This window comes from Neolamprologus brichardi, chromosome 3, assembly GCF_056152115.1.
Source record: "Neolamprologus brichardi isolate AB-2024 chromosome 3, ASM5615211v1, whole genome shotgun sequence".
Lineage (NCBI taxonomy): Eukaryota > Metazoa > Chordata > Actinopteri > Cichliformes > Cichlidae > Neolamprologus > Neolamprologus brichardi.
In genome coordinates, this window is record NC_142106.1 from 13,107,541 (window position 1) to 13,228,091 (window position 120,551).

At 40.0% G+C, this 120,551-nt stretch overlaps 5 protein-coding genes and 1 non-coding gene across 8 annotated transcripts; 3 read left to right on the plus strand and 3 right to left on the minus strand.

Moving 5' to 3' along the window:
* Nucleotides 1-37,213: 37,213 nt before the first annotated feature.
* On the minus strand, nucleotides 37,214-39,675 carry LOC148103549 (programmed cell death 1 ligand 1-like). Its single transcript, XM_087838867.1, has 3 exons — nucleotides 39,603-39,675; nucleotides 37,489-37,848; nucleotides 37,214-37,338 (listed from the first exon to the last, which is right to left on the minus strand). Exons 1-3 carry the CDS (start codon nucleotides 39,673-39,675, stop codon nucleotides 37,214-37,216), a joined length of 558 nt encoding a protein of 185 aa, XP_087694993.1.
* A 2,374-nt stretch (nucleotides 39,676-42,049) lies between these two features.
* trnar-acg (transfer RNA arginine (anticodon ACG)) lies at nucleotides 42,050-42,122 on the plus strand. Its single transcript has one exon. It is a non-coding gene; the product is annotated as a tRNA-Arg (tRNA).
* An 8,865-nt stretch (nucleotides 42,123-50,987) lies between these two features.
* On the minus strand, nucleotides 50,988-54,754 carry LOC148103550 (coxsackievirus and adenovirus receptor-like). The gene is made up of 4 exons (XM_087838777.1): nucleotides 54,676-54,754; nucleotides 52,299-52,652; nucleotides 51,876-52,215; nucleotides 50,988-51,120 (listed from the first exon to the last, which is right to left on the minus strand). The coding sequence occupies exons 1-4, from the start codon at nucleotides 54,752-54,754 to the stop codon at nucleotides 50,988-50,990; spliced, it is 906 nt and encodes a 301-aa protein (XP_087694903.1).
* A 21,847-nt stretch (nucleotides 54,755-76,601) lies between these two features.
* Nucleotides 76,602-81,885, plus strand: LOC102787330 (chymotrypsinogen B-like). Its single transcript, XM_087838892.1, has 6 exons — nucleotides 76,602-76,673; nucleotides 77,422-77,442; nucleotides 77,762-77,915; nucleotides 79,044-79,300; nucleotides 79,385-79,506; nucleotides 79,970-81,885. Exons 1-6 carry the CDS (start codon nucleotides 76,616-76,618, stop codon nucleotides 80,333-80,335), a joined length of 978 nt encoding a protein of 325 aa, XP_087695018.1. The 5' UTR covers nucleotides 76,602-76,615; the 3' UTR covers nucleotides 80,336-81,885.
* Nucleotides 81,886-101,740: 19,855 nt separating this feature from the next.
* LOC118454893 (coxsackievirus and adenovirus receptor homolog) lies at nucleotides 101,741-103,709 on the plus strand. Its single transcript, XM_087838132.1, has 3 exons — nucleotides 101,741-101,892; nucleotides 102,750-103,088; nucleotides 103,492-103,709. The coding sequence occupies exons 1-3, from the start codon at nucleotides 101,820-101,822 to the stop codon at nucleotides 103,707-103,709; spliced, it is 630 nt and encodes a 209-aa protein (XP_087694258.1). The 5' UTR covers nucleotides 101,741-101,819.
* A 1,803-nt stretch (nucleotides 103,710-105,512) lies between these two features.
* On the minus strand, nucleotides 105,513-107,502 carry LOC102799056 (Fc receptor-like protein 5). Of its 3 annotated transcripts, XM_087838784.1 has the most exons (6): nucleotides 107,472-107,502; nucleotides 107,106-107,141; nucleotides 106,573-106,833; nucleotides 106,248-106,493; nucleotides 106,009-106,173; nucleotides 105,513-105,622 (listed from the first exon to the last, which is right to left on the minus strand). In XM_087838784.1, the coding sequence occupies exons 1-6, from the start codon at nucleotides 107,500-107,502 to the stop codon at nucleotides 105,513-105,515; spliced, it is 849 nt and encodes a 282-aa protein (XP_087694910.1). The 3 variants fall into 3 exon arrangements, with proteins under 3 accessions (XP_087694910.1, XP_087694911.1, XP_006800608.3); XM_087838785.1 differs by lacking the exon at nucleotides 107,472-107,502 and having other exon boundaries at nucleotides 105,513-105,592; nucleotides 107,106-107,181; XM_006800545.3 differs by lacking the exon at nucleotides 107,472-107,502 and having other exon boundaries at nucleotides 107,106-107,181.
* Nucleotides 107,503-120,551: the final 13,049 nt, after the last annotated feature.

Here is a 120,551-nt window from a genome sequence, read left to right on the forward strand (position 1 = left end):
AGAATTAGCTAAATTTGTATTTACATTTGGGCTGAGATCAGACGTCTTTGTCAGCTGGAGCCTTTCTGAGTTTGTGTTCTACGGTTGTAAAAGACAAGCTCCGTTGCGGTTTATTTCACACCTCAAACATTTAGTAAATAATTAAGCAAATACAAGTAACCTGCAATAAATTGCAGGTAGTAATAAAATAAACTACTAAGTCTTTTACGCTACGTCCGCACCTACACGGGTATTTTTGAAAACGCAGCTGTTTTGTCCACATGGTTTTTTAAAACCCTTTTTTGCATTTATGTGTGGATGAGGAATACAGAGTTCGTCACGCAACGTCAAAGGTACGTGCCTTTTTTTCACATCATGCACGTTATTGTTTACATGAGATGAATTGCAGAATGGCAGATAGAGACAAAATACTGTTACTGTTTATCTGACTATCCTCACGTTTTACACGCTTACATATACACACACGCAGTTACTGTCCCTCCATTTACAAAGGCAGAGACGTCACGGTGTAATTATTTTTCCGTGGTTGTTTTTTTCCTGTGTAATAATATTCAACATTGCTATTAATACATTTTTCAAAAAATGCCTCTCTGTGCAAAATGGGTTCAAAAACATAAACAACTGTGGGATACTGTTAGTCTGTGAATTGAACCGAGGGAACAAATCGTGGCAGGATCAGCCTGATGTTATTTGTATCCCGCTGTAACTTTACTGTATAAAGAGCTAACATCTCCAAAATGTCAGGAGTAGTTAGTCATTACAAGAAGTGTTTGTGAACTAAAAATCAAGAATGTGGGATCCTGTTTGTTCATGATTTGAACAGCGCAGCGCTGCTCCTGATGAAGGGAAAACCAATTCTGCAGGGGAGACCTACCTCGGCACTTGTGCAGGTGAAGCCAAAGGGAAGATTCACCATATTTCTAGTCTTTGGCTTAGAATGAAGTTGGTTTGGAAACATATTCAGCAATGCTTCATCTCCATCTTTGCGTTTCTGTGGGCGCCCCATGATAGCAATGTCCATGTGTTTTGTCCACCCCCCTCCCTTTTTCATACCGCGCCCCCCCTGCAATGGCTCTGCACCTCCCCCTAGGGGGCGGGCCCCACACTTTGGGAAGGTCTGGTCTAATTGATCCGTGTTTCACTCGTGTTTCCTATTCCCTCATTACCAGGCACGTGCAGAGGGGGGGCTAGAGGGGCTTGAGCACCCGCCCCTTTCCTGATGGGTGCCCAAAGTGCCCTTTTGTTGAGGCAACTTTAAAAAAAAAATTATTATTATTTTTTTTATGTGTGTGTGCGTGCGGAGTCCTGTCTGTGCCCCTCAACAATAATATTTAACTATTAATCACAGTTTTGCTAAATAAAAGGATCTGGCTTGCATCAGTCACATGATCACATTTAACCAATCATCGCCCTTGACAGCAGAACGCGCTGGTTACAAGCCAGGAACGAGCTCACAAAGAGCACGCGCATTTTTAGCGGTCCGGAGCTGTAGGAGAAACACAAGTTAACTCAGAGACACAGACCGATGCGACAAAACCAGTAAGTAGGTGTACAGTGTACACTGTAGTGTGTAGCACACAGGAGTATTAGCTTATTATGTACACGTTGGTAAGCTGACAAACATCACCTGTCCTTTTATTAACTGTACAAGTAGTGCTGGTCATAGCTGCTGGCTACCTGGCAGTCATGGGTCTGTAGCTCTGTCAGCGTTTTAGGGAACATATTTAGTTTTAAAGTAAGTTTCCGGGCTTTTCCTGCCTTTCTGGGGAGATTATATTTCACTAAAAAACGATCTAATATGCATGTCCACATAATTATGCATTATTATAATTATAATATATTAAAAAACACGCTGTATTTTAAAGAACATACATTAAGAAGCAGATTATATTAGATTTATATTTTAAATAAGACAAAATTTGGATTTTACAGCAGTAAAATTATTGTATCTCTACAGTTTAAAAATGTAATAAGCTTTGCCCCTGCACAGAGTGGATAGTGAAACAAATGGAATCATCATAATGACATTGTTTCATATTTATTACTTCTCCCTCCTCATTGCTTTATTATTGTAGCTCTAGTAATAAATAATAATGTAAGGATTCTGGATCAGCACCGTGATGCCCATAGTATATACAGTATTCTGAAGAAGGTCTAAAACGTCACTGTGCGTGCATGTGTTTGTTTTATTTAGATGGATTTAAAAAAAAATATTACTCATGATATAACATTGTGCAGACATGGCTGGTAAGGACATGAGGAGGAAACAGTAGAGCTGTGTGAGGCTACTAAAGGCAGGGCTATAACATTTTTCTGTCATCATTTTATTATAGATTAAGTGCAAGAGTTGTTAGGTGTGGATAATTAGATTATAGTTTATTGCAATAGCAAGTTGTGCCTTGTTCTCACATAGACAGCAAGTGGAGAGTGATATATGAGATGATGGGATGGAAGGAAGAAGAGAAGCAAAGAGTGATTCACAGACAGAGCCTAAATTATTTCTCACAGTTTTTTTGTTGCCTCATGGTTTCAAGCGCTGTCACCAATCTTTGCATTTTGTTATTATCTCATGACACTTGTTTAATCAGCTACCATCTCTCCTATGGACTTTTTAATGTCTACAGTCTCAGATCAACACAGCCCTGCCCTTCCCATATTAGATTCTTGATGAATGTGTGTTGTTGTTATTCAGCCTGGTTCAATGTGCCCCTGTTTAACTTTGAGCACCCGCCCCTTTAAACCTCTCTGCACGGCCCTGCTCATTACTCCTTGTATATTTAAGCCCAGTGTTTTCCTCATCGTACCTTCTCATGTGTATAAGTCTCGCTGCCTTTTTAGTTTCAAGTGTTAGCACCTCATTTCTAGTTTCCTGGTGTTTGAGTTTTCATTTCTCAGTGTTTTTGTTTCTAGTTTCCATTTTTCTAGGTTTGGTTTGATTTTTGTGAGCTTATGTTTTGTAAAAATTTTCACAGCAATAAAGCTGTTGCCTTAAGTTCCTCTTTTGTGTTTGAGTTCTGCATTTGGGTCCACCCACCACACAGCTGCGTATGCCATTATAAGCCTACTGCTGTTCTGAATTAGGCATAAAATCATCTATTTCCCCTCAAAAAATAAAATAAAATGAACTTAGAAATAAATAAAATAAATAAGGATCAGACATAAAAATAACTTTTGCTGTCTGTCCATGTTTAGAAATATTAATAATTTATCACAGCTGGTTGAATAAAGCTATTCATCGTCATTGTCAGCTAATATAATGTGTTCATTGTCTATTTTTAATAGATAGGATGCAGTCAACAAATTTTCAAAATAGTGAAATCTAAAAAAAAGGAAAAGACTGAGAAGTTTTAATTTTTAAAACTAGCATCTGAAAACACAACATTTCTGATTAGTGGATTAGTGAATGAACTGCTATATTTCCTGAGCTACAGTGACCTCATTAGAGTAATCTTTAGCATCCACTACTCTCAGTCCTTTATGCTTACGCTGACCTTTTCTACTCAAAAAGGCACATTTCAATTTTGTAAAGTAAATTTTGGAAATTGTTTTGAACAGAAAATGCAGACCTGAATGAGGTTTGGACAGGTGAAGATCCTGACGCTGGGTTCAGAGAGAGGAGCTGTCAGATTGGATCGTTGTTTTCTGGATGTGATGATGGAGTCCGAGGCGGCAGTCTGGATGCTCGTGTGCGTCAGAGAGAAGCAGACATTTTTATAAGACCCTGGAAAGCCACACCTCTGCTGCGATATTCATCCATATTTACTTTGCAGGAACATCAGAGAGTTTCACCTTTGGAGTCCAGGTGAGGGAGGGCTGATACCTTAGCATGTTGTCTTTGTGTGGATTCTCTTGTCCCCCTCCAACTCTGAAGATGTGCAGGTGCATTGGTGACTCTGAACTGGTTTTAGTGTGGAGTAAAAAAGGTTCCTAAAGCTCTGAATGCACAAACCATCAGCCCTGCTGTGTTCTGTCAGCTGAGGGAATAATCTCTGTGTGTTTGTGTGTGTGTGTGTGTGTGCGTGTGTGTGTGTGTGTGTTTAAGTAGGTAAATGTGACAGAGTCTCCTACACTAACAGCTGCTGTGGCTCTGATGAAGCTTCTGGGGGTGTCACTTTCAGAAATTTGAATCCTGGGAGAAATTGGACTAAAGTTCAGCAGAATGACTACAAATAATAATTCTGGCCTGTAATGTAATACTACTGCAACTTGTACCACTACAGAGTAGAGTATTTATACAGGGAGAATAATCAGATTACAATAAAGACGGGAATGTAAAAAGAATATGAATACACACTGCGATATGCACAGAGCTCTGGGCTCACAGCACTCACCCTCTTTTTTATGTTGTATTTTAAAGTTTTATAATTATGACAATCATCCACATATAAAACAAAAATAAAAAACAACAACAACACAAAAAACAAACAAACAAAAAAACAAACATAATACACACTGGCAATAACATGTTGGCACAGTGAAACCCTCAGATCTGCCCGGTCTGGGGGGGCTCCCCTCCACCTCTTTTCAGGTCCCATGTCGTCAGGTTTTTGCTACTGTCCATGCAGCTCCTACAGTCCACCCCTGGTGGTATTCGGAAGGGTATTTCCAGTCTATTTTATGAACTGTCTTCTGAAAACAGTGGTCACGGCCTTAGCAAGCTTTCCTTCTACCAGTGGTTGCGTGAAAATACTTAGCTAAGCTCTGGTTATATAACCCACCATCCCTCATCCCACATTACCACCTTCAACAAATCTCGCCCACTTCTTCCAGTTTTTATGAAATTGGTCCATTTTGAGGTTCAAAAAAGATGTACGTTTTTCCATTCTATAAATTTCCTCCATTATTCCTATCCAATCTTTCTTTGTTGGGGGCTCTTTCTCCAGCCACCTCCTGGTAAGCACTTTTTCGCCCGCTCCCAACAGGATGTTTATCAGATATTTGTCCCTTAAGGAGACTGTTGATGGTATATCGCCCAGATACACAATACAGAAATCCAAATTTAATTTGAGACCAGTCACCAAGTAAATTGATTCGATCATTTCACTCCAATATGGTTGGATTATTGGGCATTTCCAAAATATATGAAAATGATCTGCCATGTTTTCCCCACAGTTTCTCCAGCAGTATCAATCTTGAATGAATAGCCTTTATTGTCATTGTACAAGGTACAACGGAGTGCCACTCCGTTGGTGCAAAATGCAATAATAAATATAAATATAAAATATAAAAAGTACAATAAAACAACCAAAGTACTCAAACAACAATAAGTACGATATATACAGAATAGCAACATTCATATAATGATAGTATGAATAGCAGCATAATATAGTGACGGTGGCAAGTATGGTATAGTTAAGACACAATAACCCGAACTAGTGGTTTCCATCTGTTTTCCACATGTATTTAACCAACTGTCCTCTGATATGTTGATTTTAGCCTCGATAAAAAAGTAATCTAACCTGGAGTGTACTTTATGGGGGTATGAGAAAAACGTATAGCCCCTTTCCTTGGGATGTAACTCCCTCCAAACATCTATTATATTTCCTTCTACAAGAAGCTTTTTAACTGTTTTTGTCTCTCGAGTCGTCCTTTTAGTTTTGTTGTTGGAATCTAAGTGGGGCTGTAGTTGTATATTCCAATCCCCACAGATAAGGGTTCCCTTGGTGTGTTCCGCGATCAAATTAAATAATTTCTTAATAAATTCCTGATCATTGCCTGGCAGCCTGTAAATATTTAACAGAGTCACTGGTTTATGATCAATTTGACCCACTACCATAACGTACGTCCTTTCCTATCCCCTATAGATAAAATTTAAATAAATTTATTTTATTGGCAATCAGTATTGTAACCCCCCTTGCACACTTCTGTCTATATGATGAATAGTATACATGTTTGAACCCCAAGCGTTTTAACTGCTCATGTTCTGTATTGTTTAAATGGGTCTCCTGTCAAAATACTATATCATGCCTTTCCCTTCTCATTTTAGTTGCTATCTTTTTCCTCTTAATGGGGTTTTGAAGACCGTTAACATTCAATGATATTATCCTATATCATTGAATGTTATGTGGCTGTAGCTCAGGTGGCAGAGCAGGTCAGCCACTAATCAGAAGGTCGGTGGTTCGATCCCAGGCTGCCTCCTGGCTGCATGCCAAATATCCTTGGGCAAGATACTAACCCCATGTTTGCCTACTGGTGGTGGTCAGAGGGCCCGGTGGCGTCTGTCAGTGTGCCCCAGGGCAGCTGTGGCTACAATGTAGCTTGCCATCGCCAGTGTATGAATGTGTGTGTGAATGACTGAATGTAGTGTAAAGCGCTTTGGGGTCCTTAAGGACTAGAAAAGCGCTATACAAATGCAGGCCATTTACCATTTATACTCCTGGAATGACATGGTTTCTTCCTAAAATGCCATCTATGAGATAAACCCTCCCCGCCCTGAGCGATCAGTCCTGAAAAAAACCAACCTGTGCTTAACTTCTACATCAGAGTCTTTTTCACCCCCAGTTTGTGACTGGCTGAATTAAACATGGAGGTCAAACTGAGTAAAGAGCAAAAGGACACGTCTGCTGAGTGAAAATGGAACAAAGGCGAGTTGTGATAACAGATAATCCTGCTGGTGTATTTTAATAACATTTACACTCGACAGCTGCAGCTTTGTCTTCATGTTTGAGCAGACAATCATATCTGATCTACAATAACTGCTGTGTGCCTGTGAATATGACATAAGCGTGTCAGCGAGAGTTTTACTGTTTTACATAAGGATAAGCTTTTTTTGTCCATTGCAGTTGCCTGCACCCGAGATGACAGACCTAGATGACCATACATACAATATGCAAACTTACACTGGGGAGACAAGTCAGGTGTGAGTCATCATGAGGAGAAAGGACAAAAAACTCCATAGCACATAAGGAGCACAGATATCATCACACTATACGCGATGGAGGTATGTGGTATGTTCTGCGATGGAGCTGCAGGTTTGGTGGTGGTGATGTGTACTGCTGCCAGCGGGAGAGCTGCAGCTGTTGAATGTACTGTTACAGCAACCGTGTGATTATTGTAAGAATAAATGATGCTGCAAAGCACGAAAATGCCATCGGGTCTGCCGTGGTGGCGATCTTTTTTTTTTTTTTGAAAAAAGTCACAGGAGGACACAGGAGGACACAGTAGCGGCGAGGATACAGGAGCGGCGAGGACACAGGAGCGGCAAGGACACAGGAGCAGCGAGGACACAGGAGCGGCGAGGACACAGGAGCGGCGAGGACACAGGAGCGGTGAGTCCAGCGACCTGGCTGTTTCGTCTTTGCCGAAAGCACAGCGTTGTAAACAAGCAAAACTCAAAGTAAAGAATCTATCTCACCAGGCTAGTATTGATCTGATACTGATGTTGACTTGGTATCGATGCTATTGATACTTGGATCGATCCGCCCACCACTAGCTGACGTCACTGCTGTCTAAAAGAATGAAAGACCAAGGTTAATATTACTTTAATTATCCATAAAATCATCACATTCTCTGTAAGATTAAGGTCGACTATTGAACGGCGTATATTTTACATTAAAGGCTTTAAAACCAAGTTAATGATAAAAGTACAAACATCACTAATGTCACATAACTTTGCCGATATGTGGCCAACAGTAATGTTTTAATGTTCTTTGTTATGTCACTTATTTATTGCACATAAATAAGTGACATGATATTCAGTACTTACTTTTGAAAGTTTACTCTTCGGCTGCCCCTCTTCAGCCGTCTGCCGTTTTTTGGCAAAATTATCCACACCCACCACGAAAAGGGGACTGGAAAGTTCCAAGTCTAAGATAGCGCCTGAGAATGCTAACGAGGAGAGTGCTACGCCCAGCAACGTGCTAATGGATAGCTTCCATAACTACTCACATTAGCCGAAGAAGAAATGGATGAGTTCCCACCTCTTCCTGTTACACCTCTTAAATCACCAGCTCCGAAGAAGATGATGTACGAATGCAGCAGCTCTGACCCAGTTGATGTAATTTCCAGTTTATCGGCACTAATAAACACCAGGTCTGATAACACTGAGAGCATGGTGAGAGAGAACTCGAACATGGTGAGAGAGAATACGCTCAAGATTGAGGGTCTCAAAAAAGACGATTGATTTTGTGTGCGCGGAAATGAAAGACATGAAGGGGGAAGTTTGCGAACTGGAAAAAAAAGTAACTAAAGAGGAAGGCCGGGTGGACAACTGCCAACAGAGAATATCTGAGTTGGAAAGATATTCCAGGAGGTGGAATCTCAGACTACATGGAGTCAAGGAGACTGAAAAAGAAGACATAAGGGGAAAGGTGATAGAGATGTGCCAGTTTTTTTGTTCTTCATTATTAAACATCAGAATCAATCAGAATCAGAATACTTTATTAATCCCAAAGGAAATTAATTAAAGGAACATGTCATGGTCCTGGGTCGGTGACCCAGTGTTTTGAGTTTTGTATCATTATTGAATTTTGATTTTGTCATAGTTTATCTTTTCTAGTCTTTTGGTTTCAGTCACTGTGTTCTCTGGTCTTCTGTATTCCCTAGTCCAGCGTCTTGAAGCTTCATTTGCTCTAGTAGGACACCTACTGGACGTAAAAATATTAGTTGGCATGAATTTGAAGTTTGTGGCCTTTTGCACACAGCCTGTAAATGTCAACAACAAAAGGAGTGTGTAAAACATGTATATTGTAGTGATGCAGTATACTTTGTATATTTATACTGGCAGTATGGAAAATGATTATTTGGAAATGCTTAAAATGGAAATGATCATTTACTGTGAGGTGAGGTGTGGTTGGGGTGTGGACAGTGGTTGTGCTTTTGTAACGTTGAGGTATGGACAGCTACACACTGAGGCGTCAGTCCTGCCCATATTTTATTCAGTAAAAACTAAATTTTCACTGCTTTTATGACCTTTTAGTGGGGAGAACATAGCTAGGATTTAATGATTTAACAAATCTTTTAAATCCTTTGTCCTCCACAATGCTAAATGGCTGGGAGTCCTCAATCACCATGCCTTCATCTATTTGAGATTGTTCTCCTGAGGAAAGACAACAAAGACAAAGCACAAATATAAATATCACACACGTACAATATAACAATATATTATATTGTTATATCATTTAGTAACATTACTGCATGCTATATTATCATGGCATTTGATGGCTCACCTGGTCTTGCTCCACAATCGGTGTTCCCCTTATTCTCATGCAAAGCTCTGTAGTGCCTAAGCATGGATGAGGTGTTGTTGTTATATCCCAGCTCCCTGGCACATAGCAAACACTTCACCTTGTACAAAAGTAAAAACAGCTTAACATAAGTTTTATGGCACCATCAGTATTATGAAAATACATCCTCTGTAGAAATTTACATACCTTGTTGGGAGGAATAAAATCAATATATATATATATATATATATATATATATATATATATATATATATATATATATATATATATATATATATATATATATATATACATATATATATATATATATATATATATATATATATATATATACATATATATATATATATATATATATATACATATATATATATATATATATATATATATATATACATACATGTGTATATATATATATACATACATGTGTATATATATATATACATACATGTGTATATATATATATACATACATGTGTATATATATATATATATATATATATATATATATATATATACACATATATATATACATATATATATATATATATATACATATATATATATATATATATATATATATACATATATATACATATATATGTGTATATATATATATATGTATATATATACACATATATATATATATACACATATATATGTATATATATATGTATATATATATATATATATATATACATGTATATATATATATATATATATATATATATATATATATATATATATATATATATATATATATATATATATATATGTATATATATATATATATATATATACATGTATATATATATACATGTATATATATATACATGTATATATATATACATGTATATATATATATATATGTATATATATATATATGTATATATATATATATGTATATATATATATATATGTGTGTGTATATATATATATATATATGTGTGTGTATATATATATATATATATGTGTGTGTATATATATATATATATATGTGTGTGTATATATATATATATATATATGTGTGTGTATATATATATATATATATATGTGTGTGTATATACATATATATATGTTTATATATATGTGTATATATATGTTTATATATATGTGTATATATATGTATATATATATATATATATGTGTATATATATGTGACACTGTAGCGACACAGAGCCCTTATCCTCATAGTGCAGCAGTGGATTCAGCCTGTTTAAGGTAACTAACAATGCTAATGCTGTCAGACACTGAGGCCTGTTGCATTCACACACAGTGTTAGAGCAATGGCTGCAGCCCACAGCCTTTAAAATAGTGATTAAAATCCTGTCTGTAAGCAAAGTGTCATCAGACACTAAACTTTCAAACACTTGAGATTAAAATGAGCTGACAGCGAATCGTTCCTTGTATTACTGCACAAGGGAAAGACTGGAGATGACAATAATGATTTAATGGATTTTGTTTTCATTACACGTGTGCAGACTTTCATTACGAATGTAAAGTAAATGACCTGTGTAGTAGTTGTAACAGACAAGCACACAACAAACACGACAACAAATGAGAAGGATTTCGAAGCTCACAAGTGTTTCTTTCTTAAAGAACAGGCTCTGCTAATACTAGTGTGTCTGTGTGTATATTTTGTGGGTTGTCTGTTCACATGTCTTAACTAGATTATTTCCCATTTAAAGAAACAAACAAAATAACAACATGCATTAAATTATTTCATTGCAAGAATCTGACCCATAGTTCTCACTTTGCGAAGGCAGTCTGATTAAAGTGCTTGTTTACATGTGAACAACATTGAAATACGTCTGTTAACAGTTATGTTTTTACAATCTCAACCTGATCACCATCCTGCAGGAGGAGCAGTGAGTCCTGAGCAGAGATGGGTAATGCGTTACTGTAATCTGATTACTTTTTTCAAGTAACGAGTAAAGTAAGGGATTACTATTGCAAAAACGGTAATTAGATTACCGTTACTTTCCTGTAGGAACGCTGCGTTACTGCGTTACTAAAACCGTGATTTTTTTGCGAGAATGTCTCATGACAGTGACGTAAGTGAGTGTGATGTTCGTGACAACAGCTGTGTGCAGATTCGAGTGCGGGAGAGAGTATGAGCGTGCAGCGTTTAAAGCGTGGAAGTACTGACCTTACTTTGAGTTTGATTCCATAAAAAGTGACAAAAACATTAGTGTCCGTTGTGCGTGGGAAGAAAACTTCTTTTTGCAGTGAAAATAAACCCCTAAACTTCCAAGCAAGCGCAGAGTGCGCTACGATGTAATGAGAAACTCACAGAGAAACTGCCGTATCCTTCCACTGACCGCTGCGGCACACCTGCACCAGGGTAAACCTCCGCCTACCCCACTCCTGCTTTACAGGTGAAAATAGAGCAAAAGGACCGCTAGTCTTTGACTTTATTTATTTTCTGCTGTGTTTTACTTGCATCTGAAAGAGTGAGTGTAAACACACACACACACACACACACACACACACACACACATATATATATATATATATATATATATATATATATATATATATATATATATATATATATATATATATATATATATTATGTGCTGGAATGTGCAGAAAATAGGTTTAAATGTTAAACTAATTTCTTCGAGTCAGAGAATGGTGCATATAATTAAAATTTTGCTTCATGCATAAATTTAAAAGATTAAAACTGATAAAACAAGTTTAAAAAAAAGAGACTTTTCCATTTGATTACATTTTGTATGATGGATTATGCAGAAAAAGTAGAATTGGGCTGAAAGATCTATCTCTTTATCACCTATTCAGGTTGTAAATCGTGTTTTTAAAAAGTAACAAAGTAACTAAGTAATTAAATACTTTTGAAAATAAGTAATCAGTAAAGTAACGGGATTACTTTTTCTTCCACATCGATTAAGAAATCGATGCAAACAGATTCATAAACCGAAAGAATATTATTTTACAGGATTAATTATCATATCAGCCGCTGGCTGATCACAAACCCTGAGGGTGTATACAAGAAGCAGAGGGAATATCCCGTTTAAGTTTAGATAGTATTTGTAAAGATATTGACCATATCCTTTTCTGAAAGTGTGGATATAATGGATGGGGTAAGGTACTGACATGCCACAACTTTATCGTTGTTAAATTCTGGGTACAAGTATACATACCCATCTTGTACATGTTTTTTATTATTATTATTATTATTATTATTATTATTATTATTATTATTATTATTATTATTATTATTATTATTGTTGTTGTTATTATTATCATTATTATCATCCTACCCAATTATGTTTCTTTTAATCAGAGTATGCTGTTTTAATGACTTTACAATATAATTTACATTGTGTTCCTTACATTTATCCATAATTGTATGTCATATTAATCCTATATTTCCGTTTTAATATTTCTAATGTTTGCCTTGTTTTCTTCACTGTCTGGTCTGCCTCTGTCTCACCTGTATGGATGCATTTACACCCAACAAAGGATGTTTTAATTCACCACTATTCCAGTGAAACACGAGTCTCCCATCTTCCTGCTACCGGTCTCGAGTTTTTGTTCACCAAAGCACACACCAACTTCATACTGACGGACAGATCACTGCCCTTTTGTCGCCTTGTCTGACCGTGTTTTGTGGCTTTGGTTCACTTCACCTCACTCTTCCCCTTTCTTGTCATTAAATCAGGCCGTTCTGCAACCATGGCAGCCATTCACTCTATGGCTTTATTCATGGTGTATTTTACCCCTTCACCAAAGGCCGTTCTCGTTTCCAACATTATATTTGCAGTGTTCGTCTTTCTATCATTATCTGCGGAGTATTTTTTTAAACGAGTATCCTATTTTCTAAAGCACAGCATGTAAAGGGTAGCTCGGATAGCAAGATGCTAGCATGTAACGCTTAGTGAGACACGCCTCAGACGAGTTGAGCAAAGACCCCGTCTGTGTACTTTATACGTGAGCAACGGATTTAAATAAAATTAACGTTTCAAAAGACAAACTTGAAGATAAAAAACAATATACTTACCGGAGGACCGCCAGGGTTTGCCACTGCCATCTTGCTGCTCCTAAATTCAAAACTGCCTCTGCAGACAGGCAGGGGAGGTGTGGAAATTGTCTTTGAGTTAGTCAAACGTTTTCCTTAGTTCGAGTAGATGATAAAATAAAATAAAAATGAATGGGATTTTAAGTAGGACTAGGCGTTCTGTAATGATCTCTATTTAGGAGAAAAACTTGATCACTCACCTTTAAACAGCTCTCTTTTAGGAGACACACTGCTGGCTAACAGGTGAATTTTTTGCAGGTGAATTTTTGCATGTGAATTTTTGCAGGTGAATTTTTTGCAGTTGAATTTTTGCATGTGAATTTTTTGCAGTTGAATTTTTGCAGTTGAATTTTTGCAGGTGAATTTTTTGCAGGTGAATTTTTTGCAGGTGAATTTTTTGCAGGTGAATTTTTGCAGGTGAATTTTTGCAGGTGAATATTTGATGGTGAATTTTTTGCAGGTGAATTTTTGCAGGTGAAATTTTTTGCAGGGAAATTTGGAGGATAAAAATTCAGTGTTATAAATTCAATGTCTAAAAATATTTCAATTCTGATGATACTATATTTCTTCCATAGTGGCCTGTCTGCGAGGCAAGCAACAACATGTCACAAAAACTCGGTAACATGCTTGTCATTGGACAAGAGTACTGTCAATTATTCACTTTTCACTGACACTTGCTTTGCTCCTCACTGTCCTGATGAGCTGCATGAACACCAGCTGGAAGTCAGTTTGTTAATGAGGAGTTTGGACTCTTTTTCTTTTATAAAACATATCAAATATTGAAATTACAGATGTATCCTGTTTCTACTGTGAGTGTAGCTAATAACATATTGCAATACGGACAGACACTAGTCCAGAGCTTCCCAAAGTGTGGGGCCTGCCACCTAAGGGGGGCAGAGCCACTGCAGGGGTGGGGTATGAAAAGGGAAAAAAAAGAACACTAGGACACTGCTAGCATAATGCCAAGGTAGGTTTCCCCTGCAGAATTGGTTTTCCCTTCGTCAGGAGTAGGGGTGGGTTTTGATAATCAATTTATCGATTAAAATCGATTCTGGCTTGGATAACGTGATAATCCTGAATCGATGTTTTTATATAAATTTATTTTGTCCAAAACGCCAGAATCTCAGGTTAAACCTCACAACATTTCAACAACCACCAAACAGCTAAAACAGTAAATGAGAGCAGGAACACGGATTCTGCACAAAGACGTAAACACAAAGCGGATCAGAAGCAGTGAGATGTCGCCTTTCTCACCCAACGGCACGGACACGGTCGGGGCTGGAAGCCGACAGCTCGCTGAATCTGATGTTTCGGCGGGGGGTCGCGCTTTGTGTTTACGCCCTTTTTGCGCTGATTCTGAAGCTGTTAGCTTTATCTCTCTCCAAACAATATTGACCGAACCAGCAGCAAAAGAAGATCCAAACTACGCTTCACATAAACATCGTCATGGACTCCCTCTTACTTTTGCTGTTTTGCTTCCACCACAATAAAATCACACTTCATGCACAGCTCTCTCTCTCTCTCTCTACTTCAAGAACAGTTTCCCGTCTAAAAATCTGTTTTCTGCATTATTCGCTTGCTTGTTACGCACAAGTTTACCGTTGTTTACAGCGCTGTCGGACGTTGTTTTTTCCCCTTTTACTTACTTCCGAAAAGAAAACCTAATTTCTGCCGTTCAATACTGAACAAATTTAAACTTTTTAAAAGTATACAAAATGCAAAATGCTTAGTTGTGTCTCTAATAAAGCCTCTGTAACTTCAGAGGTATTGTTCATATGTTGATTAATGGTTTTCTTTCGTTTTTGATGTACTGCAGAATATTTTTATAAAATCCCAGGCCAGGAAAATCACCTTCATGTTTTTCTGTGTTTTATCATCAGCTACTTTGACACAAAGGCATCTGCTGTGATGCTCACACCTTTGATAAAGTCTTGCGAGTGTCAGCTTTCTTTTTATAGATACAAAAATATGTAAATGTGCTGATCTGAATTATAATATTTCTGACTGTCTGAGGCAAAATTTCCCAGATTCAAATCAAATTGAATTGAATCGAATCGTGAATCAAATCGATTCAAGCAATCAGTGACGATACCCAGCCCTAGTCAGTGTGGTGGATTTTTGTGTGATATGTATAACTATGTAACTATATACACTATAAATCTATGTGCACTGAACATATATATTTTAACTTTCATGTAGAGTCTTAAGCACAAGACATTTTGCTTCACCGAGGTTTATTAAGGTTTTACATTAACAGGGCAGTTAATACTGTTGGGAGTTCACCTGAATAACTCACTCTCCAGCTCCGGTAACTAATCTTCCCTAATACACACATCTTTCATGCAGCACAACCAAAACAGTAACATTGTAACAGAGATCCTGAACACATCACAATAGAATATCATACGATATAATCACACACACACACACACACACACACACACACACACACACACACACACACACACACACACACACACACACACATCTTGAACCCACACTGAAGTGTTTTTATATATGAGAAAGCATGTAACCTATGTATTATATGTTATAAGATTGTGCCACTTGCTGTGTAAGATTTAATAATTAGGATTAATGTGTGACCTTTGACCGTGTCATGACCTATTGTGATAAGCCAGAGCAAGGGGTAGTCAGAGTCCTGACTGGCCTTTGGCCAGGACCTTGGCCGCTACCTGACCCCTGCAGCTGTGTTTGGGCGCGTGGGAAAGTTACCCAGCAGCAAGGGGCGGGGATACTGATCCCTATATATTAGGGGACCAGAGGACACCCCCAGCTCTTTTCCTCCTGCTGCTGCTTCCTGTCCGTCTCTGTGTTGCTCTGCTGTCTGTGCTTAAGGCTTTACACCCCGGGGTTTTGCTTTGCTCTCTTTCTGCTATGAAATTCTCTTGCTAAATGTCTGTATGTATTTTTCCTGCTGTTCATGTGATTCAGTGTATTAAACTCTATTCCAAGAATTCTACTCTTTTACAGAGCATCTTTTAATTGTTTTAAAAGGGTTGGATCTCCACATCGTTGGTGGGAGAAACACATAGAAACAGCTGCGTTTTCAAAAATACCCGTGTAGGTGTGGAAAGCGTTAGTAGTGTATTTTATTACTACCTGTAATTTATTGCTGTTCACTTGTATCTGCTTAATTGTTTACTAAATGTTTGGGAAATAAACCGCAATGGAGTTTGAAAACAAAATATGGGTGTGTGTGGTTGGAGGGCGTGTTTTTTTTGTTTTGTTTTTCTTTTTTTTTTTAAGGGGGGGGGGGTAAGGTGGTGGGGGGCGCGGACATTTTCCTTGTAAAACAAAGGGGGGCCTAGCGAAAAAAGTTTGGGAACCACTGCACTAGTCAAACACCCCAATTTCTGACGATGGGTGCTGTGACCACTTCTCACAGACAAAGAACATTCCACAGCAGATCATGTATCCCTATACCTCCAGTCTGGCCCATATCGGGGGTGGGGGGTGGGGGCTATACCCCCAGCCCAGCTCATCCTTGAAACCTTCTCCCACTCTAAAGAAGGTTACGACCGCTGGTCACCTCCCTGGGAGCAGGGTGTCTGGACATCAACAACTCTACAATAGGCCCTCCGTGAAGCAATAAACATGAGGCCCAAATATGCATACAACTGGTACCAGCAGAAACCCTGTTACTCTAATGTGAGAAGGAGATACTACTAATACTAAAGCCATATGATTAAATATGTGAGTAATACAACAGAGAAGATATTTCGAGTACAGGAGTCATTTACTGCATATCTGGCAGCTGAAATCAAAAGAAACATTTAACACTGAAATTTAGAACAAGAGGAAATATTCTTGTTCTAAACAAAACAGCATGAGTGACACATTCATAACTTTTTTTAAACTCACTTATTGCTCACTTATCATTGATCATGATACGTCCTGACTTTAAACATTCACATACAGATCTCCTCTCTTATCTTATATCCTCCAGAGATGAGCTCCAACTAAGCAGTTTGCCTTTACTAGAATGCAGTTCAGTCACTTTTGGTTTATTCTGGTCTTCAGATTCAGTGCTTCCTAAAATAACCCTGCAGGAGGAAGTCAACACATCCATGCCTGATTTCTAGATGTCAGATTTACAGGGAGTGATGAGCCCAGTGTTGGCACCAAACCAAATGAATTCATTTGTCTGGTGTAATAAATGCTTTCAAACTTGAGTTGTATGACTCAGCTTATATTTGTATTTATCCCTTTGAAGAGTGAAGAGTGTTAGAGGACATACATGACAGTAATACAGTTAAAAGCTGTTTCTCAGTCTGGTAGTTTGGGCTCTGACGCTCCTGTGGTGTGTTTGTTCTTTAACAATCGGTCAGCATAAAAATGTAGAGCACCGTTTACTGTGAGAAGTTTGATTTATTTTACATTGAGGGAAGTTCATCTGGCTCCTGATAATTAACAACAACAACAAAAAAACGTCACACACAGCAGATTCCAGAAGAGTGCATGATGGAGCAGGTTCAGCATAGCCATGCTCTCTCTGCATTAATGGGCTCAACAAAACATAAAATCTCAGTCGAAGATGTCTGAGGCCACCATGATGTTCTCTGATTAACTCTCTGCTTGTTAAACTACTAAACCTCACAATAGCAATGCATAACATCTGCATGCCTCATCAACTGAAGTCCCACTGAACGTTGGTATGAACACTAAGAAAGAGTGCTATTTATAGTTCATGACTTATTGTTTTGGAGGAAATGGTTTCTACCACCATATTCAGAACTCGGTCCTATTTATGGTCCCAAATAATTGTATTAAAACAATTTCACCCCGAATTAGATATTTTGGTTTTGTGCAGCCTCCCCCTCTTTGACTGAGGTTAAGTGAGGGACAGAGTTTTTCTTTTTTAGAGGTACTTTTACAACAGGGAAGCTGCTTTTCTCATTAGCAGAAACACTCGAGAGACAGAAAAACAAATGCAGCCCTAAAAGAAAATTACCGTGAAGTGAGGGAAACATTTCTGCTCCGATTGTTGACACACCGTGTGTACGGACCGACAGGAAAAACAAAAAACAGATGTCCGACAATTCAGACATCAAGTTGGTAAACAAATGTCTGCACATTTGCAGTCAGTTTGACATCTGTGCTCTAAAGGTTCATCATGAGACATTGTTTGCTATCTGCAGGTGCATGCTTACATGAACAAGGGACACTTTTGCCACCACCTACCAAACAAACTGGGAAAAACAGAGCAGGCCCTAACAAAGACAGCTGACTCATTGTTCATGTTTTTCTCCATTTGTCATGTTTAATGTAAATGTGGATCATTTTTCCTTCACCCTCATTTTGTACACGGCAGAGTCATTTTGAACATAATAGGAGGAACATGTCTCCAAAAATTGTCACATGGCCATGTTTACTAGTGCGGTTCCTTTTAACAACAGTCTGTAAACATCTGGCAGCTGAGGAGTCAATTCCTGCTCTATAAAAAAAACAAAAACAAGTTACTTCCTGTAATAAATGATTTTTTTTTATCAGAACAGCAGATGATACTCATGAAGTAATCTGAGAAGAAAATTAATCGTCAATTTTGTATCTCTTAAATAATCTTTTATGACATTTTTATAATATACTGTACAAAGTGCGATGTAAGGAGGCTAATGTATTATAATTGCTAAAATGTCAGGTTATTGGGAAGAAAACTGCAACAAAATATCTGTGTGTAGCTGGGTTGACTTTGCACTTGTGATTTTGAACATGAGGGATCACTTGGCTGTGGTTATGAAGGAGGGGATGTTGCACCCTCAGTATTTACTTTTTGCTCTCAGCCTCTCAGCCTTAAACAAGACTCAGGCAGACTCAGGCAGACCCAGGAGTCCCTGGAGAGATTACATCTCCCAGCTGTCATGGGAATGCCTTTGTGCTGAATTAGCTGAAGGAGGTGACAGTGGAGAAGGAAGGCAATCGTTCCTGGACTGGGAAGATTGGGAGAATGTAATTGTTGTCTAAACAACTGAAACAGTAACAGTATCATGAGTTTTCTTGCTCTGTAGCTTCTGGTTTGTCACTTGTTCTGGTTGCTCTTTCTCTTATGAGTTCCTTCTGATGAACCAACTGTTCTGAAAACTAACAGCTCTAATAACATATCTCAGCTGTACTGTGTACCCCCAAAATTTTGAGGAAACTGGATAAGTAAAGGGCAAAAGAAGTGTCAGGTATAAAAAAAAAAACAAACAAAAAAAACTACTCAAGTAATAAGGAAATAAAATAAATTCAGCAAAAGCTTGACACAGACCTAGGGGATTCATCGGTCCCATTTACTGGGTGTCAAGAATGGGAAGGGAAACAGGGAGAACAAAATAGTTTTGCCAAATTACACACAAACTAAAGTGAACATCAGTGGCAACAGGTCTGATGGAGTCATTTGAATCCTGAACTTAATTTAAAGCAAGAACAGGAAGTTCAGTTTCCAGTCATGTCTCTGAGAGTGCAATTGACATTTTCAGAGATGAGTCACATGTTTCTATTTTACTTATAAAAGTCTCAGTCTATACACCGTGTTGAACTGTCTGTAACAACAAAAACTTAAGTGGATTGTTGCTATTGTGAAGTGATAAAACAGTCAAATATTCTACTTTTGTTTGTAGTGTGCAGAGACAACCCTTTTGTTCTTATTCAAACAGTAAATGCAACCCAACAAGATAACCAAGTGGTTGTACGTTTCTTCTCCCTGTTTCTTTTTTTTTCCTTTGATTTTCTTTTGACAAGCCACTATAATTGAGCATGGTTGCACATTAGTTTCTGTCCCTCGACATCTGCCTCTAAATCTGAAACTGTTATTGTCCAAGCAGGGCCTCCTGTGAGCTCTTTTTGCCTCCCTGTCTCCTTTTTTTCAATGCAGACTAAATATTTCTCTGGGGTTCTTAAACTAATGTTAACAAAGTTCATTTTTATATATATTTTAACCTCCTTTATATAACTAATTAAAGCCCATGATGCAGAAAATCAGCCGTATCTGCATTAACTTTTGCTTATGACTGACTCACAGCAACAGTCGGGGGTTCTACCCTTCCCTTAACCAAACCACAGCTGGATTTTCATGATCTCAGATATGACAGTGTTTATAATGTTTTTTGTTTGCTTTTGTTTTGGTTTTAATTTTTATTTTTAAATAAATTGAAAGCAGTGATGATGGAGCTCATTTTCACTTTTAACCCCATATCTAAATTTTTTCTCCTTAGGCATTTAAGGTCAAAGGTCAGATGAAAAAATGATGTGTATTAGTCAAATATGAATTAGGAATGTCAGAGGTGTCCACAGTAGAAATCATTAGAAACTGACATCTTTGATGTGTTTCTAATGTTTGCTGCCACCTGATTATCAGTTTTTAGTGCAAACTACAAACAGTGCAGAAAGTATGTAGCTGCAGACTAACAAAAAGAACATTAACCAAGTTACTTGTGACTTTTTGCAGTCATGCAATTGTTTATTTAAAGCTTACAGTGCAGCCGGGATGCACTCATTACACACACAAGTGCAGCGGGCCGTGAGAAAATCACTGATAAATGACCTTTTTTCAGTTTTAGGAAGACATAGGAGGTACTTCCCAAAACAATGCAGGGTCAACAAGAGAGGGAATGTGAGGAATTAGAGATATGTTTTGCTATTATTGTTAATCATCATCATTACCATTGCATTAATAATACAATCTGCAGTATTGATATTGTATTCAGATGTTTAAACATATTGGTACCCAATTAGCCTTTATTACAGGTGCAATTATAACCACGTTAAACTGTTGAGTTAAATCTATAATCTTAAATGCTTTTGAATGCTTGTTATAATCTGAAATGTGTACGTGCTGGCCTTCTGTCTGGTGGAAAAGGTTACAAGGTTCAGCTGGTGAGGTCGAGCCACATACACACACACAGTAGACTTTATCTCATTTATAGGTGAGAGGTTAATCATGTTTGCTTGTAACTCTAAAATTGTCTCTGTAAAAGAGGAATAGTTTATTGCTGTCTCTGCAAAAAGAGAAACAGTTTGGTTTTCCAGACGAGAAGTGAAAGTCAGAATGTTGACAGGAAGCATCTGCTGTGGAGATGGAGACAATGTTATTTTTAAACTGTGTTAAGTCATTGTGGTTTTGAAACCTATGTATGACCTGTATCTGAGTGACGTTTTAGGGGCGTCATTAAATTCAAGCCCTGAAAGGTATAAAACACCTGCTTATGCTCTGTAAGTTGGGGATCGGCGCTGTCTGCGTACAGCGGCGGTCTTCCCACGCGTGTCATTAAAATCATCGTTTGACTCCACCCGGCCAGATCAGTGTTGTTATTATGAAAGTTGATTTCCTCCTCTATCCCTCCTCAATATTGAACCTTAACAATCCGCACCTGCACAGTTACCAGCTGTCAGCTACATAAAAAAAGAATCCTGGTGTTATTTGTCTCTCAGAAACAGTTCATAACTTTCCTTCAACTCATTCATGTCACCTAGAAGGTAAACCTGTATCTCCATCACGTGTTCAGCTCTGATGATTCAGTAAGGACATCTCCTGGTTTCATCTTCATGTTTCCCTTTCACCAGATAACCAAACCGACATCATGACCAGCAGCTTTTTTGCAGCTGTGGCTCCAGCAAACATCAGCTGATACTAGAAATTAATATTAAATAAATTCTAACAACAACTGATCAAGCTTAAACGTGCTGCTGTTGTTTAACGCGACATCGACTGGTTTCCTCTTTCTGGCGCAAAGTGGGCGATAAACAAACAAGAGAGCCGATCAGCTGATCATTGATCAGTTTTCATGATTGAAGTAGAAACAGGAGAAGGAGGGGGGAGAATGAAAGAAGAAGAGGCAGCTGTGCAGCAAAGACACAGAATAACTCCAGCTTTGTGCCTTTTTCATTGTAGCTGAATTACGGTACAAACTGTTCCTTTTCGCCTCAATAAGAAACACGCAATATTTTCTCTGAATACCAGACGGGACGGTTGGCAACTCTAATAACTTATGAACAAAATAAAGTTCAACATCATCATTATAGCACCCACCCAGCTGCATAGAAACTCTGTCATGCTAGCTAGTGCACAGTACGAAAAAGTCAGAATAACGAAAATAAACTCCACCTAAACTTGGTTTATATCTGACCCAGATAGACTGCAGGTCATAACTTCTTACCTGAAGTTCAGTTCACACTTGGACCGGCGGCCGCCTCGGGTCTCTTTTCCTTCTCCTCCACCTGCTGGCCTCCACCACTTGCTAATGTTACTGAATCTGTGGAAGCTCCGCGATAGCCACCACACGAAGTAACGAGTAACGACCCTATCTAAATCCCAGTAACGACTAACGCGTTCCTGATTTTGGCATAATAACTAGTTACCGTGCTCGTTACCACAATAATAACGTAGTTACTGTAACGCGTTACTTAATAACGCGTTAGTCCCAACACTGTTTATAACATACTTTACATCCAACAATGTTGGCCAAAGTGCTACAAATATAAAACAAAGAGAAAACAGTTTAAATTACATATAAAATATCTTAAAAATTAAAAATAATATAATTAATGAGAAACATATTAAGAGACATCAACAAGTCCTGCTGTGCTGAAAGCCAAGGTAAAGAAATATGTTTTAAGACGTGATTTAAAAACAGATAAGGAAGGTGCCTGTCTAACATGTAAAGGCACCTAATACCACAATTTTGGTGCTGCCACAGCAAATGCCCGATCCCCTCTGAGCTTACGATTTGTTCTGGGCACACTCAGGAGGAGCTGGTCTGCCGACCTGAGGGACCGGGAAGGTATGTATGGATGAAGACGCTTAGAGAGGTACAGAGGGGCAGCATTGGACAAACATTTAAAAACAAATAAAAGCAGCTTAAAATGGATCCTAAAATACACGGGCAGCCAATGAAGTGAATATAAATCTGGGGTGACATGCTCGTATCTACAAGTTCCAGTTAAAAGGCGTGCAGCAGCATTCTAGGCTAGCTGCAGTCGAAAAACAGAAGATCGACTCACCCCAAAATGAAGAGAATTACAGTAATCCAGCTGAACGGCTACAAAGGCATGGATTACTGTTTCAAATTGCTGTCACACAAGAAAGTGCTTAATTTTGGCCAGCTGCCTCAGATGAAAGAAAGTAGACTTTACAACTGACCCGATTCGGCTTTCAAGCTTAAGTTCAGGATCCATTTTAAAACCCAGATTTACAATCTCTGGTTTACAAAATGATTTCAGGGATAGCAAATCAACACAGTGAAAAGAGTGTTTCCTAAAAATTGAGCCCAAGGGAAGTAAATAAAGCAAAAACAGGATAGTGTGTTGTGTTGTCTTGTGTAGTTGTTCTGTTGTATAGTCGTTTTGTTTTGTGTGTCAGTGAGGGCACTAATGAATGTCACTAGGGTACATTGCAATGTAAAAACTGTCACTAAGTAGAAAACCAGCAGAGTGATACACCACCTGTTGTTAGGCCTGCAGGTTTATCCCTGTGCTGTTCTCCTCTGTGTTTTGGTGGACAAACTTTTTTTTCTACTGGCACTCATAGCTGGACTGGCCATCGGGCATACCGGGCATTTGCCCGTTGGGCCGATGGTAATTTTTAGTTTTAAATGGGCCAATGTTTTGTTGTCTTTTTTTGTAACCGTGTAAACAGTGAACGGTGGCGGATTGGACAGATGCTGGCAGACGTGTAAAAATAACTCAATTGTTTGGTAGTGGCTACGGTGGAGCTTTCACAGATTCAGTAAAATTAGTAAGTGGTGGAGGCCAGCAAGTGGATGGGGGAAAGGGGAGGCAGAGGTGGAGAGACCCAAGGTGGCCACCGGTCCAACTGTCAGGTGAAATGAGCTTCAGCTAAGAAGTTATGACCTGCAGTCTATCTGGGTCAGATATAAACCAAGTTTAGGTGTAGTTTATTTTCGTTGTGCTAACTTTTTACAGTCAGTTACAACAACCCGTACTGTGTACTAGCTAGCATGACAGAGTTTCTATACAGTTGGGTGGGTGCTATGATGTTAATGGTGAACTTTATTTTATTCATATGGTTAGTTAGTAGAGTTGCCTACCGTCCAGTAAAAAACGGAATCCCCTGGTATTCAGAGTTAATATTATGCGTTTTGTATTGAGCTGAAAATAAACGCGTTTTGTCCCGTACTTCAGCTACAATTAAAAAAAAGACAAAAAGCTGGAGTTATTCTGTGTCTTTACGCTGTCAGCTGCCTCTTCTTCTCTCATTCTCCCCCTCCCTCTCCTGCTGCTACTTCAATCATGAAACTGATCAATGATCAGCTGATCAGCGTATCTGCCGCATGTCCCGTCTCTCTTGCTTGTTTATCTCCCGCTTTGCGCCAGAAAGAGGAAACTAGCGGAGGTCACGTTAAACAGCAGAAGCGCCTTTAAACTTGATCAGCTGTTGTTAGAATTTATATAATATTACTTTCTAGTATCAGCTGTTGTTTGTTGGAGCTACGGCCGTAAAAGCTGCTGGTCATGATATCGGTTTGTATATCAGGTGAGAGGCAAACATGAAGATGAAACCAGGAGATGTCATTACTGAATCACAGGTGATGGAGAAACAGGTTTACCTTTTAGGTGACATGAAAGAGTTGAAGGGAAGTTATGAAGTGTTTCTGAGAGACAAATAACACCAGCATCCTTTTAATAATAATAATGGATGAATAATTGGATTTATATAGCGCTTTTCAAGGCACCCAAAGCGCTTTACAATTCCACTATTCATTCACTCTCACATTCCCACACTGGTGGAGGCAGCTACAGTTGTAGCTACAGCTGCCCTGGGGCAGACTGACAGAAGCGAGGCTGCCATATCGTGCCATCGGTGAAGTAAAGTGTCTTGCCCAAAGACACAACGACCAGGACAGAGAGCCCAGGGATCGAACCGGCGACCTTCCGGTTACAGATACGCTTCCCAACCCCCTGAGCCACAGTCGTGCCCTTTTCTAAGTAGCTGACAGCTGGTAACTGTGCGAACGAATCTTACAACCAAAGTTTTCATCTGATGTCAAATTTAAAGAAATCCATTATTGTACATAGTAAGTTTTTTTCAGGGTCCCAACATAATTTCTTCAGAAGAAAGTACTGTACATGATGCCAATATTTTCCCACATTTTCTAGATACTGTACTAGTACTTTGTGTAAAATGCCATCAAAAAGTCAGTTAAGTTTTATCCTTTCTCACCTGTCTTTCTGTCTCCTTTCCCTTTTAAAAGGTTGCCATGTTAGAAAAAATATTTTGCCCTGCCATGCTGTTTATTGATGTGGTAAATAAATAGTTTATGAAAATATCACTAAATCTGTCATTTATTATTTTTAATATTCAGTAATGGTCATGTCTCACCTCTAGTCTTCTCTGTCTTAATTTCAGGTTTCCACCATCTAACTTCCTGTAGATAGTTCAGGAAGTTAACTCAACCAAGCAGTCTTTGGGTTTCGGCTAAGTACTGGTTAGAATACCAGAATAGGGAGGATGGTGTAGGTTTAAGTTTATTAGATTGATACATATATACAGTGGGGCAAAAAAGTATTTAGTCAGCCACCGATTGTGCAAGTTCCCCCACTTAAAATGATGACAGAGGTCAGTAATTTGCACCAGAGGTACACTTCAACTGTGAGAGACAGAATGTGAAAAAAAATCCATGAATTCACATGGTAGGATTTGTAAAGAATTTATTCGTAAATCAGGGTGGAAAATAAGTATTTGGTCACCTCAAACAAGGAAAATCCCTGGCTCTCACAGACCTGTAACGTCTTCTGTAAGAAGCTTTTCTGTCCCCCACTCGTTACCTGTATGAATGGCACCTGTTTGACCTCATCATCTGTATAAAAGACACCTGTCCACAGCCTCAACCAGTCAGACTCCAAACTCCGCCATGGCCAAGACCAAAGAGCTTTCGAAGGACACCAGGAAAAGAATTGTAGACCTGCACCAGACTGGGAAGAGTGAATCTACAATAGGCAAGCAGCTTGGTGTGAAAAAATCAACTGTGGGAGCAATCATCAGAAAATGGAAGACATACAAGACCACTGATAATCTCCCTCGATCTGGGGCTCCACGCAAGATCTCATCCCGTGGGGTCAAAATGATCATGAGAACGGTGAGCAAAGATCCCAGAACCACACGGGGGGACCTGGTGAATGACCTGCAGAGAGCTGGGACCAAAGTAACAAAGGTCACCATCAGTAACACACTACAACGGCAGGGAATCAAATCCCGCAGTGCCAGACGTGTTCCGCTGCTGAAGCCAGTGCATGTCCAGGCCCGTCTGAAGTTTGCCAGAGAGCACATGGATGATACAGCAGAGGATTGGGAGAATGTCATGTGGTCAGATGAAACCAAAGTAGAACTTTTTGGTATAAACTCAACTCGTCGTGTTTGGAGGAAGAAGAATACTGAGTTGCATCCCAAGAACACCATACCTACTGTGAAGCATGGGGGTGGAAACATCATGCTATGGCCAAGGGGACAGGACGACTGATCCGTGTTAAGGACAGAATGAATGGGGCCAAGTATCGTGAGATTTTGAGCCAAAACCTCCTTCCATCAGTGAGAACTTTGAAGATGAAACGAGGCTGGGTCTTCCAACATGACAATGATCCAAAACACACCGCCCGGGCAACAAAGGAGTGGCTCCGTAAGAAGCATTTGAAAGTCCTGGAGTGGCCTAGCCAGTCTCCAGACCTCAACCCCATAGAAAATCTGTGGCGGGAGTTGAAAGTCCGTGTTGCTCGGCGACAGCCCCAAAACATCACTGCTCTTGAGAAGATCTGCATGGAGGAATGGGCCAAAATACCAGCTACTGTGTGTGCAAACCTGGTAAAGACCTATAGTAAACGTTTGACCTCTGTTATTGCCAACAAAGGTTATGTTACAAAGTATTGAGTTGTATTTTTGTTATTGACCAAATACTTATTTTCCACCCTGATTTACGAATAAATTCTTTACAAATCCTACCATGTGAATTCATGGATTTTTTTTTCACATTCTGTCTCTCACAGTTGAAGTGTACCTCTGGTGCAAATTACTGACCTCTGTCATCATTTTAAGTGGGGGAACTTGCACAATCGGTGGCTGACTAAATACTTTTTTGCCCCACTGTATGTATGTATGTATGTATGTATATATATATATGTATATATAATTATATTAAGGGTGCAACAATACTCGTATTGATATTGAACCGTTCGATACAGTGCTTTCGGTTCGGTACGCATATGTATTGAACAATACAAAATTTTAAATTTATTTTATCAACTTTCCTTCTGACGATGCTGTCTGTGTTGAGCGCTCAGTGGATCTGCGCTCGACAGTGCAGCCTAGGCAGAGTAGTCGAACTCAGATTCACTGAGCGCAGGGCAAGCTAGCGAGACATTAGTTAAGCTCTCATTGCAACATAGCAAATTGAACCTCACCCACTCTAATTCAGATCTGGCGTTTGGAACTATTTTGGTTTTCATGTGTGATCCTGAAGGTAAGCGCGTCATGGACAAAAGTAAAACAGTATGTCAGATGTGCCACGCAATGCTCATTTACATTGGTGGGAACTAGTGCGTTAGCGCAGTTTGCTTGTTAACGTGTTGGCCGTCCAGCTCCACGCACGGGGCGATCCGCGGTAGCTCGTTAACGGAGATTTGCCGTGTTGTGGCGTTAACGTCATTTCAACGGGATTAACGCTGACAGCACTAGTGGGAACACAACGAATATGACTGCACATTTACTCCGACATCATCCTAGTGCAAAGACAAGTGGAAGCAGACAAAAACAACAAGCACGCATGCTACAAACTTTACCCGTGTCATTTAGACAGCGTTAGCACCTGATTCTCCTTATGGGGACCTGATATGTTTAATATGCTGCTGAGAATATAGCCCAGAAGAAGTGTATAGTATAGCTTTTATTTTGGAAAGAGACATTTCTCTGTAATTCAATTCAATTCAATTCAATTCAATTTTATTTATATAGCGCCAAATCACAACAAATTTCGCCTCAAGGCGCTTCATAGATACAGAGAAAAGCCCAACAATCATATGACCCCCTATGAGCAAGCACTTTGGCGACAGTGGGAAGGAAAAACTCCCTTTTAACAGGAAGAAACCTCCGGCAGAACCAGGCTCAGGGAGGGGCGGCCATCTGCTGCGACCAGTTGGGGTGAGAGAAGGAAGACAGGATAAAAGACATGCTGTGGAAGAGAGACAGAGGTTAATAACAGATATGATTCAATACAGAGAGGTCTGTTAATACATAGTGAGCGAGAAGGGTGACTGGAAAGGAAAAACTCAATGCATCATGGGAATCCCCCGGCAGCCTACATCTATCGCAGCATAACTAAGGGAGGATTCAGGGTCACCTGGTCCAGCCCTAACTATATGCTTTAGCAAAAAGGAAAGTTTTAAGCCTAATCTTAAAAGTAGAGATAGTGTCTGTCTCCCGAATCCAAACTGGAAGCTGGTTCCACAGAAGAGGGGCCTGAAAACTGAAGGCTCTGCCTCCCATTCTACTTTTAAATACTCTAGGAACAACAAGTAGGCCTGCTTGTAGAGTAATAAACTCTTTTTTCCAAAAATGAGTGATTTCTCGATCAGGTAGATTTATTTTTTATTACTTTGTTGTTTCAGCAACATTAAATTTAAAAACTGTACTTTTGAGTTAAAATATATGTTTATAATTTTAATAAATGACAAATTAAAAAGGCATGAAAACAGGCATTGTTTTGTATCGAAAAAATATCGAACCATGACACCAAAGTATCGAACCGAACCGTGAATTTTGTGTATCGTTGCACCCCTAATATATATATGTACGTATATATATATATTAGGGGTGTAACGATACTCGTATCGATATTGAACCGTTTGATACAGTGCTTTCGGTTCGGTACGCATATGTATCAAACAATACAAAATTTTTAATTTATTTGATCAACTTTTCTTCTGAGGATGCTGTCTTTGTTGAGAGCTCAGTGGATCTGCGTTCGACTACTCCGCCTAGGCTGCACTGTTGAGCACAGATCCACTGAGCGCAGCACAAGCTAGCAAGACAGAAGCTAAGCTCGTTGCAACATGTCAAATTGAACCTACCCCACTGTCAAGAGATGTATTCTAAAACACTTCTTCAGCTGAGAATCATAGAGGAGAAACACACAGCTTTACTTGTTGCTAGCAAGGGCAGCCACCAGAGCGCTCGCACGAGAGTGAGGGCTCAGGGACTCACAGCTCTGAGACTGCCCTGGTCTTTATTTTATACATCAGTGGGTGTTTGTTCCTTACATTGGAATGTGGATGTGTATACATTGGAATGTGGATGTTTATATATGTGTGTGTGTGTGTGTGTGTTTGGGTGTAGGTGTAGGTGTGGAGTCAGAGTGTGACCCCATAACCAATTGCCCTAAACCTGCTGGTCTGGAAGTCCAACAGTTTATCTAAGCACTTAGACTAAAACTTGACATACCTACGTTTATTCTACCATAAAACAATAAGACAAGGTACGACCTCTCCCATGCTCCCAGGATGTGGGTGTGAATGCCAGAGCACTCTGGAATGCACACAAAGCCTTTGCAGACTATTAAGGATCGCACATCCTATCACTACCACATGCAAACGTATATTATTAAAAGATTATACTGACTACTAAATACAATTTTCTATTGACATTCCCTCCTGTTGTCACGTATAACTTTTAGTGAGATATCAGTATGTAACATCTTGTTGTACATTTTCTGTCACATCATCATTAATCACACAGTCTTCATGTTCCAACAGGTCGGAGTCATCATCATCATCATTTGTCACGGCTATATATGCAGCAACAGTGCAAAAATATTATGCGGTTAATCATGAGTTTTAGACATGGCAGGATACATGTTACAAAGACACAAAATTAAAGTAAAAATATCCCAACTCCAGTGAGTAGTCTTTTTGCACCTGTAGCCAGGAGCCAGTGTAAAGCCAAGAAAACCAGTCACTTGTATCACTTACATAGTCCTGATTCTGGGCCTGCTGAATCTCTCTCAAAGCATTCAGGGTGTCAGTCATGTTTGATGAGTGTACATTGTCTAGTATGTAAATACAGCAGGTGTTGTTGAAGAGGTCACAAAGTCCCCCTTTCTCTGCTAGTATCATGTCCAGAGCTACTTGATGTTGCATCACTGCAATCCGTAATGCATTGATTTCCTGTTTCTGCTGTTTGTTGATCATACACGAAGCATTCAAGAAGAGTCCAAAACGGCAGTTCAGAGTTTCAATCCTCAGCATGTTTCTTCCAGTTCCCACCCAGGGGAACAATGAATGGAGTACTTTTTGTCCGGTAGTCCATAATTTGAATTCCTTGGGTACGTTGCTTCCCCATATCGGGTCATGTGGTTGAAGTTTAGGGAACGTTGATCTTCTTTTCCAGCGTGCTGTAGAAGTAGTGTTTACTGTGGTCATGTCTCTTAGGTGGGAGTTGTCGTGTGTCCATCTTTTCTGTCTGCCTCATGGTTCAACGGTTTCCGGCATCAGCTGGGGTCCTGTAAGGGTGAACGTCGTAGTCAAGGTAACCAGGAGGGTCCACCTTCCCATGGCTACGTACAGGTCTGTCACACCCTACTACTTGGTTACTCTAGAGTTGCCCAATGGCTGGAGGTTGAAGTGCAAGCAATGCTCAATCAGCACTTCCCCCTCACCACTGAAGCAACCAAGTCAGGGTGAAACTTTCCCTTACTAGTTGACTTCTGTGGAGGAAGTGGAATCCTCTGGGACCCTAACCTTTTTGCAGTGGCTCTGATGTATCCAGGAGGGTCTCTCCGCTATTTTGCCGGCAGTTAGAGTGGTCAGAAGCACTTGGTATGGACCCTCCCACCGTGGCGAGCTCCAATTTTTCCTTTGGATTACTCGGACAAGGATCTAATCACCTGGCTTCAACCTGCAAGAAATAGGTGAAAAAGAGTCTTGCGGCAGTTTATTGTTCAAAACAACTTCTCTGTTTATCAACAATCGAGTCATCCAATCCACCAGAGTGGTTTCACGGATTGATTTATTTAGTGGCTCACTAGTAACTGGTAGTGGAAAAGGTCGCCCATGTATAATTTCAAATGGGGACAGTTTGTTACTTCCTTGTGTTATTCTCATCCACATTTTGACTAGGCCTACACATTCTGGCCATGGTCTGCCAGTTTCTTCCATCGTTTTCCTGAGCCTTTGCTTTATAGTGCCATTTGTTCTCTCCACTAATCCTGCACTCTGTGGATGGTAGGCACAATGGTGTTTCAAACTGAAACCTAGTGCTTCAGATACTTTGCTGATCACATCATTTACAAAATGGCTTCCATTATCTGATCTTATCACAGTAGGAATACCATATGTTGGAATGAAATGGTTGCATAGACACTTTGCAACTGAGATTGCATCTGCTTTTTTCACTGGGTAGATTTCTGACCATTTTGAGAAAACATCTATAATTACTAGAGCGTATTTTGAGCCCTGACACTCATTCAATTCAATGAAGTCCATATGAATTGTATGAAATGGGTGAGGTGGTGTAGAAAAATGTCCTCTTTTTGGTCTTAAGTTACCTTGGGTATTATGTTTTTGGCAGATCATACATGTTCTCACATATTCTTTTGCTGAAGTTTCAAAATTTATAGTGTAGAATTGTTGTTTTATTATAAACAGATCACGCCATTTCTGTCTGAGCTGAAGACCTGGGAGGTACCTCTGAATGAACTGGCTCCAGAAGTGGTCAGCAATTACCTGGCTTTGTTTCCATTTTTGACTGGTAATAAAATGACCTGGTCTGTTAACCACCTGCGACGGTGAAGCGTCCCGCTGCCCCATGAGCAGGAGATTTGGGGTAATGGGGTCAGAATCAGCAATATCCAAGGATGCGTAACCAAGAGGTTTCGAATTAAGGATCCCTTCTACTTCAAGAAGAGCCGTGCGGAGGACTTCTTCCGTCACAATCTAATCCTTCAGGATGACCTGGAGTGCCCCCTTAACTAACCTTGTCTCCCTTTCCCAGGTCCCCCCAAAATGGGGGGCATGCGGTGGATTAAATGAAAGGTTATCCTCTGCTTTGCCAGCTGTGCCTGAAGAATGGGTGTCATCATAGGGAAAGCTTCCTGTAACTCTCGAGCACCCCCTCGGAAATTAGTGCCCTGATCTGACCATATCTCGAATGGGGTACCCCAACGAGAGACGAATCTTCGCACGGCCATGAGGAAAGCATCTGAGTCCAGGCTTGGCAGCAAATCCAGGTGTACACATCGGGTGGTTAGGCACTTAAAGATTATGCCCCAACGCTTCTCATGCCTCCGGCCTATCTTGATGGTGTAGGGACCAAAGCAATCAACTCCCGTTGACCAGAAAGCAGGTTTGTGAATCCGGAGTCTCGCTGCCGGCAAATCAGCCATTTTGGTGGGAGCAGGCCCCCGCCATTTCTGGCACTGTGCACATTGTCTTTGATATCTCTGTATTACTTGTCGCCCTCTAATGATCCAATAAGTGCGCCGTATCTCTGCAAAGACGCGCTCTGGACCAGGGTGCAACAGAATCGTGTCGAAGTGTTAGACAAGGAGCTTAATTACCGGGTGTTTGGGAGGTAGCACAATAGGGTGTATGGTGTCTGAGCCCAGACCTTCGGCATGTCTCAGGCGTCCCCCAACCCTGATCAGGCCAGTAACTGTATTGTACTCAGTGCAGAGCGAATAAAGTTGACTTTTTAGGGCCAGAGGCCGTCCCTTCATCAGAGCCATCACCTCCTCCGGAAAACTGTCATACTGAGCTGACTTCAAAATGGCTATCTCTGCTTCCACACGATCAGAGGCGGTCATTGGAGGAGAATCCGCACCGTGGCGCACATGGTAAGTAGCTTTCACAAGCTCCTCCCAAGATGTGAAGTTGCCAGGGTCTGGAGTAGGAGTCTGTGCCACTGTGACAAGCCCACATAGCATCCCCTTGCGCAGCTCATCTGTAGTCTCAGCCATACCAGTAGGTTGGGAGGGCCAGTATGCCGAACTTTATTGCAAGAACTTGGGGCCCTGAGCCCAACGGCTGGCTGGCGAAAGACTACAGAGTTCCTTCCCCCTGGTGATGTCATCAGCCGGGTTTTATGCTGACGTGACATACCTCCACTGATGAGAACTTGTGAGCTCCTGGATTTCAGCAATTTGAGTCCCGACAAAGACCTTGTACCGGCAGGAATCTGACTGCAACCAACTCAGCACAGTAGTAGAGTCAGTCCACAAGATGGTATTCTGCAGTGGTAGGGTAAGCTCAGTTTGGAGAGTCTTGGCAAGCTGCGCTCCAGTGGGAGCAGCACTGAGCTCGAGACGAGGCATGGACAATCTCTTCCAAGGAGCGACTTGGGATCTGGCCAACAGGAATGAAGTGCTGACATGTCCGTGGCAATCTGTGGTCCTCAGATAAGCTACAGATCCATATGCTTTCTCAGAGGCATCATAGAACACGTGCAGCTCAAAAGTGCAACTCGGAGAGTCTGTAGCAGGTGGCACATAACACCTCGGTAAGGTAATTTTCTGCAGGTACGGTAGCTCCTTTTCCGATTCTGCCCAGGTGCCACGAAGGACACCGGTGATAGGTTCATCCCAGCCCATCTCCTTTTGCCACATCGATTGTACAAGAATCTTCCCTCTAGTGGTATAGGGAATGATAAACCCTAGAGGGTCATACTGGCTGGCAAGCACCTTGTACATATTGCGAAGAGTTGGTGTTGCTTAGGAGACTGGGCGATGCTTGTACCCCAAGGTATCAGTGGGGCAATGCCAACATAACCCAAGCATCGACTCTTGTGGATCAGCTTAGTTAAAGGTCAGCCAGAGCTCACAGCTGTCAGAACGGGCAGCAGTAGGCAGGTGGGACACCACCTCTGGTACATTACTAGCCCACTGCCGTATCTCAAATCCTCCCCTGGCCAGTAGCTGTCTCATTTTGTCCAGTAGCTGTTTAGCGTGGCAGGGAGTCGTAAGAGACTGGAGACAATTGTCCACATAAAAGGCTGTGTGGACAGACTCATACACATCTTCATTCCCTTCACGGTGGTCTCACACGTGATCCTGCTGTCCATCCCTCCAAAGAAAGCGAAGCAGAGGCTGATCTTCCGGAAGCAGGCGTACCTGATGAAACATGACGTTTATGTCACTGCTTATAGCCACAGCATGCTGACGGAATCGGATTAACACTCCCTCTACCTGTACTCGGACTGTCCTTGATTCAAGGATGTCGATTGCCTGCTGGTCCTCCTTTGACCTGGTGACCTCCTTTTCATTCCTAAACGGGAGGACGTCCAGCTGCCATAGCCTCTCTATATATTATATATATTATACAAAGCATAATATATAAAATAACATTTACCTGAGTTTTTTCTTTGAAAGAACCCTATAATGTCCATTCTTATATTTCAGTACATAACTGAAGCCGATTTAGTCGGGGAGGGTAAGAACTGAAAATATGAAATAGACACACGTAAGCTAAGACTCTCTAAAAAAATAGCATTTGTTTGGCTTTTCATTTCGCCATTTGTTGATTCACTTGAAAAACAAGTAACGTAATATGGGTCAGCTCCCCCCACCCCCTCGCTCAGTCGCTTAGTGCCTGAGCTCGGATCATACCAATATTAGGGGGGATTTACGCACAGTCGTAAATTCCCACAGTGTGCTCTATGTGCTTCGAATATTGTGTGTAGATTTTGTTTTATACAGTTGTCAGCCAGGCATCTAAATATGACAAACAAAACAAAACAACCCGGGCTTAAGCCCAGTAAGCCACCATCATCTTGACTACATGTTATTTAAATACATTTACTAATATAAGCAAAGCTATTAGACACATAAAAAACCTCCATCAGGTAAAGTGTTGTTCCTCCAGGTGAGTGAGTAGAGTTGAGTGTGTGTGTGATCAGAGGTGAAGCTGCTTCCTGGTTGTTGATCTTTGTTTCTAAAGATGTTGTTGATGAGACTCTGTAGAAAGCAGCTGGTCTGAGTGATGTGATCAGAGTGCAGTAGATAATGTCTGACAGCAGTTTGAAGAGGAAATGGATTCTGTTCTGTTCTTCACTCATCACCTACCTGACAGCTGACACCTCACACCTGTTTCTCACCTGCAGGTCAGACAGGAGGAGACACAGAGGATGGAGGGAAGGAGGATGGAGTCAGTAGAGGACGTTATGGGCTGATAGCTCCTGGTTTGTTACTTCTTGTGTTCGTCTTTTTTCTTGTGATTGCTACAAAACTCCCAAAGAAGAATTTATCTTCTATCTTCTGAGGCATCTTTGCTGAATAATTGAATAATTCAGTTTAAAATCCATCTTTATCCTGGCTCTTGGTCCATCCCCTCAGCTGACCGTCATAATTAAACCGCTGTTAATTAAACAGTAATGAATATTTATTTTGATGTTGAGAGTTAAATTATTATTCCAGATGTTTTGATGTCACATTTAAGATGTTTTGTCATTAAAGTCTTTCGAAACGAAAAAAAAAAAAAGTTTTGTCCCATTTAGCATCTGCATAACATTCTGGCTTCACTGCATTTTAATGTATTTGTCTGCTGACTTGTTCTTTTAAATGTCAGGACAAATTTCTACTCAGATCATCAAATATTCACACAGTACAGGAAGAACTTAACATTTTTCACACTCCTTCTGACCCCTATTGTGTGGATGATTCCCTTTCTGTTACGTCTCCTCCAGCACAGTCTGAGTCACGAAGCGTCTTTTTGCACAGAACGAATCAGAGGTCACACAGCTCCGAAAGTCAAATGATGTTTTTAAAATAGTTCATTTTTGTTCCTGAAATTAAAAGCATTTCTTTGACTCATAACTTAAAACATAAAGGGTTAAGATAACACAAATTTATCGTGTTACAGGGTTAGTGTTGGTCTCACGTCTCTTAGCCTCAAACCATCCAGACAATTGAGTTACTTTGTATCAAAGCCAATATGATGCTAAACAAAAGAAACATTTGTACCATGTTAGATGAGGGCACTTTGCTTATTTCTTGCAGGAAATTTCCTCTGTACCCTCTGGTAGTAACTGAAGACCTGACACATGTGAGAGTGACTCATTGTCTGTTAGCTGACAACGAATAGCTGGCAGCTAAAATCAAAAGAAACACTTTAACCCTGAAAAGACTTTCCTTTTTGGCCTAAAAACAAAATGACGTAACAAACAGCCTGTGTGGATAAACCCACACTGAAAGTTTTCACAGACATTTTTTATTATTATCAGTAAAAACTGACTGACAGCCACATGGGCTCAGCAGTACTTCAGACATTCAATTCAACGTTTCAAAGAAGAAAAAGCTCCACGCTGTTATCAGAGAAAGGTGCAAAGACCAGCCTCTGTGATGGTGTGGAGTATTTGCACATATGCGAAGACACCATCAGTTGAGGCTTCCATCGCGCTCGTGAAAAGAATCAGGAAGAATTTCCACTTGTACAATTGTAAAAATGAGTTTCTTCATTTTCAGAAAGATTAAGACGTGAAATTAAAAGAAAAGGTGAAACTTACTTCTGTCCCAACATTTTTGGAGAGGGTTGCAGGCATCAATTTCTAAATGTGTTTATCAAATAGAAATGAGTTTGTTGCTAAAAACACTGAAAATCTTTTCTCTGTTAATTTGCCTGTTAAATTAAAGTTAAAGTGAATGACCAAATTTTAGTTTTTATTGCAGTTTTAGAAAGTTTCCAAATGTTTTTGAAAATGGGGTTTGTAAAACATAGAGCATTATTAATATCTACATATATTTCTATCTATTCGTGTTATACAAAAAGGACTTGTATAGAACAGATACACAAACAAAAGGTTCTTGTATGAATGTGTGTGAATGAGGAAGTTTATATAAAACATTTTAAATGCTCAGGTCAATTACAAAAGCAACATATAAGAATCAGTTCATTTACACAGTTCATATCAACATGTAACTTGTTATACTTGAAGGAGACGTCAAAAGCAGGAAGTATCTTGGTTTAGTGACTCTGGATGTTTACAGCTGTACAGAAGTTTAGCACTTTTTTCTAAACACAGTCCAAAGTAAAGCGCACATCAGCAGAGCTACTAATGCTGCTGCTGCTGTCAGGACAATTATAATAATCTTCCAGTCTCTCTCTTCTTGTGATGGTGAAGCAGCTGCTGTGACAGACAAATAAAATGAGAACCATATTTGACATGAACAACACTTCATGTTTTTCAGTTGTTAATCACAATCATTGCACATAAAAGTTGAACAGACCAGTAAATATAAAAGTGATCATTCAGTTTTGACTTGTTAAAACTTACCAGTGACGTTGAGTCTACAGCTCGCAGAGCTGAGACCATAATCTGTGTTTACTTTACACTTGTATTGACCCGAGTCCTCAGTCCTGAGTCTGCACAGCTGGAGTCTGATTCGTCCTTCTCTGAGGGCGTCTTTGTCACCCTGAACTCGTCCTGAAAACTTTTCATCCTGAGACTCTAAGACTTCAGCACCATTGTGGACATGATACAGGAGTGAGGATTTATTACCAGTTATCAGGTCACAGTAAATTATTAGATATGTGGGGGATCTGCCTGTTTCTACTGTGAACGTCCACTCCAGTGTGATGTTGTGGTTCTCCTCTGCCTGATAGGAGGTCTGAGTCACATTCACTACAAATGATCCTGTTGAGGAGACAGAGAGACAGCAGACACTCTGAGAACTGGAACAAACCTGTTGTTGTGGTTTTAGTTTGAATTTTACTTTAAATTTTATGCAATCCATGAACTTCAAAAACAGAATGTTAGTGTGCTCTCTAAATCTTAATGATGCAGATGTTTTCTGAAGTTTACATAAAGGTTGATGTGAAGTTTTAGATGTGTTGCCTCAGATTTCACCACTCTCCTCTAAGTATTGTAATCTAAGTGGCCAGTAAAGTATACAGCTTCTGCATGCTACATTGTTTGTAGCAAGATGACCACAAGGGGGCAGTATAGATCGTGTGCATTATGCTTTAAACAAAGCCACTTTAACAGAATCTGAAAAAAGCTGAATTTGTGTGCAAATATATTTGTCTGCACATAGAAATTACAGTATTGTCTGTATATGTCATCATCCTTCATTTGATCAGTATTAAAGTGACTGAGGTATTTCACCTTTTTATGAACCTCAAGAGTATGTCAGTTCAAATTTAGCTGATTATCCTGCTGTTTATCTGAAGCTCCTGTAAGTCAGCACTAGTTGGACTACAAACAACCAGGTCATCTGCATAAATAAGATGATTTATCAACGTTTTATATACCCCCATTGTTACAGGCTGCCAGCTGTATGGAAAAGTCATCAGCACATAAATTAAATAAAATTCAAGACAAAATCCCACCCTGTCTGACACCACTGCTAACACCAAAGGAAGCAGAAATACTGCTTCCCCATTTAACCTGCATCTTGCGATGAGCATACCAGTAAGAGAGAATCCTCACAGTGTATCCAGGTCATGGTCGGGTTTATATTAGACTATTTTCCATAGTTACAGACAGACTTTAACATTGTTTATCAACAATTTTACTACAGAATCTTTTCTACAGTTTCCAGATAACATAATTGTAGTTTTGTTCACATTGAGTGAGAACTCATTTCTATCTGTTTAGTACTTTTACAATTATGACCGAAGGGTTTTGTTTTTAAATGAGCTCCTGTGAGTTTCCCTCTGTGGATAAATAAAGTGTTTATCTAAATACCTGCCTGTGTATGTGCAGTATTGTCCTCTTCTCTGTCATCTTCATCAACTGAATGTATTTACATGGGAATCACATGCACAGCCAACATCAGTAACATGTACTGTACTCATTAATATGACACTGCAGTCTTGGCAATAACACAGAAAACAGCTACATTGACATGAACGTCTTACATCTTAATTCTGCTGCGAACACAAAAGATTATTCTGAAGTAATCACTTCTTTGTAGTCATTTCTACAAAGAATAAGGAACCTTTGCTTTCGGTGGTTCACCCAGGTTCCTGCTTTTTTGGGAAAAGGGGATCCAGCTACTACACAGAGGGTCACCAGTGATTCATGTTAAGCATACAGAGCTGAGGGGATTTAAGGAGTGATGGTTGAAGTAAATGTAGATTTTCTATTATCAGAAGTGTCTGAAGAATAAATCAATAATAATAAACCTTTACAGCAGTTTGTCCATGTTTATCTGACACCGCTTTAAAGTCTTTTACAGCAGACTCTTCTCTTCACAGCTTCATTATACAAACTGTTATGTAAATGTGTGTGAGTACATTTACAAACTAACATCCACTTCCTCACATGACAGAAGAGTTTTGTTGACAGGAGACCTGCGTCCTCTCTGTGAGTGGCCCAACCTAAAGCAGCTCGAACATCTAACAGCGTGTAAGAAATAAATCGATAGGATTTAAAATCAAACTCACCTGCACAGGTAAAGCCCACGAGGGAGACAGACAGTAAAGTCCAGCAGAGCCACGGAGATGTTACAGTAAACATGTTTCATGAAGCACACTCAAAGTGCACGATTCCCGTTATGTGGATTGTTCGTGAGGTTACTAACCTCAGGTTAGTCTATCTTCTAAAACCTTTACCACGCCCATTCTTGTTTTTGGATAAAGATGCTGTCAATCATTTGTGCCGCTGACACTGGTTGTGCCAACCAGGGGGAGGAGTTCTGTTGCTTCACCCTCAGTACCTCGCCTGTAATTGGAGAAGGGAACTTTTGCACTATCCCGGTTGGCACAGCCAGTGTCAATGCTTGGCAGCAGGGGCGGATCTAGAGAACTTTTCTTAGGGTGGCAAGGAAGCCAAATGGGGTGGCAAAATCAAAGCCAAACGGTATGCAATATATTCAGTTTTAGAATTCATATTCAGTGTTAACTGTAACTATGCTCAAAGTGCTAATGCTATCTTATTGTATTAAACAACTCTGTCATATGCAAAACCAGAGTGGCACTTGGGGTGGCAAGAGATCATTTTAGGGTGGCACTGGCCACTCCATCCCACCCTTCTAGATCTGCCCCTGCTTGACAGCAAACTTATCCAATAATAACCATGTTACCTTTCAGTGACATTTTGCTGTTTGCATGGCCGAGAGAGCTCAGACATATACAGTAAAAAAAAAAAAAAAAAAAGCAAAAGCATAGCTGTGGTTACAAAAACTCCCAGCAGTTTAATTTTTTCTATCATTGGTGGCACCACATCTAAAACACTGGAACAAAACCACAAAGTAATTAATGCACAAGCATAAATAATGGCGATGACTTCATAAAGTAGGTCCACAGCAGGAGGATAGTGATCCAGGGAGCCACTGGTGTTTAGATATTTTTGTCAGGAAATCAAAGGAGTTTCTCAAAATGTGTGCACAGTTCTTTGTAATTTGATGCAGACCTATCAATAATCTGATTGGTTGACTTTGCTGTTAAATGTCTCCATAGATTTCTCCTCACAGATTGATAGTAATCGATCTCAATATTCACGTAGAGGAGCTTTTATAAATGCAGGATCACAAAAATAAATATATATAAGGGAAATTAGAGAAAACGCTTTTTTAAAAGGAGAGCAGAGATCTCATTTCCTTCTGCCTTTGACCACAGGATTCATTCTTCCCCAGTCCCTTCTCATGAAAGAGACGGACTGACAATGTTTTTCTTCCTACTTCCTCTCCAGGTCAGCTGAACTGTCTCAGCAGATGGCAGCACAGGCCATGATTGAACCTGCAGTCAGATTAACCTGGTGCTACTTACCAACACTCACTTTCCTAAATCAGCTAAACTAACTTCTGCTTTCAGGTTACATCACACCTGTCACCGTCATCATACTATTATATTATCGGTAGCATTGTTCACTTTTGGTATTTCAACAAAAACAAACAAAAGATTTCCTTCATAGATTTATTGACTGTTAAAGAAAACCTCCTGATATAAACATTAGAGTTTGAATGATGTGTTTTGAAGTTTTGGATGATTTTATTTGTAAAACTTTCTGAGAGCTCCAGAAACTGATTAATATATGAGGGACTTCCCGATTTAAAGTTTGTAGGTTTGTAGCGCCCTCTGAGTTCCACCAGAGGGCGCTTTAATGCAAACAGTCTGAAACGTTTGAATTCAGGTTTCTTGGGAAAGAGTTTATGCATATACACCGATTAGGCATAAGATTACAGTCAAATGACTAATATTGTGTTGGTTTCTGTTCTGCTCAATTTATTTAGAAGCTGCTTTTCTGTTTTCTCAGGTGTCCTGCTGGATCAGTGCCAAACAGCAAACATCCCTCCTGTTCATGAAACACAGTGAAACACCAGATTATTATCTGCACAATCATTTAAAGCACTTGTTGAAAATGTCTGACAGACCAGAACTAATTATCAGTTCAGATAGGCCGTTTTCTTCAGCTTAGTGCGGTACTGTGGTGAAGTTTACAGTGATGTTTTTAACAGTTAAAAAAAAGTGTAGCAGCTGTAAATTTATATTAACCGTGTGATGGTGTTTAGCTTCACTATCAGAGGCTAATTTTAACCTGACTATGGTGGAAAATCAGTGATTACAGCTGTAAACATCTGTTTGTATCATGTTGAATTCAGTCGTGTGTGTCGCACAGTGTTTCATACATCTTGTGACAAACAGTGTCACTAAATCATCCGTGGTCTGTGCGGATCATTCCCTGTCAGACAGCAGAGGAAACAAAATCAACCTGAATCAAGAAGCTGCTTTCAGCACAGAACAAAGATGAAGTCACACAGCTCCAAAAAGTCAAATTATAGTTTTAAAATAGCCAATTTTTCCTGAATTAAGAGAGTTTCTTTAACGGGTTATAAGAAATTCAAGGTTTCATTTTATTGCACTCATATTATGTACCTATATCTACCGGCGACGGGCCAGTGGCGCAATGGATAACGCGTCTGACTACGGATCAGAAGATTCTAGGTTCGACTCCTGGCTGGCTCGAAAACATTTTAGGGCACGGAGTGGTAGAGTGGTCACCCCGTGATCGGAAGGTCGGGGGTCTGAATCCACTGAACTGCTATCCTGAGGTACCTCAGAGCACAGTACCATCTCTACACACTGCTCCCTGGTGCTCCTGCTTAGTGGCGGCCCACTGAGTGAATGGTAGAGAGGGTAATTTCCCCACCGGGACTGATAGTATACGTTACTATATTTAATAAAGGCTTGTGTGGTCACACCCACACTGAAAGTATTTGCTGTCTTTCGATTTTTTGATTTTTATTTTTTAAAGAAAATCTTACATCAAAAGTCCTGCAATAGCATATCAACCACGTGTCACGGGAGGTTGCTAAAGCTCCATGTTTGATTTGGCAGTTTTAAACTAAATACCCATCCTGACAATCCCAGAGAGGTTTAGTGTCTATAGCTGGAATCAAACCAGCAACCTTTCATTTGCTAAGCATGAAGCCACATTTATATTAAGTTATTATAAGCAAAACAAAATAATTTTATGAAATGCCATTTAATTATTTAAAAAAAAATAAATAAAAACAGCATCTGTCTACAAAGAAAGGTGCTCTGATGCTTCCAGTCAGCAGAATGGACCAATCACGTTTCTGTAACCAACCAGAGGAAATCTGCTGCTGGTGTTGAATAAAGTTCCTCATATGTTACTGTTACTACATCTACACCGAAACAACAAGCTGAGAGCAGAGGGTGGAGGAGCAGACAGTTAAAGGTGACACAGACGTCTGAATAAAAGAGGCTCCGTACCTCTGACTGACTGGAATCGTGACAAATGTTTGTGTGGGTGTGTGCAGTCTATTCTGTGCGTTTACTCTGTTGTATTTCCTCATCGCTTCAGCTCATCATCATCACCACACAGTCATTGTCAGTCTCCTTCATGATGAAGAGGATTCTCATGGGCCTGTTGTGGATGTTTGCTTCTTGGTGTGATCAGCCATCGTTAGAGATCAACAAACATCAACATCATCCTGCACTAACAGTAGTAAAGGCTGCAGCCATTGACAAAGCTCTGTCCTTTGAGTCACACTTTGATGCTACAGTGAAAAAGGTCCAACAGTGACTGTACTTTTTAAAAGAGGTTTTAATGTTTCATGTGAAATTATCCCCTTTAATAAAATTTCTATTGAATCTGTTTTAATGTTTTGCGTACAGTAATTTGTCTTTGACCAATAAGACCAGACTTAGTAAACTGGTTAAAGTGGCTGGTCAGATTTCAGGGAGGACTCAGGTTCAGTTTGTGGACTTTTATAACAGGCAGGTGCTGAGGAAGGTGACCTGTGTGATTATATGTTCAGACCATCCTCTCTTTAATGATTTTCAGCTGCTTCCCTCAGGTCGTCGGTATAAAGCGTCCGCAGTGAAGACCAAGAGACATCAAGTGTCTTTTATAGCTGCTGCTGTTTCCATGATCAATAACTCTGAACTGTAAGTGTTGTTGCTACTGGTGAAATTTGGACTGTTCTCTTTTGTTTCTTTGTTTTCTTGTGTTGTATGATGTGTGGACACTGCAAACCAGTTTCCCATTGGGGACAATAAATATTTCTTTGACCATCAGGCTGTTTAGGATTAAGGTGATTCTTTCACATTTCACTGGTTATTTTAAGGGATTAGTTAATCAGTAACCTGTCACTTGTGAGGCAAATGTATTAATCACTACACAGCTGTTTTAGATATGAATGTGAAAATGACACAATGACACAAAGATCATTGTGCATGACCCAGAAAGATTATCAGAAGCTTTACTGCAGTGAGTTAGTAGCAATAAATGAACTCAATACACATGAAACAGCTGGACCTTTAGGCCTTCTGGAGGTCAGAGGTCACATTCAAATACTGTGAGGCTTTTTTTCTTTTACAGTGTAAAACCACAGCATAACAGCTCAGAGTAATCAGAGGATCACACAGTCTAAAAGATGCAAAATTGTGAATTCACCGTCAAGATTAAAACATTCTGTGTTTGTTTGAAGACCCTTTCAGCTTGTCCGTGGCCAAAAGTTTCCAACAACAGATTAGGTCTGTTTTTATTATTTACTTTATTTTTTTTTGCAAATGTTTCTGCATAAAGTTTTTAACTAACATCAGTTCTTTTCATAAACACAAAATAGTCATAACGTTTTACATTTTTAACCCTTTAAACACCAGTTTGTTTGTACAATGCAGTTGTTCGAAGACCACTTAAAACTCACATTTTGAAATATTTGCAGTGCTACTGGAATTTCTTGTATTAATAATAGTAGAGTCTGGTACGTGTAATTGATTCACATCAACACTGATTATTATGCAAAGTTATTTTGGTGCAGGGAGAGAAAAAACATAAAAAACTTCCTCTCAGCTTGTTCGTGGCCAAAAATGGCCTCCCCACAGTTACGTTTGCAAAATGCAAAATGTATATATATTAAAACTAAATTCCACTTTCATTGACTTGATTGTTTAAATTAGCATCAGTGCTGGTCATGAAAATCAAAATTCCATTCAAATTCGGAATTTTAACCCTTTCAATAGCAGTTAGATCGCATAATTGTTGTAATTTACAAAGAGATAAAATCCTTGTTTTTCCCCAAAATAATACATGCTGTTAAACGTATAGCAATAATTAACAGTATCAATGATTTTTTTTCCTCTAGACACGGCGGTGTAACTACCTCACACCGCCGTGTCTGGGGCCCGAAAAGGTTCAAAGGAGATACCCCGCGGCCTTCTGCTTTGCAACAGCCCCGCATCCCCCACCCGCTGAGGAAGCCTTCGGTTGAAACAATCGCTGATTTCTAAATGGGCAGAACAATGAAGAGTTTTTTTTTTTTCTAAACGCTGAATGTTATTTGCGGTACTCTGTTTAAAAACTGACGTGCTCCGTCTACCTATTGATCACGATTCCGAAATTTAAACTCTCATGAGAAGCCGTGAAACACGAGTTTTCCCATGCAGAAGAAAGTCCTATTAGAACCATTTATTTATTTATTTAAAATAAATAAATAAATAAAATGAACGCATCACCTAAAGATAGGAAACCCACATAGATCTGTAGAATGAGGCGTGGTTAAATTCGCGGATGCCGTGATCGTGAGGGCAGTTGTGAAGTGCTGAGGAAAATACCGTGTGTCTGATGAGGTGTTTTATATGTAGGTGGACTTGGTTTCAGTTGGCCTCTGACATGCAGAGATAAAGAGCAGGCTGTAAAGAAAAAAAAAGGTGGAAACTATGGAGGTGCATTTGGGGAGTGCACCTTTCTATGTGAACATTGTGTTTTGGGATGCTCGTGATATGGAAACAGCATGTATTGTTTTTTATGACTTGTTTTGCTGACTGTTGCGGCCCCACCTGTAACCCCGCGTATAGTCATTGAGTCTTACTGTTGCAGGAATTAAGATAAAATAACCTTTATTAGTCCCACGTGTTCGCTTATAGAAATTATAGGGTTAGTTGCATTAAAGGAACATTGACGAGTGACTAGGTGTGAATATGTGTTTTTTTAGAAGTATCACAAGAAAAGTTTATTTCTAAAGGGATAAATGTTATTCTGTTTAAAAACTACTAGGCTCTGTCTCTTTCGGAGCGCAAAAGAAAGTGAAATGCTCCTAAACTAGTTACACTAAATAATCTATGTACGCTGAGACATATGCGATTCTTAAAATCAGTTTAATTAAAACACATAATGGTTTCATTAAATTAAACGCAAATGAAACACTTATGAACACTTACGGTGATGCGATCATTTTATTTAAAAATCGGGATTTCGGAATGTTGATCCAATAGGGAGACAGAGCCTGTTGTGTTTTTTTTTAACGCAATAAGTGATCACAAATAACATTCAACCCCTTTAGAAAATAATGCTGCGGCCAGTATCGCTCTTTCAAACCAATTATGTTTTAATCACACTAATTTTGTGATGTCTCAGCATGATGCACATATTTTTATTTATTTAAAAAACGGCTCAAACTGGAATTCTTCTGTACGGTTTCTGACCCTGCTATTTTTTTTTTTTAACACAATGGGTGATCACAAATAACATTCATCCCATTAAGAAATAAATGCTGCAGTGGTACTTCTAAAAACCAGTCGCACAAGCCCCATCCATCTTTCGACAGCTGGCTAATTGTTTGAATTTGTTCAGGAACGCAAAAGCCCACCGCGTAATTGTTGTAATTTCTTAGGAAAAGGTAAAAGCCGACCGGTGTAGCTACCTGTCGAGCGGGGACCCCGCCTATTGTCTGAAGTGGCCTGTATCGGCTCTTTTGTAATTCCTCGAGAAGGCAAAAGCTGCACAGATGGGGGGTTGCTATTGTCTGTAGCCAGATGGGGGGGTTGCTATTGTCTGTAGCCAGATGGGGGGTTGCTATTGTCTATAGCCAGTATCAGTGGCTCCTTATCTTGGCCAGTTGCGAGCCCCACCCTCATTGTTTTAAACTTGCACAACAAGCTGATGCTTGTAGGTGTATCGATCCCAGACTTATCGACACCATCTATTGTTTTTGGAAACACCCATCCTATATAAAGCTCCCTCAGAGCCCGAAACTCGTTTTCGCGTCAGGATCCTGCAGCGGAGCAGACCATTTTCTTTACGATCATCAACACGAACATAGTTCTTTATAACGCGGACATGTATGTAATAACAACGTTTTTTTTCTCTGATTTGTTCCAGGATTAACAAACTGAGCAGAAAAACATTCAGACACCGTGACCACAGAGTCAAACCTTACAACAGGTGTGTATAAACTGTCTGTATAGACGTGTATTTAAAAAAAAAAAGGGGGGGGGGGGTGAAATGATTACAAATGTTCTAAGACTGACCGTTTTACACCTGCAGAGCTACGCCAAAGCACCGTGTGAGTGCAGAAGCAGGGCCGCCAGGAATAACGCACAATACAAGGTAAGCATGGTCATATATAAATAAAATAAATTTTAAAAAAGAGACACGCTTATTCTGTTTGAAACGGCTAGAGGCATACATAAAATGTTTTAACACGTGTCTATCTTCACAGACTGCAGTTCTTCAACAAACCAGCAACACCCGCGAGTGAGTGGCTGCCTCCTGATTTCAGTCATGACTTCGAGTGCATCAGATTTCGATCTAGGTCACATACCCACCACACCAGAATGTATCCGAAGTAGCGACGATTCACACATAGATTTTGAAGAAGGTGGCAGAACAGACTCTCAAATATCAGCGGCGTGTGGCGCTTGCATGAACGTTGCAGACGCACAGCCTGCTGAACAGAGTCATACAGATCAAATACTTGATAAATTACGGTCGATTGAAGCTAAACTCGACCAACACCACCAAGCCTGTACGGCACACATGCAAGAAATAACCGATGCTCTAACTGGGATTACAAGCAAAATGTGTACTGTATTAGACATGTTCACCAGACGTCTAATGCATGATCTGACTTTTAAAACCCAGACCATGGACCCTCCTAATAAATTATTTAAACGTAATGACGGTACCTCCACTCCTGCTAGACGGGATGACTTTGAGGCTTTTAAACGGTGGTGTGAAGAAACAAACAAGAAATTTGACAATATTCTTGCAAGACTTAATAGTGTGCCTGCATCAACATCTGCAACATCTACAAAACCTTGTCCAGCTCATTCTGAGCCTGTTGTTACTGATGCTAACTGTGCAGACGCTGCTGCTGCTGCTGATTTCTGATGCACAACCTAGCGGGGTTACCTCTGCTGCTGCTGTTGCTATTGAGACTGCTACTGCTTCTACTGATGCTTTTGCCTCACCAGCTCGCAGCTGTGCACCCGTCACACTTAGAAGTCAAAGTACACATTAGCCATACTTAGAAAAAACATGTTTTATTTCATTTAGAAGTGAGATTCTAAGTTGTAAGAAGAAATCTTATGCTCAGCCAGGAGCTCACTTTCACAATGCTGAGGTATCAAATCCATGATCCAACGGATGGTTTGTCACAGGAGGGCGAGAAGGGCAAGCCACCCCTTACTTACACAACCTCACACACTCTAGATTTTTAAAGTTTTTGTGTACAAAAGTTTAGCTACAGATATAACTTCTACTTTTGATAAAGATCACTCCCTCTGCATATTTCTTAAGAAATGAAGCGTCTTTACTGGGATATTTATTGTCAAACTATGCGATTTTCCAGATGTGTGTGGAGTAAAATGTTGTGAAGCATTCAGGATTAACAACACAAACTGTTTTGATAGCAGAAACAGTCTGCCTTATAGTTCCCACACTTTACCGCTAGTTTTACAAACACATTCTTCTTCATGTCTGTTTAATTGTATTTTTTATTTTTTTTTTATTGAATTGATTTTCAATAGTACAACCAACGTCTAACTTTTCTTTGCTCCCCTGTGTAAATGCAAGAATTTTGCAGGCTTTATTGAAACTGTCACAATTTAACACTCAATGCCATAAACAGAGTTGATCCATGTTTCTATGGAAAGTGTTTCATGCATCAGCAGCTTAGAAAATCACTTTTAAAGTAATGTAGAACATGATCTCTCTCACTCTCAGCGTCTGTAACAATCCAGCAAACTGACGATCACCTCTAAACAAGGGGGGTTAGTTTAGTTTAGTGGTTTTGTTGTTGTTGTTGTTTTGACACACTGTAAATAAGTTCAATATAGGACAATGTGGCTAACAGCCTTGGAAATGCTTTACATGAAATAAAACTTTTTAGAAGACAAGAACAAATGTAACGATCTGTTTTACCTGAATCAAATGTATTAGTTTACTTGAAATAAAACTTATTTGGAAACCCTGTACATGAAGCAAATGTGTTGTAATACTTTTTTTTTCATGTAATACATGAGAAAATAAATCCCTGTGTAGTTTAAAAAAACTTTAATTTAATCAAACTGAAATGTTGCTGAACTCTGATGGACGCGTCTTTTACTTTGTCTCATGATTTTCAAAGGAGATCTTCAGCAAGTTGATTTTGTTACCACAGTCTTGTTGACAAAGTAAAACAACACATCCATCAGAGTTCAGCAACATTTCAGTCAAAATTTCATTCAAATTCAGAATTTTAACCCTTTAAATAGCAGTTAGATCACATAATTATAATGATTTACAAAGATATAAAATCCTCAATTTTTTCCCAAAATAATACATGCCACCTGATTTATTTTCTTACCATCATTACTGTTAAATGTATAACAATAATTAACAGTGATTTTTATGCATTATTATTGTTTTGTGCAGTGACGGAAAAACAGTAAAACTCCATCTCAGCTTGTTTTTGGGAAAAAAGCATGTTTATGCTCACAAAATGCTATAAAATTAATACATATTCAAATATTTTTCTACTTTGAACAACTTGATTTTTTAAATTAGCACCGGCCCTGTGTCTGTTCCCGCTGAGGACTCTGCAGTGTGTTGTGGAAGTTTTCCACTTAAATAAAGCCTGCAGACGAGCGGTGAGCGGTAGCTAACATTCTTTAATCCAAGCACACAAAGACAACATACAACCAGGCTTGATGAAGTCCCCCATGACCGCGGGACAGACGGTCAGCAGAGTTCTCACTGAGCCTAGCATAGCTCTCAGTTAAATACCTTCTCCAGGAACAAAGGCAGTACACAGCTGTTTCACACCTTAAGGTTCACACTCCCTTACTACTTCCCAGAGTCCTCCAAGAGATGAAAGACTGGTCCTCTGGAGTTCCTGTTTCCCCCCAACATCCTTACTACACCCCCTACCATTTGTCTTACAGTATGAGTGTCAGACATGTTAATACAATAACATAATGTAATTAATACCTAGGTAAAAGAAATTCCCATACCAGCACCTCTTTGTCTTCGCTGGTGACTCCGAGTGGGCCGTCCAGTCGTCTGTCTCCACTGGAGTTTCCAGGAGTCACTCCAGACACTTTTTCCTGCTGTCAGTGTATTAAACTCTGGTCCGAGAATTCCACTCTTTTCCAGAGGATCCTTTTGAATGCATTGATTTTAATTGGACTGAAAAAAGTTGGATCTCCACATCGTTGGTGGGAAAACTCGTTCAGCACAATTACAAATGAAGAAAAATGTTCAAGTATAGAGTAAATATATTTTAATGTGTACAGTGCTAAAGCTTTCATTCAAAATCTGATAAAACATTCAACACTTCTCACTTACCCGTTTATAGAATAAAATGAAATTTCACAAACAAATTTTTTGTAGAAATTCTGAAGATTACAAAAGCATACATCCATGATTTTATACAAGAAGTCATTTTAGTGTCAATGCTGCATGAATCTGTCAGCTCGAGTTACAGGATACCTTCAGATACTTACAAAACACTTCATCTCATTATAAAACACAAGCATCGCTTAATTAACTTTTTCTTTTACAGTGTAAAAACCACAGCATGGGTCAGATCAGGGCACTTCAGAGTAAAGTACAGTACAAAGTAAAGTAAGACTAAATACTGGAAAAGTATTTTTGAAAAGTACAGAAGAGAAAAAAAGTGTGTTTTTCTGATTAAATAAATACTATACCAATATAAATAATTACATTTATACATTATATATAACAAGCATAGTTTTATTTTGTCAAAGTGTCAGATTTGACTTTTTTCAAGACTGAAACAGGAAACTGATTTAGATTTTTTCTGCCTCGTCACCTAAAAACGAAACAGATGACAAAGCTCTGAGTTTAGCATCAATTCACATGACACATGTCACATGACTGAGGCTGATGACATGTATGAGAGCCACTTCAGTAGTAACAATAATGTATTATTATTATTATTATTATTATTATTATTATTATTATTATTATTATTATTATTATTATTATAAGTACAAGTCTTTACCTCGAATGTCACCACTAAGATAGAAACTCTCACAGATCAGCTCAAAAAAGCTTAAACATTCCAGAGAGGCTGCTTTTCAGCTGGACGTTGATTGTGACTCCTGATTGTGCTTCTTATGTCTTCTGTAGATCAAAAAAGCCAGCAGGGACAATAAAAAAATTAGACCAGCTAAGAGTCCATGATGCCTTCTAATGACTCCTCCAGGCCGCCTGGTGTCCGTTTTTTCTCACCTGTTTATAGGTGAGAAAAAAAATGAAAAAAATGAAAGAAATGGGAAAGGCAGCTGCTGTGTTTGTGTGTGCAGAGTTTCTACCAGAGCCAAATGTCATCGACTCCTCACTGAAGTCGTCCACCAGTCCAACCACTGGGATCCAGCTGCTGCTCTCTAACTGGTCCACACAGCAGCTCAGACCTGACACATTCACTGCAAACACACTGGTTTATATTCTGTTTGTTCTCCTCATGAAGGAAACCTCGTCTATCTATCTTTTTTATATTGTTTTTAATGTGCTCTCTCTCTCTCCTGTCATGGCGCTTTCAGATCATCTCCTTCTTTGCTTTGCTTCTTCATCATGAAGAGGAAGAGCCTTCTTCTACTGTTTAAAGATCACAACAGCAACCACAACAATGATCACAGCAAGTAGCAAACCAAAAACTACCGGTCCACCATGATGATTCCTACCAACTCCAGCCTCGTTCCCTCCATCCTCTGTGTGTCCTCCTGTCTGACCTGCAGGTGAGAAACAGGTGTGAGGTGTCAGCTGTCAGGTAGGTGATGAGTGAAGAACAGAACAGAATCCATTTCCTCTTCAAACTGCTGTCAGACATTATCTACTGCACTCTGATCACATCACTCAGACCAGCTGCTTTCTACAAAGTCTCATCAACAACATCTTTAGAAACAAACATCAACAACCAGGAAGCAGCTTCACCTCTGATCACACACACATTCAACTCTACTCACTCACCTGGAGGAACAACATGAAGGTAGATGATGCTGATGGGTTTCCATGAGCGTATTTCTCTCATGAAGACACGACACTCGTATGTTCCAGTGTCATTAACCGTCACATTCTTCAGAATCAAAGACACGTCTCCATCCTTCATCTGTCTGTCCTGCAGATCCACCCGGTTCTTAAAAGATAGATGCTGGTTATCTGGAACAAACAGATCATCCCGGTACAAAAGGACATATTCTGGTTCCAGGTCAGCTCTGCTCCACTTCACAACTACGATGTTGTTGTTTGGAGCTCGACATGTCAGAGTGACTTTCTGTCCAGACTCAGCTGTGATGATTTTCTTGTCTGAAATAGGAAATAACACAGAGCAGAGAGGTTACAAAGGACAAAGTATAACTGTTCACTTTTACTCAACTCTACTCACTCACCTGGAGGATCAACAACACTCAGGTGGATGATGCTGATGGGGTCAGTCTTCAGATGAGCTCCCTTCCTGCAGTTCGCTCCTCTCGTGAAGATGCGACACTCGTATGTTCCAGTGTCATTAATCGTCACATTCTCCAGAATTAAAGACATGTCTCCATCCTTCATCTGTCTGTCCTGCAGATCCACCCGGTTCTTAAAAGATGGATGCTGGTTATCTAGAACAAAGTGACCGTCCCGGTACAAAAGGACATATTCTGACTCCAGATCAGCTCTGCTCCACTCTACAACAACAATGATGTTGTTGTTTGGAGCTCGACATGTCAGAGTGACGTCCTGTCCAGCTGTGGTGTTTATCCCTGAAACAGAGGAAACTATGGATCATGGAGAGGTCAAAGATCCAAAGTGCAATTGTTTATTTGGAGTGGTTCTTATATAGTGCTTTTCTACTCTTCTGTGCAGCACTGATCATCATGATGAGCTAAAAACAGAGACCACTGGATGCAGAAATGAATCAATAAATCTCTGGTGTTTGTTATCATAGAGAGTTACGGCTCACGGGACAGGTTTAAGGCCTGGATTGTCCTTACATCTTTTATTTACAGGGTTATTTCTCAGTCACATTCAGATCCATCTTTCATGGGAAAAATCCATCAACACTAGAATTGCCAGCAGAGGTCAAGTAGAACACACGATACAACAGCACAGTCATGGCAAATAAGTCATTTCTTAATAAAATGAAGTTAATTTTCGTCTATTTTTTCTTATTTTAAGTAAGATTTTATTTATTTCATCTATTTTATTTGGGTAGTTATTACAGACATGACCAGGGGATAGGAAAAGGACAAATAAAGAAAGGGAAGGGGAGAAAACTGATTAATAATTAGCTGCAAAAATGATTAATATTAACAAAGTAGATAGCAAATAACAACGGCTAACACATCTAAAAGTGAAAAAAAAAGAATATATTTCTGAATAAAGTGCAGGATTAATGGCACTAAAATGAAGATTATAAAAACAGAGTGTTCACTGTGAAACAAACAGCTTTATAGTTGTTGGAGCCAAGTCCAGGCCAATATTTTACTCAGTTACATCATGGCATATTTAAGTATTTGTCAAGATCTTTAAGTTTCTATTATAATCTTGATCATTTTATGTTGTAATGTAATAGGCTGTGCTCCATAAATTAATCCTGCTTTGTTAGTCTGTTGTTGTTGTAAAGTGTTGATAGGTGTCGTTAAGGGTGTGTGTATTTGGCCCGCATGCGGAGGGGTGTGGGTAAAAAGGTTAGGTAAGCAAGCAGGACGTGGAGCAACAGTTTTCTGACCGTCGTCGTTTTAATGTTATTTTTTGTTGTAACATAAAGGGAATGTAAACGGAGCTCCCACCAGAGGCATTTGTTTTGTACCTTTCGATTTGTATGGAAAATAAATGTTTTGCCCCTTTTTTCCTTCGCCTCGTTTTTGCTACCAGAAGGCATCCAAGCTACTAAACAAGAGCACGAGTCAGAAACTTTACGTCCTGCAGAAACGGCAAAGAAGGACCGAAGGTTGCCGCTACAATAGTTAAAGTCACATCTGCCTCTGATCACCAAACCTGCATCCTCACATTCAGTCCAAGAAAAATCACCAGTTCATGCAAATGTTAATGTCATCTGCAGACAACACTGCTGTCACTGATTTAGAATAAATACACTATAAACACATGTGTGTGTTACTGTGACATCATAAACAGACTCTTTGTCTGTGATGCCGTGGATCAGATCAGCACACACTCTCCTTCACCCGCACACATGTTCAGTCTTTTTTACATGGAACTGAATTAACACACTGTTTAAACTGGTGATCATCTGACACAAGCAGGTGTTTGTTCAATAAAATACATTGTTTTGTATTGTTGTGGAAGTTTTCCACTTAAATAAAGCCTGCAGACGAGCGGTGAGCGGTAGCTAACATTCTTTAATCCAAGCACACAAAGACAACAGACAACCAAGCTTGATGAAGTCCCCCATGACCGCGGGACAGACGGTCAGCAGAGTCTCACTGAGCCTAGCATGGCTCTCAGTTAAATACCTTCTCCAGGAACAAAGGCAGTACACAGCTGTTTCACACCTTAAGGTTCACACTCCCTTGCTACTTCCCAGAAGAGACAAAAGACTGGTCCTCTGGAGTTCCTGTTTCCCCCAAACATCCTTGCTACACCCCCTACCATTTGTCTTACAGTATGAGTGTCAGACATGTTAATACAATAACATAATGTCATTAATATCTAGGTGAAAGAAATTCCTATACAGTATGAAGCAAATAAACGTGGGTCTGTTTTATCAGGTCAGACAAAACTATGGTTAAGCTCACCTGTATTATAACAGTAACACCTGCTTACCTTCAGAGGCAGAAACTAGAAAAAAGAGACACATCAGAGTCCAGAGGAGTGCATGATGGAGCAGGTTCAGCCTGGCCATGATCTCTCTGCACTAACACGCTCAACAAAACCTAAAATCTCAGTCGGAGACACCTGAAACCACAATGAGTGATGACTGAGCTCTAAACTTTCTCCTTTAAACTTGTATTGTGTCATTTAATTAGCACCGCCCCCAGCAACGCCTACTGGGCGCCCCCGAGGTTTCCCCGACAGGTTTGCCCTGCGTCATGAGCGCGCACTGGGCTTTCCAAATTACAGACAAACAGTGTCCCTCATTTTTCTGTTTTAGTTCACAAACACTTCTTATAATGACTTATTACTCAAGAAATTGTTGAGGTTTTAGCTCTTTATACAGTAAAGTTACAGAAGGATACAAATTTATTGTCAGGCCAAATGTCCTCAGTTTGTTGAAATAATTTGTTCGGTAACACGTGAGAATAAGCACAATTAAAAGTATTCTGTGTATTCCAAATATTACCGAGAACTTTAATCTCTGAATCTGACTTTGTGGTGTTTTTACTAAAGATATATAAAGGAAGCACTGACGCTGCTGGGAGCTGTGACACCGCCGGAGAAACTCCAGCAGTTTCAGTAATGACTGGGTGTTTTCTGAGTATGAGAGAAGTTTAGGGGCAGCTTGTCACATAGTGTCGGTATATTACGTAATGGGGTGAGAACATGTTGCAACATGAGGGCAGAGGCTGAACAGCTTTCTGTCTGAAGGTTTGGGTGAGGCGGAAATAATACACTGTATCACACAGCAGGGCAAAGAAAATGATGAAGAACCTACAGAAGTATAAAAGTAGAGGTTAATATCAATCTCTTATTGAAATAAACACAAGTCCAATTTAGTGAGGAAGTTGGGTTTTTATGTGCCAAAAGCAGAATATTATCATGTTTTATAAAAGCAAAGATGATATTTTTGTAGTCCATGTTGACCACCTTGTAGTTTCAAGCACAATAAATCCACATCAGCTGTTTGAATGAGCGGTACCATGGAAACATGTAGACTGCAGAACGTTATTATTAAGCAGCTCCAGCAGCACAGATGATTCAGTCCTCTAAAGGTCCCAGACGATGCTGTGTTTATAGTCTGCAGGAGCTTCGCAGGCTCTCGTGTACACATCCACATTTAATTTAAAATCTGTCTCTTGGCCTTCTGTGACATAAATGTTGTGTTTTTGAAGTCGATTTAGGAGAACGTACTCAATTTATCCAGTTTTTACTTTAACAAACATCAAGAAAACGTCCCTATAAGCATTTAATCCAACAACCTAATATCTCTGTGCATCTGTGTCGTTGTGTGTCTGTGCTCACACACACATGGGTTAGTCTGTGTGTGTTTCTGTGTGGGACACTCGTTCAGTGGTGAATGTAACATTTCTGTCATTTGACGTTTGGAGCGTCATCTCCCGGCATAGAGCCCTCTCCAACCACACACTCACTATTGCTTACCCACACACATCTTACACCTGCCTTACATCTAGGTGACCTCTGACCTCCTCGCTGCCCCTCAGGTCTGATTCTGGCTTGTGATTTATGATTTAAATTTGTTATTTCATTAATTTAAATAAGTAATGAATTCAGTGTAATGATTAAAAATGTGGCTTGTTGCCTGAGTCAAACCTGATTCCATATAATGGAAGCAGGTTACATTTCTTCCTTCAGACACACTCTGAGTCAAATCCTGCCCTCAGGTCTGTGTGGCCATAGCTCACATTAAAGAGTTTTTATATACGGTTATGGAAAAGTATTTAGGTTTGTTCAGAGTCACAGGGCGGGGTTTGATTGGCTGAAGGAGGCCTAGGAAACTATCTGACCAGACTGATGACAACAGAAATGAGTTTTAGAGCGTGGGAAGGCAGAAGCGATGTAAACAATAGACTGGAAGCCCTGTGGCCCAGACATGAATGCAGCCCTGCCTTATGAACCTTTTCCAACGTTCATGACTCACTAAAGTGGGAGCAGAAATGTTCAAACCTGAAATTTCAGCATAATTTTCTTTGTTTCATTTGAACTGCTTTTATTCCACTAATATCAAACTAACTGAAAAATCTCCACCCAGTAGACAGAGCTGCTGTACGAACAGCTCACAGTAGCTAGGTAAGGTAAGTTACTATGGTAACACATGACAGCAGTGGTAATCTGAGCAGGAATCTTAGATTTGTTGGCATCAAATGAAAATAAGATCAGCTTTATGTTCATGAACAATACAAATATTCTTCTACATGACCTGCTTGCAGGTTGTTTCTTTTTATTGTGAAACAGTGTTTAGTGTCGGGGAGGTGTGAACATTTTCCCTCCTCAGTGTGAGAGTCACATATTTGTCTGTAATTAAGTTCTGCTAATGACATTCCTTCACAACGGTTATCTGAATCATCTCCACGCTTTGACAGAAGAATTTGCACAACTATATTCCCCCATTCATTCAGTTATTTAGTAGAGATGGACCGATCCGATATTACGTATCGGTATCGGTCCGATACTGACCCAAATTCCTGGATCGGATATCGGCGAGAAATAAAAAATGTAATCCGATCCATTAAATATCAAAAAAGCACCTCACAAAACTTGCTACACGGCGTAACTCGGCTCATAACCGTAGCACTTTGCAGCAGTGTGCATCACGTGATAGAGCCGCTGTGTGCTACCAAACCAGCATTTCATCTCCGGGGAAGTTTTCCCAGAGAGAAGTAAAGCAAGTGTGTAAGTTCATCTCTGAATGTTTGCAAAGCATTCCCATGGGGCGATCGTGGCTCAAGAGTTGGGAGTTCGCCTTGTAATTGGAAGGTTGCCGGTTCGAGCCCCGGCTTGGACAGTCTCGGTTGTTGTGTCCTTGGTCAAGACACTTCACCCGTTGCCTACTGGTGGTGGTCAGAGGGCCCGGTGGCGCCAGTGTCCGGCAGCCTCGCCTCTGTCAGTGCGCCCCAGGGTGGCTGTGGCCACCAGTGTGTGAATGTGTGCGTGAATGGGTGGATGACTGGATATGTAAAGCGCTTTGGGGTCCTTAGGGACTAGTAAAGCGCTATATAAAATACAGGCCATGTTAAGCTTAACAACCGATATATGGAGCGACTGCCTCTCTCTCTCTCTCTCTCCTGCTGCTACTTCAATCATGAAACTGATCAGCTGATCAGCTTTTCTGTCGAGAGTCCGTCTCTCTTGTTTGTTTTTGGCCCACTTCTCACCAGAAAGAGGAAACCAGCAGCTGAACAACAGCAGCACTATTAAGCTTGATAAGCTGTTGTTAGAATTTATTTAATATTACTTTCTACACCAGGATCTTTTTCTACGTAGCTGACGGCTGGTAACTGTGCAGGGGCGGATCTAGCAAAGATTAGCCAGGGGGGCTGATAGGGCATGAACAGGGAAAAGGGGGCACAAAGACATACTTTTCTTTCTTATTCTCATTTAAAATGTCGAGCTTTTAATAAATAATTATCTGAATCTTACACCCAAAGTTTTAATCTGATGTAAAATATATATATATATATAAGTCCATTACTGTATATAGTAACTGTTAAGTCTAATATACCCTAGTAAGCTATAGTACTTTTTCCTTTGGGAAGATACCATCTGTGCAGTCTGCAATTCTGTTGAAGAAAGATGTTGAATCTATTAAATTATTCTTGAAAAATAATTTATTTCTGTGCATTCTCCTCCCTGCATCAAATTAAATTTGATTACATCGATTAAGCATCATGAGGTGGAGGGTGGTTTGTTTGTTTTTTGCTGGGAGTTTTAGAGCCCTATTAGTTAGGTTGCTTAATATTTCTGCTAAGTACTCTGCTTAGCAGAAATATTAAGTATAAATACTGTATAAATACGGCTAAGTTTATTAGATTAGTATTGCTGAACTATGAAATATTTTGGGTGCAGTGTATTTTTTACATACAGGTATAACAGAATAGCTTTAGTGTTGTTATTTATTTAAACTTGAGTATGAACTTATACAAAATGCAGCAAGATATTAAAAAAACGTTTTATTGATTAAAAAACATTATATCGGATTCATATCGGTATCGGCAGATATCCAAATTTATGATATCGGTATCGTATCGGACATAAAAAAGTGGTATCGTGCCATCTCTATTATTTAGCAAACGTGTGTATAAGGTGTCAGCTGTTCAGCGCTGGCTGCTGTTCTTTCAGTTTACTGTGCAAACGACTCTCAACAGCTGCTCCACAGAGACTCACCGTCAGACCAAACAGTCAGCATGACTGATATCATGTAAATAACTGCTGTGTTTGTCTTATAGTAGAAAATATTCACTGATATGTTTTAAACTTTTAACATCTAACAGATGAACTCTGACCATTACTCTGCTTTATTCAAATCTGCTTCTCATGAGCTTGTATCCTCAGTGAAGCACAGTGATGTGTTTAGAAAGGATTAAAGGGTTTATATGATGATGGAAGTGGAGAGAGCAGAGAACAGGATCAAGAATTTGCTCCTGTTTTTAAAGGAATTTAAATCATACAAACACCATGTCTACAACTGCTCAGAGACTAAAAACTGAGAGACCTGTGTGGAGAATAATTTTGTCAAAGTTTACAGATAAGGAGTGAAAGCTGAATTAAATTTAACAGGTTAAAGAAGAACAAATGTGAATGTACAGCTGCCTCCCTATTTGTGTAATCGCTGCATTAGTGCAGGCAGAGCTCAGTTTGCCTCTTAGCTTCAAACACAGTTTGCAGTCTGATGATGGTGTGTCATTTTCACACTGCAGAGTTTAGTGTGAGGAAAATGTCCAAAATAAATATCATCTGAACAGAAAGACGCACTTTTCTATATTACATGGACCACATGGACCACTACTTATGTTGCCCTTTTTTATTTGAGCCTTTAAAGAGCTTTGTTACAATAGCTTTATTCACACATTTCATGTTGTTGAACATCTGGAAAAACAAACTGAGTTATAATGTTTATGTGTTATTACAGGGTAAAACTACTCATCAGCTTTCTACAGTTTAATGCAGAGCTGTGGTGAAGTTCCCAGTGATGTATAACTTTAGGTTAAAATTATTTTTTGGCTTCTTATGTGAGACATAAAGGTTTGAAACCACTGTGTTTGATTCAAATGTAGCTGCTGTCCATTTATATTAACTGTATGATGCTGTTTAGTTTCACTTCTCAGAGGCTACTTTACACTTCAGCAATGACAGCATCTGTAAACATCTGTGTGTATGATGTTGAATTCAGTTGTGTAAAATCCAGAAAAGAGTAAGTAGGAAACCTCAGAGAGCAGAGTGTTTTATCTCAGTGCCCTGATCACCTGTGGTGGCTGACATAAGCTCCAGCTGTGCCAAAGGTAAGATACACTCTGTGCAATGTGAAAAATATCATGTGAACAACAGTGTGACTAAAATCTAAAGTGAAAGCTGTTTGGCTCTGCTTGGAATGTGTGGATACATCTCTATCAGCCAGCAGCGCAAACAAAAAGGACGATTTCTTAAAGAAGTTTATGATCTGAAGCTGTCCTGTAGTCTTTTACATCTCCACCACAATCTGAATCAGGAAGCTCACAGAGGTCACACAGCTCCAACAGTCACATTATAATTTTTATTACAATTTTAGTGAAGCAACCCTGTGTCAAAGCCACTATCACACTTACAAACAACATTTGTTTGTTGTTAGATGCTGCCAGCTCTCACTCAGTTCCCTATTTGGGCCTCTAGAGGTCACCTTTGATTTTTTTTGTATGTTATTTTGAGGTGGAGTTACTTAAAAGAAACCCCGGCTATCAAGACACGTTTGCGCTAAAATATGTAATATGCTTTGAATAATATACAGTGGGGCAAAAAAGTATTTAGTCAGCCACCGATTGTGCAAGTTCCCCCACTTAAAATGATGACAGAGGTCAGTAATTTGCACCAGAGGTACACTTCAACTGTGAGAGACAGAATGTGAAAAAAAAATCCATGAATTCACATGGTAGGATTTGTAAAGAATTTATTCGTAAATCAGGGTGGAAAATAAGTATTTAAGTATTTAAGCATAGGCTTAGACTCTACATACTTGTGGTTGTAACTGAAGAACTGACACGTGACTTACTCTCTGCGGAGTGTTATGGAAATTTTATAAATATGCTGCAAGCATCTCAGTGAGCATGATTTGAAGTGAGTTTAATAACATATTGCAATATGGAGAGACACTAGTCAAACACCCTAAGCAGACAAAAAACATTCCACAGCAGATCATGGCTATACCCTCAGCTCATCCTTGAAACCTTCTCCCACTCTAAGGAAAGTTACGACCACTGGTCACCTCCCTGAGAGCAGGGTGTCTGGACATCCACAACTTTACATTAGGCCTTCTGTGTATCAAATCCACTTTTTTTTCTGCTTTTTTTCTGTCTGAGAGGGAAGAGACCGCACAAGCCATTCACTGCCAAACATTTTCAGATTCTTCGTCAGGTCTTTTTTTAAATGTCTGTACGGTAAGTCTGCAGATCTAAATCAACTCACTGTTAATACTGTTGGGTATTAAAAAGGAAACCCTTCAGCAAAGCTGCTGTTTTTGAATCACACATCTGGCTTTAAATGAATCAGAGCCTTCACTCAAAGCCAGATGTGGGACACAATGAATTGGGAAAACTTTTAGTTAAATCTTAAAGAAAATTGTGAACCACAATTAAAACAGACTCTGGTAATGAGCTGGTTCAGGTCTGCTCTAGGTTTAGGAGTGCTGGGAGCTTGCACAAAGCTGGAGGGATTTTTTCAGGAGAACGCTGTTAACTTGCCTAAGGGCAGTGTTGGAAAGGTTACTTTTAAAATGTATTCCACTACAGAATACAGAATACATGCCCCAAAATGTATTCTGTAACGTATTCCGTTACGTTACTCAATGAGAGTAACGTATTCTGAATACTTTGGATTACTTAATATATTATCATGCTGTTTACAACTACATGAATGTACTATTGCTGTGATTTATTACTGTTACTGAAGGTCCGCGGCTCTGAACCGTACACAGCAAATCCAGCATGTCCAAATTAACACTGTCAGATTTGATTTCAACACTATACCAGATGTTGGCAATGTCATCTTCAGACCTCAATGGAAAATATTTCACTCATCCATTTTCTTCCAGTTATCTGGAATCAATTTGCAGGGGCAGCAGCTTGAGCAAGGAAGCCCAGACTTCCCTCACCTTGGCAACCTCATCAGGGAAGGTGGGAGTAGACACGGGGTGTTCTCAGGCCAGCTGAGAGATAACATCTCTCCAGCATGTTCTGGGTCTTCCTGGGGCCATGCCCAAAACACCTCACGCAGGAGGTAATTATTATTAAAGTATTATTATTAAAAGTAGTAAGTAATTAAAAGTAAAATTTAATTTAAAAGTAAAGTAGTAAGTATTTAAAAGCTCTATGAGTGCTTAGCAGAGGTGGCAAAGATACAGATATTTTGTACTTAGAAGTGCAACTGCTAGTGTTAAAAATACTTCTAATACAATAATAAAACTATATTATCTGTTGTCTACGTTGCAGAGGGTGACTTTGCCTTTAAACAGTGAAATGTTTACAGTCAAGAGTTACAGTGGATTCAGCAGCTGGGGAAACCTTAAAAATCTGTCTTAATTTGGGGAAAAGAAGCATAACTCAGTAATTTCTATTGAGAGCTCCAGTAGGTTTTCTTAGTGTACACACAGGCTGTGATCAGCTGACCTGCTGCTCTTTGTAGGTGTACACAGCTGAATTCAACCAGATGTCAGCAGATGTTTCATGAGTTGTCATGGTTGATTTCCATCCCCTATACTGACAGTGCTTATCCTGTCTTTTTTCGAGACGGTATAAAGTTATGAAGGTGGAATTCAGTCAATGAATCTTAGCGTCATCAGCTAAAAGTCGCATGAATCTCTGCTAACTCTGTAACCTAACTCTGACCATGAAACCACAGCCACTGTGCACCAGCCAGATACTTTTCTTTACTTTAAATCCATCACAGTACAGCAAACTAACCTTTCTATCCTCCACTAACCTGCGGAGGATTTTCATGCAGCCTCTAAATAACACAGTTAGTCTGCCTCAGTTTGTTTAGCAGCATGTTTAACAATATGAAAAACACAATGTCACATTTACAGACCCAATATCTGATTTAAACACATGAGGACTTACATGTAGGGTAGAAAATTTTTTTTCACACGATTGAAGTTAGCTCTTTTTTCATTTCTCTCACTGTTAAATCCAATCATTAGACCCTCTCAAATGACTGAGCTGCTCACCTGATCTCTTAAAAAAATGAGCCCAACCACCTTTCGAAAGAAACTAATTTCCCGCTGCTTGTTTGTCATCCTCATCTCAGTCTTTCTGTAAATACCCAGAGCTTGTGACTATGTGAGAGTACACCGAGCACTCAGTCAGTTCACTCATTTACCCACTGACACACACATCGATATCTAGCTTGACATTCACGCACTCACACTGCAGTGAAAGGGAATGAGGGGGCCCTCCGTGCAGTTTGCTGCCCGAAAATACTTTGACAAGCATAACTGCAGGAATTGAACCACCAACTGTTTTTATTATTATTTTAATGTCTGATAATCTGTTGAAAAAGAACAACAAATCATCCTTTAGATGTCCCTATGGGTGAGTGATTGCAGATCACCACATGATAAACTGCTTATTATTTTGACAACCAGCTCAGTCCCGTTTCAGGTAATTTAAATTTTCTCTTTACTGTCCTGTTATTCCTGCAGAGGGTTTGTGCTGCCTTTATATATTCTATAAAAGGAAAGGTAATGATGCTCACAACTAAAAATTGTATTTTGGCATTATCAGTTTTGGCTGCGAAACATGTTATAGAAAAGATAAATCTCCTATAGAAAACCTAGAAATTGTTCCTAAGATGTAAACATTTTCTTCACTTAAAGAGGAAAGTATTCCACAGCTTATGTTCAGAAGCAAAAACGCAGCCAAACAGGAGCACAGTCCACATACACCAGTTCAAAAGAGCCATGCTTCCTAATCATTAGCTTTCTCAATAACATGTAAAACCTCAGTTCTCTCTGACAACTCTTTGTTCCTCTCTTCAAGTGCCGCGTGGGGAGGTTTCACTGACATAATGAGCACCGCCTATTTCTGCAGATGGAAATAAACTTCGTAATAGCAGCTGTGCATTAATCAGTCCATCCAATGTGTAATTGCTACTTCAACCCACTTCACTGTTTTCATGTTTGCTGAGGAGTGTAAGGAAGAGGACTCCCTTACTACATTTATTTATATTATATTATCTGTATAGCACTTTAGAGCACACTTTTCACTTTATTAAAAGCACCTTATCAAACACTTTATTTAGCATTGCACTTTAAGCATGGATTTGCACACAAGAAGTTAATATTTATTGACTATTTATTGGGAATTTTAAAATCAGTTGGTAGCCTTGTTTCAGATCCTGCACAGCTGCTCCTCGTCAAGGAATGTGGTGGTTGTCTGTCAGGAGAAAAGAATGATGATTGAAATTGTGATTGTGATTAAGGTTTACCAGTAAGGAAAACTAATGCAAATGAGTATGTGAAATCTAGGGATAAAGGTGGTGCAAATAAGTGTAAGACAATGATTACTCACCTTTCTGGCCTGTGTCCTCTTCAAGGTGTTTGGGCAAATGTTTCCCCAGGGGTCCAGACACCATTTAAAGGTTCCAGGAGAGACCATTGGTAAAGAGAGTGTGGTGAATCTTTTTGTGCTTGGGTTTCTGGGTTTTTATAATATGGGGTTTGGTGTAACATTAAAGTGTGAACTATTTATTAATATGAAAATGTGAAAGTATTTATTTATTCTAATTGATATATTGTATACTGTGGTGGAAGGTTGGGATTTAAGAATTTACCTGAGAGTGGAATAATGGTTAAGTCTGTGACAGCTGAACATATTTAAGGCTGCCAGTTTTTGTGCTGTGAAGAAGTTTGATGAGTTAATTGTTGTAAGGAGGGCTGTATAGCAAATAAATACTTTTGTTCCACTACACTTGCCTTGGTCCATCTCACTGTGTTTCCAGCCGCTAAGAGCTGTCTTTTACAAGGAGGTAGCAACGTGATCTAACCACGTAAGGTCAAAAGTGACGCTAAAAATAGTTTAAGCACAACTTACCTCACCAATGATCTCTTTCCATCGTGTGTAAAGTCTCGCAGTTCCATCAGAGGCTTTTAGTTTATCCCAAATATCTCTCAATCTAACTTTGTAGCATTTCTACTAAAAGATATCAAACAGGCTCTGAAGCTGCATGTAACTCCCAAATGTGAAAGCAGCCTGATGGTTTTAGTGCTGTGAACAGGAAGGAATTCAGAGTAAACTGTTGGACAGCAGCTTCTTGTTACCAAAGGCTGCAATAATGTGGAAATATCCGCTCACAGCAGCCATAATGTAACACAGCAGATGAAAGAAACTAAAAAGAGCAACCACAGGTATAAACAGTGAGATTAATATTACAAAATTATTCAAATAACCAAGAGTTTTAAAAAAATTCCAAGTGGATTAGACGCGGTGTGTTGCATACCACATCCAGAACTGAATTTATAGCAAAAACAGGAAGTTCAGTTTCAAGTCATTTCTCAAAGAGTGGAATTAACATTTTCACAATAGCCAAATGTTTCTATTTTACTTATAAAAGTCTCAGTCTATATACAGTGTTGAACTGCAAAAACAACAACAACAACGTGAGTGGATTGTTCTAATGGTGATGTGATAAAACAGTCACATAATAGCACTGTACACTGGTTAGATTAGCTAGTGAGCTCTTGTGCTCTTATGATGTGCTATTCTATCATAGTGTGCTGTGTTTGAGCCAACCTGAGCCAGCCTGCTGGACCACTACACATTTTCTTCTTATCCAGACAATAAAAGGCAGCACTAAAAGATAATCGAGGCTTTGTCCACCATTTACTACACAACGCAGAATCAAAGGTTTGTCTCTCTTTATTTTTTAACAAGCCAGTTACAGCAAAGTATAATTGAGCCTTGTTGCACATGTTTGAATTACTTCCTGCCCCTTGACATCTGCCTCTAACTCTGAAACTGTTATGGTATATATATGTTATGGTATGGTATAGCAGGACGTCCTGTGAGCTGTAGAGCCAGAGAGCCGTGTTGGGTTTTTTAGATGCCTTTCGACCATCTTCTTGGTCCTTCAAATGACCTGCAGTGTGACAGATTGTGTATTCAACAATGATTCAAACCTGCACCTCTGGCTAACCAGCATGCTAGTTTCCATGACCTGGTGAAGAAGCATCTGAAAAGTATTTCAGTAAAGCCTCCTAGTGGCCCACTGGCTTCTCCATATGTGATAGCTCAAAAAACGTCTGGCAGTGACTTGGGACACTATTTTGAGGGAAGTGGGCCAAACTCATTCAGTGTTTTAGACCCATTGAGAACATGATCATGTTGAGAATCCCACAGGTTAAACCTAATCATTACTGTGTCTGTGAGGGTAATGCCAGAGTCTTGTTTTTTCAGCTAGTGAGCTCTGTGTGTGGGTGCGGTGGCTGGTTGTGCCTGCTCAGTGGACAGGAGTGTTTTTGGTGGTCTATTCTGTTTTAATTCTTTTTTGGGTTATTGACCAACTCCTGGATTTTGATTTCTATAAAAGGAGAAAGTGACTTGCCCATCTCTTTTAGTTTAACCTCTTAAGCCCCAAGCCTACCTGATCTCCTGCTTTTTGCCCCCGTATCAGGGGGCGTTGGGGCTTAAGAGGTTAATTAGTAATAGAAGCACTAATAAACACTAATAAAACCATTTTGGCTCCCTTTCTCCAGCAGAGACTAAATATGTCTCTGGGGACCTTAAACTGATGTTAACAAAGTTAATTTTTATTTCTTTTAACCTCCTTTATTCTGGATTATCGCTGGATTTTCATGATCTCAGATATAACAGTATTCACAATGTGTTTTTATTTTAAAATTTTCATTTAATTAAATTCACAGCAGTGATGATGGAGCTCGTTCTCACTTTTAACCTCATACCTACAGTTTTTTCCCTTTGACATTTAAGCTCAAAGATCAGACTAAAACCATAGGGCAAACTGATGCTCCACTGCTGCCACCTACTGGCTCTTATCATTCTGTGAGTGATGACTTTATATACAGTGCATACAGTGCAGTGGCTATTACGTACACCTTGCTACTACTGGGTTTGACCCCCTTTTCCCTTCAGAACAGGCTTAACATACAGCATTAAATTCACGCTTTAAAGGACACTGAAGGTTAAACCCTGAAAAGAACATCAGGTGTGCACCGAGGACAGCGTGAGTCGTGACTGACAGGTGACTACACCATGAAACCTGCAAAGAAAACAAGAATCATACAAACGACAAAAAGAAACTCTAAAAATCACTCAAAGACAAGCTGCGGCTGTTCAAAAGCAATCTGACAGAAGTAATCTGCAAGATAGAGTTTAATTTTTGCACCACTATCTAACTTTGCATATATATTTAATACAATGCCTCATAAAAATACTTCTGAAATAAGTGTATGAAAATATGATACACTTATTTCAAAAGTGTATTTATGAGGCATTGTTTCATATACATCCGTACATGACTTGTATTGTTTTCATTAAAATCAAAAACAGTGAAACATACAATAATATGTGATCAGTCTGGAAAGACATTAATAAAAAAGGTTATGTATTAGGATTGTCAGTGGTGTCCACAGTGTTATGGCCCTGGGTATCAGAGCGAGTGAGGCCGCCTTTCTCTTCAAGCAAATCCAAGAGTGCCAGGACCCACTGACAGTCGGCTAGCTGGAGACTTGTGCCTCCTGTATGCAGATTGCAGTATGTAGCTGCCGCAAGCGTGAACTGCTGCAAATTGTAGACCACCTTAAAGTGCAGATCCCCAGAAAGGCTCCATAAGAGTGGCCTGAAGGCACTGGTCATAGACAAGTTGGTGGAGGCTGGTCCAATGCAAGTCCCTCATCTGCCTGAAATGCCTGTGGTCTCTGGTGAGATAAGTCGAACTTCCTTGTGTGAGGGGGACCATAAAAATGGTTCCAGTATGGATGGTGTGGGAGATGACCGGGGAAAGATGACTCTCGCTATGATCCCCTCTTCTCTGGAAGTTCAGAAGCACAGGACGGGGCCTGGCTAAAGGTGCCACTGGCACGGCTCCATTTGGAGGCTGTGGAGAAGACCCAGGTCAGGCGAACTCAGCAAGAGCTCGAGATCTGTAGGTTGGAGATGGAAGCGGATAAAGCGGTGAGGCTGTGTAAGCTGGAGTTTCAGACACTAGCCTCATCTGTCTCTGCTAATCTTCCAGCTTCCGCCCCCTTGTCTGCTACCACATGCGATATTAGTAAGTGCATTTCTCTGGTGCCCACATTTAAGGCTGTGATGGATTCTTATTTTGCAACATTTGAGGAGATGGCTGGTGATTTTCAGTGGCCTAGATCTGGCCCCTTTTATTGCAGTGTAAATGGCAAAGCCCAGGGGGTGGTGGTCATGCTTCCTTTAAAGGAGAGTTTGGACTGTTCCAGTGTAAAATCGGCTGTGTTGCGGGCATATGAATCGGTCCCAGGCAGAAGTTTTGGCAACAGAGGAAACTTCCCTTCCAAACTTATGTGGAGTTTGCCAGGGAAAGGGATCCTTTTTGACAAGTGGTGCTCTGCGTCAAAAGCCAATGATTATGATTCACTGCTTGAATTTATGTTGCTTGAAGACTGTAAAAAGTGCCTTCCAGAGAGTCTAAAGAGCATGGAAAGAAAGCATCTGGACTTCTTTAGGTTGCTTGAAGACGTTTCACCTCTCATCCGAGAAGCTTCTTCAGTTCTGGGACTCTCCTTAGATTTAAGCTCTGTGGGAGGTTCCCCCCAAAGAGGGACAAAAGGACCCCCTGAGGATCTTCTACCTAATCACATGAGCCAAGGTGTGAAAAGGGTGTAGGTCACAATCAGCCAGGGTTTCTGGTGAGCTCATTGTGAAACCTGGCCCCACCCTATCATGTGATTTCCTGAGGTCAGATGGCCCAGGATGTGAGTGGGTGTTAGGGCGTCTGGGAAGGGATCTCAAACCTGAATTACAGATGGCAGAGAGTTCGTAAACCACCGCCTCTGTTCAAAGATGGTCGCTCACAGTGGACATAAATGGCTTCTTTTCAAACCATCTGTCCTCTCTGTCCAAAATGTGAACATTGGCATCCTCAAAAGAGTGACCTTTGTCCTTTGGATGCATTGACATTGACATTGGCATTAACATGTGTGTTGTCCCATGTCAGTGCAGACTGTTTGACCCTGAAATGCAAAACATTGAATTCTCAGCAACCTAAAGGTGTTGCCTTTGTGAAAGCAGGGTTCCATCCTGAGGTGCTTGATTGGTGGCGCTAAGGTGCCGGACCCTTGTTTTGGCCAAAATGCAAAACGCTATGTGTGGCAGAAAACTAACACTGCACATCACTCTGAACACACCATCCCCACTGTCAAATATGGTGGTGGCAGCATCATGCTCTGGGGGTTCTTCTCTTCAGCAGGGACAGGGAAGCTGGTCAGAGTTGATGGGAAGATGGATGGAGCCAAACACAGGGCAATCTTGGAAGAAAACCTCTTGGAGTCTGCAAAAGACTTGAGACTGGGGCGGAGGTTCCCCTTCCAGCAGGACAACGACCCTGAACATAAAGCCAGGGCAACAATGGAAAGGTTTAAAACAAAACATATCCATGTGTTAGAATGGCCCAGTCAAAGTTCAGATCGAAATCCAATCAAGAATCTGTGGCAAGATCTGAAAACCGCTGTTCACAAACGTTGTCCATCTAATCTGACTGAGCTGGAGCTGTTTTGCAAAGAAGAATGGGCAAAGATTTCAGTCTGTAGATGTGCAAAGCTGGAATTCCAATAACATTGATTCATGTTTGTGGCTGTAATAACTATGATATTATGCCACAATATTTAAAAAAAAAATGCTTGGAGCTTCTATTACGGTGTAGCTGATATTAGGTTTAAACTGTGACAGGAGAAGGTGACTGACCTTGGGTTTTTGTGCTGCTGAGGAGTGAAGTTGAAACTAAAGAGGAATAACAGGTTAGTTTAAAGCTTCACATTCAGGAAAAAAGCAGCAACGCCATCAGTCTGGTCGATCTACAGACTGAAAAAGCAGAAAACAGGAAATGGTTTTCTCTCTTTTTATCTTCTTCACAAACTGGATGTTTGTGAAGCAACACAGTGAGAGTATCTTTAATCCTTTTAAGAAACCAAAAAACATCACAGCATACTTACAAAGCAGCCATAGTGAAGAAGCTTTCTCCATCTGCAGGTGCTACTGAACTTTGATCGGACCACACTAGCATCAAGCGAGACCTTCCTCCTCCTTCCTCTCTTACAGGGTGGTAGTTCTGTAGTTTCCCCCTCTCATCATTATGAGAAAAAAAGTTTATTTGGCTGAAACATGTCAATAAACACAAAAAACAACAAAGAAAGGCGTAAAAAACAAAATCTAGGAACCAACAGACACTGAAAATCTTGTTCCACTGCTTTACTAAACTCCTCCCAAACCTCAGTTTTTCCTTCAGCTACAGCCAGATCTATACTTCTCTGTGCCTCTGCAGCTCCACAGACTAACCAAGCCTGCCAGCATACGAAATGGAACTGGAAAAAATGTCTAACAACCAATGGGGAGAGAAGTTCAGCTTAACATCCATCAGTCACATTACAATGCTCTTGAGAAGTCACATCATCCTTTTACAATTACCAGAGTCACCACCAGATGGCGCTCAAACATGACGAATTATCACTGCTGTTCAGGATGTCGGTCTGCAGTCTGACCTTCAAATTAACCTGTGTACTCCATCACACAACACACACTAGTGGGCAAAACCATGTTAAACACAGGAGAAACAGCTAAACTCTGAACAAAGAACAGGAGCACACAATACAGTTAAAAATTACTCTCATGTGACCAGAGATGGGCACTTGTAACGCGTTACTGTAATCTGATTACTTTTTTTAGGTAACGAGTAAAGTAAGGGATTACTATCGCAAAAACGTAATTAGATTACCATTACTTTCCCGTAGGAACGCTGCGTTACTGCGTTACTAAAACTGTGATTTTTTGCGAGAATGTCTCATGACAGTGACGTAAGCGAGTGCGACGTTGGTGACAACAGCTGTGTGCAAATCAACAATGGATAATATATCGAGTGCAGAGAGAGTATGAGCGTGCAGCGTTTAAAGCGTGGAAGTACTGACCTTACTTTGAGTTTGATTCCATAAAAAGTGACAAAAACATTAGTGTCCGTTGTGCGTGGGAAGAAAACTTCTTTTTACAGCGAAAAAAACCCCTAAACTTCCGAGCAAGCACCGAGTAGCTACGACGTAATGGGAAACTCACAGAGAAACTCGCGGATTCTTCCACTGACCGCTGCGGCACACCTGCACCAGGGAAAACCTCCGCCTACCCCACTCCTGCTTTACAGGTGAAAATAGAGCAACAGGACCACTAGTCTTTGACTTTATTTATTTTCTGCTGTGTTTTACTTGCATCTATTTGAAAGACTGAGTGTAAACACACATGTTATGTCCTGGAATGTGCAGAAAATAGGTTTAAATATTAAACTAATTTCTTCAAGTCAGAGAATGTTGCATATAATTTAATTTTTACTTGATGTTAAAAGAGTTAAGTTAAAAGATTAAAACTGATAAAACAAGTTTTAAAAAAGATACTTTTCCATTTGATTACATTTTGTATGATGGATTATGCAGAAAAAGTAGAATTGGGCTGAAAGATCTATCGCTTTATCACCTATTCAGGTTGCAAATCGTGTTTTTAAAAAGTAACTAAGTAACTAAGTAATTAATTACTTTTGAAAATAAGTAATCAGTAAAGTAACGGGATTACGTTTTTGGGGAAGTAATCAGTAATTAGTTACTGATTGCGTTTTTCAAGTAACTTGACCAACACTGCATGTGACACATACAAGTTTAACAGCTCTGCTTCTGAGTCAGCCCAGGATATTAATCTTGTCAGTCAGCTAGGACGCAGTGATTGAATGAAGGCTGTTGAGTAACAGAGTTCCCACAGTATGACAGGGACTTTCTTTCAGGGACCTGCACTGGTTGAGTCATTAAACGATGTTCATGTGATGTCTGTAAATCATGTTTTCTTTTATTCCAAATGCTTCAAATGTGAACATGACTTTAAATGTAACAACTCAGTTTCTATGGATTTGACTGTGGATCTGACAGAGACAAAGTTTCGCCCTGATTTTGAATCGAGTTGGAATAAAGTTGAACAAGAGAGAGAACTGCAGACACCCCCGTGCACACCGCCCTGCCCACAGCCTCCTCTGAGCACAGCCCTCACATATTTAGCCTCCAAGGACACCAGGTTGTATTGAGAGCAGTAAATCAGAGGAAAGCTGCTGGCCCTGATGGAATACCTGGTAGAGTGCTCAGAGTGCCGACCAGCTGGCTGTGTTCACTGGACTATTCAACCTCTCCCTGACACATGCCACTGTCCCCAAATGCCTGAAATAAGCAACAATAGTCCCATTCTCCAAGTCCACCACCATCAGTAGCCTCAGCAACTACAGACCCATCGCACTGACTCCAGTGGTTGCAAAGTGCTTCGAGAAGCTGGTCTCAAAACACATAAAGGCCTGCCTCCCACCCAGCTTCGACCTCCACCAGTTTGCCTACAAAGCAAACAGGTCCACCAAGGATGAAATTTCCACTGCCCCCCACTCTGCTCTGCATCACCTGGAGAATCCTGGAACATCAGTAAGGATGCTCTTCATTGATTTCAGCTCAGCTTTCATCAACCCAGACATTCTTATAGCCAAGCTGCTAAACTTGGACCTCTCCCTGCCACATGTCACAGTCAGCCAAGGTTGGCAAGCAGGATCATCCACCCTTTCACTCAGCACTGGCTGTGTGTTGGGTCCACTCCTATACACCATCTACACCAGTGACTGCACCCCTACGCAAAAAACTGCACAATGACAATAAAAAGTTCTAAGTCTAACAAATTGGTTCCCACTCGTGAAAATTCCTATTGTTCTTATTCTGTCCGTGATTTACCGTCATGGTGAACTTGACCCTCACACCTTCTTCCAATTCAACAAAAGTGGTGTCAAACATTTGTGCTGCAATATTTGTGTTTGTGCTGCTTCTGTGTTAAAGTTATTTATGAAAATGTAAAAGGTCACACATACACACGTTTATCCAAACCAAACAAATTTGATGTCAATCAATTCTACTACTTTTGTGCTGGTATTATTTTAAAAATATGAGAAGAAAGAAGAAGAATCTTTTTACAGTAAGAAGGGGGCTAGTTGACCTCAGATGACCTCTAGAAGCTTTGATTTATATCTCTGAAAGGATAGCAGCATAAACAACTATTTTTTGCAGCACAAATGTCACAAAAACATTTGACACCACCTCTGTTGGAAAAGATGGGGAGCCAACTTCACATTCATTAAAATCATCTATTGAGCATTTTTCTGGGTAACAGTATAGAGTTTAAATTGTCATCTCCCTCTTTCCTTTTAAACCCACAGGCCATTTTAATACCACAGAGGCATGACACCGAATGAGTCATAACTCATGCAAACATCAAAAACCACCCAGAGAAAACTCCATCAGTTACAAACGTTTCTGCACTGTCTTCCTCGTCTGTAAAGAGACCCCAGGGGGGATTATAAAACATGATCATCCAAAATGTTCCTGAGCAGTTTCTATTTTTCATATTTTGTGCCAATTTATAAATACAGCCAGTCCAGCACTAGAAATAAGTCCTGAGCCATCAACACAGCGACCATGAATAAATCAGGAAGATGACACTCGAAGATGAGCTGATAAACAGACTCTACTGTAATAACAACGTTCCACATCTGTGCTTTATGAGCTGCCTGCATCATCTTATAGATTTAAATAGAATAGCCCTTTATTGTCATGTAAAACTAAATTAAAGGTTTAGCATGCCAACTGTACAGGAGTAAAAACAAATAAACACATCAGGAATAAGCACCAATCAGAAGAGATGTATACAGTCAAGAGGAATACATATAAAAACAATAGAGAGGCACACACTGTTCTCATCAGTTAACAGAACCAGTTTAAGTCAAGATTTTTCTGGAGTTCAGATTCTGACAGCCATGTACTTTTTTCCCCTTTAACAGGAAGTAAATACACTTGAAAATATATTAACTTCTTATAAAATGGTGTTGTAAACTATTTAGTGACAAACAGCACATAGTGTTTGTACAATTATTAACAAAGAGGAAAAAACACATGAGCCACATTAGCTGTTTTTGCAGCAGCTCAAATGTGTCTACAAAACATCAGTTTTTAAAAGAAATATTTATTTATTTTAATTAAAAAAATGCATTTTAGCTGTGTTGTAGTTATGTTTTTCACTGTATTCATTTACTCTTTGGGGACTGTACCATCAACTCAAACTGTAACAGTAACAGCAGACTCAAGAATCAGGTGACATTTCAGCGCAGCTCGTTTGCAGCTTCATCGCTCTGCAGGAGATCCTCATGAGTTTGTTTGTCTCTGATCTTTGTGTCAGAAGCAACAGAGACGACACTAATCAGTAAACAGTAAACTGGTTCTTATATAATGCTTTCCTACTCTATCTGAGCATTCAAAGCCCTTTACACGCCCGCCTTATTCACTCATTCACACCAGCACTTTTTCTATGTAAGCCTTCTATCTACCATTCACATGCATTTAGATTCCAATGACTGACCATGACAGCAACTTGGGAATCTTCCCCGAGGATATTTAGGATGCAGACTGGAGCTGACGGGGATCAAACCACCAACCTTCACATTAGTAGGGAACCTGCTGTACTACCGCAGCAATGCTAGAAATCTCAACTGGTTGTCTCAAAGGGGTGCGTCATAAATTGGTAAACATTAAAATAAGGTCCTGTGCCGATGTGACCCATCAGTCTTTGAGACAACCAGTTGAAATTTCTAGCATTGCTCCAGTGCAGAACTGCCCATTCCAGTATTGTTAGAGGCGTATTTGGCAGCAGATGATGGGAGTTGACAGTTTCTGTTGGCTTGCAGAATGATCTTTTTCTAGCAATCTCATCTGTGTGAACATAGTAAACAACAAGTAATGCTGTTAGACCTGTTTTATTGGCCTGAGAGTGTCTGCGTGTTTCAGCGAAGCTGAACACAACATGGAGATTATTGTTTTACTTTACAGAATAAATGTTTTAAAACACAAACTCTTGGACACAGTTCACACGGCTCTTAAACTGCAAGTCAAACCTTCTTTGGAGTATTGGAGGAGAAAGTGAGTAACTCTGCAGGGACCTGGTGGACAAAGGTGATAATGACACATTAACCCTTTAAGACCTACCATAGAACCAAGTCCGCCAGAGCTTATATCATATTTTTACATGTTGTAGTGCCATTTTTGGGAGCATTTCAAGTTGCTATACATCAATACAACCATTATAGCCCACATTTTAATAATATGTCTGCATTAAGTGCAAAGAAATTACATAAATTGCAAGAAAATGCAATAAACTATGAAAAATTGAAAATCGTTTTTGTTTTTTTTACATATATTTCTAGTTAGAGAAATTTAAGAGGCTTATCCCTCAAAACTGTAAATACAAAAAAGTTGCACAAAATAGTTTCCTACCACAGGAAATATATTTTGAGTGTCTTCATAGTTTTATTTTTGAAATACACCAATTTTTATACACTGCAGGAAAAACGAAAATAAATATTATGATGCAAATTTGCAAAAAAGCAGCATATGCATCAAAATAAACTATTTCCATCAGTGCAATATGAGTCCTAAGCATCCCAGAAACGACACAGAAAGTCATAAAGTCAAGCATAACTTTTAAAAACACCAGTATAGGCTCATGAGGCCCTAATGGTAAAAAACTACATTTCCGCGAAAATGACGTCACTTCCGGTTTCGGGCAGGTCATGGCGGACATGCGATAGTTCACGCTGACGTCTATTCTAACGTAGGAAGTGTTATGAACAGCTGATCGGATCGGCAAAGCGTGTTTCTGGAATATTATGTTACCCACCACCTGCTTTTCCCTGTGTGGATAAGTAATGTCTGTGTGGCACTGAATCTAAATCAGTCACACAGTCATTTATGAGGCAACATAATGAAGCTCTGTTAGCACCATTTTACTATCTCGCTCTCATTTTCTCACCTTTGCAGCTTGTTGTCTTTGTAACAGCTGTTCTCTTACTCATCTGCCTCCCTCCTGCTTCTTGGTGCGTGTGTGTGTCTGCCTACCTCCCTCTAGAAGTGGCTGTTCTTGAGTAGTATGTAACCTGCACCTCTCCAAGCAAATAAAATGTATCGCCAACTGCTGCACCTGTAACAGACCGAAAACCAAAACAAAGATACGACATGTGGGACGCAAAAATGAGAAATACATAAATCACCAATCTTCTTATTGTGTGTGTGAGTGAGAGAGTGTCACAAATATATGTGATAATGAGGGTGTTGAAGCTGCAGCAACATCCCCCAGAAGCCTGAAGGTAGACAGAGGTGAAACCGGGACAACCGGGCCCCAAGAGTACCAAAGGCCCGACAAATAACCGGATTATTTGTAACCTAAAAAGTGTCATCTTTGCCTTAAAATGTGCGTGACATATCCCAAAAATATGACACCGACAGTGACAGTAACAAACTGATCAGGTCTGATTGCAGAATGCTGTGTGGGGACTTTCACCTGCTACTGTAGGGTCTACCTTACAGTAGCAGGTGACTGTTGTTGTGATTTGGGGCTGTATAAATAAAACGGAACTGAAAACTGAACCTGCCCCAAATTTCATTGCATCATGCTTAACTGCAGTCAAAAAGCACAAAGACCAACTAGTCTGACTGGTTTCTTTGGCGGGGCCCTGATGACTGCTAGGAACAGAGGGGGCTGGACATAAATTTGACATACTTAAAGTCTAAGATTACATGAAAGAGGTGCAGTTAACCATGGCTCTCCAACAGTTTGTGTGCTGCTTCACTGTGGTGATCATTTTCTTCTGCGAAGGTGAGAAAATGATTTGATTGGTTGTTCTCTTTCTTTAAAGCAAAGACATGTCACTTAAAGATGAACTGGTAGGTTAATGTTTAAAGGTTTTATGTCAAAATTATCAACATCATCAATGAAAATTGAAAGTTTGTCTCAGAAAAGATGCAGATTTTCTTAAAAGCTGTTTTAAATATAGAAACTAGACCTAAAGATCTACAATCCCCTCCCCCTAAAAAGTGTTGTGTTTAGTGTCTGTGAAGGTTCTCAGTCATCCAGGTCATCGTAGTCAAAGGAGCTTGCAAAGAAAAGCGTCTGGACTTCTTTAAGTTACTTGAAGACGTCTCACCTCTCATCCGAGAAGCTTCTTCAGTTCTAAGGTCAAATGGTGGAGAGTCCCAGATTTAAACCTAGTGGGAGTTTCCCCCCACAGAGGGACAAAAGGACCCCCTGATGATCCTCTAATCGCCTGAGCCAAGGTGTGAAACTGGGTGTGGGTCCCAATCAGCCTGAGTTTTGGGTGAGTTCATTGTGAAACCTGGCCCCACCTTATCATGCGAATTCCTGAGGTCAGATGGCCCAGAACAGAGGCGGTGGTTTACGATACCAACTAAAACATCTTCAAGTAACTTAAAGAAGTCCAGACACTTTTCTTTGCAAGCTCCTTTGACTGTTGTGTTTAGTGCGATCAGTTCTTCAAGTTCGAAGAAAGCAATCAGTGCTTACTTTCACAGATTTAACAGGTGTGTCTGTGTTTTCTCATTTTCAGGTTGTCACTCACAGCAGCCCAGTAAGCATCCAAAGACATTTGAACCTTGTCTTCCTTCTGTCAGCTGTACAGTAATGAGCACATTTAAAAATGTGATGTCCACATTTGAGTGTGCTGACTTTGGTTTTTCTATAAACTGTGAAATGATTTTGTTCAGTAAAATCTTCCAGTTGTCTGACACATTTGTGGGTCACATGTAAACCAGTCTAATGTTAAAACAACATCCACATGAATGTCACTGCTCAGGATCTCCCAGCAGAGCATTGATCAGTGTTATCTCTCTGAGTGGTTTTAATGTGGTGGCTGATCTGTTTAGCTGTGCTCTCTCTTCTCTTGTCAGCATGTGGCAGAAGTGCTGTGAACAGCAGCAACATCACAGGAGTTCGTGACGCTGCACCAGGAAATTGGCCCTGGTTCGCTTTTGTAAACAATATTGCTGCAGGGTCTCTGATCACCAACCAGTGGGTGCTGACAGCTGGAACCTCCACACCAACGTGAGTCACTGCTGCCAGTTTACACTTTGTTGAGGAGTAATATGATGATGAAGGTGAAGTTCAATATTTATGTGCACTAGAGATTTTTTTTTTTTAAATATTTCCTCACTTCTTTTAACATTTAAAAACAACAGCTGTTACAAAAATTGCTGAACGGCAAAGTACAGAGTTGTCTGCACAACAATCAAACCAGATGTCACATTAATTTAATTTCATCCAAGTCATTGTTTTTTCGGAGCATTGATTTGTCAAAGATATGCTGTCACATGAAAATATTGACCTCATTCTGTCCATTCATGTCAGAAGATGGTTAGCTTAGCGTAAAGTTTTTAAACGGGGAACCTGCAGCTAATAAATACAACTACGCACCTCTGTAAGGCTCATTAATGAACACATGCTGGGAAAGACTCAGTCACACGGTCATTTGTTTTGTGAGTTTTCTTTGTCAGCTGACCTCACGTCACAGTCGCTGCTCACTTCAAAAACATATAAACAGATTTACATGAGTTACATGAGCTCTGTGGCTGATATCCAAACCCTGCACTCTGTAATGTCAGCATTCAAAAGAGAACTTAAGGACTGGCATAAATTGACTTTGGTGTCTGCACTCTAACACTGACCACGCTCTGCACCAGTCCAACACAGAGCAGCTCTGTAACCTTCACCACAGTCCTGCAAACTAACCAGTTTAACCTGAACTAATCTGATGCTTTCATGCAACTTTTGGAAAACACTGAATTATCAGCAGCACAATCACTGATCCAAGATCTGATTTTAGAAACTCTAAAATGAATCATAAAGATGTAAGTTACATATCCGGACATGTTGGAAAAAGTTCCTGCTTTAAGATCACACACAGTTTGTGTGTTTGCTGATGTTTGTTGAGCTTGCTCCTCTACAAACACTAGATCTCCATGCAGCACCTGAAACATAAACTTACTCAGTGTTATGGATGAATACACACACACACACACACACACACACACACACACACACACACACACACACACACACACACACACACATGACAAAGGGCTGAAAGGAAAAAGGAAACTCGTGACATTGACTGCTTTGCTCTGTGACAATGATCAACATGGGGCACAATAAAAATATCTGTTGTGTGTGAAGGGATTACAGGAGCATGGTGGTCTTGCTGGGCAGCAACGGCCTGTTAGATCCAAGCCCAAATACAGTGAGGCTGAACGTGATAAACGCCACCTGCCATCCTGGATTCGACTTCTTGACTCGTGAGAAGAACATTTGTCTTCTGAAGCTGTCGGCTCCTGTGAATTTCACAGACTACATTCAGCCGATCTGCTTGGCCTCAGAAAACAGCACTTTCAACAATGAGACCAGCAGCTGGGCCATCGGCTTTGGTCACATTGGTAAATCATAAAATATTTATTTGATTTTACAGCATTGTGTTGGAGTCTTTAGAAAAGCCTGATGTTTAAATTCTCTCCAAACAGAGATATTGATCGATAACCTGCAGGAGGCAAAAGTATCAATAGTGGGAAACGATGTGTGCAAAGCCAGATATCCATGGATCCCAGACAGCGTCATCTGTACAAGACAGACGAGTTCATGTTGGGTGAGCACAACTTTATTTATTATAACCTGTTGTTGACTGTCACTGAGATAATCTCATCTTTAGTCACACTTTGGTTTACTTGTTTTACTGTCGTTGTCTATAAATATTCATATTTAATCAAAGGTCTTTTTTTTTTTTCTTTAAAAAAACCCTCTAATTTATTTGATGAAACTGATTCCTTTAAAAGAGCTGTCTGAAACTTTCTGTCTGTGGAATCGTCACTTTCATTTGCATCAAAGCAGCTGAAATGGATTCACAGTGGTTCATGTTTCCTAACTGGACAGACTGACATCCATTAAGTTTTACTGAATGTGATATACTGTGATGATCAACTAGTCCCTTAATTTATTTGAGCAGTTTGTAACAAGACTACCAACAAAGTTAAAACTTTCTCAAGTGAAAAAGGTCGACTTCTAAGAGTTACACATCTGTCCTAATAACTTTCATCACTGTCTTTCCACAGGATAAACTTGGAGCGCCACTCATGACTCAGAGTAAATCAGTCTGGCTCCAGAGTGGAATTTTCAGTGTGCCTGGATGCACTTCATCTCCTTCAGTCTACGCTCCTGTGTCCCAGTACCAGAAATGGATCAGCGACACAGTTACAGGGACACCACCAGGCTTTGTTACCTTCACCTCCCCACACAGTTCATTACAAACCACTGCTCCTCCCACAGGTCCTCCTACCACTCCTACTGCCCCTCCCACTTCTCCGACATGTGTGGGTGTGTTTTGCAGTGGTGAAAACCTGATCCACTTCACTCACTTCTCCTCTCTGTGTGTTCTCGTTGTGTTGCTCCATGTGTTTGCTGGAACTGTTGGAAACTAGATCAACACATTTACTCAAGTTCAATACAAACATGAATAAGATGTCTTAACCAGGTAGAAGAGCTTTGCAATAGCATAAAAACATCATCCTGCCCCTCAGATGGAGTCCCAACCCATTTTCTAAAAAAGATTATTAAGGTAGTCGGTCCTGATATAAAATATCAGGACCGACCGACCGAAGGATTGTATTTGAGCAGCTACAATCCTTTCTAAACAGTCATAATATTTTTGAGAAGTTCCAGTCGGGCTTCAAAACCCACCACAGCACAGAAACTGCCCTCTTAAAAATGCTTAATGATATTTTATTAATCACTGACTCAGGAGATCCAGCTGTGCTCCTGCTCCTAGTCTTAACTGCAGCCTTTGATACTGTTGACCACAGCATTCTGCTCTCCCGTTTGGCGCAATGTGGTATCAAAGGTATCCCCTTGGAATGGTTTAGGTCGTACCTCAACGAGAGGACTTTTTCCTTGAGCCTTGATGATTTTATTTCTTCCCCAGCTCCTTTTACTTGTGGTGTCCCGCAGGGATCCGTATTAGGCCCAATTCTTTTTTCAATCTATATGTTGCCCCTAGGCCTAATCTTTAGGAAGCATATATCTGCTTTCACTCATATGCCGATGACACCCAGATTTATCTTCGGTTTAATAGAAACACCTCTACGCCCATGAAATCGTTAGTCAAATGTCTCGACAAAGTTAAAACCTGGATGGCCTCAAATTTTTTTTACCTTCAACGAGGATAAAACAGAGGTAATTATTTTTGGACCAAGCGGTAATTTCAATGCCCCAGATTTGGACTTATGCAACCTAACATGTGCTGTTAAAACGCATGTAAAAAACCTGGGGGTTTTCTTGGATAGCAAACTTACATTTGAGAAACAAATTAATTCAGTTGTCCAGCGGTCCTTTTTTAAATTAAGGCTCCTATCCAAAGTGAGATCTTTTCTATCCTATAAAAACTTGGAACGAGCAATTCACGCGTTTGTTTTATCTCAACTGGATTACTGCAATTCACTTTATGTGGGTGTCAGTCAGTCCAGCTTGGCCCGGCTCCAACTTGTACAGAATGCTGCAGCTCGCCTTTTGACTCGTGTGAAGAAACACTAACATATTACTCCGGTGCCTGCTTCCCTTCATTGGCTTCCAGTCCGTTTTAGAATTAAATTCAAAATCTTACTTTTAACTTATAAAGTGCTAAATGGCCAGGGACGGGACTATTTGTCTGACCTTGTGCAGCTGTATACGCCCTCTAGAGCCCTTCGATCAAGTGATCACCTACTCCTTACTTTACATAAGTCTAGGATGGTTCATAGAGGAGATCGCGCATTTGCGGTTGTGGCACCGAAAATGTGGAACGATCTACCTCTCCACATTAGAAAGACCCCAACTGTTGCTCTTTTTAAATCACATCTTAAAACATATTTTTTTACTCTGGCTTTCGAAACTGTAGGGGAGTTACCAATTCTTTTATCCTAATCTGTTTTAATTTTTATCTGTTGTTGTTATTAATGCCACTGTTTAATTGTTATGTTGTACAGCACTTTGGTCAACGCCCTGTTGTTATTAAATGTGCTTTATAAATGAATAAATGAAATGAAATGAAATGTATATTTATAGTAAGTATAATATGGGAACATCTCCAAACTGTCTCAAGTGTAAGGTCAGAGTGGGCACTAGATTCCACTGCTTGTGGGAATGTGCTATTATCCAGTCATTTTGGAAAGAGGTCTGCGCCAATATTAGTACAGCCATTGGTCATCAGGTGACAGAAAACCCATTAATGTGTATATTGGGATATATTCCCGTGTCACTGGTACAACATGAGCATGTAATTCAGTCACTGTTAATGTTGGCCAGGAAAAGCATTATGTTGAGATGGGTGGGGGCTGAGCCTCCCTCCATTTCTCTATGGAAGTCGCTAATCCATCGTTCCAATCAACATAGCGGGCAGCTTTGTGGGGATTTGAACAGCTGTTTCTGCTTTCTTTATTCTTCGATAAGCCTGGGACTAGCCAGCGCCGATCAGCAAGAACCCTGTTATCATGGTTCCAAAAAGATAGATGTCTTCAATGGGCTCTCCCAAACCCAGGCTTCTCGTCGAGAAGAGGGTGTCAATTGCATTCAGGGACCAGTTGATCAAATCCATAATTCCTTTTTAGGTTTTAGAGAACAGACTGTGAGACTCTTCCAGGGTAGAGGGAGAAAAGTAGACAAGACAGAGACATGAGAAAGCCAAGCAGGAAGGATAAGGGAAGGGAGAGGAAGAAAATGCGACCGCCTTTGTCAAGAGGCAGAGAGAAGAAGAACTGAAACAGTTTGCTGTGATTTATTCTGTTCCTGTCATAAATAAGAGTCTGGCAGCACTTTACTCTCCTTCCACATTCTTAGGAAGGAAGTTAAGAAGAGTGGGTGAGTCGTCTTTCTCTGTGGGCCCAACATCAGGCAGCAGCGACGCCTTTTTAAAAACCCAGCTCACTGCTTCACAGTTCCACCTGTCAGTTTCTGCTCTCTGTGCTGGGATTCCCAGAGGAGGTTCGGCGTGGTGGTGTTTTCCCCTGTCGAGGGTTCAGTTTTTGTGGCCTGATTTTAACGTGAGTCATCCTCTGATACGTATTTGGAGTTTCATCTGACGATGGAAGCTGGTATATTATTTCTGTTCTGGGTTTTAGCCAGTTTATAATCCTTAGGAAAAATCCCCACAAAACACTTAAAAGTGATAAAAATTCATTCAGATTTTGCAATTTGGTGACGCATCCATCGGATACTCCAAGATGAGCTGACAGAGTTCCTCTGACAGCTGAAGACAGATGCTGGGACCAAACAGGAGGATCCAAAATCATGTAATGTACCACTGACAGACAGACAAAGGACAAAACATCAAGAAATCCTAGCAGTGGCTAGAAAAAGGCCCGATTAAAGGGACAGCCCAGAGGCTCTGATCACGGCAGAGAAGAACAGGACCTAAGCATCAGATCTATAGATGCAAGAGTCTACCACAGCCAACAGGATTTTTGTTTATTGCAAAAGTTCACACATCCAGGCATCCACTGACAATTCAAGGACGAACCACATCAAACTGGGAATGCTGACTTGCATCTTAAACTCCTGGCTCTCAAAATGTGAGACTTAGAGGATGCAGAGTAAAGTCCTTAACATCAGATTAGAAAGTAAAAACAAAAAGATAGTTTTCATCGTCTCATCAGTGTTGCTCATGGGGGGTAAAGGTGCAGTAGGTCTCTCTTTGATTACAACAAAGTATAGTTCAGGACTGAGATGTGGAGAAACAAAACTGACTCTGCAGAGCGACTGACCAACATTTCAGAGCATGAGATAAGATAAGACTGCAGTGACTCACAGAAACATAGAAGCCAAACAATTAAAGTCAGTTTCATTTATATATCACAAAACCACAACAAAGTGGCCTCAAAGCACTTTAAATTGTAAGGTAAAGACTCTACAGTAATAACAATGATCCACGTGTGTGGATCTTTTTGCTTCACCTCATGGAATTGAATAGAATAGCCCTTTATTGCCATTGTACTAGAGTACAATGAGTAAAATGAGTAAAAAACAAACTCAAACAGTTTTGTAAGCACATCCTGTTCCTATCCTTCCCCTCCGCCTCTCTGTCCTACTAAGAATCTGAGGTATAAATCATCTTCAGCAGTCTGAGAAAGGGAAGTGTCAAAAATTATAAGTAAATAAATAAAGTTATCTGCCCTCACAAGATTTTTTCCAATCGCCTACAAGAGTGTGGACAGACTGAGAAGACAGTCATCTCAATCATCAGTGAAAAACACGACGTAGTTAATTACAAAACGAAAATCCAAACACACATATCGCAAGATGCCCATTTCTAGGCATGGGCCGGACGTGTTGTTGTCTGAAGGTGATACTGATGCCAATTTGGCACGAATGGTAACGTAATCTTATTGAAATTTACAACATAGTGAAAGGTCTGTTATCTCCAGCTTAAAGCTCAGGCAACCAGAGACCAACAATTGGCCACATCTTGCAACTTCTACTAACATGGCAATAAATAAACGTGAAAATAAATAAGAATAAATCAGCAGAAAAAATAAATAAAGCAAAACTAACACACAAACCGAGTGACTCGACTTCTTGTAGTGACCCACTTCGTCTTTGTTTACCTTTTGATAGTAAAGTTATTGCAAAGCAAATATGATCGAGTTTCCTGTAAATGTCCCTGAACGGCCCTGCTGGAAGCTGAGGTGTGTTTGAGGCGGGAGCGTTCACAGCTCTGTTACAAAGTTTTCACAGAATTCCACGTCCACTAAAGCCATTTCATTCTTTTTCTTCCACTCTGGGATTATTTATCTTTTATTTATCCAGGTGAAAGTGTCACTGAGGCTAAGATCACATTTCCAAGACAGACCTGCCATCATGGCAGCAAAAGTTACAACACATAAAATATTCCATACAAACAAGTGAGTACAAACAAACAAAGGTTATATTGGTTGCTTTACACATATAAAACACACAGACAAGAGGGAACAACCCAGGGTTTAGCAGGCGAGTTGCAACAATCAGTGTCTCTTTTTGCTGCTGGTTGTGAACATGGATCGCACCAGACAGTGAAGTGCAGCCAAGCTGGTTTTCATACCTTGCACATGTTTTGTGTGAGCTTGAGTGTAAAATGTGAACATTTCAAAGACTTAAGTAATTGTTTAAACCACCTTACTGTTCTTTCACCATCTGCAAACTGATCTGGAGCATAAATGAGATTCAGAGAAATCAGAATAGTTTATTAATCCCAGAGGGAAGTATGTGAGCACAGTTCCTCCAATAAATAAGAAAATAACAAACAAGGTAAATTGCAATATTCAATAATACAAACTATCACAAAATAGTTCTTATATATAAATGTCCCAATATATATCACATCAAACTGAAATATAAATACACTTTCAATTAGGCTGTCCCTCTTAATCACTGTTTTTTTCTCCGTAGAGGATGTGCAGACATTAAAGGTGTACCTCCTTGTACATCCTTTAATCATTTCTACTGGCAGATTTCCAAAATCTTCCCAAAGTTTTACTTAAATGAGGTTCAGGATTATGGAAAAATGGGGCTATGACAGTGTGCTGGTTGTAAGTAGCAAATATGAGCCTGTCCAGAATGATTGTAATGCACTAACCAACAACACGAATCCAACTATAATTTGGGGTGTGCAGTATTTCTGGATTCTTTTCTTTTCTTTTAGACGAGAAAGAAGTGGAGGTTGGAGAGGATGCAACTCTCGATTGTCAGGGTTCCCATGAAGGGAACATCTTACGGGTAGCATGGACCAAGAGTGACCTGAAAGCAGACGATTATGGCTTCTTTTACCGGGAAGATCATCCTTACAAAACATACCAGCATGAATCTTTCAAAGGTTGAGTGGAGCTGGGAGACCCAAACATGAAAAGTGGAAAAATGTCCATCATTCTCAACAACGTCACCGTTAACGACACTGGAACATATGAGTGCCACATCTCATATGAAACAAATCACAGCCAGAGATCTGAGATGAAGCAGGAAACCAAGCTGAAAGTTACACCTGCAGGTGAGTTGAAGCCTCGAGTGTGTCCTCTATAACCGTTTGTCCCTCGATGAGCAAGACTAGCAGGTTAAATCAAGAGTAAGAATTCACTCTTCCTGTTTTCATCCATGTTAAAGTGAATTGTTAAATGTTGTCATTTTTATGCTTACCACCTCTACATTGTTTCAAACTCTGTGTTCAAAGGCATTCCTTTGTACCCCTCCCCAGCATCTCGAGGTTCTGGGGGGAGGCTGTAGTGTTTTATCACAAGCACATCCCATGTGAAGGTTTGTTTGATGTTTGGTAAACTTCCCTTTTTATGGTTTCACTGTGTTGTGTATGGTGAACCAATACAGGAATTGAACCATATATTGGGTGTGGGGGAGATTACCCCCTTTATGGCCAGGATGTTGTTAGAAACAGTTGTAATCAGGAGGTCACACAAACGCACGGCCATGACACACACACACACACCTAGTTGAGGAGCTCCAAGAGCTGGTTCTGACCAAAACTTCCCTCGTTAGCGAGTGAAAAGACCAGTTGAAGATGTTCTGTCTTGTTTTCCGTTCGTCATGAGGAATAAGTCTCTAAACTACTACAGCAATCCATTTTATTAGTCATGTCCTTGCTTCAGGTATATACTCTTATGATTGTACATTTATTGAACTGGTTTATTAGTAAAATATCAACTTCCAACAATGCCAAGATACGTGCATCTATCCACTTTCCTCCTGTTCTGCTACTACTGTGTGAAGCACAGCTAAGCAGACAGACAGCTCTCTGACCAGTGACAGGTGTGCTGTCTACTTTATTAAGACAGCCCTTCAAAATGCAAAGTAAAACTAACAGACATCAGGAAACATATACCTCAGTCTCAGACTCGACGCACTTATGGTATCAATTTCAATATCCTACGTCACCTTATTCTCAAGTTATCCCATTGACAGGATTTTTTTTTTAATTTGACCTCCGACCTCGAGGTTGATATCCCTTAAATTTATACTTGTCTGAGAATTTTAGTAGCTACACCTGTGGTTCAATTTCTAAAATCTGAGGAGACTTCCTTCTCGAGTCAGTGCATTCACAAAGTTGTCAGAAAACTTGACCTCTGACTAGGGATGGGTATCGTTTAGGTTTTATCCGATACCAGTACCAAACCGGTACTTTTGAAACGTGCCGGTGCTTAAACGGTGCTGAACCAGTGCTTAAAGAATAAAGAACACAAACTTTGTCCAAAAACCTCTCATGTTCAGCTGTTTTTTTGTAAAAAGACAACAATGTTAGCCTTTTCTGCAGCTATAGGGGATTTATGGTATCACTCTTGGCTGGAAGCAGTGCTTAAAAAATGGGGGAAAAAAAACACAAACTTTATCCAAAAACCTCTCATGTTTAGCTGTTTTCCACTTTTTCTTTGGTCATTTTAGCCTTTTTGGCCAGGGTGAAGGGAGTATCTGCCATCAAACAAGAAGACAGCCGCATGTAGCTATGATGATGTTTGCTAGTTCACCTTACATGCATTAATGTAATAACGTGGTTAGCCTACTCAACGTAAATTACACACGAACAACATTAAGCTACTCACGCAGAGAAGAACGGCTGCTGCTGCCATCATCATCCTCATCATTTCTGCTACACTGGCAGGGCTACGGCTACACCTGCAGTAGATGTGCACGGTGTGAGGTCTCGCAGCAAGCTATCAAATATGGCGCATTTATCTGCTATGCATCGCCAGGTGTTTCATCAGATTTGAGGTGTTACCTCCTTTGCACAGTATCACCTTAAAGCACTTGTTGCAGGCTGCTGAGTTTGCATCTTTTGCTGTGAAGTACAGCCAGACTTTTGACCGCTTCGCCTTGGGCATTTTTAATCTGTAGATCTGCTCTAAAAGAACGTACGTACCTGGGCCCGCCTACTACGCTTGCAAAGGTAAAATGATTGGCTGGAATCCAAAGTGTATGACATCTCAGGAAATAAAGCACTGAAATGTGCGCTGCTTTTAGGTCTGGTTACTACCGTTTATGTCAGAACCGGTGCCATGATGGCACCGGATACCGTTACCCATCCCTACCTCTGACCCCTTGAGGTCAAGGTCACTGAGATTCAAACTTGTCTGAGATTTTTACTAGCTACACCTATGGTATTAATTTTAAATTCCACTTCCTTCTCAAGTTATCACAAACTTGAGTGTCGACAACAATCCCTCATGAATGTTTTACAGCTTAGGGGTAGAAAACAAGGTGCAATGAGACCTGAAGTTACATAGTAGCCTGTTTCTTAAAATTAACTTCCCTAAAAATCACAATTGTATGTAAAGTACCAAAAAAATAATAAACATGTCAAAAGCTCAAAATACTCCCAGGCAGCGTTTTCCACAAAGTCATAAATAAGGATGGAGTTGGGTTCATTCATGACTCTTCAACCATCACAAGCGCACATGTGAGAAATATTTCCTGCTTCTGACTCTGCCTAGCCGCTACTAGCTATCGCAATGCAACCTATGAACAGACAAAGCAATAGCGCCTCCTGCTGGTGAGATTTAACCCTGCACACTTCCACTTATTAAATTCGAGGTCAAGGTTGGAGTTGAGTTTATCCCAGGTGCCAGAAGACTACAGACACCCTGGACAGGTTGGACAGGTTGCCAGTTGGACAGAAAACCATCAACACCAGTTTAGACTCACCAGTTTACCTAACGCGTGGATTTTTCCAACTGTGGGAGGAAGCTGTCAAGAACCTACGGCCCCAGCTGGCTGGCCACCGCTGTGTTACCCTGAGTGCTTTAAAACAAGTGTTACAACGAAAGTAATGAAAGCGAGAGTGAAAGTCACTTTGTGGCCACTCTGAAAATCCGTGTGGCAACATTAAACCAGTTCAGGCCACAGTAGATAGATTTAGCTGAGGGTTGAAAAGGTTTTCAGCGAGAATCAGGAAACAGGTCATGATTCACAGTGAAGCTGGTTCCTGTTCTTCACTCATCACCTACCTAACACACCTGACACCTCTCGTCTTTTTCTCCCCTGCAGTTCAAAGACAAGGAACCAGGCCTTTTTATTTTCAGTATGTTTGTGTGAATTTCCCTCCATATCAGATACAAAACAGCTGCTCCACATTCATAAAACGAGTGATATAGAAGTTTCAGTGGTGGAAGATTAGAGTTGGAGAGCCTGTTGTTGCACTTAAGTGTCAGTAGATGGGAGCACGAGACTATGGTCGACACAGCAGACAGAACGTTGCAAGCTGGTGACTTTACCTACATACAATGCTGACCCAGTGCTCTGTCAGACTAACAGACTTTTTTCAAATGACCACATGATTATAAACAGATGCATCACTGATGCATTTACTCCCAAAGATCATTTCCCCTTTATTCTTATAAGAAGTCATGGGGGAGATGGAGTAACTCATTTTAAATAATGTGTGGATGTCTCCCACACAATATTTGCCCAAGTGCTCTGATGTGTCTTTATTTTATTTTATTTATTTTATTTTTTATTTATTTTTTTTTGGGGGGGGGGGGGGGTGGGGGGGTGGGGGCATTTTGCAGTCTGGAGGATCGGGCCCAGATGCTGCGATAGCGTCTGCCAGATGGAAGGAGAAAAAAGTAAAGAAAGAGTCCACGTGAGAGGTGTGAGGGAGGAGGCTGCATCAGCAGGAAGCCTTGCTGATGCAGCGCTTGTGAAAGATGTCCTGTAAGAGAGAGAGAGAGATGTTCTGATGAGTTTGTCAAATAGTTTTTGGGGGATAATGGTGTTGAGTGCTGAGCTAAAGTCTATGAACAGCATTCTGACATAGGTGTCTTTCTTGTCCAGGTGGGAGAGGGAGAGGTGAAGAGCAGTGGAAATAGCATCCTCAGTCGACCTGTTCAGCCGGTATGCAAACTGCAGCAGATCCAGTGATCTGGTGGCACATGTCACATGTGGCAAGACAAGTTTCATGAAGCACTTCGTGATGATGGGGGTCAGGGTGATGGGACAGTACTCATTAAGGCAGGACACTGAGGATTTCTTTGCACCGGGATGATGGTGGTGGACTTGACCAATTCCTGAGTTTTGTTTTCTTTCTCTATAAGGTGATAATGGGTTGCCTGTCTCATTTAAGTTAATTAATAATAGAAACATTAATAAAACCCTTTAATTGAGCCGTTTTGCCTCCCTGTCTCCTTTTTTCAATGCAGACTAAATATTTAATGATAATAATAATACATTTTATTTGAAAGCACCTTTCAGAACACTCAAGGACACTGTACACAGCAGAATAATAAAAGCAACATAAAAGCAAGCAGTTTACACATTTTCAAGCATAAGACATAAAACAAATTTAAAATAGCAGAGTGGAGAGGTTATGTAGGATAAGCTATTTTGAACAAGTTTTGAGTTGGGACTTAAAGAGAGAGAAGGAAGAGATATTTCTTAAATCAGGAGGTCGGGAATTCCAGAGTCGTGGAGCAGGGCAGCTGAAAGCCCTGCTCCCCATGCTAAATGGTAAATGACCTGTATTTGTATAGCGCTTTAATTGGACCGTAAGGACCCCAAAGCGCTTTACACAACCAGTCATCCACCCATACACACAAACATTCATGATGGCAGCTACATTGTAGCCAGAGCTTCCCTGGAGCACACTGACAGAGGCGAGGCTGCCGGACACTGGCGCCACCGGGCCCTCTGACCACCACCAGTAGGCAACGGGGGAAGTGTCTTGCCCAAGGACACAACGTCCGAGACTGTCCAAGCCGGGGCTCGAACCTAATCTTCTGATTATAAGACGAACTGCCAACTATTGAGCAACTGTTGAGCTACGATCCCCTTGGTGGCAAGACGGGTAGAGGGGACAGAGAGAGAAAGAGAAGAAGAGGATCTAAGACACCAAGATGGGCTGGTGATCTGAACCAGGTCAGAGACACATGGAGGAGAGAGATGATGAATAGCCTTAAATGTATACACGAGTATTTTGAAATTGATACAATATTTGACCAGGAGCCAATGAAGCTGCTGCAGGACAGTATTGATGTGGTGGATAGCAGGAGTCCTTGTGATGATACGAGCAGCAGAGTTCTGGACGCCTTGGAGCTTGTGGATGGATTTTGAGTAAGACCAAAAAATAAGTGAATGACAGTAATCGATCCGGGAAGTAACAAGGCTATGGACAAGAATGGCAGTGGCATGTGGAGTGAGAAAAGGACGGAGCTGATTAATGTTGCACAATTGAAAATATGCAGACCGAGTGGCATTATTAATGTGTGAATTGAAAGATAGAGTACTATCGAGGATGACACCCAAACTTTTCACAGAGGAAGAAACGAAGGCGTGCACCGAGGACAGCATGAGTAGTTGTGACTGACAGGTGCCTACAACATAAATCATTAGAAACTGAAATCTATGCATGTGTTTTTAATGTTTGCTGCGACCTGACGGTCAGTTTTTAGTGCAAACTACAAACATTCTGATAGAAGCATAGATCAAACACTGCAGTAATTAAAACCCAACAAGAGCAAAGGCCTCTGGATAGAGTCTTTGCAGTTTGCTGATGGCGTCAGTGAAGTCTTTCGTGGCAGTTTCAGCATTTTCATCTGGTGCTACATAAACTACAGAAGATGGGTCTGCACTGGATAATCAACAACACAATTATCTATCTACATCAGAGCAGTAAGTGCGCACACTATCAGACATGTGCACCAGGATTTAATGTAGAAGCACAAACCACCGCTCTGACACATTGTTTGGGAGCTCATTACTTAACCAAACATCCATGAAAAACATGTAATGAGCAGCAGTGGATAACCTTGTGAGGCTTACAAACAGAACATCAAATCTCAAACAGTACACTTCATTTTGAAGATCTACAATCTACAGTGTGATAATGTGGAGTGTAGCTTAGACGAAGACCCATAGAAGCAGAGTGCAGGGACAGTAAACCAGCAGTTTATTTAAGGCTGATAAAAACCATCAGAATGAACATTTAAAAGGGAAGTAAACAAATTTGATGTCGAGGACACAAACACCAAAAGGCACTGAGGAAACAGTAAGACACAACAAGCGAAAAAGGAAGACTGAAGCTATAAGTACACAAAGGCTAATAAGGGTAATCACATGAGAATGAGGTCAGGGATTATCTCCACGTGCAGGTACCCTCCAACCAACTAGAGGACCACGCCTCTCTCAACAGGCTAAAGGAGATAAGAACTGAAGGTCTCACAGATTAGGTCCTTTGAAATATATTCTCATCCCTTTTACCTTTGGACATGTCAGGCCTTTCACCTGCAGCTCTGCTCTGCTCCTCAATCGGTGAAAAAAAAAAGGTCTAAAGACAGATGAGGAGAGAAGGTCAGCTTAATATCCATCAGCCACACTACAATGCTCATGAGAAGTCACGTCATCCTTTTACAATTACCAGAGTCACCACCAGATGGCGCTCAAACACGACGAATTAGATCACTGCTGTTCAGGATGTCGGTCTGCAGTCTGACCTTCAAATTAACCTGTGTACTCCATCACACAACACAAACTAATGGGAGAAGCCATGTTAAACACAGGAGAAACAACTAAACTCTGAACAAAGAACAGGAGGACACAATACAGTTAAAAGTTACGCTCATGTGACACATACAAGTTTAACAGCTCTGCTTCTGAGTCAGCCCAGGATATGAATCTTGTCAGTCAGCTAGGACGCAGTGATTGAATGAAGGCTGAGTAACAGTTTCCACTGTATGACAGGGACTTTCTATGACCTGTACTGGTTGAGCCATTAAAAAATGTTTATGTCATGTCTGTAAATCATGTTTTCTTTTATTCCAAATGCTTCAAATATGAACATGACTTTAAATGTAACAACTCAGTTTCTATGGATTTGAAATGCCTCTCTCACCCAGGAAACACGCAGAGAGAGAGCGTCACCCTGTAACCATGGCAACCGTAACGCTGCCGCCTGGAACAACAGAACGTAGCTGTCAAACAAAACCCAAACAGTCCTGACCCGCCACAATATGAAACAGGGAAGTACCGCCGTGTAATCCATTTATTTCAACAAAGTAACTGTATTCTAAATACCACCTTTTTAAATGGTAACTGTAACGGAATACAGTTACTCATATTTTGTATTTTAAATACGTAACGGCGGTACATGTATTCCGTTACTCCACAACACTGCTTGTACATGTAAAACAAAGATATAGGTACATTGTGCCAACTGTGCAGGAGTTTAAAAAAATGTTGTAAAGACATCAGGAATAAACAGCAAACAGCATTTGTTCACAGACCAGGGGAAGATGGTCCTCATCAGTGAACAACAGTATAAAACACTTGTAAATATATTAACTTCTTAGAAAATATTTTATCTCATCGAGTTGTAAAGTGTTCAGTGACAAATACAGCACATAGTGTTTGTACCATTATTAACAAAGAGGAAAAAACATGAGCCACATTAGCTGTTTTTGCAGCAGCTCAAATGTGTCTACAAAACATTTGTTTTTAAAAGAAATATTTATTTATTTTAATTTTAAAAAAAAATGCATTTTAGCTACATACAGCTGTTTGGCACCAAATAAACACTTTTAGAAAAAAAAGAAATATTTTGCAGCACCTCAAACATTTTTCCAAAAATATTAGTTATTAAAATTACTCAGAGTTACAGTTTAATAAATATAATTGCATTTTAGCTGTGTTGTAGTTATGTTTTTCACTATATTCATTTTTCTTTGGGGACTAAACCATCAACTCAAACTGTAACAGTAACAGCAGACTCAAGAATCAGGTGACATTTCAGTGCAGCTCGTTTGCAGCTTCATCGCTCTGCAGGAGATCTTCACGGGTTTGTTTGTCTCTGATCTTTGTGTTAGAAGCAACAGAGACGACACTAATCAGTAAACAGTAAACTGGTTCTTATGTAACGCTTTTCTACACAACTTGCCTCATTCAAACATTCACACCAGCACTTTTTCTGTGTAAGAGCTTTCTGTCTAACATTTAGACTCCAATGACTGCATCTGAGAGCAACTTGAGCTAAGTATCTTCCCTAAAAATATTTAGGATGCAGACTGGAGCCAACCCTCCCATTAGTAGGGAACCTGCTCTACCCCCACAGCTACAACCACCCCAAACAGTAAAATCAATGCAGTTGCTACAAACACTAAAATCACTATGGCTGCTATCTGTCCAACACGCCACTTTTCTCTCTCCATGTTCCCTCCAACATCCCTGTTTTCTCTCTCAGTGTTTCCTCCACCCGAGGTATCATAAGTAGCCTGTTCCACCCTGACACTGATGGAGCTCCGCTTGTCTCTCGTTCTCCTCGTTCCGACAAAACACTCATATCTGCCCGTATCATTGAAGGTGACTTCCTTCAGAATCACTGAAGCGTCTCCATTCTTCATCTCCGGGTCTCTCAGCTTCACTCGGCCTTTGTAACACAGATGCTGATATTTTTCATAGGATCGCTGTTCTCTGTAGTACCACACGTAGTCTGTCAGCTCAGGTCTGCTCCACTCCAGCAGCTCGATGGGAGCATCTGCGAAACCCCAACACTGGAGAGTGACGTCCTCTCCCTGCTTCACTGTGATCACCTCATCTGGATCTAAACCACAACAGAAGAACAGCCATTAGTGCTTCAGCTCAAAGAAAACTAAAGGGAAAAACCCTAAAACGTTCACGTCGAAGCAAAGTGTTTCGTATGTGATTAGCAGTGTTGGTCAAGTTACTTGAAAAAAGTAATCAGTTACTAATTACTGATTACTTCCCTCAAAAAGTAATCCAGTTACTTAACTGATTACTTATTTTCAAAAGTAATTAATTACTTAGTTACTTAGTTACTTTTTAAAAACACGATTTACAGCCTGAATAGGTGATAAAGTGATAGATCTTTCAGCCCAATTCTACTTTTTCTGCATAATCATCATACAAAATGTAATCAAATGGAAAAGTCTCTTTTTAAAACTTGTTTTATCAGTTTTAATCTTTTAACTTTATGCATCAAGCAAAAATTTAATTATATGCACCATTCTCTGACTGGAAGAAATTAGTTTAACATTTAAACCTATTTTCTGCACATTCCAGGACATAAAATAAAATATTTTTTGTGTGTTTACACTCAGTCTTTCAAATAGATGCAAGTAAAACACAGCAGAAAATAAATAAAGTCAAAGACTAGCGGTCCTGTTGCTCTATTTTCACCTGTAAAGCAGGAGTAGGGTAGGCGGAGGTTTACCCTGGTGCAGGTGTGCCGCAGCGGTCAGTGGAAGAATCCGCGAGTTTCTCTGTGAGTTTCCCATTACGTCATTGCGCTCTCGGAGCTGGTTTAGGGTTTTTTTTGGTGTAAAAAGAAGTTTTCTTCCCACGCACAACGGACACTAATGTTTTTGACACTTTTTATGGAATCAAACTCAAAGTAAGGTCAGTACTTCCACGCTTTAAACGCTGCACGCTCATACTCTCTCCCACACTCGATATATGATCCATTGTTGATCTGCACACAGCTGTTGTCACGAACGTCGCACTCGCTTACGTCACTGTCATGAGACATTCTCGCAAAAAAAATCACGGTTTTAGTAACGCAGCGTTCCTACGGGAAAGTAACGGTAATCTAATTACCGTTTTTGCAATAGTAATCCCTTACTTTACTCGTTACTTGAAAAAGTAATCAGATTACAGTAACGCGTTACAAGTAACGCGTTACTGCCCATCTCTGGTGATTAGTGGACACACAGACACATCCAACAGTCAGGTGAGACTGAAAACACACAGATCTGTGGAAAGTGATTTAAACTAAGGTCAAACTTCCAAAAGAGACTTTTGTGCCAGCACAGAGGTTACTATGACAACACTGCTGTCTGTTATTCATGAGCCATGCACGTATCATTCGGCCAGGAAATTTACAGCAGAGTTAAGTTATTTAGAATGAGAGGAGAAGTTGTCATGGGAAATTACAATAAATTATTCACATAAGGGTCGCTTCATCCACACTGCTTTTGATTGTAAGACATTGATCAACTGCAAGTCCACAAAACTCATCACAACATCATCCACTGCTTCCTCCTTAAATCAAGTCAGAGAGTTTTGAACAAGTTACAGTTAAAAGTATAAAGATGAGCTTAACAAATGTAGCAACTTAAGTTTATTCTTTTGTAGAAAATAATGCCATCATAGTACATCGAGTTGAATGAGCTCCTGCCTGTGAGAACATGGTGGCATCAAACCGCTCTCGCAGTGATTACTGAGACACAAAAACGAGTCCAGTTATGATCCAGTTTCCAGCTGAAACCAAAAGTAACAATATAATATGTGAAAATGTGTGATTGTTGTGATCAGTTCACACGTGAAAAAAAAGTCGCCTCTCCTACTACTAACAATCTGAGGTATACATCATCTGCAGCCGTCTGAGAAAGACAAGTGTCACAATATTATAAATAAATAACGTTATCTGCCCTCACGTGATGCACTCCCAGGTGTTTTCGTCTTCAATCAGTCAATCAACACTGAAAAAAAGGTCTGAATCTAAAAAGACTCAAACAAATACGACTCATGTCCAACTTAGGCCACAAAATCTAAACTTTCAACATTCATGGTCATATGTCATCTTCTGACGATGATGACGAACCAAAACACGCAGATTTCCTGAATTTCATAAACTTTCTCAAATATTACGAAAACATTCGTTTGTCACCGACGATGATGACGAACTGGCGGGTCTGTTCGTCATCATCGCCAGCTGAAATCTGCGTGGGCACATGAAGCGCTGAGGAGAACATCCTACTTTGGCAAAACGTCCCACCGTAGGTTTACGCACATTTCTGCTGTCACACAGTGATTCCAGCAAAAATTAAGTAGGTATGATGGTTTGCCACTTAACTTTGCCCATCAGAGTATACTTGTAGCTCATATTCATAAAGCCAGGACGGTTTGCCACTTAATTTTGTATTGTGCGCATGCGCAGAAACAACTGGTAGGATGGATTCCCAGGACAACTGTTCACATCCAGCCTAACTTCAAGCCACTGCTGCAAAAATAAATACATACAAAAAATATAAAACACACAGACATAAATCAGCCAGATTATGTTTCTTTACCCTTTGAAAGTGAAGTCCAGATCATTGAAAATAAATATAAAACCCACGCGAGTGACATTCCTGTAGAAGATCACTTAAGGAAACTGCGTAGTTGTGGCAGATCGATCGACGTCCGACAGTAATGAGATACTTTAATGTCCGTTTCCTCTCTTGTGTGCACTGACCCGATGTGATCGAAGAGGAGACCTGTCTGTGTCTGTGTAGGAGGCGCTGCTTTTACAAGTCACACCCCAGCGGCCCCGGTTTGTTCCGCCTCTCCTTTCTTTTGATGTGTTGTCTTTATAATCTTTTCCCTTTTTTTAGGCTTTTTTTTTGTTAAAAGACGAAACATTCTCAAGGTACAAGCGCGCACGACAATTTAGCGCATGCACGAGCTGTTTCCTCTCTTATTTGCACTTGTTCACAACATTACGGGAGAAGATTGGCCAAAAATTGGTTGTGGGGCACAACGAAGATCGTTTGTGGTACCGACGTCTTACTCTGGTCAGATTTCAAACGCAAAACAGTTTAACCGTTTTTAGCATGAATGTACTTCTAATGAGGGGCGTTTATAGCCCTTTTTTTTGGACAATATATCCTGTTTGTGTGACACACTCTTAAAATATAAGAGGGGAATGTGAGGAGAAAGTACAAGGTCAGGAAGAACCAGGTAAGAAAACAGACAGGGAACAGTGACAGGCAAAACAGAAACTGTTAAACTGACAAAGAGAAAAAACCTGATTTTACTCACACAATCAGGAAGTTGTGTCCTCCCTATATTAAAGCGGCTATACAGAATCTGCAAAACAAACTGGGTTGAAACATTTTGACCCTCTTTAACAACATTCCAACATAACATTATAATTGATTGGGGAGATTAAAATTAATAATATATTTTTATGTTGTTCATCCACAACTCTACTAAAACCTCAGCCAGTAATAGGTCGACCAACTTTTGGGCCATCTAGTTGGCTGTATAACTGCCGCAGTACGTACATCACGTTTGCACACTATCAGAAAGAGCCAAACAGCCCTGGTGGAGTGAGGAGCTGTAAAGAGAAGCAGATGCTTTGTTTATATTCTAAAAATGTTTTAAGATTGTTTCAAAGATTCTGTACAGCAGCTTTAAATGTTTTCCAAAAGCACACATACACTTACCTTATCAGTGTTTCTCACGCTTTTTACAGTGTGGACCACCTGATAAAAATGTCAAGCTCTCCCAGGGACCACTATGAAAGCATGAAAGTCATAAATCTCACAACACAAAATTCCAATCTGTTACTAACATAGGTTAAAATAAAAGAAAAAAAAATTGTAAGAGCCATAGTAGTACCTGCATTAAAGATTGCGTACCATTGCGTGGTATGGTCTCAAACACAAAGAGTGAAATGTTACAATTAACCCCATAGTCTGGGTTAGTTGTAACATATCCTGGGGTGAAATGTAACACAATAAAATAAGGGTACTGACAAAACATTAACATGTAATCTTTGTTTATTCAACACATGAATGCACTTAGAGCCATTTATGTAGCTATGTGTGTGTGTGTGTGTGTGTGTGTGTGTGTGTGTGTGTGTGTGTGTGTGTGTGTGTGTGTGTGTGTGTGTGTGTGTGTGTGTGTGTGTGTTGCTGCTAAGTCAGTCATTAAAAGCTAACGACAGTCTGATTAAATGTGCTGGTTTCAAGATTTACATTAATGTTTGGCACATATTTGCTTTTGTTGATCCCCTCTCCTCCAGACTGCATTTGACCTCAAACAAACACTTGTTACACTCAACTGTCTCCAGTTGACCTGGCCTTCTTTTCCACTGTCATCTTCTTCTGAGTTGTAGATGCTGAATCATCCACACACGCTCTTTTATCTTAATTTCTGCTGCAACATTTAGATAACCAACAGTTCAGCCTGTGGTGTGACGTGTGGAGGATTTTCTTGACACACAAACTGAGTATTATACATCACAGCCGACCTGAGTGTTATATGGTTTCTTTAACATGATAATGAGTTCACTGCACTCAAATAGCCCACACTCCAGAGTCACCAAATCGTAATCTAGTAGAGCAGCTTTGGGTCGTGGTGGAACCGAGTGATGGACCAAAAATTGCAGAGAGATGTTTCCAGCACCTTGTTGAATCTCTGCCATAAACAATTAAAGCAGTATGAAGGCAAAAAAAGGGTCCAACCCAATATTAGGAAGGTGTACCTAATAAAGTGGCCAGTGAGTGTATATTACTTTAATTAAATGTGAACACATATTTGACGTTAGATTTTTGTGGTGTTCTGTGTCAGTTAAAACAGGTGTGACAGGGCTTTTTTTTAAGAGCTGAGCTCTCCTGATCCTGTGTGACGTCACTGAGCAGGTTGGATCCAGTTAGGACTTGGATGTAAGACCACCAGAGATCACCAGGTGTGAACACGCCTGCAAAAAACTAATTACAAAAGACATTTTTTGACGTTTATATGTGTGAGTGCGAATTTCCTTCCATATCAGATACAAAAACGGTGCATTCATAAAACGCGATATTAAAGTTTCAGTGGTGGAAGACTCGAGTTGGACAGCCTGTTGTTGCACTTTACTATCAGTAGATGGCAGCACGAGACCATGGTTTAATCTGGGCACAGCAGACAGAAGGTTGCAAGCTGGTGACTTTACTTACATACATGACTCGGAGTTCTGTCAGACTAACAGACTTTTTTCAAATGACCACATGATTATAAAGAGATGTATCACTGATGCATTTACTCCCAGAGATCATTTCCATTAATTCTTATAAGAAAATCCAACACATTATGCATAAAGGAGGATTATTAGTGGAGTAATAGGTTTTCCTCACTTTACAGGATCTGAACATCTATTGAAAAAGATCATAACTTAAAGCATGAATGGATATAATACTAATCCATGTAACACCAGTAAATATTATTCCTCTTTACAGTGTTTACATACTTACTTCTATTGCTATTCTATATTTGGATATTGAGTCATGCTCATTTGAACCCAACCCACGCCCACTATACACCGTGACTACAGCATGGTGAGTTTTTGCCTGCTGGTACCCATCAGTTGCCTCCAAAGACCCACAGGCTGACCAAACCCAATAACACTCTTCTTCTTCTTCTTCTTCTTTAGCGTGACGGCTGCCTTCACCTCCGGTGTCCACCATCTGGTTCGGGGTTCCCACCATGACACTCACCAATCACTTTGTGGCCAAAGAGTCTTGCAACTGCTCCAGTAATGGAGGGATGTGTGTGTGTGAGTCACAGTGAGGTACCAAGGTAGCAAGGTTGGTGCAACATACACAGGAATCACTCTATTTTTTATATATAAAACTGCACTACTCTTCTGTGGCACTAATATTACAGGAAATTAACGTGGTTAAATATATCCACCAGGTGTGATAATGCACATGTAAGTAGGAGGCGCAGGTCCTTAACTTTCCTGAAACGTCACACTCACACAGTTTGTTCTGAAACCGCTGAAAGACGTTCCTGCTGCTTCCAGTCTGTGGCTGAGGTCAAGCTATTTTTGCTCTTTGTGGATTCCCCTGCATCTCTCTCTCTGACCACAAACTATGAGCACAAAGAAGAACAAAAAGTGAGACCAAAGGTTACTGACCCCGTAAAAGTGCCAGCTCACAGTTGTAGCGTTAACAGCATAGTGTCACACAATAAACTATACATAACATTATACTTACTGGCATCATTAAAACATTGCGTTCCATCCATACTGTAGTCAAATAATATTTATAATTGTTTTATGTTTTGTTTGTCAAACAGTGAAAGAGAACAAGATGGAAACTCAATCACAGCAGCAAACATACACAAAAAACTGAAAATAATTGATAAAGACAGAATGTTGTTTAGAATATCTTTTGCAGATCAATCATAAAATATTATTAAATTATTTTTAATTCATTGATTTGGAACAAACCTCTCCTTAATTTGTGTGTTGAACCCTGTTCGGAAAAAGAAAAGTGATGTCTGGACTGAAGCTAGGTCTAAAATATGGCTCGCAGTGACAGTTTGACAGCTTCTGTTTGTCAGAGCTGTCGAGTGACTTGAGGACAGAAGAGGAAGCACATGATTAACCACAGAGCCGTCAGTCATGGAAAACATAAAGCCAACATGTCAGGATGTATACAGCTACAAAACTACTAAATTATTAACCTAATCAAACTACAAATAGAGTACACAGGTGAACAGAACAATAAAAATTATATTTACTGTCTGTACAGACACTTATGTAAAACTTGTGTCTTTCTTTACTTGTCTTATTAACCCTGCAGGGAAACTTTCATCAGAAACAGGAAACTGGAAACCTCAGAGCTGTTGTTGACAATTACATGTGGGGAAAAAAGCACTAAAAATAACACTATAAAAATCCCACAAAGCATAATAACTACAATATGCTCATTCAGTAAAATATTTCTATATCTACACTATTTAAATATTTAAAGTCGCTAAATATTTAAATAGTAATGATATAGCAAAATTTGAAATGCCTAAAGTACTTTGATTATTTCTATATCTATACTTGCTTTACTCTGTGGTGAACGAGACCACGTCACATGATACAGTCATGTGACGTGATCACCTTTAGTGGTTTCAGTTTTACAGATTTCTTCTTTTTTAATGTTGAACGATGAACAGTGATGAACGGTCAGTTCAGGAATCCTTTCAACAAAAGACTTTAATTGGCAAATAAGTTCAAACTTAGTTGTGGCACGAGGGCTTGATGTGACCTTGAAAATCTTATTTAAAAATATATATATATCCCTGTAAGTCATGTGACTGTCCGTCACTCATAAATCTCCTAGAAGGAAACACCCACCTGAAGTGGGTGTTGTGGGTGTTATAGGCTCATAGCTTCTCTGTTAACAACCTGATCTGGGATCTGTAGAGCAATGAGAGATGCGTTCAGGAACATCTGCGATGCTCTTCTGGATTCTGCTGTTTGCCTGCCTTCTGTTGTTCGTGTGCACAGGTGAGACTTTACTCTTCTATTAAAGCCTCGTGTCCCTGTGACTGTGCTCTTTAACTGATTCACCTTTACTCTTCTATTAAAGCCTCGTGTCCCTGTGACTGTGCTCTTTAACTGATTCACCTTTACTCTCTCTCTAAACACGTACAACAAAATCAAGAATTTGAAAGTCTTGACTGTGTCAGTGTTACAGTCAGGTGGGCTGTAGGCAGAGGTGACGATTGCTACACTTTGGTGTCCAGCTTAAAGTTTGCAGCGGATTTGCATTTTATTCTCACATTTTTGCTTTTTTGTGTTGTGTTTTTTAATCACAAGTTTATCATCGTCATCATCCAATAACGTCTGTGATTGGTGCAGGCAGCAGGGCTCATTTTGAGTCATGTGACCTCATTTTAATGTGACGGTCTGAAGCAGATGAAACCAGAAACTGCTAGAATGCTGTGAAAGCAAAAACACTTCCTGTAATTACATGAGACTCTCTTTTTCTTATCTTTTAATAACTTAAAAAAATATTGTTTATTAGTTTATTTTTAAGCCTTCTAAATAAAACCCATTAAATAAACTTTCACCTGTTCGGGGTTACTAACTGGGATTGCTCATAATCTGGAGCTTTGGCCACGCCTACTAAGAGCCAGCTAGATGTGTCAGTGGTGTTCAATATGAATTAAAGTTAATGTTGCTTTGTACATTTTAAAAGTTGAAAAAATTCATTTTAAAATCCTTTAAAATATTTTTAAAAAGTCTGCAGAGACAAAGTGCCTCAAAACTGTATGAAACTCTGGATTTTTGCCTTGTATGCATCTTGTCTGTTTCCCTTAGTTACTCCCGGCGTTCACACTAAACAGTCAGTGTCTCTTTAGATCCCACAGAGGTTAACGTGGAGCCTGGAAAAGATGCCGTTCTTCAGTGTCACCATCCAGCAGATTCAGAGATTGCCGTGTTGGAGTGGCGCCGACCTGAGTTTGCGTCCAACGAGTACGTGTTCTTCTTCCGAAACGGGCGCTCGTATGAAAACTACCAGCACGAGTCCTTTAAAGGCCGAGTGGAGCTGAGAGCGCCGTCCATGAAGGATGGAGACGTTTCTGTAACTCTAAAGAACCTCAGCGTCGGTGACGCAGGAACATACCAGTGTCGGATTTTATTCACCAAAAGCACCGATGAGCTTAAGTGCTTCATCACGCTCAACATCACAGCTTCAGGTGAGGATAGTTGATAGAGGTGGAATTTATCTAACAGCCACTCAGCCTAATTGTACCACAGTGCTACAAAGTCCCCAGTGAAACCTGCACCTGCTGTCCTACATAACCTTTAATAACACAAAAGGTTATTAGGTCATAAACGAGCAGGCCATCATCAGATGATCTCATCTGATTCTTGTGCTTTCAAACTCACTTCCTGCTGAGCTCAGGCACATTCGGTTCAGTGTGATGAGACGGGAAAAGATATCAACAAATACAACAAAATTCAGCTTGGTTGATTTTATTTCTTCTCATGTGCCCCAAAGCCTCCGAACGAGCTGCTGACATGTTTCAAAGGGTGACAATACTAATGTAATAAGTACACAACTGTTACATTTGTCCTCACACTGCGTCTGCTCTGCAGGTGTCATGGATGAAGAGGATAAACAGATGTGGAGAGACAAGGACAGAGGGGATGAGGACAGGTCTCCTTCAAATATAGATGATGTGTCTGTGTGTGCTGTGTTACTTTTTATTGTCATTGTTATTCTTGTTGTTCTAATGTACATCATTAGTCATTTATGGATACAAATTCTTCTTCGGTTTTACAAACGGGAACAATGTGCCATCACTGAAAGTTAGAAATGGTCCATTGAACAAAACTAAACAGCAGCCAATGTTTGAAGTGTTGTAGAAGTTGGGAAATAATTGTGTCGTGCCTGGTAGCTTCAGAGCTATGGGGAGGTTATTATAAACATGTTAGCACAATGAAGCTGGAGGATGATGCTAACAAGTGTCCCCGATGGGCGGAAAGAAATGCATCATGTGGCAGGAAGAACAAACACCAAGTCTACCACGCAGGACTCAAAATTCTGTCCAGTTAATACTTTTTTTAAATACGTTTGCTGTAAATACATAAAATAAATGTTTTTTTGTTTTGTTTTGTTTTGTTTTGTTGTTAAGGTGTGCCATGACTGACTAAATTTGTGAATTTCTGTTTCTTGGCACATTTATGTTTTCAGTATCAGACACAGTGGGCATCGCTAACAACCACAAAACTTTGCAAAATCATATTCAAACATTTGATCATATGATATTCAAAAGGATGTGGAGGGCATAAATGTTCAGACCTAGTTACATTTTGGTGAAATTTAGGAGCAACTGAGAGTTTCTCATTACTTTTAAGCCACCTTGTCCTGACAGGTTCACATCCATCTGTAGAACATTTCTCATTTTTAAACAGTAAAAGCATTTTTCACTCATAAGTCTGACTCTTAGTGACAAACACACCGAGGTGAAGGTCACATGGTAGAGAATCAGAAGGAAAATCATCGAATAAGAGATTCCGTTTCAAACAGGTGATCATGATGAAAGGAAAGCTAATCAGCTATAATGATATTGTTTAAATGTATGATTTCACATTTAAGAGTGTTTTAGGCTGGACAGGTCTCGGTTCATGTGTCTGAACTGGTGGCTGTTTACCTGCTTCTAAATGTAGACACTGTTAGTCAAGTCTCTGGTTAACAACTCTTTCAATAGATGTAAATAATAATAATATTATAATATAGTAATAATTGTAGTGGCAATTCCTTTTGTTTGACAAACCAAACATCCCACAATTAAAAGTCTACAAGCCACTGCTGCACTGAGATACTATTTCGTACGCAGGCAAAAGAAGTCCACTGTCCAAACTTGAAAGTTGCGTTTTGATGGTTTATTTATCCAGTTTGGCAATAACAAGATCCATGTTTTTTTATTTCCTGCTGCTTCTCCTGCTCTGTTAAAAAACCATAGGCCCACCCCAGTGCATGCTGGTCCTCTACCAGTCTCTTTATTTATAGAAAACAAAATGGCCCTACAGCTCTTCCTGACTAATTTAACAAAGTAACATCAAACAAACATTGAAACAAAATATTAACCAACAAATAACTTGTAAATAAACCCCAAAATATAAGTAAACTAACAACAAACTTTAACTAATTTCAAAATAATAAAAAATAAGAACAAATAGCTCCAACAATAATATATTAAACATTTAAATCACACTTTTACTTTTTCAGTAAGCGTCCTTGATTCTTCTTGTGGAAAGTCTGATCAGGTGGCCTGAAAGTGGGAGGGCAGGAGTTTTGGTTTCTTTCTTTGGCTGTCACACTTGTTTATATGTTAACTCTGCCAAATAATGAGGCCAATTCATCAGGTTTTCAATAAATCTGGTTAAACGTTACACATTTTGTCGTGATACCAAGTTTCAAGAGGATACCAGAAATATAAACATAACCCAACAGTTCACAAAGATAGCAGTTTCATTGACTTCTACAACGCACAACAACTCTTAAATTGCACTAAAATGAAGAGTGTGTATATCTTACATTTTAGTTCCATCTTAAAGCAATGATTTCACATATAATTCAATCACAGTGATCTGATATTGTGAGTCTCTGAAGCTCAGAAGTGATGCTCAGTGGTCACCGCCACGATGTCATCGAAGTCCTTAGCTGATCTCTGCCCAGCCTGATTGGGCGGGGCTGTTACCTTAGAGATGAGCTCATCATTTCCTGTTAGATGAGGTAATTAATAATAATAATAATAATAATAATAATAATAATAATAATAATAATAACAACTTTATTTATAAAGCGCTTTTAAACAAAGTGCTGAACAGCTATTTGAAACTAAAAAGATGAATAAATAAAAGGGATAAATAGCAGTACAAGTTAAAAACAGTAAGAATTTAAAAACTAAAAGACAGACTTAAGACATGTAAGATAGGGTAAACAGATGTGTCTTCAACTTAGTTTTAAAACCTCCACAGAGCATGGCTGCCTAATATTTTGAGGGAGGTTGTTCCACAAGAATGGGGCACGAAAAGAAAAAGCACGCAATGAGACTTTTTTACATTGAACTGACCACAGTATGTAATCAAGGTAATTTAGACTGTTACCTTTGGCTCTGTGTTGATACAAAGACACCACGAGGAGAGTAGAGATGAAGTATGGAGTGAACACCACCAGGTAGACGAAAACTCTCAACACAAGGTCATCTGGATGGGCTGAAGCTGGGGGTGGGGCTGTAGAGGTGAAGAATGAGCTTGTGGTTGTAGATGTACCTGCAGAGAGAATCTCACATGTTCAGTTAATATGTGGATGAAATAAGAGGTGAAATCAGAGTGAAGCTCCTCACCTGTGACAGTGATCCAGCTGGATGGAGACTCTCCATGACCGCTGATGTCACACTTGTAGAGGCCTTCATCAGACCTGGAAACATGCTGGATGGTCATGTGACCTGTAGGCTGCTTCCTGATGAGGGAGCCATCTTTATAGAAAGCAGCTGGGAGGTTGGAGGGAGTGGTCTTTGTTTTACAGAGCAGAGTGACGTCATCTCCCTCCATCACAGGGAGGACAGGACTCTGCAGGATCACTGATCCACCTCAACACAGAGACAAACTACAGCATTTCATCCATTTACACACAGCTTCATCAACACTAACTCCACACACTCAGCTTACCAGTGACTGTCAGGTTAACCATGTTACTGATGGGACCCTCTCTGGACTCACACCAGTAAACACCACTTTCCCATGAGAGGACACCGCTGATGTTACAGGAAGAACCAGCTGGTTTTCCCCACTCCTCACACTCAGCTCTGGTTTCTGTGCTTGTGTTTCTCCTCAGAGTCCATCCAGCAGAGCTGTCGTCCTCCTCACAGCTCAGAGACACAGACTGCCCTTCAAACAGCTGAGAGCTGCTGGGACTCACAGTCAGACGAGCTTTGAGGAGGATATACATCAAGTACACAAACTAAATTATCCTCTTGTTGTCAATAACAATCACCCAATAAGTGTCAGATAATCTGTGTCTCTGGTTAACATCAAATACTGGATGATTTAGTGAAACTGAAGCTATAATAAGGTCAACCATTACCATACCCCAGTGCTAAATTACTGTGATGATTATCACATCACGCTACTGCAAAGCACAAAAAAGGACTTTATGTGTCGTTTATGTCAGGTTTAAACTGTGACAGAAGAAGGTTACTGACCTTGGTTTGTTGTGCAGCTCAGCAGTGAGATCAGAACTAAAGAGAAACGACACTCAGGTTGATTTGAGTTTGACATTTAACCAGATTACAGAAAACAGGTAACCACCAGACTGTGGTGAGTTACACACTGATGCAGAACAAGCACACTCATGAGGAAATTTCGATGTATATTAAGCATTTTTACTCCATATCTTTTACTTTAGTTAGTTGTTGTTTTGAAGATTGTTGAGTTCCTCTTGACCCTCTTTCCTCTTCTCGGTCCCTCTGATGAAAACTGATCTAATACCTCTCTGATTCTACACCAACCTGGATGTTTGTGGTGGAGAATCAACAAATTTTCATACACAGTCATTACAGTGTACTTACAGAGCAGCCACAGCACAGATGTGTTCTTCATCCTACTCTCGGTGATATCAACACGTTTACACTTCACAGACACTTAAAGTCAAACCCTCCTCTGTGACAAGATGCCAGAGTTGTGGTTTTCAGCTAAAGCACAGGTTTCTCTGTTTTACTGGAATAAAGCAAAGAATAAAGTTTTAAAATGCTAAACCTAAACAGCAGGATGACGAGAATCTGACCTAAAGGGGAACACTGGTACCATTAAACACACACTGTGGGTGTGGGACTGAAGTCAGTCAGGAAACCACAGACAGAACTAAATACATGAAAACGTCACTGAGATGCCTTCACTGACCTTTTTTTGAGATTTGAGGACAAACTTCTCTAATGTAATCTGAAATAATCCCATCAGTAACTATCATGATGTATTTTATTTTATATTTTTATCTTAAACAGCGATGATATTTCAGGTTTTTGGAAACAGCTCGCATTATTCTGTCAATGACTGTGGTTCAGCTGAGAGGAAGTGATCTGCAGGTGGTTTGATTATTGATGTGTGACTGCAGTAATCAGGCTGCTTTAACCACTGACTGTCAGAAACAGATAAAACTTCTCCTGCTGAGACAAAGACGAACACTGTGATTGGTCCTTGTCATCAGTGGGAGACACACATTTCCAAAGTCTTTGCTTTAGGATTAAAGGTTGACCTGCCACAATCTTTCTTCTCGACTCATCTGCAGGAAACTAGTGGAAGGAAACTAGTGTACTCTTCTGACACATCCTTTTTATATCTTTGTTATGGATTTGTCCAGACATGTTCCTTTATCTCTGGCTCTCATATTTCCCACATCCATTTCCAGTGTTGGGGAGTGACTGAATACATGTACCGCCGTTACGTATTTAAAATACAAAATATGAGTAACTGTATTCCGTTACAGTTACCGTTTAAAAAGGTGGTATTTAGAATACAGTTACTTTGTTGAAATAAATGGATTACACGGCGGTACTTCCCTGTTTCATATTGTGGCGGGTCAGGACTGTTTGGGTTTTGTTTGACAGCTACGTTCTGTTGTTCCAGGTGGCAGCGTTACGGTTGTCATGGTTACAGGGTGATGCTCTCTCTCTGCGTGTTTCCTGGGTGAGAGAGGCCTTTTTGTTGTTGTTGTGCTAAGCTAACAGGCAGAATGCTACAGGCATAGCTCTAAAGAATGTAGCATCATAGGCAGTGTAGTCCGTGCTGCAGGGAGAATGGACTGCCATACACGTTATGTGTCTGTGAGCGAGGGAGGGAGAAAAAGGAAAAGTACGAGCTGTCATCGAGCAAAAACGGGAGCTGGAAGCATGTAAATATAATAATAACCACTGCAGCCAAGAAGAGAGCCTGACGAGCCCAGTTGTAAGTAAGCTATTAAGACTCGACTGTACACCGTGTTCGTGTTTTCCTCCAAAAACAATAAGTTCTGTTGGAGCAGCCTTTCAACGCCTCTCTCTGTCTCTCGCTAGCAAAGTTGATCCAGACAACAAAGTAAAGCTAGTTTTCAGCTACGAGCCGACACAGAACCCACTGTATTAGCCAGAGGTCCCTTTACTACGGTTCGGAGCCGCGGACCTTCAGTAACAGTAATAAATCACAGCAATGGTACATTCACATAGTTGTAAACAGCATGATAATATATTAAGTAATCCAAAGTATTCAGAATACGTTACTCTCATTGAGTAACGTAACGGAATACGTTACAGAATACCAGGGCCGTGCAGAGAAGTTTAAAGGGGCACATTGAACCAGGCTGAATAACAACAACACACATTCATCAAGAATCTAATATGGGCAACAAGGCAAAGCAAACGTAGCCGATGTTTTACCTGATGGGTACAATGTTGCTGTTGAGGGGTTGCTGTGGATAGTGCTGGAGGGCAGGGCTGTGTTGATCTGAGACTGTAGACAGTAAAAAGTCCATTGGAGAGATGGTAGCTGATTAAACAAGTGTCATGAGATAATAACAAAATGCAAAGATTGGTGACAGCACTTGGAACCATAAGGCCACAAAAAACTGTGAGAAATAATTTAGGCTCTGCCTGTGAATCACTCTTCTCTTCTCTTCTTCCTTCCATCCCATCATCTCATATATCACTCTCCACTTGCTGTCTATCTGAGAACAAGGCACAACTTGCTATTGCAATAAACTATAATCTAATTATCCACACCTAACAACTCTTGCACTTAATCTATAATAAAATGATGACAGAAAAATGTTATAGCACTGCCTTTAGTAGCCTCACACAGCTCCTACTGTTTCCTCCTCATGTCCTTACCAGGCATGTCTGGACAATGTTATATCATGAGTAATATATATTTTTAAATCCATCTAAAACACACACATGCACGCACACACAGTGACATTTTAGACCTTCTTCAGAATACTGTATATACTATGGGCATCACTGTGCTGATCCAGAATCCTTACATTATTATTTATTACTAGAGCTACAATAATAAAGCAATGAGGAGGGGGAAGTAATAAATATGAAATAATGTATTTATGATGATTCCATTTGTTTCACTATCCACTCTGTGCAGGGCAAAGCTTATTACATTTTTAAACTGTAGAGATACAATAATTTTACTGCTGTAAAATCCAAATTTTGTCTTATTTAAAATATAAATCTAATATAATCTGCTTCTTAATGTATGTTCTTTAAAACACAGCGTGTGTTTTTTAATATATTATAATATAATAATGCATAATTATGTGGACATGCATATTAGATCATTTTTTAGTAAAATATAATCCCCCCAGAAAGGCAGGAAAAGCCCGGAAACTTACTTTAAAACTAAATATGTTCTAAAAACTTTAAAACTAAATATGTTCCCTAAAACGGTGACAGAGCTACAGACCCATGACAGCCTTACACAGGTAGCCAGCAGCTATGACCAGCACTACTTGTGCAGTTAATAAAAGGACAGGTAATGTTTGTCGCGCTGTTGCACACACAGCACGCTCGTTTGTTTCAGTTCGTCAGTTACAACAAGACAACTTACCAACGTGTATGTAATAAGCTAACACTCCTGTGTGCTTTACTACAGTGTACGCTGTACACTTACTTACTGGTTTTGTTGCATCAGTCTGTGTCTCTGAGTTAACTTGTGTTTCTCCTAAAGCTCCGGACCGCTAACAATGCGCGTGCTCTTTGTGAGCTCGTTCCCGGCTCATAACCAGCGCGTTCTGCCGTCAAGGGCGATCATTGGTTAAATGCGATCATGTGACTGATGCAAGCCAGATCCTTTTATTTAGCAAAACTGTGATTAATAGTTAAATATTATTGTTGAGGGGCACAGACAGGACTCCGCACGCACACACACATTAAAAAAAATAATAATAATTTTTTTAAAAAAGTTGCCTCAACAAAAGGGCACTTTGGGCACCCATCAGGAAAGGGGCGGGTGCTCAAGCCCCTCTAGCCCCCCCCTCTGCACGTGCCTGCAGAATACATTTTGGGGCATGTATTCTGTATTCTGTAATGGAATACATTTTAAAAGTAACCTTCCCAACACTGTCCATTTCCATGCATACACATGTTTCCGTGCACACGCATGAATAAATGGATGTGATAAGAATAGGAAAGCATCTGATGGATGTTCACTGTACTCACCTGGCCTCTGCAAACACTACATCTCAGTCCAAAAGAGAACATTTGAGTGTTTTTAGATTAGGAGATTTATGTCAGTGATGTGCAGGCTACAAATCTGCAGCAACAGTGTGATGCTATCATATATCAGCAACCTGTACCCAATAAAGTGGCCAGTCAGTTTTATTACTTTCATTAAAGAAAGAAAAGAAAGGAGGGGGAAAAGTCTGTGAGGATCATAACACAGGAAATATGTACTTCTGTTTCTTCATGCGCTGAGGCCACTTTGTTCTGTCTCCACTAGAGGGCTGCTTAAGGCTGCCATAAAGTTTGGAGTCATTAAAAATGATTTGTGTACTGCCCCTTTATCCTGTTATTCTTTGCTCAAACACCTCCTTCTGTGATAAAACGACAGCCACTGGTTTCCCCCTATTCAGTCATTCATTAGCTCAGAAAACATGTTTCTTTATAAACCTGAATATAGAATTAATAAATACAGAGTTATTTGGAACATCGAGACATAAAAACAGCTGGATTGTCAGATTGCTCATGTGGGAATGCCTCCTGTAACAGCTGTATTACTCTGGAATGTAGGACCGCTGTTTGTCTTCCTCCTGGAGTTTAGCTCTGCAGGTAGGACGTGTCAATAATCCTCTGAATTTAGTTGATCCTGTTCCTATTTAGTAACATGAGTTAAATTTCATATTAGAGATGCTGTAGTTTATAGTGCTTGTGATTGGGATGGTGTTTAGGGGGGTCGTCTAGAGCAGCGGTCCCCAACCCCTGGGCCTCGGACCGGTCCGTGAGTCGTTTGGTACCGGGCCGCGAGAGTTGAGGCTCAGGTTGAAATGTTTTTATCGGTTTTCAGCGTTATTTTGTTATCATTTTTATTGTTTACTCGGTTTTCCTGGGTCTTTTCACGTGTGTTATGAATAAATCTTCTTCTTTTTTTGGTACCAGTACTAGTTTTATTTTGTTGTATTTATCCGCGACACCTTAAAGGCTGGTCCGTGAAAATAATGTCGGGCATAAACCGGTCCGTGGCCCAAAAAAGGTTGGAGACCGCTGATCTAGAGGCAGAGTGAAGGAACACTGAGAGTGGCCGGGCACGGACTGGTAGACGTCCTGTATGTTGTACTAATAGTTTAATTATTTATATAGCACATTTAATTGCAACAGGAGCGTTGTACTACTCTCAGTCAAGAACATCATGAATTCAGGGCCTATGAGAGCTATTTGAAAATATAACTAGCAATAATACAAATGACGAATATGTCAAATTCTTTAAAATTTCATAAGACATGAAACCAGTTCAGTTGAGTTAAGTTCATTTTTAATGGCACAAATGGATGACAAGATAAAATCAAAATATTCTCTTTAGGATGAAATCTTAAACACAAGCAAACACATTTTTCAGCGGTTTAATAAATGTAAAACTCGATCACAAGCATAGGAGCCAAATTTTTAGCACATAAGACAACTTGCTTGTCCTTTGATTAGAAGCTCGGGGTCATAAGTATGTGGCTCTACTCGCCATAACAAATCTAACTGTATAATCAATGGACTGTTGTTGATTGTAGAGTTCATAAATTAAGGTTGTAAATGGCAGAAGTAAACCTAAGATGTTAAACAACATTTCTGGTGTCCACTGTGTGGTGGCTTACCCAGTGTGTCTAGCTCCAGTGTCCTCTGGAGAAGTGAACTGTTTACTTTGACCTTTGACCTCTCTGCTCTGTGTTGTTTCCTCTTTCAGACCAAAAAAATATCACAGCTAAGTCTGGACAGGATGTCACTCTGCCATGTCGAGCTCCAGACAACAACATCATCATGATCATAGAGTGGAGCAGACCTGACCTCAAGGAAGAATGTTTTTGTGTATCGGAATAAGATGCCCGATCTGGAAAACCAGCATCCATCTTTTAAAAATCTGCAGGACAGACAGATGAAGGATGGAGACGTGTTTTTGATTCTGAACAATGTGACGATTAATGACACTGGAACATACCAATGCCATGTCTTTACAACAAAAACTCAACGGAAGAGAGAAAATCACAGTGTTGTCCACATCAGCATCGTCTACCTGAGTGTTGTTGTTCCTCCAGGTGAGTGAGCAGAGTTGAGTGTGTGTGTGATCAGAGGTGAAGCTGCTTCCTGGTTGTTGATGTTTGTTTCTAAAGATGTTGTTGATGAGACTTTGTAGAAAGCAGCTGGTCTGAGTGATGTGATCAGAGTGCAGTAGATAATGTCTGACAGCAGTTTGAAGAGGAAATGGATTCTGTTCTGTTCTTCACTCATCACCTACCTGACAGCTGACACCTCACACCTGTTTCTCACCTGCAGGTCGGCCAGGAGGACACACGGAGGATGGATCTGTTGGACTCATCGTTGGTCTGCCACTTTCTACTGTGCTTGTTGCTGTTGTTGTTGTTGTTGTTTTGATCTACAGAAAACAACAACAACAACATAGTCAGCATTCATACCAGCCTCCTGTTGGACTGCAGCAAGTTTGAAACACTGCTGTTCCAGGCTTGATGTTTTTCACTCAGCATGGGTCAAGACATTATCTGACGATGTACAGAAATAAATGTTACTTCATATCGTTACCGTAAAACATTGATAAACAGGCGATGAACCAGACAAAGTACAAAAACCAGAAACTGTTTCCTATTTGTTCCCATGCTGTTTAAAAAATTTAAATCAGATCCATGGAATAAAATGTGCTAGGGGTGGGATTTCTCTTTCCTAAACTCAGGGTTATAAACTGTTTGACACGACTGGTCAAAGGATCTGAACTCTTATATGTACACGTTACCTCAAACAATCCGATGCAGTCTCACAGCACTTTATGAAACTGTCACAACATCTAATCATGATTCATTTCCCAGAACACTAATTAATATTTTAAAGAGTCCATATCCTTAGGTTGGAAGGGCTGGTGGTGGAACAAATCATTTCATCAGTAATTTCAGTTTTTAATATTAAATAAAAAGGCGTTCCTTTAGGCAAGCTGCTGGGTCAGAGATGGAAGATGATGCCAGTTGGCTCTCTTTCAAAGTCAGAGTTTTAAGTCTTTATTCTCACTGTTGGGAAGCATTCATGTAACAGTGTTTTGCAGGTTACCTCTGTGGTGGCCATCTTGTTTTCCCAGTAAAGAGGAAGCCTGCCTCAATTGCAGCTCTTTTATAGGCCAGTCTGTATTAAGAAGGCGTGTCTTTGAAGCATTTAAAGGGAGCTGGAAATGGATTGGGAGCCATTTTGAGAAGTTGTTGTCTGCATGTGCATGATGTTGGCAAGAGACAATAAAACAATTACTTTAATTAAGATAAAGTGAAGTCTGATGTTTCCTTCACCGCCCCTCACTGCGTAACACTCACCAAAGAGTTTGACAAAAAGATGTGTCACTGAACACAAACACTGGTTTTGTGACTGTTTCTTGTGTCCTATGAGACCGGGCTGACTGTTTAATATGCACCACAGTGTTGTTTAGTCCTAAAGGTGTGATTTGTTTTCTGCTTTAAATCTGTGCCCTTACTTTTATCTATGAAGTATTTTTACAAAGTGAACAAAACTTTACATTTTCTAAGCTAATTATTTAATTTGTACATAATAACTGAAGTTAATGTAACACAAACCCACAAACAAACCATCTCAACAAAGCTAACTATAGGTAACTATTTTTTAAAGTAACTATATATATATTTATTTATGGTCAGTTTTCTGGAGGAAGGTGCCAAGAGTGGTAGGAAAGTTTTTTTTTTTTTTAAGTATGTCTTGATTGTACTTACAGACCAGGCTCTCTTAAATATTATTTTCTCTGTTACCTTATTTCTGTTGTCTTTGTATGACACACTGATCACCTCATGCACAGTTTTTCTTTCATCACCTCATGTCCAGCCGGTCATGGCAGATGACCACCCCTCCCTGAGGCTGGTTCTGCTGGAAGTTTCTTCCTGTTAAAAAGGAGTTTTTCCTTCCCACTGTCGCCAAGTGCTTGCTTATAGGGGGTTGTTTGATTGTTGGGGTTTTCTCTGTGTTATTATGGAGTCTTTACCTTACAATATAAAGCACCTTATATAGCACACTTGTGATTTGGTGCTATATTAAAAAAACTAAATTGAACAGAATTCCTGCTGTGAGTCATTTCGTATTTAATTCATGACTGATTGTCTGAACTCACAGGGCTTGACTGAAATGGGGTGTAGCTCAGAGCACAACTGTTCCCCCATCTGTTAGATTCAGTTTTGGATTGCTGTCTTTAAGTCAGTCATGCCTGGTTGATTTTCTTTTGTTCTTTTGTTTCATTCTTTTTCATAGTTTGAATTTCCTTCGAGTTGTCTGACAAATCTCCTCTGTAAATATCACACATTAATCCAGTCATGTAAAGAAAAATGAAATATTTTTTTAAAAATCAAAGGCTGTTTAACAAACTTTGATCTCCGCCAGTGGCGGTCCTAGCCTGTTTGGCTCCGTGGGCAAACACTCCCTCTCCCTGGGCAAAGTCCTTGCAGGGAAGCCTGCTTGTTTTGTGTCCGTGTGTGTTTTTGTCTCTCCCTCGGCTTCTCTGTGTCCCTGGGTTTATGTTTCCAAGGAGGTGCACACATCCGGAAGCAAATACCACAAGGTGTCAGTGATAATCTGAGCAGGAATAATATATTTTTTGTTTTCAAACTAATATAAGGCCAGTTTTGTATCCATGAATATCATTAGTCAACATGACCTCCCTCTGGGTTTTCCTCTTTCAGCGTTCCATGTACTCTTGAGCAACAATCATAGTGCTTATCTGGCCTCTTCATTATTTTTACCCTGACATGCTTTACAGTTATGTAAAGCATGTCAGGGTTAAAATAATGAAGACGCCAGGGACAGTATGGCCTGGGACAAACATCTAGTCTGTCCTGTTGTTGGTCTGTAACTGCCCACATCAGACTCTATGATTGATTGATTGATTGAATCTTTATTTTGAACATGTTAAAAAAGTACACAACATAGAATTAAAAGAGACAAATAAACAAAGCAAAACAAAAGGAAAACAAGCAACCACAATGATGTCACACTCTTTGTCACATATGTCTAAACCACCGGTCGGTCAAGTTTCCTGTTGTTCCTCTGTGAGCAGCCACGGAGAAGAGGGAAGTTGAAGTGAAGTAACACAGAGCAGTGAAGAGAAACCAAGTCTTAGAAACAATGAAGCGTCCACTGCAGTTGCTGCCACTGCTTTTTATAAATATTGATCTATTAAGTTGTTGTTTTGTTTGTTTTTTCCTGATCAGTTGTTCCACTCTCTCCTTTGGTTCCATTTAAAGATCTTCAGTATATTTCAAATATATCCGATAACCTAAATATAATCTCCAAATCTAAAGGTATGAAAAAGCATGAGGGCCACTGCGGAAAGTCCCCAAAGCTCAGTGTGTTATAGCTCAAATGTATGGAGTGGTTGTAGTGATGCAGCCCAATCGCTGCCACACCCAGTCGTCCTGGAACAAAGCGTCTCAGCAGAGCTCATAAAACAACAACCACAGGTGTAGGTCATGAGCTCAATATGACAGATTTGTTGAAATAAACAAGACTTTAAAATAAAACCAAGTTTTGCTTTTCAGTGAGCATAAAACAAAAATATTACTGAGGTCACTGTTGGGTCTGTGTTTTCACATGCCCCGCTAGTTTAGAGACTTATTCCTCATGAAGAACGCAAGACATAACAGAACATCTTCAACCATTTTTTTCAACTCGCTAACGAGGGAAGCTTTGGTAAAGAACCAGCTCTTGAAGCCCAAATCCTTCAAAGAGCAGCTTCCTCGCCTTTTTATTGACAAACTGTTACAATACACATCACAGCAAAAGCACCTCCCTCTGTAAACCCCCCCTTGGTTACAAAGACAAGGCACTATGTGTATGCATGTGCAAGAACTTATAGGATGTATCTGCAATAAAGCCTCCCCCAGCACAGTGGCTGGAGAGGTGGTCAGGATCAAAGGAATGTCTTGATCCTATAGATTGAACTAAGACTTTACAAATTTAAGAAACACAATGACACATTCAACAATTAGTTACTTACTAGTCACTGAGTTTCATTTTGAATGTTTTACAAAGGAAGGACAGAGAAGGTCCCACCCAGCAAAGCAGTTTGTTGATCAGCAGCAAATTCCAACAGTTATTCTGTGATATTAATGCTTAAATTAAATGCAGAGAAAAGGCTCGAACTTTGGACGAAGGTCAAAGGTCTGTTTAAAACACTCACACTGCTCGTATAAACAGGACACGGTGGGTTTAAAAACACACGGTGTGGAGAGTAAGGAGAAACACGCAAACATTTGTTCATAGTCCTGATACGTACACAGTCAACATATCTGTACTTGACTGGAATGCAGTTCAGCTGCTGGGTGAAGAGACTGATCACAGTCAGTGTTTCATGGAATAGACTGGTTAGAGTATCAGATCTCTATGTGTACGTCCTCCCTCTGTTTGTACAAACACATTCACATCGTCTTCAGTCTTCATAATGACACAGCAGCCCTGCGAGCAGACTCACATTGAAACTGCTTTCACTTTGTTTCTGAATGACATGAACAATGCTCATTTGTGTCTACAGTGGGTTTTTTTATTCTAAGTAATCCACATAGGCACATTGCAAAATACATTATTTAATAATAATGTAATAATGTATGTATTTTTAAAATAATTAAATTTATTTTTAACATTTAAAATTAATATTTTAAATTAATTAAATTTAATAATAATTAATAAATAAATTTAATAAAATAAAATAAAATAAAAATTTTAATTAATTTATTTTTATTTATGTAATAATGTAATGTACATCCCCGACCTGTCTCCCCATGTGATGTCTGCGTTGTGTATGTAAGGTCGGGGGGGGGGGGGGGGGGGGGGTGTTCCATTTCGCTGCAGGGCACCTTCCATGTGACAAAGTTCTGATTGATTGATTGTATAACACTTGACTCGGGGCATTTATTTTTAACACTAGTACTTCTACCACCTCGCCTAGTACCCTAGTACCAATATTTGTAGTATTTGGGGTGGTTTTTAGGAAGCAGCTCTGAAGCTAATGCGAACTAACGTCATGTTACAGGAAACAGTCCTCCTTTTCAGTCTACACACTGATGAAGATGAAGAAGCCATCATGCGCCGACTTATCGATCACTGAGTGGTCGATCAGTGAGAAACGCTGAACTCAGCTCTATCATTTACACATCGATGGCTGATCAGTGATCTTTGGAGACGCTCTCAGCTGAGATGCAGAAACGAAACTTAACGTCCCCTCGTGGTGCCTTCATGGACCCCTCATGTGAAAAAGAAAGCTAATTCCTCAACTTTCCTCACTTTTCCTCGTGGCTCAAATGTGTGCCTCCCGTCTACTAACGTCGTTTATATTTATGCCAATTAAATTCACGAGAGGAGAGGAAAGGGCAAGATAGAAAAGGATGGGCGATCTGAGCCATAAGCAGATGAATTCGCCTTTTTACCTGTTTTCAGCAGGGCCTTGAAGGCACCACGAAAAAGGCTGGGAGTGTGTGTGGTTTGTGTGACAAAGGTGACAGCTTCACAGATCGGTCCACGAACTCTTCGTGTTCAGTCATCACTTTGCTGTGTCTAAGGAGGAGGAGGTCTCTGTTTGCTCCAACATGAGGTCAGTTTGCCAAACCTTTGATAAATAATCGATCATTTATCACAAAGTGAACCACCTGATGGACTTTAAATGCAGTATCAATTTAGCTTACCTAAACTACTACCTAACTATTACTACTATTACTTAACCTGTTATGTAATAATAATAACCTGTGCTGCAATTATCAATTATTTTATTAATCAAATATTCTATCAGTTATTTAATTGATAAATCAAATAAGAAATACTTTTGTCTTATTAATAAGTAATAATAAATATTTAAAAGAGAAAAACAAAAATGTGTTTTTAAATGAGCTGCTCGTTAGTTTCATTTTAGAATTGCTAATGTTTGATTAGTTAAACTGGATACTGGAAATGACATCACTGTTTTTACAGCCACATTAATTAATATGGTCTGTTATATCGCTCTCTCTCTCTTTCACACACACACACACACACGATGGACACGGTGTTAACAGATCACCGCATGCGCATGATTCTTTATTACTTTAACACAGTTTGCACTGCTCTACTGTCAGCATCACTCTCCATCTACCATACATGCCCTCTCAGTGCCATCATGTTACTGTGAAATACAGTGTTGGGGAGTAACGGAATACATGTACCGCCGTTACGTATTTAAAATACAAAATATGAGTAACTGTATTCCGTTACAGTTACCGTTTAAAAAGGTGGTATTTAGAATACAGTTACTTTGTTGAAATAAATGCATTACACGGCGGTACTTCCCTGTTTCATATTGTCGCGGGTCAGGACTGTTTGGGTTTTGTTTGACAGCTACGTTCTGTTGTTCCAGGCGGCAGCGTTACTGTTGCCATGGTTACAGGGTGACGCTCTCTCTGCGACTGTAGGGTCGTGTCCAAATTCATGGGCTGCATCCTCCTGAGGCCGCATTTGTAGACCAATTACGTCACAGCGACGCGCCGAAGGCTGTCCAAATTCGTAGACTCCTCCGAATGCAGCCGACAAATGCGTCCTCCTTTTCCCCGAATTTGAAGGATGGGTCGGGTGTGTCCTTTGTGGCCTACCATATCCCAGAATTCATAGCGCGGCTCAGCCAAACTCCAGTTTCCAACAATGGCGGCCGCTACTAAGTTTTAAAATTACTCTTACTAATCTTTCCTTAATCACAAAATAGATTATTTTTTTCTAAATAAAACACCAAACAAAAATGATGTTTTGTTTTGACAAAATTGACTTCTTTCATATGTAACATGTTAAAAAAACAAGACTTACTGGTTGTATTTATCAAGTTTTCTCCTTGTGCATTTAAAAAACCATGATGAAAATGTAAGTGTATTTCAACAGAATTTGAAGCAATATATTCTGAATGGCATATTTGTACAAATACGTACTGCCAATTGACTCTCACCACTCTGGGTTTATCATTTACATTTCAATAGAAACAAAACTGAAAGTAAGGAAAGACTAATTAAATAACATGCAGAGCTAAAAGGAAAGCTTGACGCATCATTCAGAATACATTTTCAAGCAATGTTGCAATGTTTGATTCCATAAAAAGTGACAAAAACATTAGCGTCCGCTGTACAGTGCGTGGGAAGAAAAAAAAAACCCTTAACTTCCAAGCACGAGTACGCTACCAGGGAATGGGAAATTCACAGACAAACTCGCGGATTCTTCCACTGACCTCTGCGGCACATCTGCACCAGGGCAAACATCCGCCTGCTACACGTTAAAGCTCTAATTAGAACCTTGTTAAGATCCAACCATGCAAAATATGATTTTTTTGACATGTGTTGAAGTGAGTGAAAACAGATGATGATACTCGGATTCCGTTTGTTACTTTCTGCAATGTTATGAGTCAAATATTAT

Coding starts and splice junctions, on each gene's coding strand:
- LOC102787330 (XM_087838892.1), top strand. CDS start 76,616: ATGGCTCTCCAACAGTTTGTGTGCTGCTTCACTGTGGTGATCATTTTC. Junction 79,301..79,384: donor CATCGGCTTTGGTCACATTG/GTAAATCATAAA, acceptor CTCTCCAAACAG/AGATATTGATCGATAACCTG. Junction 79,507..79,969: donor GACAGACGAGTTCATGTTGG/GTGAGCACAACT, acceptor GTCTTTCCACAG/GATAAACTTGGAGCGCCACT.
- LOC118454893 (XM_087838132.1), top strand. CDS start 101,820: ATGCGTTCAGGAACATCTGCGATGCTCTTCTGGATTCTGCTGTTTGCC. Junction 101,893..102,749: donor TCTGTTGTTCGTGTGCACAG/GTGAGACTTTAC, acceptor GTGTCTCTTTAG/ATCCCACAGAGGTTAACGTG. Junction 103,089..103,491: donor GCTCAACATCACAGCTTCAG/GTGAGGATAGTT, acceptor TCTGCTCTGCAG/GTGTCATGGATGAAGAGGAT.
- LOC102799056 (XM_006800545.3), bottom strand. CDS start 107,181: ATGTCAAACTCAAATCAACCTGAGTGTCGTTTCTCTTTAGTTCTGATC. Junction 106,494..106,572: donor GGTTAACCTGACAGTCACTG/GTAAGCTGAGTG, acceptor CTCTGTGTTGAG/GTGGATCAGTGATCCTGCAG. Junction 106,174..106,247: donor CAGCTGGATCACTGTCACAG/GTGAGGAGCTTC, acceptor TTCTCTCTGCAG/GTACATCTACAACCACAAGC.
- LOC148103549 (XM_087838867.1), bottom strand. CDS start 39,675: ATGTTTACTGTAACATCTCCGTGGCTCTGCTGGACTTTACTGTCTGTC. Junction 37,849..39,602: donor CGTGGGCTTTACCTGTGCAG/GTGAGTTTGATT, acceptor TCTCCTCAACAG/GATCATTTGTAGTGAATGTG. Junction 37,339..37,488: donor CTGTAGACTCAACGTCACTG/GTAAGTTTTAAC, acceptor CTGTCACAGCAG/CTGCTTCACCATCACAAGAA.
- LOC148103550 (XM_087838777.1), bottom strand. CDS start 54,754: ATGGCCAGGCTGAACCTGCTCCATCATGCACTCCTCTGGACTCTGATG. Junction 52,653..54,675: donor TCTAGTTTCTGCCTCTGAAG/GTAAGCAGGTGT, acceptor CCTCTGTTTCAG/GGATAAACACCACAGCTGGA. Junction 52,216..52,298: donor GAGTGTTGTTGATCCTCCAG/GTGAGTGAGTAG, acceptor TTCCTATTTCAG/ACAAGAAAATCATCACAGCT.